The 144,179-nt window shown below is 37.0% G+C and overlaps 1 protein-coding gene across 28 annotated transcripts; it reads right to left on the reverse strand.

The window, feature by feature from the left end:
• Window positions 1–17,657: 17,657 nt before the first annotated feature.
• LOC131573314 (neuronal cell adhesion molecule-like) lies at window positions 17,658–84,874 on the reverse strand. 28 transcript variants are annotated; one of them, XM_058827140.1, is made up of 29 exons: window positions 80,190–80,293; window positions 77,162–77,358; window positions 76,138–76,260; window positions 75,592–75,762; window positions 73,015–73,126; window positions 70,930–71,114; window positions 69,374–69,505; window positions 61,467–61,610; window positions 60,359–60,470; window positions 59,870–60,036; window positions 59,639–59,786; window positions 58,958–59,082; window positions 57,721–57,750; window positions 56,237–56,338; window positions 53,194–53,391; window positions 53,011–53,081; window positions 51,971–52,196; window positions 51,575–51,690; window positions 47,829–48,033; window positions 47,547–47,669; window positions 46,359–46,535; window positions 45,236–45,271; window positions 37,858–37,914; window positions 37,225–37,338; window positions 36,228–36,236; window positions 35,996–36,148; window positions 32,566–32,697; window positions 29,394–29,472; window positions 17,658–19,964 (listed from the first exon to the last, which is right to left on the reverse strand). In XM_058827140.1, exons 2-29 carry the CDS (start codon window positions 77,298–77,300, stop codon window positions 19,727–19,729), a joined length of 3,624 nt encoding a protein of 1,207 aa, XP_058683123.1. In that variant the 5' UTR covers window positions 77,301–77,358; window positions 80,190–80,293; the 3' UTR covers window positions 17,658–19,726. The 28 variants fall into 28 exon arrangements, with proteins under 28 accessions (XP_058683123.1, XP_058683121.1, XP_058683120.1 ...); XM_058827138.1 differs by lacking the exons at window positions 36,228–36,236; window positions 37,858–37,914 and adding an exon at window positions 75,096–75,152 and having other exon boundaries at window positions 37,213–37,338; XM_058827137.1 differs by lacking the exons at window positions 36,228–36,236; window positions 37,858–37,914 and adding an exon at window positions 75,096–75,152 and having other exon boundaries at window positions 37,213–37,338; window positions 46,350–46,535.
• Window positions 84,875–144,179: the final 59,305 nt, after the last annotated feature.

A 144,179-nucleotide genomic window follows, 5' to 3' on the forward strand; every position in this document is an offset into this window, starting at 1 on the left:
AAGGGAACAATTTTAGGCTCTACTTTTCATTGTTTCTACACAAACAGACACAAAGCACTCTCTGGAAATGCAGTGGTTCTAAATATTATCCTTGGTTGCTTCTGAGGTTGTTCAGGAAGTTAATAGCTTCCAAGTATTCATGAACAACTCTGCAGATCAGTAAAGGGAATACAAAACTGGTTAGAAATGGTGTCTCTACATAGAGCTGAATCCCATGTAATTTGGGAACTGATGAGTGTTTCTTCATTTGTAATTATGAGGGATGCCTTCTGTTAGAATAATATTTTGTCCAGCATTACACATTCCCTTTATCTAGGGAGCTGGCAGGGAGAGAGGACAGAAGCCCTTCCGGCAATAGAAGTTGAATTTAATGGGATTCACAGAAGAGATTTAAGGAGCTAATCATCCTTATAGCTGCTCAAGTTCAATTTTTATCCCTCAAAGCTACTAATTTTTTAAGCATGTATTTTTGGCAGTGCTTTGCAGCAAATATCTCCCCTTGGGGCACATTGAAATGTGCAGGCTGTATTACATAAATGAGCTTCTCTGCCATCTCAGTAACCCATAAATGACAGTGACACATAAAACTAGGTATTCCCTCATCTCAGCAGACTGACCTAGTCCTAGCATTACACTTAATAAAGTCAGAGTAGGACACAGTGACAAGCAGAGCTACAGTCCTTAGATGGCAGGATCCAGAGTCAGAAATGGATCAGTATTGGATGCCCACAAAGTACACCTTCCAAAAAAGAGGAAGGCTCTACACCAGGCACTTTCACCCTCTGTCAGCCAAAGTAAATGCCATAGATGGCTGTATGTTGGATATTTCAAACTTATATCAATATACATATGTATTCCATTTAGAAGAAAGGGGGTTAGAAAGTGCAAACCAAGGAAATTATTTCTTTGCATACATTTATCCCTCCCTCGGTTATCTCTGCTATGAGTTCAGTGTTATTTAATTTAATGAAGTAATAGGAATATTGTCCACAATTTGGGAGTAGATATTTTGGAATTATTTCAGCACCCCTTATGCCTCTGACACCTTGTTCTCATTAACACAGTGCTTGTCAAGGAGCTGCAAAGTGCTTTTAACAGGGAGTAAATAGGTAGAAAAGTGAAATAATTATGAGTTTTGGGGGTTTTATCAACTCACTTTAGATGGGAGAGATACACTGCCCTGCTTCCCTTGAGTTCCCAAAATTTCTGGCGTCTTTGAACCTATCTTGAACAAGTCTACTATCTCCATAACACATCCTCCTTAAAACACAAGGGCATTATTTTAGCATACTAAATGCAAGGACAGCTGAACAACTCACCTCACAGCAGTTTCCTTCAAAAGGAATGCGTGTCCTGTCTCTATATGGCAGAAGAGGGTCATTCATTGGTGTCTGGGCTCACAGCCCTGCACTGGGAGACAGCCAAGATTTCTCTGAGGCTGGCGGCCTTGCTGCCAGGGGAGGGAGGCTCTGGAGAGTTTCTCATCATCTGATAATTACTGCAGCATACTGAAAGAAAAGTAGGGCTGAAATTGGCCAGATCTGGAAGGGTTGGGATACCACCACTGTTTTCAGCAAATCTTACAAAACTAAAGGCAGCCCACCTGCAGATGTCAGTCTCCATTGGCTCTGTCTCTCCAGGAGTCCCAGAGGCAGAACTCCCAAAAACTCCTGAGCAAAGGAGGGAACACACTCTGGAAACACACAAGAGAAAAGTCCTTCTGCTGACCTCAAGTTCCGTTTTAGACAGCTACATAAAAAAAAAAATAAAAATAACATGGGTTTGACTGCTTCGGTTTTCAGAATTAGCACACAACCTATGCAATGATCCTCCCAAGAGGCGTCACATTCCTCAAACCCTCCTATGAGTCCTTACAGTTTTTCAGCTATGGAGTTCTAGGCAACACTGTCAAACATTTTCTGTATTTGTTTGGATAGAAGCAGTTTGAATCTTGTAGGTTAAGTACTGGGGCAAGGCTGTGAAGGTTAGTAATGACTGTGAAGATACAGTGAAAAGCACTTGGAAGGTATTGGGAGGTTATACAAAATTTTTAGTGATTGTGGAAAGGCAAATAATAAAAAGACATCTTGAATAAATAAAGTAAATGAAGATGAGGAGCCAAGGCTATGGGGTCTTCCACCTGATTGGTATCTTGCATGTAGCAACTGTGGACATGTTGAGTAAGGCAGAAAGAGCCATAAATCTCACCAGATGAATAAAGATGGGGAGTTAAATGCCAGAGAGAATTCCTGGATATTTTCAATGTTTTTTAAATGTGTTTATCATGTAGCCACAACACTTCATTTATTATATCTTTTCTACCTAGATAGAAGGGCCACTCCTTAACCTCAAGAGAGGCAGGTCAATGTCAGTGTATATTGCTCATGCTACCTGAAAATAAAATATATCCTGTTTCAGGAGCATCCCTCTTTCTGAAATCCTTATCCTTACACTTGAAGAAAAAGAGATTGCCAAGATTGTCTGTGGATTCGGATGGTAAATTTGTATTTATCCCTGTAGAATTTAGGAAATGGGATGTTTCATAGCAGTTTTGAATTATATTATTTTAAAAGTTTTCAATTTATTTTCTTTGTGCTGCCATGTTGATAACCTGGAAGAGATGCAATATCACATAAAATAACAACAGAAACAACTATTACACTGGTGGCCTACTAAAGGCTTATTTTATCCCATTTTTATAACATTAAAATGCTCATTAGAATACATGATCATGTATATCAGATGAATGCCAAAACCCAGTAATCACACAGTCACTAGGAGCTGGTCCTGCAATCCCACAATAGCTGCACTCATTTACTTCCAAACATGTGGCTATGAGCCAGTGTACATGGGCAGCCTAAAATTATTAAACAAGGAGCTGCTTCTTCAGTTGTGAGAATCTAGCTGGCTGTAGACCTTAGGTAACTTCTGGTGCCACTAAATCAAAAGCCTGACACAATTCCTGATTCTGTGTGGGAACTTGCTTAGACTTTCTTCTTCTCACTTAACCAGAGTAGAGCTTGCAAACCTGCACAATTTCTGTGATATTTGTAAACTGCTGATAATACAGAACTATACTCATCAAACATTGTTTTTCATTCTGGTGAGAAAAATAATTAGCATAAGCATATGTCTTTAATTACAGTAAAAAGCTTTGCTTTTCATGGTGATAAAACTTATTTTTAATTGGATTTACAAACTGAATTAATTTTATATAATTGCCTTGGATTCTGTAGTTCAGCTGTTAAAAATCATTATCCCAGCTGGCCCCTAGCAGTCTTTCCCCATGTCTGACCAACCAGTCTTGAATACAGACACGTGTGAAGTGCTGCCTCGTGCTCCAGGGGCTGATGGAAATGCAGGAAGCTATCAATAGCCAGTTCAGGCTAATGAAAGCACGTCTCTGCAGGGCCTGAGCAAGCTGATGATCGGTTGTTAATTATATGGGGCAAGTTCAATGGCATTTCCCTGCAAAAGGTTATGTCTGCTTGACCATGATATCCACTCAGTTTATACACCCATTTAATTACATTACCATTTTCATACTGGCAAAATGAACAAACTCCTATTAAGTGAATAATTCAGAAATAAATGGGGTTTATGAAATCTTATCACATAAACTCATAAATAATTATCACTGTGTGTGTATGCAATGGAAATATGAATGTCTACTTACTGTTTTGGTATCTAATGTCTCCAAAAGAGAGTTCTCAGCCTGTTCCATGTAGCTCCCCTTTCCATCCTCACCTCTGCATTTCTGCCAAGCACGCTGTCTGTGACTGCCCCTGAAAGCTCCTCTGCCCACATTTTTCCTTGCTTGTGAAACTTCTCTGCACAGACATTTTTCATTATTTATGGTAGAAGAAATACTGTGTCATGCAACTCAGTTTCTCTTTGCTTTCAACACATCAACCATTATATATTTACTTGGTAGCTCATCCTATGTGAGTTTTTATGCCTCTCTCTGTTCAGACTTGGGTCTCATCTTGTCTCTCCTTTGTCTGAATCAGAGTAACAACTCCAGACAGTAGCTGCACTTCTCTGACTCCCTCATATTTTTTTCTCTCTCCAAATATTAGTAGTTCTGTCAAATCTCTGTCCATCTCTTTGTCTCTTGGAAAAGGAAAGTTGTCTTTGTTATAGTAGAAATAAAGTCCTTTGAGGCCCATGCATTTTCTGCATTTGGTAATGTACAGCTCATGAAATTGGGAAGGGACTATTTTGGACCAGTGAGAGCGTCTAAGGGCTCCTTTGACACTGCAGAGTCCAGATTTGTCTAGTTTCCAATGCAGAGAAAGAGTGCCAGTCATGGAGTAGAAGCTATCTACTCTGGTATGTTCACTTAAGGTAGAGCCACAGGAAGTGTCTTTGCCCCTGAGACATGGTCTGAACGCAGCCAGCCCATAAACAAATGCTAAATGTTTCAGCTGCAGGTCTGTCTTCCCAGAAATCATTTTATATGTAGCTATGAAAACATTCCAGTTAAGCAGTCAGATGTGTTATCATAGCACCAAGCTCTGACCCCTGGGGTTACATAGGATCTGCTGAGAACAGGGGTCTCAATAATGTTTTTTTTCCTACTCTTTACAGACCTTTATACAGCTTCCAAATCTGAATCACAGTAGCTGTATTCAGTGCCTGAAAAAACAGTTTCTATTCATTATCATCTCTCCAGTACTCCTCAGGCTGCCAAATTGCCACCAGTGCTTTTACTCTTCGTTTGTATGTATCTTCCTGTCCCACTGGCTCAGCTTCTTCTTGTGTCCTGTGTTCTTTTAGAAATGATAATTAAAAAAGATACCATGCATTTGTTTGAAATAATACCTTTTCTCAATGGCACATCCAGCTGCTAGGGTAGGGTATTGACCTGCACATTTCCTACAGCCATTCATCGCAGTACACGACTATGAAATCACACCACTGATGGCTATGAACCCACCATGGCAGAGGGCTGTGGGACCTCACCTCTTTGCCATGCCAATTCAAAACAGAACTGGGCTCCAAGGGCACAAAAGAGTCAGGGTTTGGAGGTTTTCTTTCTACAGCTGTGTGGGCAAAACTAGAAATTTCATGAAGTATTATTTTTTGTCCATCTTTGGATTTTGCATGGTATCTAGACATTCACACTTGATAACTAAAATGCTGGGTGATGGATTGTTGCCATCAATAAAATCTTGAAAATTTTTGTATGATACCCATGTGTGGTTGTAGCCATTTTATGTTCTTGGGCACAATGTCAGACTGTTTTTCAGGTACATATCATGATTTATGCCCTTTCTCTTAGAGTGAAACTTATTTCACGAGAGTAATCACAGTTTCCAGTCTACCTTTTATCAATGACATCAACTCATTCACCAGCCTAATGCTGCATTATCCAGGAAAATCACATTGTTGTGGTATTACCTTTCCCCAGAGGAGGCTGAATTGCTTTTATTACTTCCTGCTTGAACAACTGCTAATCTCATTTCTGGAGTTCTTCCAGCAGAAGGAGTATACTTCTGACACGATGGATTCAAATCACCCTTGCCAGGATTTAACAGACTGAAATATCTTTCTTCAAGGGCAGAGATTTGATTTTCTACAGAATCTGTGATTTAAGGACAAGTGTGTTTTTTGTGAAGTCCCCTTTTATCCTTCTGTTTTAATGAACTTGCCCATATTTTGAGTTTTCTGATTCCAAACTGATAATTAATTGCACCTACAACCAAACTCTATAAAGATTTACAACCTGTAAGTTTCATGATTTCTGTCCCTATTCAAAATGTAAACTACCCAGAATTTGTTGTTCCTGCTTTCCTGCATTAATTTTCCAGACTGTAACATTTTAGTTTGCTAACCTGAACTGCTAAATCATCTGTTTATTTTTAAGTCTAATATTCAGATTCCCGAACTTTATTGATGTACAAAGAAGGTCTAGGGCCAAGAGTTTATGAGCAATCACAGGATAAATCCGTATCGTACCCAGCCTTCGCCAAGATAATACTGTGGCTGTACCCTCAAAATACACTGAAGGGACACTCCCATTTCTAAGATAAAAAATTAAATTCCCCTGAGATTAGGCAGTAAAACTGCAGCAATGAACTTGTATTCAAAAAGCTTTCAGCTTTCACATTGAATACAATGCGTACAACAGGGCTCTTCTGGGCCTGGGGGAAGAAAAGAAATCTGAGGATGGTGGCAGAAGAAAGCAGGAGCCTTTCCCTTGACCACTAAAAACTCCTCCCCACCCCCATCGTTCCCCTTCTCCACCAGCCCTCACACAGTTCTTGCAGTGACAATTACATTGTATGCCAGCTTGCTCAGGGATCTCTAAACAATATTACTGAATACATTTGCGTACTTTAACTGCTGCTTTTAGCTGGAGGTGAGTATATTTTTTATAAGAATCTGTCCCTTAAGTAACACCCTTTCAGTTCTTGGGGAAGAAAAAAATTAAGCTGGTTCCTTCTGCTATGAGGGACTGATCCAAACAAACATCTAGAGAAGTAACTGGATAGTGGAAAGACCCATGGGTCCTGCTGTGTCTCTATTTCCTCTCCCAGTCCATAATGTGCATTTTTACTCTTAACAGAAGGATTTAAGACATGGGCCTGAGACTTACAGTCTCAGTTAAAGGCTGCTCTTTAAGAGAATTTGTAAAATAGGGGAATATCTTATCAGTGTGTCTTGTGAGAGGATAAAGATGAATTTAAAGTCAAAAGCTAAGTTGTTTTTTAAAGCAACTTAAATTGGATACAATGGGCCCAATCACATTTTTAGTATCACTTAGTCACTTAAAAGATTGGGATCTCTAAAAGCCTCACTGTGATTTTGTACCACAAATAATAACAACCAAAACAGATTCCTTCTGTTGATGGATCTGATCTCATGGAGGAAAATCAGACATAAGACAAGTAAAGAAAGACTTATTTAATTATGTTAAGATCTCTTTTCCAAGTTGCCTGAATTCTGACAGTCCCGGTTTCTCATTTTCATAAGGGGATTGGACCTTGGTCCAGCCTGTTCAGTCCTACTCAATGGGAGCAGTTTGACATGGACTGAGGAGCATCTCTGCTCTCTTTCAGTACCAGAAGGGCACATGGTGGTCAGGGCAACACAACAGCAAGCTGAACTCACTGGAAAAGTATATGGTATGAACAGTGAAAATCTGATCTTCTTTCCAGTAACTTCACTGCCATATAAATTTCAATTTACCCTCCCTTAAGGTTATTACCCACAGGAAGTTACTAATTTTGAATAGCAATAGCATACATGCCTGTAGTCTACCACTTGTGGTTTGACTATCCAAAACATAAAGCGGAGTTTTCTCAGTTCAGAGGTTTTAGTGCTGTGTGAGCTTCCAAAGGGGGCTGGATTCTGAGAAAAAACTGGGCACCCAGATATTAGGTCAATTAACAGTGAGTTGCATTTCTAAACGGAGAGTGTGACATATTTGATTATCCATTTAGTGAGAACATGATTGCTGAATACCCTTTAGAATAAAATATTTAAATCAACTCAATTCTCCATGAATGTCTTATTAACTACTGTTTCGTGGAATGGCTATTACTTGGGTCTAAAATTGTTCTTTTCCCTCTAACAAAAACCCATGTTACAGCATCACACAAGTGTACATGCAGCAATGGGTAGGCAGTTTCCTTTTAGGCTTGGACAGTCAGCCATTCATCTCTTGCTTTTTGCTTCAAGGTTAATGCTTCCTTTATGTCTTAGTGGCAATAAAGTCTTTCTAGGTGGATTTATTCTTGTCTATTCATAGAAAATCAATGTGAAGATCCTATAGATTCATTTCTTTCAAAGCTGCAGAAGTTAATACATCTGTGGCAGAAAAGTCTTGTTTTGGTCTTTTACAGTTTTCTAATCTCTGCCTTTTTTCATTGTTCACTCATCATTCACTGTTGCTTACCTATTTCCTTACCATCCTCACCCCTCCTGTGCTCTCTTCTTTGGCTCTTACCCCTGAATTCTGTTGGGGTGTTAATGCTTGAATCAGTGTGTACGTGAAATGTACCTTAAATTGAGTACACGTACATCATTTATACTGGCCACCCTATGTATACAATACATATATATACATATACATATATGCTCTGATCTGTGCACTTTGTCCTGTTCATTTTTGCTGTTAGTTCATGTCCTTAAAAACTAAAATATTTTGAAAAATAAACTTTAAATAGACGTCTTTAATAGTGATGATTTCTTGTGTCTCATGCAAACAATGGAATTTAATTATTGTTGAAGGATCCCTTCTCTCTGTCCCCCTATCTCCCTTTCCAGGGTAGCACATTTGTCACAGTACCAAAGAAGTGCAGCTCTGTGTATGTCCTCAAACTAAAGAAGGTGTAGGATGAGGTGGTAGCCACAAGACCAAGGAGCACAGACCTGGTCTTGACAACTCTGAGTAGACCCCACTTTGCAGGGGATGAACTGGCCCCCACTGAGGCTCAGCCTGACCCTCCTTCCGTCTCCCCAAGTCTAAAGCTGTGGTAGTGGTACAGAATCGACAGGATTCTTTCTGTACTGCATGACTGTAGTACATCCTATTTGGCATGTGGAATGTGTGGAGACAGCACTGAAGGGAGCCACAACTCACACTTTACCCAGCTTGGGAGCTGTACCCATTGCCAGCTGGGAGCAGGCACTTCTGAGACACTACAGAGCACTTGCAGAACCCTTCAAGACAGCTTGGTAATGAGCTGACAGCAGTTCTGTGGGGCTCTTTGGGGCCCCATAATTGAGCCTGGACCGGGGATGCTTCTAATTAACATTAGAGACAAATCCACTGAGGCTAGTGCAGAGTCAACAACACTCCAAATGCGTGTCTGCATTAGGGCTTAGCTTTAGTTTGCTCTAGTGCAGAATGATGCAAACTAACATATTCCAAAGCTACACTGAACCTTAGGAACAAGGGGAAGCTTCAGCACTTGTATGAATGTTCTAAGAAATTATGTCTGAAAATACCTGGGTATATGTATATTTCAGTGGAAGTAGGTACACATGCTGAATGTGGTTTGAGGATAGCTGTTGAAAAATTAGGGGTGCAATTGTTAGTTAACATATTACTAACACTTGGCCACATGCAGTTCAGCTATGTGCTATTTTAATCAGTATATATTTCAATTTTATCTAAGCTCAAATATCATTTAGCCTATCACTTCAAGGTGAGCCATGTTTTCAGCTTATTAGTATCTTAGAAGGTGAAAAAAAAAAAAAGTAGTGGATAGATTAATGAAGTTGACAACCTTTCTTGCAAGGGTGATGCATGGACCCATGCCAAAATGGAAGCAGAATGCCTGGGGCTATTCAATCTGGACAGTAACCTTCCAACGAACATATTTATCCAGGCAAACCATTTGGAGCGAGCAGCTGTGTGGTACTTAGTTGCCAGCTGAGGTTAAACCCAAAGACATTCAGTTTTAGAAGAGTTGCATTGATGCATTTTTAGTTTGTTACCTGTTGCTGTTAGGAGCAATGAAACACGGAGAGACTTACAGATCTCCTGAGCAGCACTGTGATTCACAGCCACCAACCTGCAGCATCTCAGGAATATACTCATTTTGCATGACACAAGCTCTCTCAGGATTTAACTCTCTGAGTGTTTTATGCAGTGAGAACAAATGCTTTTTTGCTTCATACAACAAAATTGCATGTGTGTATGTGTGTGGGTGGGTAGGTGTATATTCATTTCTCATTTTTTGGAGGTGAAGATCTACTGTAAAGTTAATGTGCTTAGGAAACCCATGCTGAAGTCTAAATTCTGGCTCCTTTACATGGGTCTCAAGTGTCCCTATCAGAACTAAAAAGCCAAAAGTTAACAGAATAATTCCAAGTGTTCTGTTGACCAGCATGCAAGGTAAGAGCACAGCAGTGCAATAAAAATATCCTGTTTATTACAAGGTCAGTAAGGAGCATAATGGGTGGTCTATTAACAGTATATTCAGGGGTTCATTTTCAGTATTCAGTTTGGCTGTCCTATCCACAGCTACTGCATCAACACTTATTACCCATAACAATGTGAATTAACAGAAAATCACACTATCTAGTCACTTGATTTTATGTAAGTCACAGCTTATCTTGGGAGTCAACCACAAGATATGTGGCAAGACAAAAGAGAACCCAAGAATGACACATGGCTCTCCACACCAAAGCATGCCCTTCCTCAGCAACCACAATACCCTGTTTTGGCATAAGCATTGTTCACTTGTGATCAGTAATTCCAGGCAGAATAATTCAGGAGGGGTTCATGCACATAGCTCCAAGTCCTGCTCTGTCTCCGTTTTTGCCCTGCAGCAGGGTTAGTGGATGCTTGTTGTGGTGGCAGCTTGACTGCTAGCACCAACATCACACTGGCTCAGAAAGATCTGGACACTGGGTCATGCTGGTTTCCCCTTTTTCTCTGACCAAGCAGGCTCTTCACATTCTGGCAAAGGAAAACACATTAACTTATTCTTTGGAAATAATGCTTTTTGCACGCTTTCTTTGAGTGTGCAAAAGTGGCTTGGGGCCATTCCCATGATGAGGAGCCTCATGACATTGAGTAGGCTGGTCTCTACTAACCTTGGTAAATGTTCATCTCTGTGCCAGTGCAAGTCTCTTTTTTCTGTGTAAGGAAAAGGGGTGATCTTGCCAAGTGAGGTGGGCATCTTCACGTGTCTTTGATTTTCTACGTTGTAACACACTGGTTTATTTGTATTTGCTGGGCTGAATTAAAGGCGCACAAAGCCTTGTTTTACTCTCTATTCCTTTCTTTTTTTGTATGAATAACTCCAGATATGTCAGATCTTTAAAAAGTTGAATTCAAAATACATAACAAAATATTTGTTCAAACAAAGTTAAACCGAGTGGCTACAGCCACCCTTTTTGCAGGAACAGTTTCCAGTGTGTGCCTGGTTACTGTGTGAGACGTTAATTTAGCGTTTTGAAGGAGTGGAAAATCAAATGTGCTTCTAGAATTAGCCTTCCTTTAGTGACCTTTCTCCCCCATAACTCTTCCTCTCTGGGATGGTGGTAGGATTTGGCCCTGGTGAGAGCCCTGCCTCAGAACAAAGCTGGCTCCTTAAGACTGTGTGTGGGGTGCAGGAATTGTAGCTTTTGATGTGAGACCAGGACATAAACCAATGACAAGACTTTTAGCAAGGCTATAATTTCTGCTCCTATATGCTTCACTTTAGGTTATCTTCAATAGAAATCAACCCACTAACCCTCTCATAATTTAGTGGTTTTTCATTTGTCTTGAACTAGAGCAATCCACGTGTTTCATTCATTAGCTTTTATCTTGCCATTGAAGTAGCTGAACATTGCAAATTCAGTGTCTTGTGTATTTTTATACCAATTCAAATCTGAAATGGAAAGCTTCTTTGGCATTAAAATCCGAGTTACAGGGAAAAACTTGCTAAATGCAGGACTAAATGTTGTGCTGATTGTCACATCAGATTTTCGACAGACAAAGTCTTATGGTATACAGTAACCTTTCTCTGAACATCTTACTGAAAACCTCATCATCCAGCAATGAATAGATGTAAATCATTCTTGAAACCTATCCTACTACATGTATTAAAAAAACAGAAAAACCTGACACAACCAAAACCAGAACTAAACCTGCAGAAAAGCTTATGTGTGATACTGAAATTTATCCTGTTTCTTCTCTTATTTTTTACATGGAACATCAAATTCCAGCCATTAAAATAGAAACTTTTATCCACAAGCAAAAAAGATATTGCAGTGATTCTCTCCAAGCTTTTATGTGTAGAATTAAAATGTATACCCTGAGGGCAGGTCTCATAAAAACATGGGCTATGATTCTGCAATTGGCCTGTTACATTATTTTTATTATTACAAGTTGTTTGTGAACAAGTGATGAGCAATAATCTCACCAAAATTAGGTACATAATCGAAGTGTTTTGTTTTTATAAAATTTTTAGTGGAATGTTTTTCAGTTGCAGGATGAAAAAAGTGATTTAGAAAGGAAAGATCATAATTGTGACAGATAACTGTCTCCAACACGTAAACTGGCTGTGGCTGTGATGTGCCCGCTGGAGGCTGAGGCTGCTGTCTTTAGTGGAGAGACCTTGACACTTTATTAGACAGTTACTCACTAAAAAATATTCATTATATTCAAAGCTCTGCCTGAAGACTGCTTAAAATGTCACAAGCACTAGTCTCAACTGGTGTAAATGAAAGCAGCTTCAGTGGCTTTGTCAGGGTGGAGACGCCTGCTCCATCTGAAACAGCTGTCCTGGGTTGTAGTTTACAGCATCTCTGCTCTCACCACCAGCAAAAAGAAAAAACTTGCTAGATTGTCTTCACTGTTAATGATTAACTTATGGCTGCATTCCCATCTCTAAAGCAGCATGCACCTATTTGTTTGGTATGATGCTGATACACAATGATTTTTCTATGGTAGTGTTTGAAAGCTTCTGTTATTTTCTTAACACCTTGGGCTTTCTTGTTTTATTCTACTGCCTCGATCCCTGCAACTAGTCTCCAGCTACAAAGCTGAGCACACCCTGCAGATGCTTCCCCCTTCCACCCCTCACTGCCACCACCAGGACGATGTGATGCCAATCCCAAAGGGCAGAGCTTCTGTCCTCCTCACATGAATGGGCCTTGACGTGCTGAGCTGGTTCCCGCAGGCAGAGTCCTTCTGAAGATGATGCTGTCTGACAACGTGAATCAATTCAGCATTTCTTTATCTCATTTCAGAGCAGCAGGACTCCCGGGGCTGCGACACTGAAAACGTGCCGTGTGTTACCCATCCTGATCAAAACACTTAATGGTGGTCACAGTCCTGGACACGCTCTAACAGGAGCGGCCTAAAGACTGTCAGAGCCGGGGGCGCGGAGCAGGCGCCGCGCTGAGCCCTGCTCCCGCCAGGGAGCAATCTGCTGCCTGACGAGATGTTCCCATCTTCGTGCGTCAAGACCTTAAGCTCCTCTTCTTTGACACACAGATTAAGGGCAATCCCAACAAATTCAAAAACAGATCAAGTATGGTACTTCAGTAAGATGAACTGCTGCCCTACAAATTGCCCAGCCAGGCGGCACTCATTGACTTCTTATAGGAACCTGTCCCCTCCAGTTGCACAGGTTCAGCAGCACCAGGCAGCACCTTCTCCAAACCCATTTGGGGCAGTGTAAGCTTCTTATGAATTGCAAAAGCTGAGCTAGTTGGCTACACACCAACCAGGTCAACATCATTTTTAAAATCTTTCTTATTTTACAGCTGCCAGGCACACATACCAACAGACACATCTGGGAACTGACAGCCTAGCAAGACATTCATCTGGCTTCTATTCTGCCTTGAAAAAGCCTTTGGGACGGGGCTACCTGCTAATTTCAAACTAAGCATACCTGTCCCATAGTTCTTGCCAGTTTACTTTTCAAACAGCAATTCTGCTCCAAATGTCCCTGCAATTTACAATCCTGATAACAAATGGTTGAATTAGAATAAGGTCATCATTGCATAGACAAACAGAATTAATGTGTTACACAAACAAAAGAATTATCAACCTGTTTCCTATTCTTTTTAACCACTATTTTATGGTGCCTTTATATATATAGATAGACACATGCATTTACACGTACACACACACACACACACCACACACTCTCTATATCCATTACCATGGGATGTGAACTTCAGATGCTTTGGGGTTCTGCTAACCAACAATTGTAACTTCCCTCTAGTGGCCAATTGTAAATGCTAGTGATTGAAGACTTGTCTGCCTCTCATTACAAAAAAGATAAATCAACTTGTTTTAGAAAAATATATATGAGTTTTGCTTTTAATAAATTTTATGGTCATTGCCTAATTGTAGTAGAAAAGCACAGACTGTTTCCTTCTTAAAGCAAAACTTTGGAATCAAGTACCTGTAGTGAAAAGGGCAGGAAGGAAAAACAATCTTAGCTAAACAGAAGTTCTTGCTGGCTAATTATTCAAGTTATATAAATATACCAAAAAATTATGGTTGTGTACTGCTAGAAAATTAAAGCTGTAGTATTCACTTATAGGCAGGATAGCCAGTTTTCTTGTGCTTCTTCATGTGGTATTTGTACCTACATGTCATCAGATAGCCTAGCAAAGGCCTTTTTCCCCTCTCCTTACTGGAAATCAAACTATTCCTGCCCATGTCAGTGTTCTTTTACATTCATCTGTACTCTGACTTGTCCAGAAACTATTGCAATTAGTTGTCCTTTTATTTTTATCTCTCTTCAGTTTTATTCTTGAAGAATCTCTTCAAAAACATTAATTCTGGTTTTCCGTGTTTGGAGTCCTCATTGTGTATGTTCTTCATCTACCAAACCGTTTGTATGGCTCCCTTGTATCTTCCTTATCTCAACAGCTCAGAAAATGCCCACTTTCCTCATATTACTAGAACAGCACTAGTCAAATTCCTAGGAAAAGGGAAAATGATCTTTTCAGATTGCCTTGTCCCATACCTGCAGAAAGCAGGTGCTTTCCAGGAGATAGTTTTAGCTTACTTCAAAAAGTAAGGAAATTAAAGCAACTGCTTTGTGAGTTTGATTGTCCAGCTGGTCAGTATTTCCCCTATGCCAAATCTACAAACTCCCTAGCAATTTTCAGTTGTTTGACAGACATTTTTAAGATTGGTAAGTCTTTCTAAGTCTCTTGGAACAATAACTAAATAAATAATAATTTAAAAAAAAACATCTGGAAGGAGAATGGTGTCATATTTTATGCTGTTTGTCACCAACAGATAGTGTGGTCTGCACCTAGCAGGCTGTGCTGCTCCACACTAGCAAGGTCTCCTGCTGCCTCTGCCATTTTCTCTTTTTGCCCTTCAGGCCAGCTACCCTACTGGCTGCTTCTCAAATCTTTCCAAGAAACCTCAGATATTATACTTTTGTACTTGCATTTTCTCTGTCTCAATAGTTTCATTTTCACTACCCCTTCTTGCCACACCAGACAGGCAAACTTTTCATGCCAGCATGACCATAACTCTTTCACTACAGTTCATACATTGCAGAACATCTGCCTGAACTATATACTGAACACTGCCATTTAGAAAACTTAATTTGTTCCCTTAGCCCTGTGAAGTCTTGAAGCCCTTTAGATCTTTGCAAACACAGGGCAGAGGAGTGGGCTGCTATCCTCTCTCAGGTAAGATGTTGGGTTTCAAAGCCAAAGCATCCCTCTTCCAAAGTCTTTGGACATGGGAAATACAGAAGAACCCTCTGGAAGATACGTGTCAGTTTACTGTCAAAAGTAAATGTAGTTCATTCCTCAATGTAGCACAAGACCTGGTAATTTTTAAAAAGTTTGGCATCACTTTCCCTGCTTGAAAGCTCAGGTCTGAAAACCATATTTGTACAGCATGGACCAGGTATGTTTCCTCCTCATCACTCATATCCAAAATGTGATAGAAAGCCATGCAGAATTAAATCTAAGCACTGGCTTAGATTTCTGACATGATGCCATGGGGTTTTTTTCAGCTGGCAGGGAAACCATACTACCTTCTAAACTTCTTTATTTTAGTTGAGTACTTTAGGGCAAGATGAAACAGGTCAAAGGCTGGCTGGGTCCAGGTGACAAGAGCTGTCTCCTGCCCTGCCACTCTTCAATTTAAACATGTGCAAACCTATTACTTGCCAGCTGGCTTCAAATTTATCCTGTGCAGCTTTCCTGGAGGGACAAAGCCAGTGCTGCCAAATTCACAACAGGGCAAACTTCTCCAACCCCAAATGAAGAATCCATTCTTCAGGTATTGAACATGATCACAATTTTTTTACCAGCTCATTTACATGTGAGCACAGTAAGGAACCTGGTGTATATTTTTGCTGCCAAAATTTATGAGAACACTGGGATGACCATTTTTCTCCTTACTTACCGTCACAACGGATCACATCTACTGTCTGTCATAGTCCTGCTGACATGTATTTATCTTGACAGTTTGGTCTAAAGTTTCCACTTCTCATGTACAAAGAGCAACCAGAGATCCCTTCATTCATATGAAATCCAGAGATTAAAATATGATTGCCAGTTGTATTTATTTTCACTCTAGGGGCATCATTTAGGGGTAGATTCCTACAAGTAGCACATTCAGTTATTTCCATCTTCCCATAAAACCAGTTGCTATTTTTGCCAACTCTTTGAAATGTTCTTTTCAAAGGTAGATGAAGGGAGAAAACAGAGACAGTGTGACAGAAATACAGGAAAGGATAATTGCTTTTCAGAAATTATTGGAATCTCATTCTCTTTCTGAATTTCTCCACAGATCTTTTCTTTAGAAAAGAAGACACTTCCATATGGTAGATAATACTTCTTCATATATAATTCCTAGGGTTTCTGTTTTAAAATAGACCAGACATCCTGAAAAGAGAATTTCCACTCTGCTTCTGCTACTTTTTTCTTTTTTTGCCACTTTGCTTCTGCTACATGGAACCATGAGAAAATTGTATTTTCCTAGGAACAATGTGAGAATAGATTACAAGAAAAATTACCATTGGGGTAGCCTCTTTAATTCCCTCAGGATTTATACAGTCACTTCAGTGAGAATAAAATCAAAAGCAAAGGTATATCAGTAAAATGAAAATGTAGCAACTATATGTATTAGTACACTTTGGGGAACATGCACAAATAACGTATGCATCTCCAAAAATTGTTACCGTATGAAATCCCTCTTCCCAACTAAGCCTAGGGAACTCAGACCTCTCTTTTCAGGAAATATTCTTTAATTGAAACAGAAACAGCTTATTTCGTATCTCCCAGACAATTTACATTGCTGCAAAAAAATCAACAGATACCTGTACAAAAACCAAGACAGACAGTATCTGAAGATAATGTGAAGATATTTGAAGATACAAGTGCCAGAGCTGAGTCTCTGCAGATAACAGCAGCTGAAATAGTCAAGAATTTCCAATTACATATGGAAAGGCTGACAGAATGGCTTCTGATTCAGTGATAAGATCCCTCTTTCAAGCATCATGCCCACACATCAACTTTTGGATACATCTCCTGAAGCACCTGCATCTCTTGGAATCCATGGCTCTCCTGCAGTCTTCTATGCAGAACAGCTGCCCTCCTGCCCAGTCTGTTTCCATTCATATATAGAATAGACAAGATATGAAAAGAGCATTGCAATGGATTTTGTGTACTGTAAAAGATAATATCTAAAAATTCCTCACTTTATATACTATTTAAAAACAGATAGCCATAAATTTATATGTTGGACAATTCCTTTAGGACACAAAATCCTTATTTGGATCCTATATGAGGGCTCTTAATTTCAAATCAACATACTTACGTTCTCCTATTCACTCTTACACGTATGGAACATGACTATTTCAATTCTTTTCTTTGCAGTAATATGACTAAATAAATAATAAAAACATCCATGGAAGCAAAATGCAAATAGTAGATTTCAATGGGAAATGGTCAAATTTACCATTTTTTTCAAATGGTAGCATGTAAAGGTATGCAACTTTCTGCAAATAAGTTGATGGCAGTAATGGAAGTTCTATAACATCATGGGAACAACTGTCAGAGTTCTTTCATGCTTTTTTTCTACTTTGAATTCTTAATTGCAGGATGAATCCAACGTGATTTTTACTGCTAGTGTAAACAGAACAAACAGTGAAATTTTAAAACCACATTTATTTTTAATACAAAATCTGTTGCACTATTACAGAAGTGAGCCTGTATGTTTACCCCCACATGCACAGATAATTCAGCATCTACAATTAAATAAGAGTAAAATGATATTTAATTTTTACTAAAACCATTGGCAAATCCTGTTAAGAAATGTTCTCTTTGTGCTTTGTAATCAATGTTCGTATAATTCATTTCGTATTTCGGTTCCCATTAAAAAAACTGACCAATGGAAAGCTCAAAGGTGCGAAAGAAGCTTATTACAGCTGGGTTACATTTGGAATTACTTCAGTTGTGCTTTACCTACAATATATACATGAAAGCTGCAAGGTGTCCTGTGGGCTAATGTAGTGCACTGGCAAAAGCTCTGAATGGTTTAGTTGGAAACTGTAATAAATGAGCAGATCACTATTTTGTTCTCACAGCAAAAACAAACAAAAAGAATGAAGTAGATGCTTTAAAATACCATGCACACCATTGGCTATAGTACTTCTTACACAGTACAACATAAGCTTTCTTGGTTTATTTGTCTGTAACACCTAGAAGCATATAGCATCTACGCTTTAAGTGTATTTACAAATTCAACAAAATATCTACATATAAAAAGCTTACTTAAAATTAAACTTGATGCAAGTTATGAAAAACCAATTTATTGGCAAATGAAACTGAGCATTCCTTCAACCATAGGTTGTTATAAAAATTTATATTTGGAGGTCAACATTTGATTGATATAGTATGCGAGAAAATAATTTTTTAACCGATAAGGGTAATCCTTTACCAATAAACCCTATTAGCACTTGTCAGATGGAATGCTGTGGTTCTGAGCAGTAACCCCCACACTGCTTCAGGCTGGAGATAATTACAAAGCTGCCACACTGATCAGACTGGGACACAGAGAGAAATGTGCTCTCACCAATGGAGTCAGCTGGTTTGGGTTTTTAATGATTTATTTTACAAGAGCTTGTACCTTGCTGTGTTAGTAAATAATTTAATTCTGGTTGTGGTTTGGGATTTTTGTTTGTTTGTTTTCATTTTTGTTTTAAGTATTCTAAGGCCATGAAAACATGTTGTGCTGTAACTTTGTAGAAAGCTTTTTGTAAAGGGAAAAAAATCATACTCCTCTTTATGTAGTTTAAAATATTTTAAACTTTCCATTTTTAGCACAACAGTTTCATAACACTTCTTTTTCTTCACATTTTTCCTTTATTTGGCAATGACAGTAGTCTGCTAATCACAGTTTACTGCACCAACTGCTTTAGTAGTACAGCGCATTATGGAATGCATATTGTATAAAGGCACTGAATGTACTTTGCCCTGTGTTTTCCAGAATATTTTCCCTCATTTTTAAAGTTTTTCTTTCAGTGACTGTACAAATTCCAAAATGCATTGCAATGCATATTTTTATGCCCTAAAATCAATTCAATGTGTTTTGATGTAAAAATAGAATACTGTACTGCTGCAATACTTGGTAGCTTAAAAAGGTTATAAAGTAATAGGAGCAGAGAGCAGATAATAGGGTCTCATTAAGCTTCAGCAAATGCAAGTGTCATACTTAAATCATTTAGCAATTATATACTGTACATACTGTTCCTAACTGTCTTACAAAAAGACATATGATAGCTAGACATTAAGTCACCAATTTCACAACAATGTCCACAAAGACATTGAAGTTCTATATAATACTACTATAACACTCTGACAATGAGAACGGAATTCATATCCAGGGATTCAGCTGAGGACTGCATAACAAATTGTCAAACCATGTTTTTATAGTGTACACAAGATTTCCTGTGAGTTGTGTAGGGGTTTTTTTTCCATGCATTATATTGTATTTTCAACAGGAAACAAAATTACAAGTTGCTGTTACTGTTTGTGTCAGTTCCTTTAAAAAAAAAAAGTCAAAATAGCCAAGTTTTGAACAAAATTTGAATTTTCTATTTTGATTCATAGTAACATACCACTTACTGTGTCATTATGCTGTATACTGATATTAACCTGCATATTCTCATAGCATTAACTTCTGGTGGTGAGGAGCTCCATTACCTGTGTGTTCATAGTATGAGAAGGAGGATGCACAAGTGCTTTAAGCAAACTGAAGATACAAGGGGATCGAGTTCTGTGGTTACACAAATGAATTCATGGCATTTACAGGAGAAGGAGCCTCAGAGCTTTCATTTCCTTCTGCAGGTTCTTTCTCTTTTTTACCACTATATTGTCCAATAAAGGAGCCATCCTCATTGAACTGACCATTTACACCTTCTCCATAGTCAACTAAACTATCATCACTGTCTTCTTTTTTCACAGTTCTGTCTGAAGGTGTCCGGCTTCCTTTTTTTAGAGGTTTATGGTCCTCTGCATCGCTGGAGACACAAACAAACAAACATGGGATTAACTGATGTACTATTTACTAAGACAAAATCAGCCGTGCATGCAGAGTTTATGAAAAGCATGTGTGCAGCCCTATAATCCTTTAGTAAACCCACATCACATTGTAGAGACAAATCAATATGATGCAGTTCACATGAAAACATGGTGTAAGAATGGTTTAAATAGAGAATGTCTTCAGTGGAGGGAGGGGGAGTTGTGTTTTTGGTTTGTTTTTTTCCCATCGTGCATGAATTTTCAGTGGTAAGACCTGTGACCTTTGCTTGGAGGCCATGTAGATGCAACTGCAAGCATTAAGAAGTGGGTTGTAAAGTTATAAAAAAATAATTTGTTTGTTCTCCAAAGTAACAAGCTTATGATGTGCCGTGAAGTTAGTCTGTTAAACTTCTTAATTTTTTTGACTCCTTGAAAATGAATGAAGAATGAATTTGGTTAAATGAAATATACTGATTTTCTTTACTAGTATAAAGAAAATAAAAGTGCTGCATTTCAAATAATTTGTTACATAATGCAGTCCAGACTTGCAATTTTCAGCCTTACCTTTCAAGAGACCTACATATTCCATTAAAAGGGTGCAGAAGAAACAAATGAAAATAGCCTAAGAAGAAAAGCAAAGTCCATATCCTGATAGTGATCAGTATTTTATCAATAATAAGTTGCTCTTAAAATTTCTACAATATTTACTGTATTACAGGAAAAGCAACAATTCAGCTTACAGCAGTTAGAATTGAGGAGTTGAGAGCATGCTTATTCTTTTTCATTTCTTATCAGATCCATCTCCCTACCCTACTCCCTGACTGATAATGTTCTGACAATGATGATGGTGATTTGGAGGACAACAGAAAAATGAAATGAAAGAAAGGCCAGTAGAAGAGATCTCTAGCAAAGTACTGTGGTCTTTCCTTTGTCAGTGGAAAAGCTGCAGCACCATCAGCATCCTCAAATAAATTTGCAGCTGTGGTAGGCTTGTATTTCATGAAATAGATATAGTTGGGCTCTTTTCAGAATCCTTTACACTGCACTTCAGTTTCAAGATGAAGATTTCAGCAGCAGCTCCAAAGCATCTTGATTTGAAACCCACTATTGCCAGCTGCACTTTTGGGTGCAATTATTTACCTTGTCTTAAACAGAACATGTGACTTGATTTGCATATAGGGTACAAAAAGAGGAAGTAGTTTGGGGTTTTTATTAAGATTCACAGGTACTTTTTATATTATTATGGGAAATATAAAGAAAAACATATAAAATATTAAAGAAACAAAATTACATTTTACAATTTCTAGAATGCTAGGCTGAATATATACTCAGCAAATTATTTTAACTCTCTAATTCCTAAAACCTAATGTCTTAGATCTTCAAATATTGCATTTTTTCCTAATTAATACCTTTGAACACCCAGAGAAACCATTTATATATATATATATATATATATTACATAGGATGTACAAGGCCACACAGATCATACAGTTAGCAACAAAGGATCAACAAAAGCCCTGTTGAGAAACTATTGCTAGAAAACCATTACAACCCATTTTCTATCACAGTTTCTCCTCATTTCATCACCTTTTTTTTGTTTTGTTTTCCAAAACACTAAGTTATTAAATTCTAAAAGAAGGCCACCTCTAATATGCATATACTTACAGAAAGAGCATACCAGAGATTTTATCATTCTGCATATACACCAGAATAAAAGGTGTTAGGTGTTATTTACATGTAAGAAAATCTTCAGGCTCAAAGCACACAAAAACAAAACCTCAGAATGTGACTGTGTCAGGCTTGATGTTTTATTTATTGCTGTGTACAAGGCACTAGGATAAATGTTTGTCATTGATCTGTGCTCACCGGTGCTGCAAACAAACAGGCCAATAACCTTTAAAAGACTACTCCAAAATTTCAAGAATCCATCAGCAAAGTGAAAGTGTCTATACCACTGTGAACACAAGCAGATTACAGAGGCATTACTGAAGAAGGTTCATTTTGGAACGGCCATGTATTTAAAAGGTTGAAGATGGAATCAAGTATTTAATACTCATACACAATGTACTTTCTCCTGTGCCCCCATCAGAAGGTATTAATAGTCATTAAAACAGGTGATATGAGTCAAATGAAGGCCAGGGCCTCCCTTTGCAATTGTAACCAGTCCTACTCCAGGGAAGATCTGCTTTCTGGGTAGGACTGTTAAGGAAAGAACACTGGCATATGGTTTGTTGTTTAATTTCAGGTGAATAATTTCATAATCCCTTACACCATAATACACAGGAATGAAAATAAATTAAAATCACAATCATTTCATATTCCAATTGGTCATGAATCTCTGTACAAATATTCTAAAATATGACTGTAACCAGTGTAATTCACCAGGTTGGAATATACATAAATAAATATTACACTAGTACTGTATTAAAGATATCAACATTTTTTGTGTTTAATCCAATGAAAAGCTTGATTTGCCTTTACAATTTAGAAAAATCTGAGTATGAGACCTGTTGCTCTTATGGTTTTCTTATTTATATTTTTGCAAAGTTTATGTTTAAGACAATGAAGAAATACTTACACAGTTACATTGTGTATAAGATTTTTCTATATTTTAGTCGGGATGTGAATTCTACTATCTCTACAATTAAAACCAAATAAAACTGCAGATTTACCCAGGAGTGTATCTGCACAGAGGTAGGCACTGGTGTGAGAGCACAGTCACAGCAAATACAAAAATCAAATCAAATCAAAGGAACCTGGGGATTCCTTTAATTCTTGCTCTATATAAGTCTAGAGAGAGGTTCTGCCAGGACTCTGGCAGTGGAAAAACAAGTGGGATTGTCCAAGATGCTTTATGTTCCTGGTTCAGAAAAGAAAACATATGCCATGGTACTGTTTTTTCTGTATCAAACTGGATTATGATTCTTAGATGAACACAGGTTTTTGAGTGGAAGAGAAAGAAATTGAGGAAGAAAGACAAAACCACCAAACAAATAGGAAAAGGAGAAAAAGTGAACACGTCAATGATTTGGACAACACTTTTGCTACTCTAGGGATTCAAAACAGGAGGGGCTCTGTGCTCTGGTGATGAATGTATTATCTGTTTGTTGCCAAGAAGCAAATTGCAAAACCTTCTGAATTACATTAGGAAGAGCTATACAACACTTTAGGCTGTAGAATATATAATATTATATTGCCAAAAACATGATAAAGCCATAAATTTTGATACTGTACCCCCAAGGTTTGCCAGCCTTGCTTACAATTGTTCATAAAACTATTCCAAAATGCAATCAGGATAAATCATAGTTTCTTTCAGTTTCTGTTTGTGATTTTGTTTGCTGACCTTTATTTTGTACCTAGTGTAATACTGTGATATTAAAAAATAAAGTGCAAATTGGGTTGACTAAAATTACAGTGGGAAACTGAAGAAGTTTTTGAAAGCATAGTTTATGTAGTGCATATAATTATATAATTGTCAGAAAACAATACTGGAAGGGAACCAAACATGCGGTGAGAATGGGTACAAATTCTTCATTTAGTGCTATGGAAGTTAAGTGTAGTAATACTTTTATTATTTTTTGCTGTATAAATAAATTCCATACTAGTACCTTTTTAAGGATGAAAATTTCTCAAACACTCATATGTACCAATCATTTTGGTAAGCACTTTTACGTACCACATACACTTCAGTAAGAAAAGTGATTAATATTAAAGCATACTCTGAAAGCATGATTTAAATCTTAATCATTATTGATTGCTATTGTATGAATATGTTTCTTTTTCTTCTTAGTTTAATGAAACACATATCAAACTTGAAGCTAAATATTAAGAGTTATAAGAACTATGAAGGTAAAAATAACATAAGTGCAAAGTACAAATTTACTTGTTTAAAAAAAGTAATTCCATTTCACAAGCTTATCAGTTATTGAAAGAAATATGTACCTTGAAATCTCCTTTCTTCTTTCAACTTTTCAATTTTTCTTCCTTAGATATGGGTACATGCAGCAACCAGTCAGAATGGGGAAGACACTTTTATGATGCCTCTGCAGTCCAGCAGGCAATTAGTTCCCAACTAAACTTTGCCACATTCATAGACATGCAAAAAGACTCAATATATGGTTAGCAATATTACTTATTTTCCTTACAGCACAACTGTCAGGTGGAAGGCAACATGAAATAGAGTGGGTAAAGCATTTTGGGCTATGAGACACAGAAAGTGGATGCAGAAGATTAAAATTGTTTGCAGTAAATTCCTGTTTCTGTGACCTCAGGTTAATAGCCCAGAAATGTTTAAGTAAAAAGCAATCAGGTAAAGCCACAGAAGTACCTTCCATACCTTATGGCTTGCCTGCATCCTCCAGGACAATCTGTCTCTAAGCCTAACAGGCTTCTGCTAACACTCCTAAGGAGGACTGTGAGTCCCAATATTATTAGAGTCAATCCATACTTCAAACCATTTTACTATTTCTTATTTAGCTAAGACTTAAGCACACCTATATTACTCCTCTGAGTAGTTTTTCATTAACATCTCTGTATTACTCGATCTTCAATCCTGGCAGAAGCTGGAAAAACTGGGTGATGAAGCTCTGGCTTTAAAAAGCAATGTATTGAAAATATTGTTAATCACATAACTATTCAAGAATGAAAACAAGAACTGTCAAAGTCCACGTACGTAAATTAGAATACAGTACGACCATTGCCAAATCCAATTGGACTATTCAGTTCTTCAGGTAGTTCATTGAGATAATCCCTTGTTCTGGATGGGACCAAACTTAGAATCACAGTCCTGAGGCACAAATCATACCTATGTCCCTGTGGAAACACACCTAAGTTGCAAGTTAAGTAACTACATGAGAAAAAATCCCACAGTTGTAGTTACAAACTTTATTTTCATTGTTAATCAACTCAGAACAAGAAGGAAGAGTAATATATTTTCTAGCAATCCCAGAACTCTCTGCCACAGCATCTCACAGCGTATCCTAGAATTTCTAGGAAAATTACTGTTTGTCAAAATATTGAAGAGGCAAAACAATTCACCAAAATGTGCAAATATCCTGTGTTACCACACTAGCAATCCTTCTACTGTCATTGCCTAGTCCTGTTTTATCTCCCTGAACATTCTGCAGACCACTGGACTTTCATCCTTCCCTTCTAGTTGCTTGCTTCCAGTCTTCCTACCCATGAATCCACAGGTCTGTAGCTGTCAAAACTTCTTAATTTCCCGCAACTTATGGACCAGGAGGAAAATTTAGGCTGATTTATACACCTACACTGACCTCAACACAGATCTGTGGTACTTATTCTGTTTCTTGAAGGTTCTTGGTGTAGACAATGACTGCCCACAAGTTACTGTCTCAGTCTTCTACAACTCAGAAAAATTCTGAGAATGCAGTGCAGATTGTGATTGTGAGTGTGATTGTTACTGTTTTCCCCTATTAAGTAAAAATTAAGGAATCCATCCAGTCACAGGAATATAGCATCCACAATCATTCCATAGTTCCTGAAACACCTGAATTTCCTAAAGTATTATTTCCTTCACTAGATCAATATGGCAGAAAAATCTGATGTTGTCCTGCAGACCAGCCAACTCACACAGAAAGTATTCTCTTGAGGTTGAGGAGTGCAAAACTTCAAACAAATCCAAACCATCCCAAGACCACTAGGAAACCTAGAGTGAAAAAACCCTCCCCTAAAACTGAGAGCTATGATTTCTCTAGAATATCTTAATTAGTCATTAAGATTTAAGTAACTTCATAATTTAAATCTTACTTTGAAACAACTAATTTTCTAAGGGCCAGGTTTATTTATCCAGAAATATTGAAACATTTCCTTGTCTTTCACTCTTCTCAGTTCCTGAGAAACTAGGAAGCAAGTCTGTGTTCTTAGAAAGTTCCTCTCGATGGTCTAGTATCTCTCTGAAAGTGAGATGTCTTTTCATACTTGGCATGAAGTGATTGTGAGACCTTATACTTTCCCTTCCCTCCTTTGAACTTTGGTGGAGAACGCAAGGAGCTCAGACACTTGTGAGTAGAACAGGAAGAACTTCCAACAGAGCTCTTTTTTTTCATCTGACGTAAGGAGTGTTTGTGTTCTGAGAAATCCTTCATGATCTGGACTAAGGATTCACCGAACAGCTTGCCCCCTGTGTATGGTAAAGACAGCAGTTTACATTTCAGATCTAGCAATGAGCTCCAAGGACGCAGCCATAGAGCTCTCCAGGCTACAGTGAGGCATGCCACATTTTTAACAGTGAGTCTAAGAGAATCCTCAGCTGCATCATGGATAAAATTAGCTGCAATTTTACACAGCCTGCGTTTCCTCTGCATTGCACCAGATGGGACCCATTTCTTTTTGAATCTGGCTCTTTCTTCCTCTAACCATATTAGTAAAGCTTTAGAAGCGTAAGTGCAGTAGATAGATACTCCAAGCTGGGCTGCAACTAGCTTAAAAGATCTTTTAATTGCTTCCTCAATCTTTCTGTCAGTAGGATCTTTAGGGAGAGCATGTGTACTATCAGGTACTGACAGTACAGAATCACCAGTAACCAATGATCTGTCTACCTCAGGCAAGGTCCCCCACAAAGCAGCTTTATCCACTGGAAGAGGATAGAGCTTACGCAGGACTGGTGGGGCTTCATGCTTGGCTTCAGGATTTCCCCAAATCCTGCAGACAAGATCTTCCACAGCAGGATGGATGGGAAGTGCATTATCTACCTTGCCTTCTTCAGAGGGGATAAGCAGCTCTTCTGAAGCACATTCAGATTTGGAAGATTTTAGCATTAGCACCCTCTTTATGTGTTCAAACAGGTAATTCTGATTCTTCATGTCAAATTTACGCAGAGGATCTGGTCCTTCTAGATCTTCTGTAGGGGATTCAGAGGCCACCTTCCCATCTTCAGAGGCTGATTCAACCTCCAAGGCCTTATTAGCCTCAGGTTTCTCCTTCCCAGAAGCTGTTTCATTTTTTAAGCAGTCCATATGATCAGACTCAGAAATCTGGGAACTGCTCCCAGATGCTTCTAAAGGAACCAGTGGAACTTCTGCAATTGGTACCCTGGGATGCTTTACTGAATGGGACCTAGCCTGTGCCACAGATGTTATGCTTTGTCTGGCTGCTGTCAAAGCATCCTTTAAGACAGTGGCCAGCTCAGGCAAAATTACAGATTTCATTAGTGAATTCTTCTCAGATTCGGAGAAGTGAGTAGAAGGTCTTGCCTTTGTGTGGCAGGAGCTCTGAGTGTCTTCTGAATCTGAGCTGCAGTCTGGGGTCTGGCTGCACCAGTGCTGGAGAGAAGAATGTTGCCTTGCCAGTAAGCCACCAATTGAGTTGCAGCCGAGGGGTTGCTGGAAAGGGGATGGCTGTCCTGCCTGAGAATCTGAGCCCTCCTCCAACCCCATTATCTGTTGCTCAGAAGCATGATGTCTAGAGCCATGCCTGTACTTCCATTCGTCTGGCCTCTTTTCCTCTTGGCAGAGGGAAGCAGAGACAGAACTAACCCTTGTAAGCTCTGAAGACTGCCTAGCCCTCCTCCTGGTGTAGGAGGTCTCTGATCTGGTGCTGGAGTATTGATCCCCTGACCTTCTGAAGAAGTTGGATCTGTCAGATCTCACAGACTTTGCTTTGGTAAAGACAGGGTCTGCTTCAGGAGAATTGGCACAGCTACCTTTTCTTTTCTTTTCCTTGTCCAGTTTCTTTCCTGTCCAAGCAGACATGGACCTGAAGTGATGAAAAAAGTTCAAAATACTCGAATTCCTAGATCTTTCAAAAATTACATTTTTTTCCAAGGGAAACCCTAATACCCTTTTTCCTCAAAGAAGCACCGCATCATGTGACGCAGACAAACTGGGAACTGAGTGACTGCAGTGATGCTGGGCTGCAGAGAGGATGACATGATATCTTCTGTAATCTGACTGGTTGCTGCTCCTGCCCTGTCTCTAAGGAAAAAAGAGGAAAGCCCAATATATACTAATTGCACAGAAATACATTTTAAAAAGGAGTTTTCGCAGGATACATAGAATGAACTCTTTCATGTGAACAAGCGTGAAAGCTTGGCGCTCATCTGGCCATATTCACTGGACATGAGTGAATAAATGCATTATAAAATAATTTAATAAAGCACTAGATCACGCTTTAGATTAACTCAAGCCACCTAAACATGGAGATATAAATTCAAATCTTGCTACAGGTCACACATGAAAGCAGGCTTGAATACTTATTTCAGGCCTAAGAAAACATGTATTGACGTCATATCATTTGTACAATTCTGTACAAAGGTCAGTTTCTGCTGCTAAAAGTTCCAAGTATCAACAACCAGTGGAGCAATACAGGAGTATTCAAACTAGACTTCCAGGGAAAGCTTATACAGTACTTTTTAAACTCTACTTCCAAAGATTGCTTCACACTTCCCTTTTTATCAGTTGAATTTAGATAATTCATATGCACTTAAAGCTGTAATAAAATACTATTCTGAACTCCTTAACCTGAGAATGGAATATATTGTTTTTAATCAAAGAAGAATAAACAGAAACTGCTCCTTAGCATTCAGAACTGTACATCTAGTCCTGTCAGATCAAGATGTACCTCTTTCTTCTATGAAGAAGCTATGGCAACAAAGTAGATAATTCTTGAAAAAAACCCTGCTTTTCCACAGGAATGTACTATCTGTTATAACACCCATGTAAAATATAATCATATTGGCCTTTTTAGAAAATAATATTATTTTTTGTACTAATCAAAAAACAAATACACTGCTTACTTAATAAGCTATATTTATAACTGTTGTATGAATAATCTTGCCAAGCCATGCTTTTGGTAATGTGAGATTTGACTAGACTGCATTGACTATAAAGGCAGCCAGCAATAAGAGCTGTGTTGCATGCTTTGAAGCTGCTTGCTATGTATCTTGTACTGAAATACATGAAAGGGAGATTTCTTGTGGGACACTCCTTCACCTCAGTGTATAACTTCACTTTGTTACTGGATTAGATGTTAGTACTGGCAGCTACTTTAAACACATTTGTTTTCCAGTCAGAGTAACACCAGATTGTCTTTATTAGGCTTTAGTTGGAAATTTATTTTCAAAAACTCTAATGCTCAACATAGTACCCTAACTGAAAAGTCACTGTATTTGGCATTTGAACTATCTGAAAGATGGCTTTGGAAATAAAGATTCCACACTATGACTGTCAAACATATACAATTGTGTTTGAATCTGGGTTTCACCTTGCATTACCAAATGGCTTATACTAAGCTTACATATTTTTTTTTTCTAATGGTGTGATTGAAATGCTATTTTTGTTCTAAATAACACTGGCTACAGAATCTTTGACATGGAAAAAAAAAGTTAGTCTTAAATTAATAGGTGTGATACATATACAGTACATGTATGACATGAACAGTGAACATGACAAACCACATCAGCTGCTCACCTGTATTCACCAAACGTTCCATCATCTTCCTTCATAGGTTGTATTTCTGGATCAGCATGTGCATCCTCTTTTTCCTTCACTAAAATATTTGAAATAGTAATTTTTGTCATGAAATTGCGAGATGAGAAAGTCTAAGACCTTAATTTCTCAAACTGATCATATTTGGCAGGAATGTGGTTTGAAAAAAAACTTTTTTTTTTAAATGGGGCCTTAGGCTATTACTTTTTTTTTTTGAAGAAAAAGATCAGTTAATTAGTTATAGAATTTTATTTTTGTTCAACCATGACTGTATGTCGTTTCGTATTAGAACTTTTTCTTTCTTTTATTTCTAGTGCTAAAGAGAGAAGACTGTTAAAAATCATACTAAAATAACATATTTATTTAGATTATTAAAAGAGTTATTGTTTAATCAAATTTGAATTATTTAGTTCTACTTAACAATGTTCTCTATTTCCTCTTTATATTCTTCTTGGTCTGAATCAGATTCACTTTTGTTCATTGTCGGTTTCTGCTTTAATTTCATGTGGTAAGCCTCCAGAGAACTTTAGATATTTTTTTCCATTATTAATAATTCTCAAAATACTAGGCATGGTTTGTTAACTTCTTCTTTTCTACAACACAATCAAACCCAACATAAAGTCACATACACTGGAACCTAAATTTTACACAAATTTATTTCTTGCACATTCTGGTTTTAGGTTTAATCCTTGTTCACTGGTGGGAATAAATCCAGGCATATAATTTGTCCCTATAAAACAATAAATGTAGCACATTGACACAGAAACCCACTAGCACCTGAGGAGTCAGATATTTACAGATTACATATATTCCTATAAATTAAGGTTGTTGACAGGATTAAATAATATACTGACTTTAAGAATTATATTATGGTTCTTCCCTTTGCCTTTTCATTTCTGTTTTTCTGGCATCTATTCAAATCTTTTCCTTGTCTAGCAGATACAGTTATATAATCCAATACACAATCTCTTGTCTTTTACTCTGGCAATTTCCACACTTAATTTCTACATCATTAATTTATATGCTGTTATTTAAGAGGATAGGAATAATTCCAGACAGTATTCACTAAGTCTATGATTACAATAATGCATAAACACCTTGAGATATATCAGGCTGCTAGAATTTTATATTGAAGTAATTGATTACTTTATACAAACCACAAGCAATCTCAAGATGACATGCAAAAACTGTGAGGAAAAAGAGTTCATAACTTAAATTTTCATAATTTCGTAATTTAGTGCTCTCCATTTGTCACTACCTGTGGAACAGTACATTTGCAATGACCCAAGTAATACAAAATCACTTCTATAAACACCAGTATATACTGAATCTGGAAATTTTATAAACAGTCCAGGTCCACCATTATATATGTGTTTGTATATGCATACGTATCTGTGCATGAAAATCATATACCTTGCAACTGTTTGCTTCAGAAGCAGCAAACAGGACAGAATATCAAGGATCCACAAACTAATAACAACCTCAGCATCCAACTGCCCTCTACACTTTCACTCCAAACCTCTGCTTTACCCTCCCCTAGATGGTAGTTCACTCCATGTCCTCCCTACTCTTTTCAGCTTCATCACTTCACTTGTTTCAGTCACCTGAATCACTTTTTCTATATCCTCTGTTATGTCATTTTCTCTTTAAAAAAATCCAAATATTTGGAAAATAACCCTAAGATGGTGTCTTCACCCTGTCATATAACTCTGTAACACTGTGTTCCTTAATCATCTGTTTTCTTCATAGGCATAGGCAGCTGGAACAGAAACTTCTCTTACCTAATTTTTGCTGTCACTACAAATCTTAGCTCTCTCTGTAAAACAATCTAACAGTTAGATTGGGCAAAGTAGGATTCTTGTACTCAATAGATTTTCTCAGAAAAATACTCTGCTATTCTATTCCAGCAGATTTCCCTATGAAGAGCTAAAGTTCTTTATTTTCTTCTAAATTTTAAGAAGTGCACTGGTCAAAACAAACAGGAGAAAATAAAACAAAGTGTGTATTTTTCTTTTGTACTTCTCTATTTGCATACATCTTTTTCATGCTCAAATTAACAGTATGAACTCCAAGAAGTTTGAGTTGACTTTAAGTAAGCATTTTAGATTCTGGATATTTATTTCCAAACCTTAGGAGAAAATAATTTTTTTCATGAAATCAAGATTTTACATTAAACTTAGCAAGTGTACTTTCTATTGTAGCTAGAACAGGAGAATGAAAAATCAGATTATCCTTTGATGCTCACTTGAAGTTCAATCATAGCCACTCATACCTCAACAGCTGCTCTGAAATCCTATCTGGCAAACTAGTTCTCGCTATCCTTTTCAAGAGAGCTTTGGTCTATGGAGCTACACCACAGAAAGAAATGTAAGACCAGGGCAATATATATATGATACCTATATGTCCACATACATACATACATACACACACACATGGCTTTTGTAACATGTACACCAGGAGGGATACATGATTTGATAAAAGATATACATTGTTTTTCCAACTTTTAATTAAAAATTATAAAACATACTTGGCCATTCCTAGACCTACTATAAAAAATGCTTATTCTACACCTCAGACATAGGAAAAAAAACCCAGCCTAACTGAAGGATGGTAGCTTTAAATTTAGCTGCAAAACTGCAAAGGCTGAAGATGACACAGATTCTGGGAAAAAACTCAAGGTATTGGAAACAATGTAATATATGAAGACATTTATCCTATGACATGCATTCCCCATACTTTAAAGTAACCAGTGGCTATGATTAGGATTTTCTGAACAAATAAATTCTAACTCAACTCATGTTGGTGGATTAAATCCATCTGCACTGGACTTCAGAAAGCGGAATGTGCACCAGTGGTGATGTTCCAAACAAAGCTCAAACCTCTCTGGAGAGGTCACACACTGACATGACCCTCCGGGAATGAAGAGGGTCCTTCACTTATGCTGAAATAGATGCAGGTTTTCTATCAATAGATAGAAATAGATAGCTCCTGTCAAGCCCACCAAATGGTAAAACTGATTTGCCATATATACAGTGCATATGTAAATGTATGTGTAAATGTAAACCAGCAGCAAATGTAATTTTCTGGTAAGCCTGAGATCTGTCTTTATGGGTTACCAAGAGATGAATTTCACTATCCTGGTTAAATAGCATACCTGGATACTTGCCACCCTTATTCCTCCTTATGAAGCAAACAATCAGTAAAATCAAGATCAGAAGAGCAACAGCACACATAAGACCAATGAACCATCCTTGAGTAGCGATGTCTACTTGCCGACTTGCCATTGCTAGAGATAAAAGAAGAAAAATTATGTTTCTCTGTATTTAAATGTTATTTCAGATAAATAATAGCCAATATAATATTCATTAAAGAATAACATTCACTGTGAAAAATAGATAGCATTAAGAAAAACAGTGATTCTGTATTTTGTGAGTATTTTCATTATTCAGAATATTTCCAAGTACCTATGCATAGAAGTTACTTTTCAGTATATAAGAAGTGTGCTAACATTTAAGCTTAGCAACTACTCTGCAAAATCTATGCACATACTACATTGCCTTCCACAGACCTCAAAACCATTCTCAACCATTTTGAATTAATTAAACTACTGAAATGACATTGCAAATTATATATAATTCACACAAACATGTCAATTGCATTCTCAAAATGAATAAAAAGCCAGTGCTGATTAGCTAATGCATTCCCATCATTCTGAAATGGGGAAACAGATGGGTCATTCAAGGGCCTTAACATTCCATTTCAACTAAAAATCAACAATGAAGCATCCTTTAAAACCTTATTAAGCATCATGTTTTCTTTCTTCCCTCAAACCCATACCTCATCCTACAATTAATTTATCATGATTGCCATGATTTAGCATTAGTGAGGGCTTAACACGATGCAACTGGGAAGCCTTCCCTTGGCACTATTTCTCTCCAAATGCTGACCCTAGCTGGAAGATAACATAAATAATAAGCAAGCTACTAAGAAAATACTACAGGCAGCAATAAGGACAGGAACTATGTGGTCTAGGATCTGGATCTACTGGTCTCCAACACAGTAGGAGGATTATTCTGGTGAAGCTTATTTTCTACTCCACTGGTGGAAACACACTACAGGCAGCTTGACTTAGGATTTGCTGCTGGGAGAAAGTGGGAAGAGTGAGCAGAGTTAGGGATATATGCTCCAAACAGAAGAAAATATGAAGTAGAGGAAGATGAACATCCATCCAAATCTATCTTATTCATTCTTCAGCTTCTTCTCCAGACCCAAAACCCAAGAGTAAGAAAGTCTATGAAGAGCTGCTCAACAGACAGAATTCAAGCCGATGTCTCAATGTCATTTTCTAGTTAAGGAGTGTGAGACAGGTAACTTGGAAAAGCAGCTGCCAATGGCCCCACATTCCTGAGGGATTCTATGAACACACTAAGTACTTTTGATGTCTACATAGAGTATCTCTAGTCCTTTCCATACAGAAGAACAGGGTGTATTCCACTTTAGAAGTACTATGCTAAAATTAACTCTTTCTTTAAATGCTTATTTTTGGTCTTACTGTGCAAAGCTATGACTTGATTTTCATTTAAATAGTTCAATGAGTTAATGTGCCTAGTTATTGTGGAGATACAATCAGGAGATTTCTCAGCCTTGTTTATGTTTTCTGATATTTTAGAAACTGACTCTTATATGCAAATAATTTAAACTATTTTTGCATAAAAGTCTCTACATCTCATATAAATATATAGTTTATATACCTTAATGTTTATACTCTTTAGCCATATATAAATATACATAAATATATATATATAAGTATTAAAAAGTGGCAATTAAAAAAATCACAAAGGAAATCTTCCTCTGAACTACAAATGTAAATAAAACTTTGTTTTCATATTAAGGTAAAAATTATTTTGAGTTTTGTGCATCTGCATTCATAATAAGGCATTAATGTTGTATAGTACATACTGTAACAAAATGCAAAAGCACAATTCACATTCAAATGTAGTAAGAAAGAGCATCAATCCAAACAACTCATGCATAAAAATATGCAAGATAGATGGGAAGGTAAAAACTCACTTATGCAGTTTCCTGTATTAACTTACTGCATTTCCAGTAAGAAAGGATTTCTAGATCTCTGTGCATCTTTTAAAATGGCACACTTCCTGTCTATGCTAAGCAAATTATTTGCTTCAGGCAGAAAAACCTTGCATCTTGGTGAACCACTAATGCTGGAGTCAATGCAGAATCCTGTACTGGTAATGCCCAAGAAAATAAACCCACACACTTTGAAGATGCTCTATAGGAATGCTTGTCAAAGAAAAAAAAAATATGTGGGAAAAGTCTATATATGAAGTATCAAAGTTTCATTCTTAATTAAGGGCATAGTCCAGTGTTTGCCACTCCATCTTTTTGCAGTGTTTAAAAGCTTTGACCTAGGCTGAAGACAGTGTGACACAAAATTTTTATGCAGAAAGATGCTTTTGGGAAGGTTTCCATGCAGCTTGTTTTGAATAACATTACAGCCCTGATCCTTGTTTACTGCTCCTTCAGGCTTCAGATGTGTATTTGCACAACATTTCACAGGGAGGCTTTTCTACCACTAGCTGTTTCTGGTTCTGTGTTCAGCCCATATATATTTGCCTGGCACTGTTATTGAGCACCATGCTTTCAAACCTTCCTGCAACATCATAAACTGTGAACAGAAATGGAACAAAAGAAAGCAAAAAAAATGATGATTTTAGAAGGTGCTCACTTTCAAACTGGCATACCCATTACCTATGTTGTTGCCTGATAATTATAATATAATGTTCAAGTGTATTTTCATATTTAAATTACTTTCTTACAACATGACATTCTGGAGTTGATGGGGCTACTGCTGTATAAAATACTTGGAATGAGCAGAAGTGGCTAGCAAAGACAAAAATAACAACAGCTGACCAAGAATATGATGATGGCATGGCATGCGATGGCGACATATTCAACATAACATCAAAAAACCTTCCAGTAGAACCTTTTCCCTGAGTGGAATGGGCAGGCATTGCTGATTTGCTTATGAAGAAATAGGACTGCAGTCTGAACTTAAACAGCCTTACTGATTCCCAAGACATATGCGTGACATCAAAATCCTTATAAAACAAGTATATGGGAGGAAAAGAGAGATTTACAAGTAGGAATGTCTTAACACTGGTATAAATAGATTACATGAGGCATCAAATTGAATCTGCACTTTCTGATTATGCAAATATTTTAGCTCTATAAGTAGAGATGTTATTTAAATACAGCCATCTAATTGGAAATATAAGAAATAGGTCATCTTCAGTACACAGCACACAGATGGAGCGTGAGCAGGGCATATCTTGCCCCTAGTACAAACATCAGTCAAGTAGCGTGAATCGAAAGGATGGAAGCATTCATAATCTACATATAAATGTACTGGCATAAATTAGGAGTTTATAAGATAACATTGCTCTATAAAAGAAACATGCAAAGATTCTAGCTGCAACATCTCTTGGCTAGAAGCAGTTCAGCATTTCAGCAGTTGGTCTACCACGATTCTGACTATGATACAGAATTGGTACAGTGTGCCTCACCTGGACCTGTCTCAAACACATCCTCTGAACTCCTAAAACCAGACAGGCCCTCAGCACCAACCCGGACTTTATATGCTGTTCCTGGTGTTAAACCCTTTAAGACAAAGAAGCTTCGAGAACCATTTACAATTTCTTTTTTCCAATCTTCTTTGCCTATAAAAATTTTAGGAAAACAACATATTGGAGTTTTAATTTTCTCTGTATTACTGAAAATTTCTAGACAAAATACTACTGACAGTTACTTGACTAAACTATGGATCATCTGAGAAAAATAGCTGTTCTCTCAAAAATATTAAAATTATATAAAATTATGAGTAATAAATTGCATGCAACATATTGAAGAATACGCTGTACAGTAATTATGAAACTATTTTAAACATTTGTTCCATTGTACTAAAGAAATACAAATTTAATTTATTTCAAAAATGCTTATTGAACTTGTAATTATGAGATACATTAAAATTGATTATAGTCATTTAATTAAATGACACTTTTGCAATTTCAGTCAATATTTATTTTGGTCAAGAAGTTCCACTTCAAAATCTTCAAAATCTGAGTCTCTCTTGTATCCTTTTTCTTGAACAGTCTCAGCTACATCTTTGGTCAATATCCAGAAAAAGGCATTTCTATTCCAATTTTCAGATTAGTCACCTTTAGTCGTAACTTTAGAAGGATGGGGTATTTGAAAAGAAGTATTTTGCTTTTATTAGCTAACTTTGTTTTGATTATTACCAGTATTATCAAAGTTCTAAACCTGGTTTTAGACAATAAGAGTACATAAATTGATTTATAACTTATTTTAACGTTTAATTTAATAAAGGATATCTTATTTAATATTTTTTCTTTTCTGAATTTGGCATAATTTAGGAAAATCCTTATATTCTATCTTAATGCAAGTAATCATATTTTTACACATATAATCACTTCATGATAAACAACTTCATGCAAACTACATTTTTATTAGCCCACATTCAAAAGAATTTATAAAATAATACAAAGGAACAAAGGTTCATATTCTATCTATTCATCAAAAACCTGTTAAACATTGGTGTGTATTAAAATGAAAATTATTTAATCTTCCTGATCAAATTAAAAAATAATTTAAGACATTTAAGAGCTATCATTAACACTGGGTCAATTAAAGGCCCCATTTACTATCAAAATTTTCAAAAACACATCTCAAAACTTTAGCAGAATTTAATGAAATGACTTCTTACTGCCTGCTACACCATATTCAACATAAAAGTTCGCATGATCTGGTCCCTCATACTCCCAACTTATATTGGCATAGGTCTCAGCAGCAGCTGTTGTAACATTTCTGATCCTTGGATAAAGTGGTTGAACTAAATACACAATAGAAAAACAAAGCAGAATATGCAGTTGTGACTTCACACATTTAAAAAAAAAATTATTAAAAGAAGTTACTATGTTAACTTAGAACATATAGAGGGAAAGTATAGCACATTTTTCATTGGTTCCACTACTGGAAATTGGTGACTGAAGTATTGTATTTTGAAATTTAATCCTAGGCAGTTACTACACTAAGAAATTATAAAGTAAAATCTATGTACTTTACTAAGCATGCTCTGTACCACAAAAACTGCTAAATACTTAAAAAGTACCTAACTGCCAAAATTCTGAAAAACATTATTTCTATTCATCTGGAAGTAAAATGAAGACATCTGAAAAGTGAGATCATTGTCAGAGTAATGGGAAACGGTAGGACAGAAGGGAGCTACGAAGGTGGTACGCTTCTCCCTTTATGGCATGTGGAACTGAATGGACTGCAAATGCCCCAAGTGCAAGCCCTTATAGGATTTTGGCTCTATTGCATTGATAGTGATAAAAAAGGAAGACAATACCCTTATAGAATGTTGGACGGACAGTGTGCATGACTGGGGAAGTTGCAAAAAGGATTTCTGAATATCCTTCACCATCAGAGATAGTAGGAAAGAAAAAATAAAGAGTAAAACCACTTTGCATCAAAAAGTAGCAATTAACTAATACAGTAAAATCTTACCTGTTAAATAAGTAACACATGCACATTCTAAGATCATGCAGGTTTCAATTAATTTTACTTGTTAAAATATGAAACAGCTAAGTGATACACATATATTTGAAAACAAACTGAACTATGTATGTACCGGCAGCTTTACTTTCACAGGACATTCCCAAGATCAGCTTTTGTTAATATTACACATTCAGGGCCCTTTTAGACAGTGGAAAACTAGACATCAGATATTAAAATATCAAATCAATATCAAAATATCAAAATCAAAATCTGGTGTGAAGGACACGAAGCACCGGAATGCAAGGAGCTGCCCATTGTAAGGTACAGTGTCTTACTGATGCCATTCCAGTCAGACAACAGTACTTTTCACAGATATGCAAAATGCCCACATCTGTGAAAAGAAGAGCTTCTCTCTCCAGCATTCTGAAATTCTCCACTTCTGTGCTCATACCTCAGTTCTTTGCTCATGCCTTATCTCCAGTAAAGCTTGTTACAAATGGACATATAACTCAATGTCTCTGCTTGCCTAAGACTAATGAAAAATTAGATTTTAATAGTTCTAATGCCATAACAGGGCAGATACAAAAAGGATGCTCCTCAAATGTATGAAATAGTTTTAACTGAAAATGCCTCACTTTGCCACTGACTTTTCTATCCTGCTAAAAATATTTTTTCTATTAAGAACATTAAAAGTGCTTCCCAAAGGACCATGAAACATCAGAGGTAAAAATCTAGTCTCAGTAAAGACAAATGTCAGAATTCTAATGGCTTTATCTACAGAAGAAAATAAAATGAGCAAAAGTGTGTTATCAAGGCAAGAGGGGCTGCACAGAATTAATCTATCCACTTAAATTATTTTCTTCTTCTAACAGGCCAGCTTTGTCCATATGGCCAGCTGGAAAAAGTTCAGAGTTATATGCACAGAGGAAATGGCTTATTTGGGCCCCTAGAACAGATGAAATAATAAGAGTACCATGTCTAGAAAACTGTAGTTTCTGAGTATTTTTAAAAATACCTAAATTAGGCAAATTCCATCAGTTCTTCTGATAATGTATTCTGATTATTACAATGTTTTACAAAATATTTTTTATACCCACATTTGCATCAAATATTTCTTCTTAATGCTGTTCCAGTAGTACTCAATTCAATCTGTACTGTTCCCCCATCTGATGTTTTTGTAGCTACATTGTGCTTATATATGATTTCTTTCACCAAGCAAAATAATAAGTAACATATTATTTAAGTAATAAAGAATAGTTATATTTCTTGCTAAAGCCACCTAAACAAAATAACTGAGAAAGCACTAGGGGAAAAAAAAAAGCCATCTAGATCTCTAAGTCACAGCAACCACACTAAGAAATACCAAAGCCAGAGCTGTCCATAGGAAATCTAACATGTAACCATATACATTATGGTAATGCAAGGGGATTAGATTTTGTTTCTCTGTGCCACTTGGAAGTAGCAAGAGGAAAGAAAAGGAGTCTCTAAATTTAGGATGGTGCAGAGTCTGAGATTGCAGACAGGATGTATAAACTTCCTTCCTAATTTACACATAGGAACAGGTGTTTGTTTCAATAACCAACCATTTTTGCTGTGCCAAGAAAACAAGTGGCTTGTATTTGAAATATGACTTTGTTTTGTTTCATTAAATTGTATTTTCTCAAAGCCATATTGTCCTGGATTTTGGTCTTACACGGAAGATGTCTAATTAGCAGCCCAACCAACCATACAACTGATATTTGTCACAATATTAAAGACAGAAAAAACTGTTAGCAATAATCAGCTTTGTACTCCTGCAAACAGATGCCACAGCATTACCCCTAACTTCTCCCTTCTCAGGCCTGAGCACTTGGGGATGAAGGAAATTGTCTCATCTTCTTTGAAAGACTCCAGATGATGGAAAGCTTCTGAATTACTAAGCAAATTCAATAATAGCTCAATCTTATCTTGTAGAGCATTTTTTCCATCCCAGATTTCCAGTTCCTGCTCTCATTAAAGAGTTGCCTGCTAGATTAAAGCATCTGGTAAAAGTCTTCCTGTTCACATGATTGCATATAACAATCAAGTTTGCTCTGGAAGTTTCCCCTAATTTCCTTGGTATCCTAATTTCTAAATCCTTTCAAGTGACTGATTAATGCTTATATTTATCAGATGTACCTGTTTCTTACTAACAGCAGTTTGTACAGATATACCCACATGTAGTATTTGGTCAGATTCAAATTCTGTGTTTTCTAACCATTGAACACAGTGCACCAGGAAATATGTTCAGTAGCATATTTCTTTACAAAATTATTACTTTTGCAATTCTCCTCTTTTTGCACTGTTGCTTGATCTCATTTGCCATCAGGCTTGCCAATTTTTACTTAATTCTTTTAAATGTGCCACGTTTGCAACATGACTACTACATACAGAAGAACATAAAAGATGGCTGATGGATCCTGAGGTGATGGAAGCCTGGAGGTGAATTGGTTATGACACTTAAAGCTTGTAGTCAATCCACCCAGGCTCTTTGTCTTCTCAATCACCACACCTCTAATTATAATTAACCTCTCAGTTCTTCAATATGTTTCCCAGCACTGCTCACAAATGGTAAATGTGTAATTGTCAGCTGGCAGCAGCTCCCATCGTGTGCAAGTGCCAGCTGGGAAAAAGGAAGGAAGAGGGGCAGGCAGAAAACTTTGTCCTGGAGAGCAGAGCACTGTGCTCTCTCATCTGTAACCATGCCCCACACTGTGCAGCAGTGCTGGCAAAAGCATCACTCTAAAAACCATGGGAATGGGCTGTTAGTAAGCTACAGATTTTATACAGACCCACTCTCATTCGTCTACCTCTGGCAAATTAAGCTTTTTCATTCCTGCCTTGATACAATGTAAAATTCAGCTGGCACATTCCAGTAGTATCATATAAAAGCATTTGCCAATTGCTGAGAAAGAGGCCTAGGCTCAAAGAAAAATTTTCCTTTCTTTTCAAATTAATTCCAGTGCTTTTTTTACTGGGTTTTTTTGGTAGAGTTTTACTTAATTTTTCAGCCTTTCAGAAGCACCGTTCCTACAAAGAACAGTTATGGCCAGGCTGTAGAATCTATATAATTTAGTATAAGACAGGACATGAGATTGGAAGGTATTTTAACAATTAAATAGGTACTCTTTCTCAAGATTTAGTCCAGAAGAACAATAAATAAAATAATCCCCAAAGTGACTAAACTTCAGGAATTTTCATGGAATTCACATGATATTCAGGAAAAAATGTTGGGTGAGTGCCAAGCACAAATTTGAAGACTAGCCAAATGGGAAAAAAAACCCCACAAAACAATATATCATAGACAATTAAGTTAAAATGCATATGCAAAGAGAACAGTTAATTTAAAGGAAAAAAACACACCCACAAAAGAAAAAATGAAGGACAAAGGTAATATATTCTGCCAGAGCCTGTCTGATACAGAAAAGGGTTTTATTTTCCTTTGCCTTGTTAACATTCAGAGTATGAAATTCAAGCTTTAGTATAATAGTAGGAGTGAATTCCATTTCTGGCAGTGAGAAATGAGCATTAGTCACTTCTGGGATTATTTAGGCCAATTGCAAGAGCATTTCTGTAGTGTAAGAAATACAAAAGACAAAGAAGAAATGCAAAAAATTATGTCACTGATGAGCATATGGCATGATATCTACAAAGCAAAAGGTATTTGCTGGAATTATTGCACAATGATAATAATAATTTTCTCTAGTCTAGAATACAGAGCATCAGCATTGTTCCCAATGAATTTAAAAGGGGACAAAACAGTGGTTCTGTTCAGCAGGCTGTACTGAAAGAATCACACCAATACATAATGAAGTCCACAGGGGGAATGTGGCTGAAGGAGCAATACAAAAATACTACACTTAACTTGACTGTAAAAGCAGCTTGAAATTGTTAGCAAAAGACATGGAGACATTATGTGCAGTGATTCAAGAGGGAGGGAAAACAGATGGTGGGCAGAGAAAATGATTTAAAGAACTGCATTTTGTACAGAACAAAGAAAACAGAGATGATCTTCTACAAAGAGATCAGAGATATAAACTCACTTGAGACTGATTTCTAGCCTACAGTGAGGAGTTACATACAGGTGATCCAGCCAAAAAGCCCAAAATAATAGTTTCAAACCCAGAGGACAGACTACTTGTTTTTCTCCCTTGTAACAAAAAGTACTGTTTGTCACTCGAGATGTGAAGCTCACATGAAGAAGACTGGCCAGATTGAGTTCCAGTGACAGGAGGCACTAGCTACAATTAAAGGTTACTGTGATCTCACAAACTTACTTTAACTGCATTTCAGGACTACCAGTTACCAGTCTCTGCATGCATGCAGATTACAAGACCTTGCTTTCAAATAAAAAGGTTGACTAAATAAAAAATAAACTAAAAAGTGAAATGAGAAGGCTTGTGAAATGAGGCTGACATGCCATGCCACGACTCTCTACACTTCAGCTTACAACAAACATGTGTTCCTATGACTCTATTTTAACCACCAACTTTCATTTCTACCACTGATCAAATTGGAATCTCTTCCTTCCTCTATAGGGCAGTTATTTAAAACTTGGAAAAGGACAAAAAAGACTTGACTCCTGTGATCACCTGAGTCATTTTCCAGTTGCTGCTATAATTATTTTATATAGAATTGGGTTATTCCCCCATGTTTCTCACACTTCTGTTACCTCATGCCTATGGTTAGATGCCAATATATAAATGGCAACACCAGAGCATACTTAATATCTACCATTAGGTATAATAAATTCTGGTTTACATATGATGTTTTCAGACACGTTTAGAATGTAGGTTGCTAAGAAAAACAATTTCTTTTTTCTTTGTAGTACCATTAATTTGATCAATTTTAAGTAATTCATAAAATCAGTATTAGAAAGAAAAAATGACAGTGCAAGTGAAATAGGAGTATCAACTATACTATAACAGCTTTTTCATCTAGTAAATAACATCTCATGATTTACTTATGTAGGCTTGTGAAAGTAAAAATATTGAATCTATTTAGATCCTTAGATTTACCACAGCAATATGTCCCTCTGCACTTTAATTTATAGTTTTACTCAGAGAAGTGAAATATGTCCCAGGTGGCACAGCTCACCAAGGTTTAAAGTAATTTAATTCCTCCAGGACCATGAATCTAATGTACATGACTGGCCAAGCTGCAGGTCTTCACAGGCAGCTATCCAGTAGGAAACACCAAATGCAGAAATTTCAGTTCAGCAGTTTAGGCTGGCTGAATCTGGGACCTACTGTCTGCTTAAATTCCAGTATCCGTGTGTTCAAATTGAAAGAAAAAAGGATAATTACATTTTCCTGGTAAGTTCTGCCCTTCAAAATTAAAAATCTAATATGTTTTTGATAGACCACAAAGAGGCTTGGAATATCTCAATTTGTTCTGGCTTCGGGTCCAAATTAATAAGAACTTGTAGACATCCTGCACTCAATAGACAAAGGAAAGTTCACTGCTGGTTACAGCTTCTTTTTGAGTGCACTGAACACTTATCTTCCAAATCCACCCCCTCATGAGACCAACTAATTTGGTGCTTGATCTTGATAATATGATCCTCCTTTTCCTTACTTGTGGTCCTGGATCAGTAGCAAAGCAGCTAACATGGTAATGTAGTAAGCGCTGAGAACATTCATCTCACACCTGCAGCAACTCAGATGTCCTGACAGATGTCATGGCTTTAGTTCTGTGTGTTTGCAGGTCCAAAGTCCTCTTTGCAACTGCAAGAACTATATATGCTACAGGAATATGTGAAAACTTTGAAACCATAAACAACATAGAACCAAAGAAAGACATCTGCTTAGTTTTCAGAGAATCTGAGATCACAGCTCTGAAATGTGAGCTGCTCCAGCTGATCTTACAAATAAGATGCTTTCTGATAGCCATATACAGCTATAATTAGAACTCAGTTTCACACAGAGAATCCATTTTTCCTTGCATGAGTTTTTAGAGTGTGCTATAATGAGAATCTAATTTACATTTCTGCTGTGCATGTCCAGGACTAAAGCCAGTTTGATTGTTCCAATCTGTGCTGACTTCTCAGCTACAACTAGACTAAAATAGTAAAAAAGACTTTTCATCAAAATAATTCCACAACTCACACAGTTACCAGAAACACATCTGATATCAGAATACACTTATATATACATATAAAAATATATACTATATATGCCTAAATGCAGGCATACATATATTTATATATTGTCTGATTTACACCAGACTGAGTGAATGAATTTCTTTCTTATGGCTGCTATCATTCACAACACTTGATAATCAAGTGAAAAGAAATTATGTGTTAAACAATTTATGTTGTCTCTTCCAAGTTTATAAAAAATGTTGGGTACTTCATTTACAGATTTTGACTTGTGATGTTTATGGTCTAAGAATCTGAAGCACAGGTGTTCATTAGTGTTAATGACACCTGTCATTCAAAGACATCTCTGTATAGAGAGACATTCCTGAGTCTGAGCTACCTCAGGACAACCTTTGCTTCTGACAACAAAGGTATCAAAATTCATTAAAACTGTGTGCAAAACTGCATCATGAAGAACTAAATAGTGCCAAATTCACAAATAAGGATGATACTAGGTTCTACACTCTGAAATATCCTCAAGTACTCACTCACAAGATCTGTGAACCTGAAACAGTGGGAAGACATTTGCCGGTATATTCAATCTGATACTCAAACTGAGAAGTAGACAGAGGGTATTGTCAGTCATCTGTCTCCTATGCACAGTTGGCTTGCAAATGAAGTAAATGTGTTCAAGTGGGTAGCAGTAATCCACAGTGAGAACAAGACTGCAGATAGTTTTTTAAAACAAAAAATGCACATGGCACAAGCAGTAAATGAATGCCCTTTGCAAAAGTGCTGTTTTTTCTACTCCAGCTAATCAGTGCTAGTGCACCTGGATCCTGAATATTTATGACAGAAATAATTAGATTTTGCTGAAGCAAAGTTAACGAATTCCCCTGGAACTCTGTGGCAAAATAAACAGATGAAAGGTATTAATAAGCATTCTGGATTCCTTAAAAAAAAAACCCCAACAAACCCAAACAAAAAACTCCAAAAACTCTTTTCTTCCAGCATTGATTAAACTTTGTACAAAAATGTGTAGTCCAAGATTTTCTGTCCTTACCACTGCAATTTCCCCATTTGCAACACTGCAAAAATCCACACATTAATAAATCATGCAGTTTCATTTTACCTTTGCCTGCACCTACAGCAGGACGGAGAATACCAGCTTTAATGGAGGAAAACAAGAATAGGAACACTATATAATTAGATACAACACCAAAGGAAACATACATATACAGTCTTACTATAAAAAGCATGCAGACTAGATAAAAAAGTATTAATTCAAATAAATTAGAAACAATCCACTTATGCTGAACACTGAATGACTACTACAAGACAAAATTAATGCACATGCATTTACAAAATTTTATTGTTCATGCTTGTTAGGGTGCAAGATTTAAAATAAATGCAGTTCATATGCAAACTTAATACCCTGACAGAGAAATTGCACTGCATACGAACTCATCTATGATAATTCAAAAAAACCCCATCATTTTACTGAGCATAAAATTATGTGAAAACATGGTACCAAAATGGACTTATTAAGATGATCAAAATGATAAAAAAAGTTCCAAATTTCCTGTTGACTTTAAATTATTCTTATTTTGTAAAGCATCCATATTTAAAGAAAGAATTTTAACAATGCTCTAGAATGGCTACAGATATAAAAATCAATGGTGACAGGATTTAACAATATACTTGGTGGTTTTTAAATACTATACAGTTACTTGGGGCCATAGATGACAAATTTATTTCAACAGTTTTACCATTTTTTGCCAGTTCTGTGAAAGCAATTTTGATTTCACAGAAGCTGTTGAATACTGCAGAAAAGAAATAACTTCCTCTAATCACAACCCTGCATCATTGCAGTATTCTTCTCTGTGACCGAAGCTGGTCAATGATGCAGAATAGGTGAACAGAAAAAGACCACTAAAAACGTCAAATTACATGCAACTCAAAGCCCAGAAAGGCCAATGTCTGTCTTAGAGTTTGTGAGTTGATATTAATAGAAGAGTCTTTATACCTCTTTTGGGGTTCCCACTACAGCAGAAAACCTTTACATGTATTTTCTTTAAAAGTATTTAAAATACTTTATTAGTGTATAACACAGTTAAGAAAGCTCTAGGAAAAAAATTGCTTGGCCCTATCTCCTTAGTGGAAGGAAGCAATAGAAATATTTAGATACAGATATTTAATATAATCTGTAGTGGTTTTTCAACTCAATGGACTTTCCTTATACATACCCATCTTACCTTCATCCATAATTGTAACTGCTTCCTCAGTTATCTGACTTCCTGATCCAACTGAAGTTTGTGCATTGAAGTAAAACTTGTACCGGGTGCTGTAATTTAAATTTTTTAATATCAAGCTGCTCTCATTGGCAGGAATTCTTATCTCTACCAAGGGACCCAATTCATGTGTGTTGTTGACTGTTGTTACAAAAAACAGAAAAACAAAAACATTAGGAAATTTACATTCACTGTCATTGTGTTTAAAAAGGCTTTTCTTGGTTTGTATGTATTTTTTTTGCCTGTCTGCTGCATCTACACTTTCAAAAGAAAGTTACCTTTGTGTAAAAGTGCCAAATGGAAGATAGGAAACACCAGCAAGTTTTTCAAGATCAAGTTTCACTCTCACAAATCTCTGAATCCAAGGCAAATGAATTCAATTCAAATAATCAGAATTTACGTAGAATTGAAGCCCTGATGATTGAAAAATTCTGAAACTCTAAATTCAGTATGCTTAGGAAAACATTGAAACTACTTGTGTCTAATGCCAAAGAACAGCAGAATTCAGTAAGTGGAAGAAAGTAAACTTCCTTTTTCTCTTCCATTAATATGAAACTCATTCCTTTCCAGTGTCACTGCTGAGAAATTTCTGGGCTAAGCAAATAACTGGGATCCAAAAGAAGTGATTTAATAGCTCTGAGGTGAGTAAATGGCACATTTATAAATTTTTCTTTTTAAGATTATACCATTACAATTGGAAAAGCATACAACAATATAACTGGACATACTTTGATTTACTTCTAATGACATTTTCTTTGCAGTTAGAATATAGAATTTGTAAGCAGTAGTATCTTGCATCTAATTGGATGCCACTTATATGAAGAACCTCACCTCCATTTTTCTGTGAATTATAGTTTGAAGTCATGAAAGTATTAAAATGTTAACCTTGTACTACAGCAAGGAAAGTTTTCCTAGTAGAGTCATCTATATTATCAAAAAATATTTGTCTTTTTCAAACCTGACATTTACAAGGCAATCATATCTTTTGTACGTTTTAAATTTAACATATTTTTTTCTTCATAAATGGTTTATTATTTGGTAGATACATTGCCTAAATTAGAGTTGTATCAGAGAATCAAAGAATGGTTTGGGTTGGAAAGGACTTGAAAGATCAGAAGTCCAACCCCTAAAATATATTCACATGTAACTTACTTGGTTGAAACTTCAGTGTATAGGATGTCAAAACACCATTTGGATGGGTGGGTGAACCCCACTCCAGAGTCAGTGAGTCCAGTGTTGGGTTAGTAATCTTCAGAAATGAAGGTGAGCTAGGAACTTTTAAAAAGAACACAGAGTAAATACAAAATAGATCAACTTAAAACAGGTCATAAATTATTAATTCTTAAGAATATTACTGTGTTGGGTCCGATTATTATTTTATGAAGTCCAGGTAGACCCCATTTAAGTTTAATATCTAGTTTTTTAATTTCATACCTCCTTCAGGGGTCTTAAATACTTTGTCTGGGCTTGCTGGTCCTTCTCCTTTACCGTTAACAACTCTAACGTTCAGCTTGTAAGAACTATAGGGCTCTAGCCCTGGTAACATTCCAAAAGTCTTGTTTCCCCTGAAAGTCAAGATCTTTTTTTCTACGTGTCGTCTACTCCTTCTGGATAGACTCTGCACTTTCCAGTAGTAAACCTAAAGACAAAAAAAAAAACAAACTACAGTGAGTGCTTAGCTGTTCTGATTTTCTAAACTCTGAGCTCTTCCATGAATGTCCATGAATTATAGGTACAAATAACTGCAATTTTAATAACCTCATATAAGACACAGCATAGAGCTTTCCTGCTCTAGAAACAGACCTTGTCCAGAAACAGTCTACACAACTGGGTGCAGACTACCACCTGCCAGCTCTGTTAATGCTCAAAACCAGTTTGTTACAAGTTCTGCCTGGGAACTGCATTGGTCTGTGATCATTCTCCTGTTATCCAGTCTATCTGAATGACAGTAGTTATCCATTCTTTCAGTAAGATGTCTACAGGCATTCCAAAGAAGATTTGGACTTTGCCTCCTTGTTAGATCATGTCCCTGGCCATGCTATTCCTTGTCAGATTACCTTTAAATGGGGAAGAAATCAAAAGATTTGACAGGGCTGGAAAAACACACAACTTCTGAAATGGCTCTAAGGTTACAGTATTGGAATGATCTCCACCAATGGATGGGAAGACTGCTCCTCCAATTATGTGACAATTTGATCAGATGAGAAAGCTGATTCTGATGTCCTGATGATCATGATGCTCTGATGAGCTAAGTTTCTAAGAAACTATATATGAGCCTCAGAGGTACTTTCCCTGCACTCGCTTTACTACACAGTCTCCCTACCATGATAACCTGAAAGATATTAATAGTTGCCTCTCCAAAAGACTTGTGTTACTCCTAAGATTGTCACCTTCAAATACATAATTGTTTATTTTTCACAGCATCTTTTTCATGCATATATGATCACAAGCTGAAGATGATTAAGAAATCTAAATGAATAAAAAATCTGTTGCTATTCAGGCCAACTGCAAAACACCTCTTTAATTAAGGAACCTGGGATTTTACATAGGAATTGAAAAAAAGGGGCTGTTAAGACTTGCAAAGCCCAGCTACATAGCTATAAAGCAATGCTACACTTAGACCAGCTTTCAACATACCATTTCACTCCAATCACTTTTAAATGCCAATGTGTTTTACATGGTTTGAGTTAATGCTTTTCAGTGTCATCAGCTGTCATCCTATAGCTCTCATCCTATCAACTACTGTAGAAATTAATTTACAAGCTAACAAAACTTGAAGTGTTGGTACTACTGGTGCTGAAACTCATCAGCTATAATAAATGAGACGGCATCACATTTTTCATAATTTCTTCCTAACTTTGAAAAGCTTTATAGTACCACAGTATATTACTATATATATATATACTGTAATACTTAGATTAATACAAGTGTAAAATATGAATTATGTGCTGTAGACTGCTGCTTAGTTATGTCTTCCTGCTTTTTTCAGACATTTGCCTTCAAAACATGACTCTTTAGACTCCCTCTTAGTTCTCTCTTTATAAAGAAATCTGTCCCCAGCACAACACTGCATATTGGGCTATTAACAGAAATAATTTTATTAACTAGGAAAACCTGAGTGTGCTAGTAGGATTTTGCTTCTGTGTTTACAAAGAGCTCGTCATGTGCTTTGTAAGCTGCGTCAATGATGAAGATATTTCATCCTTGAAAAGTTTTCAGTTTGTATTGAGAGAAAGCTTTATAATAAAAGCTATTATTCACCAGGTCTTAGGATTTCTCATGCCTTGTCTAGTTTTTAACCTATTTTAGCTTGATTTAGCTGTATTTGCAAAAATTATTTAAGATATCCTTGCTGCATCTGCAACTTATTCAAGGATATATCACTGTCACATTTGTCCTAGCCAGAACAGCAAAACTGCTCAGTGGTCAGGTCTGTTGTCAATCCTGTGGTTGTGAGATTGTTTAATTTATCATTATCAAGTAACTTATTTGAGCTTCAGTTTTGCTTTGCTTTGTATAATTGTGTGGCTCTCCTGCCCACAGAAAAAAAAAAATTTACCATGCGTAGAGAAAGCATAACAAATTAAATAGAAGTAATCATGACATGATTGACCCCCTAGATCATGTAGAAAGGAAAGTGATACCATTAGTGATTACAGGACAGGAGATAACCCTCAGACACTGAAAGTCAGAAGGAAAAAGAAATCTCCATCTAAACTTTGGGTAATGACAATTCACTGTAACCATGCTGTTGAACTTAACACCTGATGTATAGTCAGAAATGTGTCTATGGATTTTGGTTTTGGTACTGTTATAGATCTTTAAGGTAAATTTGGTGATTTGGATTATGAGCTTTAGTGCTGCTGTAACTTGATTAATAGTCACCACTATTTTCACTAGAGTATAACTCTTTAATTGTCTCATAATAGACATTTTCTTTTGATTGCCCATTTGTGCGTGAAATACCAGGTTGATGTAAAGCTGTCATCTAATAGATAAACATTTAAGAGAGTACTGAAGTCCTGTTTCTCAGCTGAATTTATTGAGTTAGTGTGGCAAAGCACCACACAATCTATGAACATGCTCTGTCATACAGAACTAGTTTAAGTCTCTCTGGATGGTGGCATTTTCTGCCAGGAAAGAGATATCCACACACCAGGAACTCACATTCATGTGGTAACCAGCTATGGAGCACTGAAGTTCAGTTTCAATGTTTTTGACTGCTTCATTTTATAAGTATAGTGTATATTTATTCTCCTCTAAACACTGTTTTAATTTTTCAAATATTTTTTCTACCTCCTTTCACTTAAGGAGAAGTAGTTCAAACCAGTCTGTCTTACAAAGTGATCTAGTTTGGAATAAGTAACCTGTTTTGTTAGAACATATAAGATAACATAACATATATGTTTCTTGCAGAGAAACAAAGAAGGAATTACTTTGGTTTTCTTCTATTATTAAATAGGATGTCAGTATATCCTCACTGAAGCAACTTTTCCCTATCCCTCAGGGACACCGGTTCCAAATATTTAAGTCCTTCTGTCTCCCCTCCTCTATTAATTGCAGTCTTTTTTTTGTTCAGCACAGCCTTTTCAGTTATGGCCAAAGGCAACCCACTACCTTACAATAAGTTTCTTTGAATCACATGGGCACTGAATTTTCTGCCATTCTGCTGTCCTTAAGCTGAGCTTTTACACTGAGCTTTTTCCAAAAAGACCTCCAAAAAGACATAGAACCCAGCTTATGCTAGCAAATGTCCAGTTACTCTGAATTAAAGATGTGATTAATCACATTGAAGCAGAACATGAGCAACCCTAGTATTAGACCTAGAAGAGACTCGTACAAAAACTATTTCTTCACATCCTCTAAATTACTTCGGAAAAAGATCATTAAAACTGTTACAATTTTTTTTAATCTGTTTAACATGTGCGAGTTTGATTGCCAACACATGCCATTTTTCTTCAAGGACAATGTCACAGGAAGCTAGTGCAACAAGGCTGGAACATTGCAGAACTCTGTATGAATTCCATCAAAGCTGTTGCTCTTGTCAGCAGAACTTGGGAGCTCACTGAAAAGCACAAGTCCTCTTACATGTCAGTTACTTCTATCTGGATCCAATCTCATATAGGAAGATTGATCTATTTTAATAAACAAGGAAGAGAATGCTTTTTGACCGTACTTACTTTATACCCTTGAAGGTGTCCTCGGACAGTTTTCAGTGGAACTGGGTCCCAGTGCACCTTTGCTAGTGTGCTGTTAATAACATGAACCTGCACATTGCCTGGAGCAACCATTGGCACTGTGTGGAAAAGATACAACAAGCACCTAGTTAGAATTAGAAACCACACAAACACAGTTTTTTAGAATGAGTCTGAATTGTACCCATGGAATAGTTAAAATGTGTTTTCAGGATTGATACTGCAGAGTATTATGAAGCCTTACTTTCTCCAAATTTCTTCCTTTTATTAAAAAAATAACTACTATTCCCCTTATCAGTATCTCAGTATTTTAAATACCCACTTAGGTTACACATTTAGTTCCTCTTAATTAGGATAACTGAGTTAAACTACAAAACTTACAGTCTTCCCCTGAATGTCCAATCACCTCTGATGGCTCTGGTGCATACCCCAAGTCATTTAAAGCTTGCACTTTTATTTCATATGGAACAAAAGTTGGTGTACCAGACACAATATATTTAGATACATTTGCAACTATAACAGATGTCCATTCATCATCAACATCTTTCTGGCGCCAGCTGACTTTGTACTGAAGCCCTGGTCCGTTAGACTGAAAACCTTTTAAAGGCTGAAATGAAAAGAAATAATTTTTAAATATTCTGAAGTATCTGAAAAATCTTAACTTAGAATGAAATACATTGACTCTTTTATAGAATGTCACTGAAAATTTAGCACTGTACTCTGCAGAGAAGCACTGCTGAAAGTTGTGCAATTTAGCTTTTACAGGAACACACTGAATGATGTCAGTGCCTAATCCTTACACAAACAACACATTGTGATTTCTGTATACATATTTTGTTTTCAAATATTTTTTAAGAAGTGAAAGAGAGAAAAACAGACTTGCACCAACTCCCTGTAAGGAATGTATTTCTTGCCTGGGAGGGCAAATTGGTTATACATTGGTTATACATGGCTCTCCTTGAGCTCTTGTCATGATGGTAAGAGCATGATGGAGAAAACTTCAACAGAAGTTTTCTAGTGGGAAAGTGCACAATGATTAGTTTATCACAAAAGATGAAAGTGGAAGTAGCATTCACATTAGAATTCACTCTAAAATTAAGACTCTACTTGAAATTAACCTCCATTTATATTTTGAAGTTTTCCAAAACTGGCAGCAAAATACCATGTATTACTTAACTATTGGCTTATCTTGAAAAATCACTCAAGGAAATATGCCCCTCTCTTAACTTATTTTCATATTTAAAAAAATAAATAAATATATCTTTTCATGAAAATAAAGATGGGGAAGGGTCTGAATTTAGTTATATTTCAAGAGTATTTTAAGCAAGCAATTGGGTACTCTCATCATTGGTTCTCAAAAAAAACCAAAACTACTCACAAATGTGAAAACAAATGAAATCTTGAAAAAAGACCCATCTTACCTCCCATGTTATTACCAAATTATCAGGTTCTGAGCCTATCCCCTGTACATTTGCAGGATTTTCATCAGGGCCTAAAAATAAAATATTTACACGTGAGCAAGAATGGCTGCTGTGTGATTCCAAGCAAATTCAAGGCTATTCATAGAGGGAACCAATCACTGGTAAGTGGGAATAATTATTTACTTGCAGATTTTGTCAGGTACTGCTCAGATGGCTCACTGGGCTGACTCCTGCCAATCTTATTGACGGCTATCACACGGAATGAGTAGTTGACATACGGAGACAACTTCAACTGCACCGTTGTCTGAGTGCCAGGGACTTCCGTCTGGTAATGCCATACTCCCGGTTCATGCAGCGCATCTTCATATTCAATTACAAAGTCTGCAAGTAGGAATTGAATCCAACTTTATGTCAAAACTTGTAACAGCCTCCCAGACGGGTATAGGCTTTTCTGAATGAGCTAGTCAGAAGGGATTGCTCCAACCAATGCTTTCAAAAATCACAGAACTTGACATGTAAATACATAAATCATAACAGAAATCTATAATGTGGGTGGATATCAAAAGTAGAAATTTAGGTGAATTATAATAAATAAACCCTTACTTTTATCCTTTACAACTTTCACTAATGCAGCCATCTCTCAGGTAATACGAGAGCTCCCTCTCAGGTACTGGATTTTAATTTAATGGGAACCCTTGAACTATCACAGCAAGGAAGTGGAATTTGACTGCCAAATACATTATTCTTAGTTGTATCAAGCAGACAGCATGCAATACCTGTATAAATTTAAAACGCCCTGAATATTCCATTTTCCCCAATGAAACTGGCATAATGAAAATCTATTTAAAGTCAAGAACCTATACTCAAGGAAGATTTTTGAGAGCACTTTTCATTATCTTCAAATTAAATCAGGGAATGTATGCTCAGAAACTAAATTTCTTAAGAGTTCTCTGTGTGAATATTATGTCGACTACTGTTAATACCCTACAAAGTATATAACCTCAGGGATAAATAGGTTTGTAGAATTCCAAAAAGAAAATCATATTCATTATGAAAGACAAAAGGTCATCTTTTTACAGATATGAAACAGCCAAAAAACCTTGCTGTAAGATATGAGATATGAATTCTGAAAGACTCAGGAGGAAATTTTAGAACACAATAAATGAATGGGAGAATAATGTACAGTCTGAGTACATGCCACAGAACCTAGAGCATCAAATGTTTGTGTGCTGTGTAACAATAATTTTTCTCTATCTCATGTATAGTTGGAGACAGAATATGACTCAAGATTCAACCTGTTTGCACTACTAAAAAAATTCTGAGTCGCTTCTAGAAAGTTCTTTTAGAATACTTACAGCACCACATAGAAAAATGCATAACAATTTGGGGAGCAAGATGTAAAACAAGTAAGTTGTATTAATCATAGCCTTCTGGATTTAAGGCTGGCAGATTTCATTCTGACCTAAGTAGTCAAAAAAAGAGGGAGAATGGACCCCAAATTACTTTCTGAATTACTGCTGCAATTGTGTGCCCAGTGATACAGGTCTTGGGATGGGATGTCTTCTGGATAAAAGCTTTGCTGAAAAGGTCAGAATATTATATGCCAAAAAGGTTTTCACTACTGCTTTTTACTTCCCTGGTCACTAGCCTCCTGTCTGCAACTCTAGTAGAATAATTTATAGGCAACTTCAAGGAAAAAAAAAAAATCTAAACTTTCAGAGAGATTTTAGCATGTCAGTCATATTGTGCAAGCAGATCACTCCTAATGAAACGTGATCCTTGACTCTTCATCTGCACTTTGAAGTGATAGCAGCAGCAAAACAAACAGGCTTACTTAGGAAGCAAATGCCTTATTTTACAGCCTCTAAGAAGACCATGCAGCAATATGAATGGTATTATAATTAAACCCAGCATTATATAGTTAGAAGAGTTCAGCTTCTAATATGAGAGTGCATGCAGTATCTCATTCTAGAAAAAAACCTATAGGAGACAACACTGCCTAGTTAGTATTAACTGTTTTGGAACAGTGTGATCTCATTCCTACAGAAAGACAACACTTGTGTCTTCTGGCGTGGAAAAAATGAGAATACTAATAAAAGGATATGAACAAACCACTATTCAACTATTTACACTGAACTTCTATATATTATATTTTTAAGGTATATTACTAGATATATGTCAGAGATGCCTGAGACGGTAAAATTTCAGAAAAAATCACTTTGTGTTTCATTAAAATGCAGTCAAAATCTTTCCTGTGTTCAGAAACTTGTGAAAGTCTGTTTTTCATAAATCATCCTTTTGAGACACCTCATGTTTTTGGTTTGTTATCAGTGTAGATACCAACACTGCATCGAACCCTGGAGAGCAACACCCAGTAAGTCAGTCTAACAAATTAATTCCAAACATAACATGTACACTGGTGGTGTCAACTTGTGGCAGTTATTATCTAAAAACACATTGCATAAATAATGAAATAATTGAATTAAGTTGCTCATAGGGAAAAAGTAATGCCAGAAAGTTTTTCTGATCCTATGGTTTTTTGGAAAACAAACATTTTTGTTCCTTGCTCCTAAAGTCCCCCTCTATCGTCTCTGCTGAATATAAGCAAGAGTCTTTCATTATATTTTACTGGGAAGAATAACAGCACTTAAGATCAATTTACTGTTTCAAAAATTTATAGATATTTAATTGTTTAGTTTTATGGTTATGGTTTATTCTTTTAACTGTCTGGACTAGAAAAAAAAACAGAAAAACTATCTACCTTATATTTTCATGAAGAATAAACTTCTGCATCTGTAGTGATGGATAATCACTGATGATGCTGGTACTGATGCTATTTCAAATTCATAGAATTACAAAAGAGTTAATGAAAGATGTTAGTAGCTCCCTCCTGCAGAAGCATACAAGCAATGAACAAGTCTGCTCTCTACATAAACATAAAATTAGACCTGGTCAGACAGACCTCACATCAGTGTATATATAACTTCTATAATATCTAGCACAAGTTTTTGAATAAAAAGCCCAGGTCTTCTGGGTAGTAAATAGGTCTTCCTGCTTGGCTGTACAGTAGTTATTAAGGGTATGTTATGTTAATAAATGGGAACTGTAGAGAATTAATTTACCATTTTCCCATGCTGTACACAAAATTTATTCCAGAAATATTTGGAATTTGAGAACAGTTAGAACAATACTTTCAATGTAGTGTAGCAAATGCAAACAAACATACTTGTAATGGGACTGTTGTTTTCATCTCCTGGTATCCATGAGAGATCAATGCTTCTTTCTAGCTGACCTGTCAATTCCAAGTCAAAGGGTGGATTTGGCCGAGCTGTAAATCAAGTGAACACAAAGTAAGTAACCACACCAGAATATGCAGTTTTATATTTGAAAAAAATCCTTACATTCCAATCAAAGAATTCCACAAAATACAGCAGGGCAGATCTACTCACTTACGTAAACATGACTTAAAGACCAATAGCATGCAATTGTTAAAAAACAGACAAAAATGGAGAACTGATGTAATCTGGAAACTTCTATACATTAACAAGAATAGGTATTTTTTATCTATGTCTGAGTGCACTGTGATATAAAAATGTGATGAGATGCAAGGAATTATGAAATGCACATTTAGTTTGTCTTTGAATGTTTTTGGGTGGTTATCTATTGTAACAGACATACCTCACACAACATGGAAAATAAAGAAGAATTTACATCAAAGAAGCTTTTCTAGAACCATTACAAATATTTTTATGTGAATTCAAAACAAGGATACTTCAAATAGAAACTAACTTCAAGTTACTAAATTATTTATTTTTGCTGTTCTTTTAAAAAGGCTCACAAATACCATGCAAGCTGTTATTATACATCCTTACAATGCATAAAGATGTAATTGTCCATTCCAAATTCACAAAGGTAATTTATTGTATGATTTGTTACACAAAAATCACGACTAATAAGTAGGTTCAAGGAAGAATACATAAGCATTTTCACTGAATCTTTTTCACTGACAGGATTTACATAAAAGTGCTTAAAACTTTTATACCTAAAAGTGTTTTAGCTTATTAATTGCACTTGAACCCCCAAATTCAGAAAACATGCAACCAAATTAAAGGCTCTATACCATCAAATTTAAGACTATGCCTGACTAACAGATGTATTTATATTTTTTTTTAACTTTAATTTTAAAATCTTGACAATTTCATCAAACTGACAATTTTAAGTCAAACTGGTTAATATGGTCATATTCATCTTATGAGTGGAGTAAAATGAAGATAAACTATAAAATAGAGCTGGCCTACAAAGCTGCAAAACCAACATTGACATACAACATAATTTGCTTGGTGCAACATCTTTTACAGTGTTTATATAACCTTTCACCAAAGAGTTGGACTTACATTTTAAATATTTATTATATAACTATTTTGTATTACAGTGTGCTCTATGAGAAAAATATTGCCATACTATACCCAATCTTAATTAAAAATTATTTATCTCCAAAAATCATTCATTCCCTAAATATAAAGCAGTCTGCACTGTAACATTTCAAAGTCCAGTACTCCAGTAATGAAACAGTTTGTAGAATGGGATGAAACCACACAGACACAGACACACAGAGGAAAAGGGGAAAAAAATAGGCAAAAAAAATTGCAACAGGCAAATGAGCAATATATCTGCCTGATGATATAGAAAGAGAACTTTGATTTAGTTTACCGTAAATGATAGCTGGTGTTGGGGGAGCAGCTGAAAAGAACATTAATATAAAGGATTTAATCAGTTAGTAGCCAAAGAAACAGAATACTGTAGGTAGTTAAAGATTATAGTTATTAGAGACAAAGAAAAGATAACTTATATAGATTAAATGGTTAATTAAAAAAAAATACATGATAATTTTTCACTGAAGAGCTAAAAAAGTATTCTTGAGTATTTCATTCATTTTTTAAAATAAGGATAGATCAAGAAAATAAATAAAGCAAGCAATCTTATAAAAACACCTATTTTTTTTTGGCTTAGATCATTCCTGGATAGACATAAGATCACAGCAGAATTTTAAAACACAAACATACTTGACTTTGAGTCTCACACTGAACTCACACAAAAATCATTCAGGACATCTACTTAAAACTTTCTTACAAATTGGAGAAGAGACAAAGTTATATATTTGGCAAGAATCTACAATCATAAAAACGTAACAGAACTAAACTAAAATACAATCCATAAGAAATCACACAACCAAGTATGCTCAGTCTTTCTGAAGCACAATTTAGTTGTCAAAGAGACTCCTGAGATACCATTCTCCCAACACAACAAAAACATGGAATGAGTCCAGAGGAGGGTCACTAAGGTGACCACAGAGCTGGAGTGCCTCTCCTATGAAGACAGGCTGAGAGAGTTGGGGCTGCTAGCCCAAAGAAGAGAAGGCTCTAGGAACACCTTAGAGCAGCCTCCCAGCACCTAAACAAGCTACAAGAGAGCTGGAGAGAGACTTTTGACAAGGGCATCCAGTGATAAGACAAGGAGGAATGGCTTCAGCTGAAGCAGAGTGGGTTTACGTTACATACTAAGAAGACATTGTTTATGGTGAGGCACTGGAACAGGCTGCCCAGAGAGGTTGTTTGGAAGGTACCCCCGCCCAAGGCAGGGCACCTAGCCATTCTGCCATGTTTATGTTCAAATACCCTGCAAAATTTGATTTCCTGTGGTAGCTCAGGTGAGGTCAAAGTAAAATGCTATACAGCACAAATCTGTCCTGGTGCTACTCTGTCGTTTGGTAAGTAGCTGATTCAAATGCAAACTAAGGTGAAACTGCATTTTTTAAAACTGAAACACATTGACACATAGGTGGCAATTCCTTTATCCTGTCCTAAAAACGAAAACTATTTTTGTGCTTTTCACTTTAAATCTAATGCTGTTTTCATACTTAACAGTAGAAGTTTGAGAGTATTCTTACCAACAACAGTGAGCACAGCACTTGCTGAAACACTGTCCAGAGTAGTATTAACTATGCAAGTGTATGTTCCATCATCTTTATCAGTTACATTCATAATGGTCAAGTTGTCTTTACCAACTAGAAACCTGTAAATACAATAGATTCAGCCACTGATTTTTCAATAACTGGCAGTGTTACAAGAAACTTGCATAAAACATTATTAAATCCCATATACTTGCACATACCTGAACAGATATGTTTACCCAAGTTAAGCTATGGAACAACGTCAGCTATTTTTTTTTCTTCATTGCTGTCGACCATCTTCCCACATAACTGCTTATTCTAATGTGTTTTTCTTTCCAAATATATTCAAACAAATTTTAAATTTATGTGATCTAGAGTAAAATAGTTTTCTATGATCTGTTTGTCTTCTTATGTCAATTATGTTTACCTTACACTTAACCTGTAAGGTCAATGTGCATAGTTTGTACAAATGTTTACATCTCATTTTATTTTTAATTCTATCTTAATATTTTCATCACACTAGGTAAGTCCTTTAGTCATTAAATATTGGAGAGCCATGATGTTTATCAGTCTTTGGAAAATGTCAATAGGTCAATACGTTCCTTTTAAAGATCAGGAAAAGGAGCAGACAAAAGGACCTAGAAAATTAAAAATAAAGGAAAACTATGTGGTCCTTACCTATCATCATCTGGCAGTTCATCATTGTCCTTCAACCACGTAACTGTTGGTAGCAAGGTAGAATCATGTTTTATTATACACTCAAAAGAAACCTGGCCATATCTCTGAATCACTTTGTACTCTGGCTGTTTAATGATCATTGTTGGATCTGAAATTTAAAAACAAAATTAGGTATTCAGAAATTCCGAAATCCTATACTAATCACTGATGAAAGAATGACTATTTTCTCACCTTTAATTTCCAACTGCACCTCATTTTGTATCTTTCCTAATTCATTCCTTGCTACACATGTGTATGTACCAGCACTATTCTTCTGAGCCACTGGAATTTCCAAGGTTCCATTATCATGGAAAACGTACTCATTTCCACGCAAGATGCTACCCTTCACTCCCTTAAACCTTTATATAAGAAGTAATATCATTAGCCAGCATCACAGTCAAATTCGCTATGGTTTTATTATCAATAAAATACAAATCTAGGACTGCCAAATTAGAAAATAGAGACAGCAGCACTCAAATTTAAATTTGACTCTGTAGGTGTAACTTTACTGCTGGTTTATTAAGTATATGCAATATTGTAATAGCAAATTGTAAACAGTATATATTTTACAATATACTATTTTAAAATTGTAAATAGCATTAAGAGTTTTAAGGCTTCAAGTGCTTGTTTCCATAGGTATAACTGGCTCAGCTTCTGTAACTAAGCACAGCTAGAGCTTACCATTCAATTTCAGGCTTAGGTGACCCAAAATAAGCACAGTCTAGCAATGCAGGACTGTCTGCAATGACTTGATACAGTTTATTAGCAGGAGTTAGAATTCTTGGTGGCTCAGCTGAAAAGACAAATATATTTGCATATAGTTACAAATTTACAAATAGTAAATACATGGTACAAAGTATAGTTACAAATACAAAATACAAAGACATCAAGAATGGCCTAAAGAATTACATATAAACATTTTTCTCTGAGATTATTTTGGGTCTCAGTCTGGGTTCAAATACATTCTACTTGTATGAGCCTGAGGAAAAAATGCAGGGAAATTATCTTGTGAAAAACAACTGTTTCTTGCCTATTTATAAGTAATAGTGATGGGCACCAAAGGCAATGATTTCAATTGGAAAATTTAAATCAGTATATACTTCAAGAAGATAATCTCCTGGGTAGACCGAGCTATCTAATTCCAAACAAACCTGCAGGCAGAAAGAAGCTAGGATGTATTTTTGGTCTAACACCTACATTTTCTTTTAAATGACAGTGTCAATCAACACATCTGCCAGTTCCTGCAGGAGAGTCACTGGAGACCATTCTGCCTAGGATTTTGCTACTAGCTTTGTGAAATTCAATGAGAAGAATCAGAGGGGCCACAACATTTTGTAATCAGAAACACATGCCAGGGAAGCCTTAGAGACAAACGCATAATCATGTCCCCTTGCAATAGCAACTTGGAGATCATCTATTCCACTAAACCAAAACATCTAGACTCAATGAAACTGACTTGAAATGTACTGGCTTAAGTGATACTAATTCCTGCCTTCTTTGTTTGGCTTCTGTTTGACTGACTTACATAAACAAATAAAGGAGATAAAATTTCTTTCAAGTTTTCCCAGCTTTTACTTCTCTATCCTTCTCACTTTGGAACAGTGAAAGTGAAATTCAGGAACAGCCTAGAAAACACACTGTATGTATATACCCTTGCTCTCTACAGGGGCCAGGAAACAGATCAACTCCCAGTGAAGACCTCAAACAAGACTTGAGCTGAGAATCTGTGTGTTAGCAGTAGACAACTGAATACCCAAGAAAACAGAAAAATATAAATTCTGTTTCTTACCCAGAACATTCACAAATGCATTTGATAGCAAGTATCCGTATTCATTAGAAGCATTGCACTGATAGACGGCACTTGACCTTTCTTGCACGTGTGAGAAAATAATGGTGTCACCATCCACCTTTCTGCTAGGATCTTCTGGGGCAACTGGTGGTGAAAAGAAAAAGAGTTATTGCTTTTCTTAAACTGCTATTGGATTGCAAATTTCATACTTCTGAAAAGAAGGAAAAATCAAAAGACGAATATACCCTTTACGTATTTTTTCCCTGTTTTCAAAAAGTGAATTTTAATATAGCTTAAAAGGTTCTTCTGATTCTACAGGTATTAACCCAGGATGGTAGAGTTCCCTTTTTTGAAGATGTTTTTATGTTTGTTTTCCAAGGAAGTGAAGCTGAGATTGTATTTTGCACGCAATACAGAGAAAAATGCCAATATGATAAGATTCAGGCAAATACAGTCAGTATTTAGAAAAATACAGAAATATTTCTGAATGTCAAAAGATAATCCTGATACAGTGACACACTCCTCTGTGACTTTCAAATTTCAAATCAATTGTTATACCATAAATAATTTTCTAAATATAAAAATAGCCATATTCAGTTGAAAATTATCTCAGATTAAAGAATAAGTGTTCCTTCACACATAATCATGAAACAAGCTTCACAAGAGCAGAGTTAGTAATTCAGTAGGTGGCACTCTTTCCCTTATATAAGAATTATACAATGCCATTTCCTTAACTGTTATGGAGTGGCCTGAGCTGTCAAACAGCTTCTGCATCACAGAAGTACCCAGGACATAACTGAAAATAAAATTCTAGGAAAATACTGAAGAAGACAAATAGATGTCAGTTCTAATACAACTGGATGGCATTAGAGAAGCATAATGAAGAAAAAACTTAGCTTGTAACACCACACTGCATAAAAATGTGAAGTCTACAGTTTAATATTTTATGATCGTATTAAGTAAGACCATATATATTATTATTGTTTTAAAAAGCACACGTATTATTGATAATGAAAATTAATGGTAAAATTACTGATCCAATACAAAAAATAGATGTATTTATATGTAAATAAATGCATCCTAGTTTGGCTGCATCATCAAAACTGACACCCTTATTGAAGCCTGAAAAAGTATATTTGTGGAACACATTTTTGTAAAAGAAAATTCTTATTTTAACTCATAAAAAAGATCAATCAACTAAATTAACATAAATTTTCTGTGACAGGAACCTTTTGATTCAGACAATACCTTAATTCTCATTTGTAAAGAAAATGGAGACATTTCTCCTGCATTTTCTTGAAGTATCTGTTACTGAATTCTCCACAAAAGAAACCAGATGAAGGGGACCACAGTTCTGAGCTTCTGCTTAAGGGTATTTCCAGCTTGGATGAAATCTAAGGCCATATTTCATGTAAATACCTCAATTTCCAAACAGCTGCCTCAAGAACAGATTTCAATTTCTGTTTTTTCTGGTCTTCCATCACTCTGAGTTCAAATCAATGTCACAAATTCAAAAATTTCGGGAAGGAAGAAAAAGGTACTACCGTGAGTTTAAATGCTTATTCTCTAGACTTCTGGATTGTTGGCACATATTTTTCTCTCTTTTGCTTTACTTCCTATTGTGTTCCATGTTTCACATTGCTTCCTTTTCTATGTAAATGCCATTTTCATTAAAAGATTCATGGGCTGAAAATAGCCGGAGCAGGTGAGTAGCCCAGCAGGCAGGCCAGTCAGCTGCGGGAAGCGGTCTGTTTCTGCATACAAATCACAGTTAAACAGAAGACAGGCACAACTGCTCTCCCACGAGGAAGGAGAACTGCCCACAGCCATTCCAAGCATGGCTGCTTCCAGCCCTGGGCTCTGGGCTTCCCTCCACTCATGCCCTCTGAATCCTGCAGCACTGTGTGCATCCAGACAGGTCTTTAATGGCTGCACAGACTGCCCCTCTCTCATACACTCTAACACATAATTCCTTTAAGGACAATGGTAGGGCCCCCTCCTAAGAGATGGGAGCCATTAGTTTAATCCTCTATAACTGAAGGAACGGCACTGTAAAAGAATGATCTAACCATTAAATTACTATATAAAAAGAGGGGCAGCATCTTCCCTTCTCACTGCTGGACTCAAAGGAAAAAGGAGATAACCCCTTTCAGCTATCTGAAGAAAAGGAGGTAGGTGCCTGTTCTCTGAAAAGGGCGTCAAGCTGGGGTCCCAAGAGAAAAGAAGACAGAAGTGTTAGGTTAGCTGGTGCTTTCTGTTAACTGGTCTAGCCACGTGGATGCTGAAGGGCACTGATTCAAAAGCTCCCTGTTAAGACTGGCATCTATTCAACTGCCTGTTGAATACAGTTTCTTTAATGGTCTGAAGCACCCACTGATATGCACTCATAGACACAGAAACATTGACCTTGGAAGGGACTTTTGGAGGTCCAACCCCCTACTCAAGCAGGGCCACTTGGATCCTGTTATCCAGAACTGTGTCCAGATGGGGGAAAGATCACCTTCCTCTACCTGCTGGCTGTACTTTTGTCTCATCTAGCCCAGGATATCATTAACCTCTTTGCCACAAGGGCACACTGCTGGCTCATGGTCAACTTGGCATCCACCAGGATGCCCAAGCCCTGTTCTGCCAAGCCACTATCCATCTGGATGGCGCCCAGCACTAAGGCTGTTCCTCCTCAGGTGCAGGACTTTGTTCCACTGATCACCCTCTCTCAGTTTGGCCTTTCAGCCATTTGTCTATCCACCTCCTTGTCTGCTTATCCAGCCCCTACATCAACTGCTTGTCCATGAGGATCTAATGGGAAACAGTGTTGAAGGCCTCACTGCAGTCCAGGCAGACATTATCCACTACTCTTGCCCTCATCTATCTGGCCAGTCATTTCATCATAAAAATGTATCAAGTTGGTCACTCCTTGGTGAATCCATGAAAACTACTCCTGAAAGTTTTCTTGTCCTTAACATGCCTTGATATGGTTTCCAGAATGAGCTGCTCCATCACCTTCACAGGAATAAAGATGAGAGTGACCAGCTTGAAGTTCCCTGGTTTCTCCTTCTTGCTCTTGTTGAACACAGGAGTAGCATTTGCTTTCTCTCCATCTTTAGGCACTTCTCCCAGCTACCCTGATCACGCAAAGATTATTGAGGCTCTTCTTGCAATGACATATGCCAGCTCAGTCAGCACTTGTGGCTGCATCCCATTAGGGCCCACAAATTTACGTATGTTCAGTTTGCCTCTGACCTAATCCTTTCCCACCAAGAATACATATCGTTCTAATCTTTTCCCCTGGTCTTTGGGACCTGAGATTCCTGAAGGTCAGTCTTGCTGTAAAAGCTGATGAAAAACAGCATGCAGTACTTCAGCCCTTTCCACATACCAGTCTGTCTTTTTCAAAATCTTTTTCTGGGGCAAGGGAGTGATTGCAGGGCCACTCAAACACTGCTTGCTTGTATTTATGAATATTCTGGTCACATTACACAACAGCTGCATGAAAAGGAGAAAATGCTTTTGACACATTAGACAAATCTGAATTTGGCACTAATAGGCAAAATACCAAAAAACCTAAGTAATATTTAAAATGGGCTTGTCCAAACAGGATAATGAATTATGAGGATTTGCTATAGGAATTCTGCTGCTGTAACAAGACAGACAAACATGTGCCATCTTACAGCGAACATTTGCTCCCAATAACATGGAATCTCAGCTTATGAATGCATTTCAGTCCTTTCTGAACAAAGACCTGGTTTCACCTAACTTTTTCATCACATTGTACAATGATACAGTTTCTTGATTCTAGCCATGTTCAGCATATTACTACACAGGGAAGGCAGGGCCCTCATCGGATACTTTTGTCATAGCTAGAGATCCGCACCCTGAGTAAGTTGTGTTCATCTGAATGCATACTTCCATCTGTTTCATAAACTACTGACAGCCTAAGCAATTACTTTTGCTAATATGTTTAAATAAAACCACAATGGCACCATTATTACTCTTTTTCTTAAAAAAAAAAAAAAAGACAGAATGACATGTGCTGTCTGAACAGAAGCAGTTAAAACACACTGTTAAGCTTAAAACTGGAAGGGAAAAAATCTGGATTTAAAAAAATGGATAATTGAAATGGTTAATAATGTCCTTTTCCTTTATTTACCAATCTCGCTTGCTCCTCAGAATATTATTTGCCTGTGAACACTGAAATCCCTTTTTTCCTGAGTTTCTGTTTCTGACAGTTCTATTGTCTCCAAAGGCACAGCATTACCTGCACTAACTATAACCATCCTTTGACTATTTTGTGCAGAATTGGAAAAAAACTGATTATCAAAGGTTTTTTCATCTGCTGAAGTTAGGTCAGATGCAAAGTTCCAACACAATGACAGCAGCAGTGGATAAAGATCTTCCCAAGCAGTCTTCTCTCCAAGACTGAAATACTGGGGGCATTAGGGTCCAGCAAATTTCTCCCTCCCATGGCTGAAGTGAACAGCTTGTGATGTGTACTCTCAGAGAAAATGATGGATGATGAATCTCTCAGCCAGGGATTAGCAAGGCCTTTCATGAAAGAAATCTTAGGGCTAATGTTTCTCACTTAAATTCAGTGTGAGTACTAATGGAGACTAACTCAAACCTAGCAATTCAAAGCAAAATGTGATATAACGAGAAGAATGTGTTGAAAGAAGATAAATAGTGCCTTTGCACTACTTTGTATAAATCTAAGTGTCTGTATGTAATATTTAACAGCTCATCATGAACTGTAAACCACTGGACCAAAAAATCAGTCTTTTGTACAGTATTTGCAATGCCTTTCTGAAGTCCAATTATGAAAGCGTTTCCCCTTCCTAATTAATCTGGGTTGTTACTTTCTTAAAAGTTGAGATACTTCATGCATGGCTTCCCTTTTGTAAAACCATGCTGAATATCTAAGCAGAAAGACACAATGGATTATGCAGTGATATAAATAATGCAGATCTTGAGTGTTAATTGAAGCACAAGGCAACACAGAGTCATGGCCTGAACTTTCAATTGCTACTTGCCAAAGTAGTTCTAATTGACCTTAATGGGACTGGACATGCGAGTTCAGCATACTTCTCCTGTGAGTAAACATTAGGAGGTTAGGTTAGGTCCTTATCATTCCAACATGTCTAAAGCAGCTTTTTCTTTAGAAATGCTGGTGTTTTCAGCATGACTGTTGAAGAAAACAAATTAAAATATTTCAGGGAAACCTAAAATCTTGCTTAATTTTTTTTTTTTAATTCAAATTATTGCAATATTGAACAAAATTCACACCATTGCATTTTATTTGATAGTTGCTAACACACATTACATTTTTCTCTACTTTTTTTTTTTTTCTCCTTTTCCCTATAGATGTTTAAACCTCAGCCTTTGACTGAGATATGGACGAATGGTTCTTTCTTTCAATTCCCCCTTCCTTGTCTGACTCTATTATGGAAAAACAAAAACGGAAGAATTAAGTATCTCCCAGTTGTGCTTTCCAACAGAAAATTAAAGTATTGCAAACAGATTACTAGGCCACAAGAGGCACATTGTGGGATATATGATGACAGCAGGGCTTTGAAATTCAAATGTAGCTCTTTTTCTTTGAAATCCTGCCATGGGTGTAGCTCTCTCAGCACTGCCCTGAAGCTGAAACAGCTGCTTTAGTTTCCTTTTACAGTGATTTCCTAATCATTCAGTTGGAAGATGAGTGGCTCAATTCTATAATTTAGTAACAAGTGAACAAAAAGACACACTGTACTTGGTAATTTCCAGAACAGCTTTTGATAACTCCGAATAATAAAAAATCACAAGAATCTTAAGAACTGCATTTTCTGTGATCATGATGCTTCTTATAGATGCTCTGACAGATGCAGTGTACTGGAGCATCCAATCAACTTGCACTTAAATATTTAATGTGGATAAGACTTCAGCTTTTCTCAGCTGAAAGTGAAAGTGACCTTTAATATAAGGCTGAGCTACCTACTTACTTCATGTGTTCTTTTCTTCTTTTTTTTTCCCTCTACTGAGTTTGAGTGGGTAATTTAATTATTTTAATTTTTACCGAATTCCTGTCAACAAGACTTTGTGTACTAATTCTTCAAGGCCAGTCCAATATATGCTGTGCTTATATTCCCAAATATAATTAGTTTCCCAATATTTGGTGGCATCCTGCAGCTGCTCCTGAAAACTCTGTTTCTTAATCTTTTACTGTACCATGAAAGAATGCAGAACACATCACTGCTTTTTTGGAAAATGTACTTGTTGGTCATTTGAACAGCTCGTCCTACAGCTTTGATAAGTAAGACCAGCAAGGCAAAGCTGACTTTCATAGCCAGGTGAAAAAGATTTTTTCAAGTTAGGAGGCTTGAAATAATAGTTATACTACTAGAACTACAGGATAAAAATCCCCTCCAAACAAATAAACAAAAAGTGAATGATGAGTATACAGAAAACAGCAAAGATGAGACCACCAAAAACCCAGAACAGAAAGTGAAGGACAGGTACTGAACTTTGATAATAACAAATTCATTATGATATATTTCTTTGTAAATATATACTATACAAAATTACATTGATATTTTCCTGTTTTCCTCTCTTACCATTGTTTGATGAGGTGATTAATGTCAGTTTACATAACTTATTTACCAATGGAAACTTCTCATTTTGAATCTCAGGCTGTAGAGCTCACCTTCTATTTAATTAGAATTCCTGAAACAGGTTATTTGCTAAATAATTCTATTAGTTTCAATATATAGCCTTATTTTTCCCCCAAAAGTTGCATTTCTCCCCTACAAATAAGTTTAATCTCTTTTGTATAGTGAATACCTCAAATATATCTAATGAGGGTTCGTGTTTACCTCTTGCTATTACCTAGATTCTGACCATGGACAATCCTTCTCCATGTTCCAAACTGGGTGAATTATATTTTGTCAAGAGACTTAAACAACTCCTAAATTTCTGAAAGTGACAGAAGGGACACTGTCATACTTTAATCAGACCAGTATTCTAGAATACATTATCTCTCATGAGCCAACAGGTGAGACTGTCTGGTTTTTTATTATTGTTTTGAGAAAGAGGAAGGATAAAGGTAGAAGAACCAAGTGTGACTTCACAGGATATGATCTGTGTAAACCCAGCTGCCAACACACTGCAGTGTCCTCCAGCAAGTTCCTTCCAAGGCAAGTTGTACTATATATAGCAGCTACCTTGTGTCTGTCTTACAGTACTGCCAGTCATAACACTGCAGCAATTAAGTAGCTCAATCACCAGTTCAGAGCTGCTTTTCTTACTGGTGCACAGAGAAACAGCTGTTCCACTGCCTTAGGGGTTCCTTTTCCTTGACACCTACTTGGCACAAACTGCCAGGTAGCTGCTGACACATTCAGACAATTTTGCTGCTGCAGCTTCTTAGAGCTGAAGCCTGGTAGGCTCAAACATACACTAAGCTGCAAATCCTGCAGTGTACTGCAAATCCTACAAGTGCTCTGTACATCCACACATCTGAGGACTTCATTTTTTATGTCGTGTTTAGGATTCCTAGGCAAGATTAGAGTTGTAGTGGGGCAGCAAAGGAGAGATCTAGCAGACACGACTGCCACAGAAACACAGTGGTAACGATGACATCCCAGCAATGGCCCTGTGAGAGAGACCATCTCCACAAAGATGCTACCAGCAGAATGCCAGACAGAAAAACCAGGAGCATGGCTACACATTTTAGTTTTCTCAAACATGTTAGAGGCACATTTTGTTGTTCAGCGTTTATGAACCACAGTATTTTTACCACATCTTTTATGATTTAATATAACCGGTCAGGCAAAAACTACAAAAATACAGGCTCTTCACATTTATTTGACAAAAAACACCCTGAGACTCCTCATATTTTCTTACTCATGCTCCTTTACAGTAATTAAGAATCTTACTTGCTATGGGAACACCATTTGCTAACCAGCTTATACTAGGCTTTGGGTTGCCATTAGCTCTGCAGATCAATGTTCCATCTTCTCCAGGAGACAAGACCAAGTTTCTGGGTGCTGTTATCCAGTATGGAGCAGCTTTAAGAAAACAAAGACAGCAATTATTTTCTAAAATTATGTACAGAAAATCATAAGACACAGGCATGGTAATCAGAAGATAATTCAAACAAGGTATGTGTAGATATAGCCTTACAGCTATACTGTTACTTTATATGTATATATATATATATATATAAGTAATAAGTAATACTTAATTAAGTAATACTCAATTAACTGGCTGAACTGACCCTCTGGTCACCTACTGCATTAAAATTCTGAGATAAACAACAAGAGGATCTTTGTTTCATTTAGGGTTGCCTGCTTTGAATCTAATTTGCCTTCCTAAAGCAAACAAAATTTATCTGAGTACGGCATTTGCAGATACTACTGTGGTCTTTTGATTAATTTCAGAAATATCCATGCTCTTAGTAGTTAGGCTGTTAGGAAGAAATTTAGGTTTGATTACACATAAAGCTTTCATGTCAAGGGTGAAATTTTTAAATGGCAAAATCCTTTGTCTCACTCAATTCAATGGATGATTGTAGTGGGGCCAGATGTTTACCTGAGACAGATGAAAACACAGAGATCAAAATGGGTGAAACACTGTCTTTACTAGAAGATATTCACCTATTTCTCCATCCCTTTTTTGCAAAAAATAACCACAAACAGCATATATTATCACATCTTGCAATTAATTTTCAGATTTTGGATTGATGGACAGATGCAAACAAAATTAAACTTCTGTTCTTAGAAAGGAGGTTAAATGTGATCATAAAAAGATGCTGATCTACAACAAAATAAATTACTATTTAGCATGCAAAGCAAGCAATACAGCTGATTATTTCAATGACTAATTAACTGTCATTACAGTTTTTTGTTTCATGGTATTCACAGCATACTTACAATTCCTATTTAGACAAACATGTTGTAAATGTTTTTAGAACTATAAGACATCATCTTGAATAAAAAACATGAAGAAGATAGGAACCCAGAAGTATCAGTAAAAGAGAAAAAGGAAGAAAAACATAAGACTGCAAGACAACAGTAAAATAGAGGGAAGAAATAATCTGGACTATATGAATGGAGAGAAGAAAAATAGAGAAAATGAGGATGAGATGATGAAAAGAGATAAGGAGGAAGACAGAGAACAAGAGAAAGAAGCAGTCTAATGACAGATAATCAAAGGATCTAAAATAAATGTAGTACTTGTGCAAACTAAGGCATTATCTTACTACTGTTACAGTTTAGCCTCCTGCTTTACAAAGTAACATTAAAAGATGAAAAAGATTTTATAGCTAGTAAAGCCCTTCCAGCGTTAGAACTCAGACAGTTGAATGTTTCCACAGAGTGATTTTTAACTATTATCATTCATCCTTTTAGCTATACTTCATCCTAGAACACCTGCTTCGATCCTTGATTCTGGACCCTTTACAACATTACATTAAGGATAATTTTAGTATTACCTTTCACAGTTACTGAAATGACATGATGAGCTGAACCTAATGTATTTCTTGCTATACATTTGTAGTTCCCAGAGTCAGCTTCTGAAACATCTATAATCTTGAGAGTTTTCTTAAAGTTTTCAAAAAATGTTCTGTTAGCTGGCAGTTCCCCGCCCTCTTTGATCCAGCGGATTACCGGTGTGGGCCTGAAGAAGTAAAAGCACAGATCAAATTTGGGGACTGAAGAAAAGGAATATAAGAGTTCAGTACATTAATATTTTTAATATATGTATTCTATAAATAATTATTTTAAGAGCCTCTACCCAGATTCTGGGCCACATCCAACAAATACGAAAAAATATGCCAGCATTTGTTTCTAGGAAATGACAGGTCTCACTAACATTGTCAATGGCCATCTGTTCATAGGATTAATAATTACACAATACATTTGTCTGCTGATTAATCTAAAAAACCTGATGGTTAATAAATGAAGACATGCTTCTACTATTAAATTGATGCTCATGGTGCTTTTAAGGGTAGCTTCTATAAAATGACAAGTTTATAGTTGTCCTTTGTGTGAGCAATATCCTAATGCTGCATGAACATTATAAACTTTACAAAAGAGCAGTAAGGAGATAGAAACATTTCTTTTGAGAAATCAAGAAAAAAATTTCAGTGCTGAGTCAAGTACAGCTACTTGTCATTGCAGGAAGTCTAAATCTTGGCTATGCCCTATGTTGTCCACTGAAGTTGAAAGTTGTTCAAACACATGGAGATATACGTTGAAAATTACAAGAAATCACAATTTGCTGCTTCCTGAATAGAATGTCCTCTTTCAAATAGTAATGGCTCTAGGCAACTGTTCCCTTAGCAGTCTAATATCACATATTTTATAACACAGATACCTAAAAATGCTGACTTTTAATTATGGTGTCAGTGATCTTCAAACAAAATTTGTATCTGGCCCTTTGTGGATCAGTATTCCCTATTTTTTTTATTTTTTTTTAATTATGTGACAGCTAAAGACACAAAGCCATGTAATATATTACACTCTATTTTTTTTCACAGGTTTTATCCATCCATTTCACTAGAGTTTGGAGCACCGAATACTTTTGTTGCAGGGTTGTCAAAAGGCATATAACTATATTGCAGATGAAGATCACCTGGGCTTATGCTACTCCCACTCACAGGGGTGGTTTTGCTAGTGCTGCTGGTGCAGACACCTGAGCAGGTCACAGGTGAGACAGAAACACTGCACTGATGCTCAGATCAGCTGTGCCTGAGCGTGCTGTGGAGCTCATGCAAGTGATGTGCACATGTGCACAGTGCTGTGGTGCATGATTTGTGATTACTGGCCTTCCTCATGGCTACCTGAGAGCACTCTGCATTGTATATGCCTTTGTGTGCTGTAAACATGTTTACAGTTCTGGAAATAGATACTGAAGATTTTCCATTTCTATTCTATAACCAATCTATTCTCAGATTTCTTCCGAGAATGAAATTGATTTAAAAATCAACCTAATTCACGAAGTTAAATTGCTCTCAGTAATCAGCAGAAGCAAACATGCATTGCATTGAAGAAACAAGTACCAATTAAGCTCAATTACAATGAGAAATTATATGTAAGGACCTGAAGATTTGTTCCAACAATACCCACCTAGTGGATCAACTAGGCAATTACTAACGCATATAAGCAGTTTTCTTGGATTAGAACAGCAAATTCGTAACTATTTTTATATAATTTGAGAACCTAATGACTGTAAATTTAGGAAAACAACAGAGGCTTTATTCCTGACTGCAAATCTGTGGATATATACCTGAGTTTAGTCTATAGCATTTCTTGCCTGTGTCCTTTAAAAACAATGGTACAACCCATATTCTGTTCACAGGGTTTGGGGACATGAGAAGGCAGAGGCCATATGTTTTCATGTTCCAAAGTCTGCTGATGCCCAAGTAAAGGGTGGTACTCCTAAAAAGTTCATTCTACACTTCTGCTTCTTTGAAACACATAACTTATACAGTGGTCACATTTTAAGCATCCCTCAAATGTTTCCCTGTTTCTGTATTTCAATTTAGGAAAAAAAAAGAGTCTCAAAAGTAACTCACAATCCTGCTGCGATGCACTCCAACAAAAGCACATTTCCTCTGAGTTCCACTTTGGTACTTGTGCTACCTGTTGGTGTTAGAAGGACTGGCTGCCTCTCTGTAACTGGCTTTGCTGGAACAAGAAGAAGTAAAACAATTAATTTCTAAAGTTTATCCTAATACCAATCAAGTGCATACACCCATTCTCACGTTTTGAACAGAGATTTTACTCCACATTGGCCATTTGATAAAAGTCATTTTGTAGCACAACTACAAAGCTGAACACATTAGTTTTTTGACAGACATAACATATCTGTTAAATGCCACAATTTTGAACACATAGAAGAGAAATGTTATTATTAAAAGACAGGAACAATTGATACAAAGCTTTTACATAGGCAACTATGCAATCTTAATCCTAAGTAGCTGCTGTTTCAGTCAACAGAACTATAATGGGAAGAGGCCACTGGTGTGAGGCACAGCGCAAGACTGAGAGTTACTGAAAATTCCTGGGCTTCCATCAAAATAAAAATTAAGAAAAGTTATTTTTAATCGGAAATATAAACCAAGGGAGTGAAAAGTGCAGTCTGCTTTAGAATATGTTTTAATATTTTCTAGACAATGTGAGGAATTGTTTCAGAAAGTAATCCTTGTATTTTCCTCTTACTATATATTTAATTCAAGCTGTTCCCCAGTCTTCCAATACAGAACCTTGATTAACCTGTAAGCAATAATCACAGTAAACAGGCAACTATAAATATAAGACTCATTTCTGACATTAAACTCTGTTGGCTTTTGAAGTATATGGTATTTTCTATGCCTTCATGGAATTCAGAATAAGTTACTTATAATTATAGTGTTTTCTGTGAATACTCTAAGGTTGTGTTGTAGCAATTTTAATATATAGAATTAAATTGCTCTGAAGTGATGTAAGAGTCTGAAACATTACAATAAATATTTTTTTAAAAATGGGATTAGAAACATAATAAAGTTTGTTAGGGTACAGGGCTTACTGATACATTAGCATAAATACAACACTTTGTTTTAATCCAGTATGTGCTGTGAATTCCTTAATAACCAGTACACAAACAACTTAAAGTTGTGGGAGAACAGAGCAGTCTAGAGGCAAGAACACAGCTGACAGTCATGGCAACAACTCATCTACCCAGTGCTGGCACTGCCAAGGGCTGCTGGCTCAATTGGCCAGACTGTGAGTGTTCAGAAGAATTACCCATGGTGGTTCTGAGTTGGGAGCCAACCCAGAGTGTTTTAATCACTAATTGTAGTTAATATATTGTTTTGTGTTCAGGTACTTATTTCTTGTTTGTCCCTCCTGAATAACATGTAATTTTTATGTGGAGAAGTAAAATATTCTGTGCCCATGTTTTATTCTAGATTCACAGAAGTTATGGTTTAATATGCGCAAAGCCCCATTTCACAAGGAAAAAGACAAAAAAAATTGAATAACTATCAAGTATTTTCTATGTCACCCAATATCAAGTGGAGAGTCTAGAATAAGTGGTGCTCCAAAGTCAGCCTTGCTAAACACACATACATCTGTTCAGGATTTAATTCAGAACATACAAAAGACCATTCAACACAGATTAATGGAAAGACCAGCTTAAACACCAAACAAACAAAACTTATCCTACCTCTATGAATTTATTGGTACATTCAGTAAGTTATTACATGTGAAGTGGATATGTTAGGTGCTTAATTGTTGTTATTTAGTATGCAGCACATGACATTAAATAGTCCTAGTGATAATGAACATAATTAAACTACCAGGTAAATTGGAGGAAGAATGTAAAAAATTAACACAGTATAGAAGTAGTTTTTAAAATCTGCACCAGTGTGAAAGCATTCTTTTATTGTAAGTGTTTATATTTGCTATGAGCCATACAAGAGCATTGAAACATTAAATATTTGAAAGGATCACACTGTGCAGTCCCTTTGTAAAGTATGTATTATCACCAGCACTAATTGATACCTTTATTAGAAACTGAAAAAGGAGCAAAAGATTAAGTAGCCATGAAGGTGAAGTTAGTTAACTAAATGCTACTGTGAAACAAAGAGTATCAGTGGGGACCAGTGTAACTCACCACCATAAATATCAGTGTCACTCAAATTAGCAGCTATAGTGTCATTCAATGAATCCACTGAAATAAACAGAATATCATGAAGAAAGCATACAAGAGGGATAAATAAAAAGTTCTGGGAATCAAAAGGTGATGACATGGCCACGGTGAGTTAATCAAGTGATTGATTAATTTGTTTCAATAGTTACAATAATCGAATAACTTAATATTCTTGCATTGGAAAAACATCTAAAAACTTTATTTTTGTATTTTTTCTATGTATCAGATTTTAAAAAACATGTTTTCAAAACACAAAGCCTCATAAAGGGAGAAATGATAGCTTTTTAAATCAATTATATATCAAGAAAACTGGAGATTATGTTTCAATTTTATACAGTACTATAATTTCTTATTCAAAATTAAAATGACAAAATTCCCTAGCATAACACAACTTCAGCATGTAACTTGAGAACTCTGGATAAATACTGCGTAGTATGTAATCTGGTGAGGAAATACCTACTTGAAAAGACTTTTACAGATATGGGTTGTTTCTGCTGTATAGTTTGCGTATGATTAAATCTTGCGTAGCAGATATAGTCCTCCCGGCTGTCTTCTGGTTGTACATTAGAAAAATAAAGATCTCCATTTAGACCTTGGGAAACTCTTTCGCTTTGAGGCAGCCTTTGGAAAGCTAAGGGAAAACAAGAACACATTTATGTCAAATATAATTGACACACTCTGTTATTATGATCTGCAGATTCCACATTCATTCAATTGCACTTGTTTGTGGCTTGGTACATACACAGACATTTCTAAGCTTCCTGATGAAGTCCCTTGTCTACCCATTCTTCCCCAGTGGGTTAATCTACAACCTACATTAAGATCTCCAGCTGCTTTTGGCTTCATGCTTTTGGGCTCTATGTCTGCTTGTTTCCTCTGTTCTACAGGAATGGAAACTCACTGAATTTTGACTTAGAGGGAAACCTCACCATCTGTGGTTTTGGTAAGCAATGATCTACTATATAGAAAAACTGAAAAAAGTCAACTGCATAAAAAACAAACTCACCATTATCCATCCAAAATATGATAGGTGGTGGTAAGCCAACAGGAGGTCTGCAGTGCAGTACTAGTGAATCACCTTCGCGAACATGATTTGGTTCTAGTTTCTCTTTTGTCCACAAAGGCGATCCTATAGGAAGTAATTTTGACAGACACACACAAACTATGGTTTGGCAAGAACACAGAAATTTAAAGGGAAAATGCACAAAGTATTTTGGAAGAACTACATCCATCAGAATGTTAAGTCCTTTCACGTTTGCTGATTTTTATTTTTGCTCTTTTTTATGTTTTTTTGATGAAAAGTACATCAATGATTAATTGAAAGTATAATCAACTGATTCAAATTATTTTGTCTACTCACTAAAGGTTTTTTAACAATGTCTTGCAAATTTTTAACCATATTGAAAAAAAAAATGCTAAAATAGAAAATGGGGTAGACATTCCTAAAGCAGTATTATAAACACACTCTTTAATTAAGATGTGAGAACAGCACATTTTAAGCTGAGCAGCTTGAAAACTAAGCTGAGATAAAGCTCCTAAAGAGCTGTAGAAACAATCTACCATTAATCAAAAATTCTTAGCTTCTTTTTAGTTTCAATCTGTTATGTTTTAAAGCTGTTACAAAAACTATGGAATACTTCATAAACAGAAATGTTATTCATAAATGTTTGTTCATAAACAGAATAAAAATTGTTGTTACCAATTATGCAATTAATGTCAACAAATTATCCTTAAAGCCTTAAAGATTTATATATTTTATTCTAGCAGTAGTGTCATACATACAAGTCAGTTTAAAACATTATAAGGTTATCCAGATATATCAAGAAAAAAACTCAGCTATTAAATTTTTGTAAAAAAAGTATTTGAGAAAATATGTAATACAGTATTATACCTGAGTATTAGAAAATAGGCAATAACTTCTAACATGGTCATTTGGATGACTGAATTTTTAAGACAGGAAAACAAAAAGGCAAAAATTTCATAAGCAAGTAAGAAAACCAAAGTGTTTCTCGCTTAAGAGCTTTACTTACTAGAAGGCCTTATAACGATATTGTTGGAAATGGCTGCTCCTCGTTCATTCCTCGCTGTACACTGGTAAACTCCTTCATATGCTTCTGCCTTCCCACCATTCATAATATTTATGACAAGAGTCCCTGAATTTGGTTTCATTGTTACCTGTGCATCTTTATCTATATCAAAATGAGTTCCATTGCGCGTCCAGGAGAAGCTAAAACAATAAAAACAAAATGAAAATAAAAGTTTATTCTGAGCTGCTTTTGTAGATTGTATGAAGAAAAAGAAGAAAAAAACTGATTAACAGAAATACATGTTGGTTTTTTTTCATTAGCAAATAAGAAAGACTCATTCCCAAACTAAATTAACTAATAAAGCAATATAGAACTTTTATTATAAGAAATCTGGTAATATTTTAAGATAAAAGGTTTGGCTGAACTTGCTTAAAGGAGCTATTTCAAAGCCAATTATTTTTTTTTAAAAATGCATTAAAAATTTCTGAGGTTAATTATACATGGAAAAGAACTGATTTCCTTTCTACTAAAAATGATGCAGTAATATCTACATGAACTGATATTGCTAAAGCTGCATTAACATTCCATTATAAAACCTATTGCTGAAAGAGTTTATAAACCTTTCTTTAAAAACTTGCTCAGGGCTGAAATGTGTCATCTCAGGCCCCAGCAGGAGATAATTTCTTTTAATTGGTTCGTTGATTTTGAAGTTATACAAGTGAATTAAAGTCTGTGGTGAGTTTGATTTCTTTTCACTATTCCAATGTAAACGTAATTCTCTAATTGAAATTATAGAGTCTGATAGCCTTTATTTAACCTAGTAAATTTACACTGACACTACTCAAAACAAGAAATGTTTTGAAAAGTAGTCATTAAAAATGAAGACCAATAGAACTCAAAAAATTGTAAAGAAGATTCACAGTTTACAACTTAGACTACTGTAAACACCACTTTCTTACTTACACTTCTGTCAAAAGTATAGTCACAGAGAGCCTGACCAACACCATGAAGTGCTGAGCACTCACAGCTTCAAATGCTGTGAACAGCAGGTTTTGTACTTGCTACATTTCACCTTCAGAATCTTAAGCACAAACACTCTTTTTGCTGTTTAGAATGCTTCCTACAGTATAAATGCAAATGGTACTGGAAAAGCTCAAATTCTAACTGACTCAAACTGTGTATTGACATTCTGCAGCAGCTGGGCAGGACTGGACATGATATTTGCACCTTGTGTTGGGGGAAAGAACTGGACCTGCAGCAGTGCTGCACCACACTGCAGTGTTTTTGGGAGGACTACCATGCATAGTCAACTAACAGTGAACCTCTTACTTACAACTTTGCAAGCGAAGCTTTAGGATGTGGGGTTTCTGTTACCAATAATATTAAAGATGCAAGAAAGTGTAATGTAGATTCAAATGAGAGTTGGAAAATGTGGTACAAGCCCCTGAATTTAAGATACATGACAGTCAGAGTCTTTGCTGTTCTAGCTATAGGCAGCAGCATATCCACAAACCTTTATGCCAGGTGATCTTACCAATAACAAGTTATCATACTGATATTACACAATTCACGCTGAGAAAGTCCACCTTTGACTTCAGAGCTCTGGAGCAGCTTAAGTTCCAATATGCATTTGCATTTTATCAAGAGTGATGGACCAACCAGACTGACTACTGATACAAATTAAATCAATATCACGTCTTAAAAAATAAGCAAGACTAAGCACAAGCTTTTAAAACTCATTAGAAAATTCTTTACTTAAATCCTGTCACTTCCTCTGTAGCACAAGAATAAAACAAGATCCATGTTTGATGGGGAAGATGAGGATGTACAGCAGAGAGCCCTGGCATATGGCTCAGGTATGTCAGTCTCACAGACAGCACTCTTTTTCTCTCTGGTAATTCCAACCATAAGTGTTCAATAGAAACATCTGCAGAAGCAATACAGTTGTCTCAAATTGAACAATAATCATCTGATCACCGAGGTCAAGACCCAGACTCTTAAAAGTGCCATTGGGCCAGCCAAATTAAAATGCTGGTAAACCAATCAGCTCTGTGGCACTCCTGTCTTTATGGAACACTAGAAAGGGTAATCTCCATCTTTTCCAGATAATCTCCATCTTCTCCGTTCTGCTGCCCAGTCACGATAATGACCATGATGCCACGGCAATCAGCAAGAATAATGCAAAAAAAACCCTTGTTATTCAGAAGAAATACATCTAGCAAGCTCTGTCTGTGTCTGAATGAGCAGTTTTAGACGGACCTTGCTAGTAAGGTGTAGTGTAACACTGCTGGAGCACAGATACACATTTCCATGTTCATAGTATCTGCAATCACAAGCAGTTACTAACAATGCCAGAATGTATCATGGCTACTGATGCTTCCAGTGCAGGTATTCAATATCTTGAAATGAGTAGTTTTCAAATATTTCAAGATGCTGAAAGAGGATCTTAAAATGGACAATGATCAGGAGTCTGATCCATTTCTGCCAAAACCAAAAATCAAGGATATTAAAATACACAAGACTGCTGATCAATAAAACTGATACGGACTACATAACTTCTGACAACTGTATTTCAAGATCATCCTTATAAAATGGAATTATTTAGAAAACATGACATTTGAATGTATTAGCATTAGTCTGACTTTATTCCAAGTGCATTCTTAAACACTATGCCTAAATCTGGCACGTCATCCAGTAGTGCCTCCTAGTGTGTTCCATGGACATTTACCTATCTGCTCATGTAATGATCAAGCATTATTTTATTGTTAGAGTTTTGAGAAGAAAAAAATGCTGCAATTTCTTAATGACTCTAGAAACACTTAAATGTCATGTGTGATAAGAGTCAGAATTGTGCCACTATCTGGTAGCTGTGTAATTTACAGAGGTACGGATGTGTTTGTGTTTCTGCATGTCCAAGCACATTCATACACAAAATCTTGATCTTCTCAGTTTACAAAAATTACAGTATGTTCTCCTGGTTCTTCCATGCTCTTAGGCCAACAAATGCAAAACAAAAAAATTAGCTACTAACCTAGGAGGTGGCTTTCCTTTGGCTTCACACTGTATTACAATATTCTCTCGAGGGTCAACAATGTAATCTTTTGGAGATTGCTGAGTTATCGTAGGAGGTTGTGACACTTCATTATGAAATACAACAAAGAGAGATGATTTCAACAATATTTTCAAACTATCACAAGACACTTTTGTAAGCAGAGAAAGAACAATTGCAGTTAGCATCCAAATCATTGACCAAAGAGTGGGATTAAAAAGTATCCTTTGTATCAGGAGGCTGAAGTTCTCTACCCTTGTAAATCAGTGTAGCTATACTAACTTCCAGCTGAGCTATCCTGATTTACAGTGGATGAAGATCTTGTCCAAAAACTTTAATGAAAATATTTCTATACCTCAGATTTCAACAGATTTTCACAAAACCAAATGACACTCAAAATTTAAGTCCAACAAATCTGAAATGAAGAGCTGCAAGACACAAACCTCAACAAAATGGCTTTTTACAACACAGAAGGAAAAAATATACATTGCTTTGTGCTTCTAAACATTGTATGTATTTTCAAATTCTCTGCAGATGAAACCTTTCCACGCATTTATTATGCTTAACATATTGCATTAATCTACAAAGCATGCATTTAAGAACTTTTTAAGAACTACTTTTCAGGAGTAAAAAATGTATCATAAACAAAAGACTCTTAAAAATGACAAAAATAGTATCTAGTTTCCAAACAAAGTAAACATGTAGGAAAAATAAAGCAGTGATTCCCCTTAAGAAACCCATTAAAAATACACTCAGTCTTGTGAACTATCCCAGAAGAAGCAATTTGACATTTGTGATTTGTCAAGTACTATAAAACAAGTAGCTCAGAACAAAACTGATTAGTCTGACAAAGTAGTTGGTGTCTACCTAAGTAATTTATAAACTTTTGCCATTATCTATGTCCATTTTTGCATTAAAAAATACTGTTTGTGATATTTAGATAGTGAGAAAGGTATCTTCCTCAACATTATTCATGTTTATAGTTTAGTGTCATCTAAATAAACCTGTTTAAAAACATGCTCATGAATATCCCTGTCTAAGTGCTGTAAATCATCTGTCCAGCCATACCCTTTGCTAGTGCTTTGGGGTAATTTCTAGCCACTGGAACAAAATATTTCAATCATCAGAGTTAACTGTGTTTTTGTGCCTCACTCTAGACAGTTAAAATTGTACAACTGGGATTTTTATTTAAGTCTTCCTTAAATATACCATTATACATTAAGTACACCTTTGTACAGACAGAGGCTGTCTGTAAAACCCTACCTGCAAGAAACAGTGATGAAAAGAAATCAGATCATAAAATCATAAAAAGAACCACAGCAACTAAGCAGAACAGGCCACAGAGAACTGGGTTCTGCTCCTCGCTGCACAGGGGAGAATCCTTGAATGAGGAAGGCACCACACAGGCATGATGCCTTTGTGTGTGTTTCTTTAAAAGTGAAGGCAGCCCTTTTCCCTCTCAGGGTCAGTACACATCAGATGCTTACATGGGAAAAGCAAATACACTCTGAAAAAAAGATATGAAACAAAAACTGCACAACTTACAGGATATTCCATCTGATGCACATCAAAGACCTGAAATCTCCACTCCTGTCTTATGGATTGCACTTAAAACTGACCTAATTAACCATAAAACTAAAACTAAGTTAGAAACTGTAAAATATGTCTAATTAAACAGTGATATCCACTGTGGATATAAAAATATGTACACATATGCAAAATAGCACAAAAGTACATATATTCCAATAAATTTATTTTTTAGCAAATATATTTACTCCTGAAAGTAGTAATAAAACACTGCACATGCTCATATTGAGTGAAGATTTTAATGTTCAAATAGCACACCATCAAAAAATCACACAATTAATTTATTCAGAATATCAGAAAGTTGTTTTATGTACAGTAGTATTTTCTGAACACTGCATGCACAAAACATCTAGATACAGCAAACAAAATTATCAACAAAACGTCAGAATCACACATTTTTGGACAGCAAATTCAATTTGCAACACAATCTGTATTAATTTTCAGCAGCACACTGCCTATTTTTAGTGAAGAGTAACTTACATTCTTCTAGAAGTTTTGCTTTTATTCCCACATCAGAATCAGCAGTTGAATGGACAAATAGAGATTAAAGAGAAACATTTGTTAGCGAAGAGAAAATTAGCAATTTTGATTGGGAAGATAAGTATCTCTGACAAGTACATTGGTCACCATTAAAAATAAAACATTTAAAACATTCAGCACTGCAACCCATGCAGCGATGCCTGAAATTCCAGGCACAATTTCCATTGTGTTAGCTATTATTACATTTATCTTAAAGCCCTTGGTATGAAAAACTTTCCTGAACTGTTGACATTTAACAGCATGCTATGCAATTTTATAGCACACATGCTATGTGATTTTGGCCTTGCAAGGATATAAAACACTAATACTGAGAAGACAGCAGCAAATCAGAATTAATGGAGTGCACTACCCTAATGCTGCAGTCAAAATCAATCCACTCTTATGATCCCATGGAAGAACAAAGAGAATGCTGCTGGCTAAAATTACTCTTGTAAAGACAAAAGAACCTAATTCTACTCAACAGACTTGCAACCCTTTTTGGTTTGAAAAATAACTAAACAAAAAAAAATCAGTTTAACTTAAATTCATCTTTATTGCTTACTTCCAATGTTTTGCATAAACATGTCTCTTTATCAACAGGACAAATGTCCTTGAGTCCCCTCCATTTTCAGACATTCCTTGCCAGCTTTGAGGAGACACTGACTAGGAACTAATGAACTTGCTATGAACAGGAATTTCTAACCTGGATGAAACCTAAATATTCAACTGATCAAGTATGTTCTCACCACTAGGTCTCTATGGTGGATATTCAGGAAAGACCTACAGAAAATCCAAGTCCTTCCCTTGTGGTGCTCTCCCAAAGCCCATTCTCATCATTATTTATGAAAGCAATACCACCATTCTAGCTGTAATTTCTGACTAAAAATTTGAGTATGTGACTTCATCAGACCTCACAGTTATTAAGCATGAAGTAGAAGGGGATTAAATTCTCAGTACAGAATTAAAATGGTACATGCAAGAGGGCTATTCATTTTTGCATCTATTGATGCATTTCTGGTAAATTTAACCAAAAATCTTGCTCTTAAGATAACAATATCAGAGAGTTGATATCTTATATCAACTAATATAAGAATTTATATTAGTTTCTAAACTACAAGATAGGTTTAAAACACTATTTATAGCCTGCAGAGATGTTTAAAGAGAAAAAGTGAGTTTTGAAAGTAACACATTTATTTATCCATCGAAGTTCCAAATCCTTCTTTAACCTAAAACTTATTGCTCTAAAGGCATTTACAACACAACAAGTTGGATGTGATTCAGATATATTGATTTTGTTACAGAAATACAGGTCATTGGTTTGATAGGCTTGTTAAATGCATGGGGAAGAAAAAACAAACACCAAAGCACTTGCAAGGCATGTCAATGATTATTAAAGAAAAACATGCATTTCTGTAAGGCAGGAAGGTATCAAAACCACAGGGATAAAGAAAACCATGCAGATTAGAATCACAGGCAAATTTACTGATGTATTAATCCATCAATTAAACACTAGCCCTAACGTTCTCTTCTCTGGTAATTAGTTTAACAAATGAATAGTCACTGAGAGGTGCAACATGGTTCACTGAATTCTGAAAATGTGATCATGTTTATCTTAAAAAGAAAACAGCAACCTGTAACATGAGTAATTTAATAAAATTAGCTACTGAGAATATAAAACGCAGAAGCTACCACTGCTGCCTTTTCAGCATGGAGTGCTACCTTCAAGGTTCCCCACTAACAGCATTTTATATTAGACAAAAACTTCAGATCTTGGGATTTCCCCTTCTCCAGACATTTCCTCATGTGTTAATGCTGCAGTTACCTGGTCAGCACATTTTTAACATGTTTTTAAGTAGAAGTTCGTAACTGTTTTTAGGCACTACTTAAGAAATCTAAGAGTCTTACTTACCCTTTTGCTTCAAAAAAATAAGATGCTTTGAGTGTCTGAATTTTAGGTATTTGAATTTTGTACTGGCTCTCATATCAGCTCTTGGGAACCTCTTCTCTGAAGGTAAGGGTGATTGTTTAGCAACTAGGAATTGTCCTGGGATTTTTAGAAAATTAACAATATGATCTTAATTTCACAAATAATTAGGACTTAGCAGGGCTTTTCTGCCCTTCCTCATTTTGATCAAACAAAGGCAAACTGAAGTGTAAGTAGGATTATGTGAGAATCCTGTGTTAAACCTCTTCAAGTGAACAATGTAACTCATTTTATACACACAGGTTTTGAAAATCTTCAGTAAGTGCAAATATTCATAATTATAATGTGCTGATTGAAGTGACCAAATACACTGCATTTGTAGCTCCATGCTGAAGTTATCTTCAGCTTCCTACAGAAATTATTTAACTAATCTTCCGCTATTCTGCACTTATTTGTCAGGTTAATACTTACAGTCAAGAGGTACATCCAGTGCAGAAATAATTTGGCACAGAAAGAGGACCAAGGAAGTTTTGCTTGTAGGTATGCTCATCTTTTTCATCATGATTTTAGGCTGTACTGAGTAAATCACACTTGGAGTTCAACTTCATAAGACTAGATAGCTTGCAGTAGTTATGTAAGTATAGACAAGAAACCTGGTAAATAAAAAGCAAAAGAATGATTTTCAGAGTTAAATGATTACATGCATCTTAATAATATTATGAAATACCAGCGGTCTAAATGCTACATCTAAGAATAAGAGTTACACTATGTGTTCTACTGAAATCCAAGAAATTCACAAGTTCTTAGGTCACCCAGATCATAACGCTTTCCTAAAGAAGCTAGTGAAGAACTCTTATAACCTTATTAAATAGAAATACAAATGCCTCTCCTAAAGAATAAAGCATGTCAGTCCATCTAGTTTAAGAGGAATATATACTAAAAATAATAGTCTGCTGAAGTAGATTTAGTGGATTAAAGCTCTGAATGCCCACCTAGTCTCTCCTTCAAGCATCCTGTACCATTCTTGGAAAGAGGCATTTTAGGCATCTACTCCAATGAAAATATGTCAAGCCATGAATTTGCTAAGTAAACTGTGGAAAGTTTCTGCAGCTTTGAGTTACATATTCCAGCTTCTCCCCAGTTTGGAACTGTTTCTAATAAGACAGCTGTAGACTGAATTACACAAGACTTCATGAAAGTGTTGAGGTGCTACCATGTGTCACATACCTAGACTCCTATTTTTGGGTAACTGATTCCTCTCAAAATAGGTAGCATCAAACTACTTTGTCATTTCTAGCCTGAAACCAAAATCTAATTAACTGTCAGCATATCCTCAACACTCTCCTCCCCCTTTCATATGTGACGAACTGTCAGAAATTAAATTTAAGGGAAATCTGTTCTTTGAAAAGTGCTAGATTTCCCCCTTCAGCCAAGCATGAGAGATCACATTAGCCATGCAGAATGATTCTGGCTCTCTCCCTGTTTTCTGCATTCAGGACCAAGCTCTAGCTGAGAAGAATGTTGGAGGAGTGAAAACTCACTGTCTGCAAGCCCCATCAGCGTCACCAGTGACCTACAAAGAGTTATGCAGCCCTAGAAATCCAAAAAGTGCCTACACAATGCATTCTCCGTAAATGGATATCCACTGAGAAAGTACTTCCCAGATGCCAGATGGATCAGAAAGTTCACAGGGATCAGTATGAATTCACCTTGAAGAAAGCACTTTCTCAGCTCTGGCTACAGATACGAAACACAATGCTATCCAGCCCACAAGGAGTTAATGTTGCAAAGAAGCAGCCACTTTACCAATGTTAAATTAAAAGTTGTTTGTGCTTCCTGAAGTTACTTAAACCAGTCTGTGGTAAGAATTTCCCTCAATTTTCACATTACAGAAGAAATTATGCCTCTTAATTGCTACTGTAAATTATCCTTCTCTTTGTACAGTCCTCTGAGAAGAGACTGGAATTAGAAACTAGAACTGAGGCGTGGAGCTCTATTTCTCATCCTAACCTAAGACATCAAACTCCCTGATTCTTACTGTCACTACCTGTAAAACACAGTTTTCTTTCAAAATAAGAATATTTCAGTAGGTTAAAGTTCTAGATATGTACTACTTGGAGTTGTTGGGAACTGCTGATTGAGGCATCACGGGAGAGGGCAAATTGTGTTTTGACATTACAAATCATCTCTAGGACTGCATACAGTAATGTAATGACAAATTATTTATCATGGCAGATTAGAAAAATTATAAAACACATCAGAAGAGAGGACACCATAGTTCTGGCCTTTGTATCATTATTTATACACACTGGAACTGCACAAGAGTCAAGGTGGCATGCCTACCTACAAAATACTAGGAAAGGGGTTCAGACATATAACAGTAATGCATGAAAAATATTCACACATTCCTAGAAAAATTAACTGAATTTTCCTACATTTTAAATGAGCACCCTAAATTGCTGGGGGTTGAGCTGGGAAAGGTGAGAAGTGTTTTCTCCATCCCATTTTGGCAGATACAGTTTACTACGCTCCTGCTGCAGTGAGCAAGGGGAAGGAGTAGAGCATCTGTCAAGAGCGCCTGAGAACACTCCAGCACCTTTCCTGCAATGAAGTGCTCTCCAGAAAAGCTGATTTTATTCCATCTACTACAGCTGTCTGCTCTTCTCCAGTTACACTAGGTTCTCGCACACTGTTCTGCTTATCTTTATGTCATCTCCCCGTTACAGTATCATTGCAATTATCAAGGTGCCCTCTCTGTGCAATGACCTGGGATTTACAGGATACTTTTTGAAGTATTGCACAAGTGAACCTTGACTTCTATTGTTTTTTTGTCCATGCAACGCTTCAGTTCTCCTTGCGAAACCCCGAAAACCTGATTATCCACTTTATTGTCTTGTTCTTTCGACATGTAAAATGAGTACTGCAGTGATTTGAGAGTATTGTAAAATTAAATTGCATTTGCTTTGAACAAGTACAAATGAATACACAAGCACTGGTGAATCAGGCAGGGGCAATTAAAATGATTGGGAAAGTAATACTCTTGAGAAATTGTCTCATATTGTCTACCTCTGCTACTGCAAAGTTCCAGTAGGGTACCTATTGGATCTGCTCCTGGGATGTTTGGATATTATATGGGAATTCAGCCTCAGAGAGCCAATGTGCCCAAAGGGTCTGCAATAGAATATTACTGAAAGTGATTTTAGGTTTGTCAGCACAACTGGGTGCTCTTGCTGAATATATTGAAGATTAAATCTGGCAGAATTTAGTATGAATACAACAGCTGCTATGTAGAACTAAACATTGCTCTGACATAACATTATCTGCTACAAAATAAGGACAGGCCTCTAAGCGCAGATCATTGTAAAGGCTTCAACTGCAAAACTTGAAATATTTATACAGCAGATGGCCTTTTCCTCCAGATAATTTATTTATGATCTCTTGTAACTCAGATATTTTTTCCTTTTTCATAGGAAAACACATATATTGTGATAGTTCAGGAGTTTACTCACCAATTTGTACAAAATAATAAGATTTTCTATACCTCCATACCTCCTATGTACCTAACAAAATGTCATTTGTTATGTCTTCTGTACTTATTGATGAGATGCTGATTGTGACTAACAACATGGACTAAAGGTTTAATCTATGGGGTAGCAACCAGGAGTCGAGGTAAATAGAAATGTATAAACAAAGTGCAATAGTATTTCATCAGAAAGTATAATTTCCAAAGACAAGGGTTTTATGTATGTATTACAAAAAGAAACCAGGATCAAGTGAGAAGACATTGACCTTTTTTTCACTTAGAAAAAAACCCAAACAATTACTTTTTAAAAATTATCCACAGAAAGCCACAATTAGAATAATGAAATCACATGAGGTGAGCCTGAGGTAGATGATATGGCAGAAGACCAAAACAGTTTGTACCCAGTGGTCTCTTCACTGGGACTATTTGGCTATAAACAGCAAAACCAGATACCTCACAAACACTGAAGGAGATAGGAAAAACAGCATGTATATGGAAGGGATAATTTGGAAGGCAAAATTCAAGATTCCTTTTGTAAATCAAAAGGGACAAGGATCTCCTCAATTTTAAGAGCTCAAGAGTAAGTGAATCACAGAATTGTTAAGGCTGGAAACCTTAACAATGATGACCTTTAAGATCATCAAGCCTAACCATGAGCCCAGCACTGCCAAGTCCTTAACTATGTTTCTAAGTGCCACAGTCACACGTGTTTAAATACTTCCAGGGATGAGAACTCAACCACTTCCCTGTTCCAGTGCTTGATAATTGCTTCAGTAAAGAAATTTTTCCTAATATTTAATCTAAACCTTCCCTGGAGCAATTTGAGACTGTTTCCTTTTGTCCTTTTGCTTGCTACTTGGGAGAGGACACTGGTACACCATGGGTTACATCCTTCCACTCTGAAGAAGTATCCATCCCACTTACTCCCTCTGATACACCCTGAATCATGTCCTGGCACCGTAGAATTACTATTGGATCAGGTCAGTATCTGCCAAAGAGAGTGTTAACAACTGAACAGTATCCACTGTAGAGCAAACACCCACACACCCATGCATGCACACACGGAGGATATTGCACTATACTATAGTGGTACTGAAAAATACTGATTTCTGATTGAAATATTAGTACAGACAGCATTTGAAACCCCAAAGCTGAGTCAATTGAGGCTCCAAATGATGGAGAGGACACATTTCCTCTAGCTATCTTCAACAGAAGCATACAGCATCTTTAATTTCCTTGTAAGTGCTGCTGCAATATTTCTTTTTTAGGATGTAAGAGTGTCAGGAATTGTGTTCACTGAAATTAAACCTAGTGCCAAGTTAGACAGCATTTTCTAAATGCAATATCGTTTCACAGAGATTTGAGACATCACTGATTATTCATTTCTACTCAATTACATTATTTTAAGACAAAAAGGTTTTTAGAAATGTGAATGGAATAGTCAGTAAGACCATTGGTCAGTAAGAAAAGAGAAAGGGTTGTTAAACTGCAAGACAGAACAACTGGAATATTTCATACACGTTAAGAAAAAAAAAGGATCCTTTCCCATATAGACATGGCTGAATTAATGCCAATTAATTCAACAAGTTAAACAACTCGAGATTAGAGAAAAATTACTACTTAGCAAAAAATTTCCTCTACTTCATTTGTCTCAATGCCTGTATTTTTTCTAACAGTGAAAGACAGATATAATTAGAATATAGGAAAAATAAACAGTTTTCAAGAAAATCTGTTTCACAGCAGTCTCATATCCACAGAAACATGAAAAGCAATTTCAAATGGTATAAATGTGTTTAATGATTTGTATTTAAAAAAAGGTGTTGAAGGTTATAATCAAAAAGCACATGCTTGCTTTTGAAGACAACTGCAATACCCTTATCACTTAATGGAAGGTCCTTACAGGACTTGTGTAGTTTTACAGAACTACGCTAACTATGCAAGTATTAAGATAATTTAAAACAGTTTTGAACAAATGCTTTTAAATTTCACACTTCTTTTTTAGGATATTTAGTATTTGCAATAACAGGTCACATAAAAAACGCTAATTGGAAACAATCATTTAATTCAAATATTTCAAATAGAAACAGATAGCAATGCACTTAGCATTACACTACCTAAGCAGCAGACACAGCGCTACTAGTAACAATAATGCTATATAACAAGAATAATCCCAACTGTTTTTATGGAGGTAGCATAACATAGACTAAACACCCATGTATGTGTTGACAGACCCAGGTAGTATACAAAATTCTGCTCTTGAATAATCTTGTAGACAATTCAGTCCCCACTGGTTTGCTTTCCCCATCCATCTCTTACCTGTTAGATATAAATTATCCAAGTTATGGTCTATTTCCAGGTAGCTGATCTTAATCCACTTACCACAGGACACATAGCTTAAGAGTGTCTGAACAGAGGTGTCACTAAAAAGAAATTATTTTTAAAACTTTCTAAAAGCACACCAAATTAGAACTATTTCTCATCCTCTAGAACCCTGGAATAACACCACACTGCTTTCCTCCGAGTTTTTAATTTGTCACAATCTACTGTAAATCTATCCTTTAAAGTCATCAGGGAATACTAAATCATCTTCTGTGATCTCCTGTTTATGAAGCTTAAGCCCATTGCTTTGGATTTGGCTACACTATACATGTCATGAGGACATCCATTTAAAGTGTACTGGATGAAAAATAAACTAGGCAGACAGAATCTTGACTTCACCAAGATCTCCTCAGGACTAATTCAGATGCATCAGGTGCTTATTAGGTTTGATGTTTATATGCACTTGGCCATTTTCCAGCTATTTTGACAAAGGCAGATGGCCTTGTGTGCCACGCTCTAAATGTTCTCAGCAGTTCTATATGGAGCAAAAAATCATCAGCCTGAACTGCCACTACACTCAGCATTACTGTTTTGGCTCTGAGAATGTACTTAAGCATTCATAGTGGTCTCCTTCCTTTCCACAGTCCAGACACAATTTACAGTCTCTCTACTCTCACTCTCTCTTTTCCACTGTGGAAGAGCCACTTAGTCCTTGAAACATCTTTATGAACTATCCTATATTAAGACCTGCCAACTGGTTTGCTATTCATCAAAGTCTGGTCTGTTTTGTTACATAGTTCAATTCATATTTTTTTATTAATTGGTTTCACATGGCAGTAAGTCAAATTCTTTTCAAAGTCTTTTACATTGACACCAAATCTTACATCATCTTACCAAACTTGTAATTTTACGTGATATTAAAATATTAAAATCAAGCTTTTGTCAATCATTTGTTTTACAAGCCCTACTTTCCATAAAACTCTGAGCAGAATCAATTTTACTCAAGGCTTTTAATTCCCTATCAGCTGAGTCCCCAATCAGCTTTTTCCATATGTTCACTGTGATTTATATCAGGCTATATTTACCCTGCTCAATCTGCTTGTCTATTCTGAATCTGGGCAGAACACCAGCTTTCTTCCAGTCTTAAGGAACATATTAAAAATGAAAACCTGTGAACCCAGATATCTTCCCCACTGTCTCCTCTGGAGCTCACAGGTAGGCCCATCACACCTAGACTTGCTGAATGACATAAAATTATATATTTTCAACACGGATTATTCAATATCTACTAATGGTTACTATGACTAAAGAAGCTTTCCATCCTAATATGATGCATCATAATTTTCTGTCCAATTCATTGTGTTACTTGAAAAAATATAACAACATCAGAAAACAGTGCTGGCCCTGAAACTGTTTCTAAGACTTGGTCCTATAAAAAAAACCCAAATATTTGCCTGCTTATCTCCACCATGGCAATGAGCAACACATCTGCCATGAGAACAGAAGCTCTTTCAACACAAGTACCAGTGTGACTGTACATCTGCACAGCCCCAGCACTATGAGATCCAACTGCTTTCAGAATAACTTCAGCTGCTGAACCAGCAACAGAGAACTGCTTCCATTATGCCCTCCTTTTCCACTGCCACTGAACTGCACTTGTACCAGGTCATTGGGCACCCACACAGCTGATGCACCCTTGCACAAGGCTGACTCCTCTGGCCCTGCCAGGACTGAGCAGGGTTTGAGCTGCTCCTCCCTGAACTCTAAAATTTCATAGCTGCTACCTGGATAAATCACTATGAACTGGGATCCAGCTTAAAAAGCAGACAGGGGTCCTTAAAAATTCCACTCTTATTTCAAGTGTCTGCTCAAGAAATACAATCTATGAGGAGCAAAAAATATAGGAAAAACCCCTAAACAACTAAGCACAGAGGTCAAATGTCTACTTAAGGGCTACAGGTAAGCCTGTAAGCTCAGTCATATGTCACAGACTTGAATCCTTAAAGCAGCCACTTAGAGCTGATTTTTAAAACACTGGAGCAAGGCTAATCTGTCCTTTTACAGTTGTCTTATATATTCCCTGAAGGCCTGTATTGGATTTGGCCCTTTTGAGGATTTAAACAGAGCAGCACTTACATTTTAGATCCTGCTCAGATTAAATTATAAACTGCTTTGGCTGGGATGACTATAGACGTGGCCAAGTGTAGATAGCCCTCAAATAGGCAGGTAAGCCTAGTAAGCCTGGCAATAGATACCTAGAGAGTCAAATCAGCACCTGAACAGCACTTCTGTACTGAAAATTTAAACAGATGTCTCAGTCTTGCTTGGGTCCTTTCTGGTGTCCTAAATTTTTGACTGGATTCAGATTATTTTACTTTTTTAATCCACTCACAAAAAAATAATGGAACAGAGCACAAAACTAATGGTTTGGTGATATCTGCTTCAGTAGTCTTTAGAGTCATGACAGTCTGGACAAATACACTTAATCTCTTATGAATGTATATATACTTTACTGTCTTTCAAAGACTTGGTTGAGATGTTTGAATTGAGTGTAACTTTGCAAACCTGCTGAAGACCATGAGTTTACAAAGGACGAAGTGAAAACAACTTGCATCGATTTAGGGAGAGCTAGTTTGGCTTGAAACAAACCACTAAATACGGGGATCAAGGAGAGGAAAGAATTCTGCTTGATCATTAAAATCCTAAGTTAGAAAGAATTCAGAGTAAGTGAGAGAAAATAAACTAAGAAAACACATTTTTACAGCTTGTGAATGATAGATATCTAGATGATGGTATCATTAGGCTAGTTCTTCACGCTTTGACACTTTTAGAACATGCAAATGATCTCATAATTCATTAAGTACAAATAATTCAGCACAAACTTCAACAAGACAAACATTTTCAAGTAGCCCACCTCTTTCCCTCTGAACATTTTTGCAATAGAACAATACAGTGCTTATGAGAAAAAATATCAATGTATCCTCAGCCTGCTTTGACAGCCATACCATAGTGTGCAAGACAGAACCAGAAGGAAAACTGCAAAGTGGGCAGAAGGAAAACGCACCTATACCCTGAGTGAAGACTCCCAGTTCAGTTCCTTGTACGTCTGCAAAGAGGATGCTCAGCTGAAATACTCCCTGAAATATTAATTTCTTTACCTGGGAGATGTGATGAAACTGATTTTTTTTCCTATTTTCCAAATTTTTTTCCACCCATCAGAATGCAGAGCAGGGGTTTCAGAGAGCTACCTAAGGAGAAGGTAATACACTCTGTATTATGCTGCTTAATTATCTTTGCATCCCTACAGCTAACCCCAAAAGCACTGACTGTCCAGAAGTATTCCTGCAGTCCTGGAGATACTCTTAAGAAAACCATACTGTGCAAAATAGTACAATCAGATTTACAGACAGGGCAACTCCTCCCTTGGGGAAGTAGAGAAGAAACCACTAATATTAGCACGAAATAGTGGAATAATTATGCTAAAGAGGAGGTCACTCAGAATAGGGACATTGCCAGAAGCTGAGGACTAAGGCATTCTGTCAGATATAAAACCCTAACAAGTACAGGAACAAAGGAGGGTAAACAGTGCAGAGGGAACAAACTGTACCAATTCCAGCTAGTTGCCTGGGCTACATTTTTTGGTAATGGGGGTTGGGGACTAGCCACCTATGTGCAACACCTATTTAACAGGTAAAAGTTAGCCTGTTTTCTCATTTAACTTTAAATAATTCTGTAAAAGTAGTTATAATTACATCTGTTACCTGCCCACCCTTAAAAACTGAAATGAACAGAGGACTCTGATACAAACACTTCAATACTGTAGAAATATTCTTGCCTTTCTCTCTAAAAATGAGAGTTGATAATCTTCACAATGATTACAGCTGTGCAAATCAAGTCTGTTCCTGCTTTATACAGCACTAGTTCATGCTGCCACTGCTCCTAACAGAATTATGTGAGACTTAAGTAAATGAACCAACTTAGTGGATGATGGAAAGGTTGTGAATGTTGTCTGCTAGACTTTAGTAAAGCCTTTGATAGTGTTTCCCACAGCATTATCCTGAAGAAACTGGCTTCCCACAACTTGGATGGGCATACTCTTTGCTGAGTAAAAGCCTGGCTGGATGGTTGGGCTCAGAGATTGCTGGTGAATGGCAGTGATTTGGCAGCCAGTCACCAGTGGTGCTCCTGAGGGCTCAGTACTGGGGCTCATCCTGTTCAGAACCTTTATCGATGATCTGGACAAAGGGATCAAGTGCACCCTCAGTGAGTTTGCAGACAACACCAAGCTGGGTGGGAGTGTTGATCTGCTGGAAGGAAGGAAGGAAGGCCCTGCAGAGGGATCTGGACAGGCTGGATCGATGGGCCGAGTCCAACTGCATGAGATTCAACAAGGCCAAGTGCCAGGTCCCACCCTTGGGTCACAACAACCCCAGGCAGTGCTACAGGCTGGCAGAATACTGGCTGGAAAGTGGCCCAGTGAAAAAGGATCTGGGAGCTTTGGCCAGCGGCCATCTGAACATGAGCCAGTGTGAGCCCAGGTGGCCAAGATGGACAATGACATCCTGGCCTGAATCTGAAATAGTGTGGCCAGCAGGACCAGGGCAGTGATCGTCCCTCTGTACACAGCACCGGTGAAGCCGCACCTTGAATCCTGTGTTCAGTTTTGGGCCCCTTTCTACAGCAAGACATTGAGGTGCTAGAGTATATCCAGAGAAGGGCAATGAGGCTGGTGAAGGGCCTGGAGCACAGATCTGATTAGGAGCAGCTGAGAGAGCTGGGACTGTTTAGCCTGGAGAAAAGCAGGCTGAAGTGGGACCTTATGAAAGGAGGTTGCAACAAGGTGGAGGTTGGCCTTTTCTCCCAAGTAACATGAGATAGGACAAGAGGAAATTGCCTCAAGTTGTGCCAGGGGAGGTTTAGATTGAATATTAGAAAAAGTTTCTTCACTGAAAGGACAGTCAAGCACTGGAACAAATTGCCCAGAGAAATGGCTTAGTCACCATGCCTGGAGGCACACATGGCACTTTGGGACATAGTTTAGTGGCAGACTTGACAGTGCTGTGTTAATGGCTGGGTGTGATGATCTTAGAAGTCTTTTCCAACCTAACCCATTCTGTCATACTATTATTCTGTAAAAATGAATATTTTCAGTTCAGAGCAGGGTAAGTACCTTAGATCAAAAGTTTGGAAGCATAGATGACATTTTGGACGAATCAGCACTGCACCTGTTATTCCTTCCACCCGGAGTCTACTGTTATCCAGAATTCTTTCCATTTATTACTATATTTTTCTTCTTGTTTAAAAGAAACTATGTGATTTTAGCCAGTTTTACTGACACTATTAAATGTTCAAATTGAAAGACCCATGTTGTTATGTTCTTTTAGTGAGAAGACTTCAAGTAACAGATATAATTTACTAAAATTCATATTTTTAGCATTTATCCTTCATTTTGCCAGTGTTATTCAATCAAATCTGTGACTGGCTTCATCTGGCTTAATTACATCTTGGTTTGATTAAGATGTGTTCTATCTTTACTGAAGCTCATTCTGTTAACTTTCTGTTCTCCAGCCATTTTCTTGTATCCTCATTATCAAAGGCCAAGAAAAGAAAATTTATTCAAAAATATAAATTAAAGTCTATTTTTTTGCATTTCACATTTATGTAAATGTGAAAAATTTCTCTGCTATTATGATGTTAATGGATTAGTATGGCTTTTAAATTAATGTATTTTTTGGTTTAATGTATCAAAATAAAACCCAGAGGCATAATTCTCACAATAAATCTAACACTTCTAATAGAGTTTTAAAACATCATTAAAAAACTGAAACCTAAATGGGATGTGCTAGCCTACATTTCCATGCTGTTGCTCTTTCATTTGAAATATATTTTATATGTTAAGAATATTTTCAATTCCCCATTTAAAAGAATCAGAAAGGCATTTAACACCAATGAAATAACATAATTTCAGGTGCAATTTAAGCAAGTAGAATAGAACAAAGCAACTAGAGCCTGAATATGCCCTTTTATAAAATCATTAATTTAAACCTTAAGGGCAAAAAAAAAGCTCATTTATTCATCAAGAAGTTAATCCAGTTTGTTCCCCAACTAGGAACATTTTTTTGCATTTTTTTGTATGTCTACACTATTAATTAATGAAACAAAAAAAAAAATTACCCAAGACTTCAGATCTATTATGTAAGAAAATATTACACTTGATGTAAAAGTTTACATTGTTCACAGAATCATTTGAATTTCACATTCATATCACCACTGAGGCGGTAAAAGAAATTTCTTTCATAGTGTTCACTACTATTTTCTCTGCCTTTTAAAACTAATTTATCCTTTACCTCAAAATCTCAAATGCAATCAGCACACACCGAAAAAATAGTATTCTTTTTCTGTGTAAATTAAGCTCATCACAGCTCTGCACAGTGACACCAATGGATGACAAAAAGCTTTTTTCCATTAGAAGTACTCTCTCATTATATGAGTACTATTCTAAGTATATGTGATATCCTCCCACAAAATAATACTAAATATTGAATTAAAGGAAGATTCTACAAGGTGAAGGAGGAAGAACACTGCAAGAGGCAAACACAATATAAAATCCCAAAATAACAACAACAACAAAATAAATTCCATAAATTCTGTCGTTAGTACTGCAAAAGCACATCACTACACAACATGTAAACCAGACTGTAAATTAGTACTAGCAGACTGATAAGCATATTATTTTATCCACACTAGAGAATGACTACATTTAATGATTCAAAAATAAAAAGAGCTTATTTACATATATACATTTATAATATTTGTATTACACAATGAGGCTTCCCAAGTAATATCTGCTTGTTATGACAATGTGTCTAGGCAGAGAAACAAGGTAGTACTAAAATGACTTGAATTCCTATTTCATGAAAAGGCACTGGTTTAAAACATATCCATCTTCTTTCCTAACTACATTTTCTTCTAAGCCAGGTTATTTGCTATATTTCAAGACATACATAAAAAATGAAAACCAAATTTCCCTCCAATTACATGTGCACTAAGAGCAATTTCTCACAGCACAACTATTAAAAATTATTTAATTCAATTTTGCCAGCTCTAATTTTTTTTTTGCAGTTGTAACATCTAATGCACCTTTTTCATGCAAATTCAGTATCAAATATGAACATTTCAGAAAGAAAAAAATTAAGAAACTATAACAGTGAAGACAAGACCTTTAAAAAGAGAAAATAAATCATTCCTCGTTAGCTTTACTTCAAACACTTGGCTACGCTTTACAGATTTTATAAATTACCTTACTCTTTGAGGCAATTTTCAGTCAATCCAGTCATAGTTAGAATAAGAGTGTATCAAGGCAGCTTGTCAGTTAGACCCTTCTCCTTCACACATCTTGAAATATTGATCCTTCAAAGAAAATACAAAGGACTGTTCACTCAACTCTCAAGCAACACCTGCAGGTGAAACAGACTTATTAGCATAACACTGTTTGGGATTTCAGCACATAAAGACTGAAAAATTGCTATAAATCAACATTAAAGGCCAAAATTATTTTCTCAAGCATGCTAATTTGAAATAAGAGAGATGGTGCTGTCCCAGGATTTTTAATTTTACATTAAATTGACTTACTGCTTATACACCAGAGAAACTGTAATATAACTAAAACCAGAAAGAACTCTTTAATCTTTAATATATAATTAAATTTTGGTGGTTTTTCAATTTATCCAGAGATAGAGTACCACTTAAAACTGTGCTTTGTTGTATTCATTTTAATCAAATGTTATTTTAATTGGGTCTGTAAGGACATGTAGAAACTACTGCACCATAGGGAAGAAAGTAATTTTTGATCTTCTGTTCTTACATCTCTGAAACCAGCCTGGTTGGCAGTCTCACCTTTAACTTCCCTTCAGGCACTATTCCCTATGGCTCCCAATTCAGATTTGCTCAAATGAATAACGTATCTCAAAGCAGTACTTCTGGAAAGCAAGACATGGAAATGGGGATCTCTTGCCAAATTTTCCATATGGTCTATGGGAAGAACTTGAAACCTAAGGTAGGGCTCCTGGGAAATGCTTCACAGACCACATGGACATCACATGAATGAAAAAGCAACTCTACCCACCAGGTAGGTTCCTGATGTTTATGAAGGTGCCACTGTGTGAGCACACTACAGATCTGGAGGGCCTCCTTCCAAAAAGGAGCAAGATATCAAGACCTTCCTTAGACAAGCATTTGTGAATGTACTGAATCCTTCCCTCCCTCACGCTGATTTCTCCTAAGCACCATTCCTTCTAGGAGACTGAAAGGGGCTGCCTTTTGTTCCTTCCTTCACAAAACCTGTAAGCTCCACCAGACTGATAGAAAAGCTCCATACTGCTGAGTGCAGCCATCTATGAAAGAAAGGGTGATGGGAAATAAAGCCCATCATGGGAGAACACCTTAATCAGACCTTGAGTAAGAACAGTCTACCTCATATTGAAGAAGGTTTGAGACGTGGCTTTTCTTACTGTCAGAACAATAAAATACTAAATCAATAATACCCTTGCACAGAAGTCAGTTACAATAGCTAAAACTGGCTGGCAAATCCAGGCTGCAAAATTAGGACAGCCTCTCTCCTAGTCCTCCTTCTCTCTTTCTTACAGGAACTTGACTCAAGCTGTTTCACTGCAATGATTTGTTAAGTAGCTCACCAGTTTCTAGCCTAAACAACAAGATAAATTCATAACTATGTTCTACAGTTAGGTTCAAATGTTCCAGACAACATTTAACTTGAAATTAAAAGCTTCACTTCCTGTCAGAGTCAAAGTTAAGCTAGTAAATCAACTTTCATCTCTAAATGCATGAAAACAATGTTTCTCATTCAAGACATATAAAAAGTTCTAAGGATGGGGTGTGGGGAATGTGTTGGGGTTTTCCCTGTTTTGTTAGGGTTTTGCTCTGAATTTTATAAACAATTGATCACATTTATGAAAGGGGTTATATCACATTGGTTGCCTGTGCAGCAGTCACTAGACAGTGATGAGCATTGCAAGATTCCTCTTCTCAGAGGGAAAAACAGAAAAAAGGCATCAACATATTTAGGGGTTTTCAGCAGGACACATGAATACTTTTCCTATAAACCTGAATAGCATAAAAAGGAAAAAATCTGTGTCTCCTTTAAGATTCATATCTTAAAGTGCTTTGGTTTTCTCACATTTGAAATGCAAGTGGAACACAAAACCCAGGCTTTTTGTACCCCTTATCATTGTTTAAAAATGTGCACACTTTTTCACAGTGCATCACAGGGATCTCTGCATTCATACTTGTCTCATTTTTAACTTCATAACTCATTCTGTAACAGGAGCTGGTATCTTTAAAAAGGAGTTGCCTAGAAGCATCATCCATGAAATCATAGAGAAGGTAAAGATGAAATAAGATCTTTTCTCACTCTTCTTTAGTCTTGACAGTGAGTTCCCAGCATAAGGCTGGGTCCAACAGATTAAGTGGATTTTCACATATAATGCTTGCTGCTGGGTAGTTTCCAGGTAAGATAATAAATTTCTGCTTAATTAAACCACATTCCTTTTTTTCCACAACAGCTGATAATCTTGGCTATTCTCAATGCTGCAAGATGGATTCACATTAGTATGTGCTGAGAAAAGTATGATATACCTTTTGTTTAATGTCAAAAACCAGTATTTCCAGACATAAAATCAAGATTGGCGTGACCAAGACTCTGAACTTCACACATAAACTTTCTCACATATTTAATCAGAGAAAGTTTACCTAAGTCATTACTCTGGTTTGGCAGAGATATTGAATGTCATGGGGAAAACAGAAAGAGGAAGGAAAGAATAAAATATTTAAAATGGACAGAAGTGTAGTTAAACTATTGTTTTAACAAAATTAACCACTTCAATGTACTTGAGTCAAGACACCTGCACCAAAAAAAGCCCCCAGTAAATTCTGAGTTCAGAAAGCAAATACAATTAAACCTGAATGAACTTGACTGATGGGTCGATAAATGAATTTATATATACAACTGGTTTTGCTACTATAAAAGCATTAAGGGCCAGGTTAGAAAAGTAGTTTCCCCTTTATTTGCCAGCAATCACTGTAATCTCTTGATCATTGAAGTACTTTATTAGAAGGTACTTTTCAGTACTTAAATCTTCCATATACCGTAAACAACTGCAGGAATGAAAAAAGGGAGGTTCACAGAGACTAGAACAACGACATTTCTTCTTTGGGTTGCTGGGTGGAGTCACAGAATTATGTAGGGAAATGATTTCCACAAATTAAAATAGAACCTTTGTGTACATACGTGTGAAGGGGTGGAATCAGGGCCATCCATTCACTGGCTATACTCGCTTCTTTTTGCAAGAAGAGACCTTAGCATTCTCTCCAGCATTCACTTTTACTTAAATGAAAAAATTGGTACTTTATTTAAGGGTGGATTTTCCCACTAGACTTGCTCTGATCTAAAGAGAAGTAGCTGTCAAGAAGATATGGAGAGGTCCTGAGCTCTTCTGCTCCTCACTGCAAGCTCCTGCCCTCTCCCCTCACATTTAAGAATTGTAGCATCCCCAGTGCACTACATCAGTTCACTGATCCAAGAGAAAACAACCCTCTGCAAAAAAAGATTAGGTTCTGACATGACAGAGATTTCCTCAAAGGAGCTACCTCTTTTGGATGACAGCCTGAAATTAAACTAGATAAAGCAGCATGTGAAACTGTATTCCCAGCCAAAGTCTTCATGGATCAGAGTGAGGTGAATGTAATACCAAAGTATTCCCATCACTCTATGCTGACTCTGTTCCTCCCTACTTAAGCATTGGCAAGGAATACTCTGCAAAGCCAAGGATTATTCCTTCTCAAGTAGAGTCAAATATCTGAAAACAGATATATAATATTAATAAAAAAATCAAATAAAGATCCTAGTATCTCGGACTTAATCCATTTGACTCAGTGAACAGTGAGTCAGCAATATCCACTGATTTTTCAAACCACTACCAAGTACATAAAAGCTAAAATATGTTCCTCAAAGACAGCCTCCCAAATAGGCTTTCTTTTCACCTACTTTGCCATGGCAAGGGCTTCTCAGAATTGCAGACTTACTACTTTTCCCAAGGAATTTTGTCACAGTCTTCAAATTTTGTTTATGCTTGGCTTTTTCATTCAGGCTAATCAGCCATCCAGTATTTTGAACAGCTGATTATTCTGAATGACTTTCATTCAGACATTCTTGTCCATGACCTTCAGCAAGGACACAGTTTCTCCACGTGTCTATGACCCACAGCCATCCTTTCTTTTTAAACTACTTTTCACTATAGCATCCCATTTCCTTCCAGACTGTAAAACTTTCAGGTTTAAATACATTCAACTGCAGGATGCTATAAACAATCCTACAGTACTCCTAACATTAAAAATCCTGTGCTAAAATTTCTACCTCAGAGAAAATTGATTTCAGATGTAATAATCTGACGAAAAAGAACACTAACTTGGACTGAGCTTTACTTTGTGTTGCTTCACACGCACAGAATTGTACCATCCTCAGCAGAATTTCTTCTAACACACAGGGGAGAAAAGAACAGAACTGGATCTCCTGCCTTCACATACTTCCTGTGACATGTCTGTATCACAAGAGCAGAGCAGCCTGTAAAGTCCATACTGATTTTTTATCTCACCGTGTCTCAGACATGTTTCATAAGATGACAGATGCATTCATAAATTTCACTGTACATTTTTATTTTAAAAAATTGACATTTTCTTTTCCCCATCTTTATGGTTCAAAGCATGTCCTTGTACTTCTTTCTAATGAGTTTCAGCATTGCTTCTAGTGTAGGCTGTTAGATATGTGAACTTTTGCTTCTGAAGAGAGGCAATCAATTCTGCAAACTCCATTAAGTCATGTAAAAAGGAATGTCAAACCTTTATTGGATTTTCCTGAGTTTTATATCCACCAGTCTTTTTAATCATACTTGAATAAATTCATGTATTTGGTTTATTTGGAATAAAATAATTCAAAAAAGTGTAGGCAACTACCATACACCAATATATGCATTTTCCTGCAAAATGATCCTAACATAGTGTCATTCTTCACGTATATTTAACAGAATGTATTTTTTAAACAGCATAAATTTGGTATCTGAAGGCTTTTATTTCTAAAGATAGGAAAATTATGACTAAGTCACTATCAATCATATCTGAGAAGCTGTGGCATTCCAGTCAAGTTCCCACTGACTGGAAAGGAGGAAATACAACACTCATTTTTAGAAAAGAAAACGAAGGAAAACCCAGGGAACCACAGGCTGGTCAGTCTCATCCCAGTGAGATCATGGAGAGCAGAATGTCCAGGAAATAATACTAAGATACATGGATGGTAAGGAGGTTTTGATTGATGACAGTCAACATGGTTTCACTAAGAGCAAACTGTGCCTGACAAACAAGAGGATGACAGCATCAATGGATAAGGGAAGAGCAACTGACATCATCTCCCTGGATTAGTGTGAAGCGTTTGACACTGTTCTGCATCCTAAACTGGAGATAAATGGATCTGAATTTGAAAGATGGACCACTCAGTGGATAAGGAATTGGCTGGATAGTCAGATTCAGAGAGTTGTGGTCAATGACTCAATATCCAAGTGGAGACCAGTGACAAGTGGTGTTCCTCAGAGGTCAGCACTGGGACCAGTGCTGTGCCACACCTCTGTCAGTGACACGGACACTGCCATGGAGCGCACCTCAGCAGGTCTGCTGATGACACCAAGCTGTGTGGTGTGGTCACCATGCTGGAGGGAAGGGATGACACCCACAGGGACCCTCAGCCTTGAAGGGTCAGTCTGTGCAAACCTCGTGAAGTTCAACAAGGCCAAGTGCAAGGTCCTGGGCCAGGGCAATCCCAAGCACAATACAGGCTGGGCAGAGAATGGACTGAGAGCAGGCCTGAAGAGAAGGTCTTGGGCGTGTTGAGAAGCTCAGAGTGACCTGGCAATGGGCACCTGCAGCCCAGAAAGGCAAAAGTGTCCTGGGCTGCATGAAAGCAGCGTGGGCAGCGGGGCAAGGGAAATGATTCCCCCCCATTACTCTGCCCTCATGAGACCCCACCTGGAGTGCTGCATCCAGCTCTGGGGTCCTCAACACAAGAAAGATGTGTACCTGTTCTAATAAGTTCAGAGGAGAGTCACAAAGATGATCAGAGAGCTGGAGCACCTCTCCTATGAAGACAAGCGGAGAGAACTGGGGTTGTTCCATCTGAAGAAGAGGAGATTCCAGGGAGTGCTCCTAAAGGGGCCTAAAAGAAAGCTGGAGAGGGACTGTACAAGGCCAAGTATTGACAGAACATGGGGGAGTGACTTTAAACTGAAAGAGGGTAGATTTATATTGGATATTAGAAAGCTGTTCTTTACTGTGAAGATGGTGAAGCACTGGTACAGGTTGCCCACATAAAGTGTAGATGTCCTATCCCTCAAGTGTTCAGGGAGAGGCTGGATGGGGCTTTGAGCAACCTGGTATAAAGTGTCCCTGCCCATGGTCCTTTCCAACACAAACCTTTCAAACACAAATTCTGTTTTTTATAAAAATTATGGTGTACATAAATGATAAAGTTACTAACATTATACACTTACATAATTAATAATACGTGTGTGTGTATATACATATACATACATACATATATGAAAATAGTATTTAGTTCATCTTGTAACAAACTAGAGCTATATTTCTCAACATAATAATTTGTTGCTCTGATGAGTACAGTTCTTTAAAAAACCACCCTGATTGCAATTCCTGTGCTCACTGAATCTTAAATACTTCTGTCACAACAGAGCTTTTCCATTTGCACACCAGTTTGCAAATTGTATCAGTTACCCAATAGTTAAATCTGCTATTAAAAAGGAATATGAAAAATTATATTTGAGGTATTTATGGAAAAGGTGTGCAAACAAAGACAGATCATTGGCAGAAAGTTTGTTAGGTTAATATAATATGCTGGAATGTGACAAAGAGGAGAATTAGAATTCATTGAGCTAATATCAGAATTTTCAACCTATTTTTGCCAAATAATCAGCTAAACTGGGTGCCATGTTAAAGAAAAGCTCATAGGAGAATAAAGATTTGCAAAAGGTTCTGGCTACTAATTTCATTTCAACTGTTGGTATCCTTTTAGGCAGAAAAAGATAAAAAAGGAAACTTTTAAAACACTGTCAATACAGTAAAAGAAGAGAAACACTGCTTTTGACATGAATGCAGGCCAAGAGGCATCCCACTGTGTAGGTTATTCCAAAAAGGAGATTTTAAAAACACATTTCATTCATCTAAGAGAGTCCAATGTGACATTCTTTCAAAAATTAATCCAGTGCTATTTTTGTGCTCAAAGTTTCATGGTCTTTTCAGGCAGCACCCTGGTGGAGCAGCTCACTGCCTCCACTTTGCCCAGGCTACTGACACTTTTCAGGGTCTGTTTAAGCTTCTCTCTTTCCTTCAGCATTGTCAGTGAGAGCACACATGCCAGCTGACATCTTTTCAAATCTGTAGGAATCCTTTATTTGTTTGGAGGTTTCTCTGTGGAGAAATGTTTCTGAGTGGGAAAGAATTTAGCTCAGTTTAGCTCTGTCAAGATAAACTGCAGTGGCTAAGTCAGTCTATCAGCATCAGGAAGCTTTATCTCATAACAATAAATAACCATTTATTTTCTCCTCTAAAGGTAGACAGGTATTTTAACATGAAAGAAGTACCACCTGTGTTACTAACAATAACAGAAGGATGTCAGTAGGCACAAGAACTTTAGCAGGAAGTTTTCTGCTAAGCTAGTTGTAGGTTTAAAGGTGCTGTACTCAAATTCAAAATTAATTTACACAGGATCTTACTGACTACAGAATGCAATGAAAAGCCCCTTAACCTTTCTTTATGCAAGAAAGCACATTTTTTGTACAGAGGTACTGGCAGTGACAGTAGGTAGAGCCTTTCCTTTTGCCATTTGACAGAGTGCACTGCAGTAGTTAGACACAAAAGATACTTTCTACTGTTCTCAGAGAGTCTGCCCATCCTTTTTTTTTTTACACTATCATGATTTCCATTAAAGGAATTACAAAACAAAAACATTTTGTGAGTAATTCATGGAATCTTTTTTTTTTTTTTTTTTGTATTTTGCCAGGCAGAATATTCAATTTCTTCTGTCATCTTGCCACTAGATTAGGTCAGTAACTTCCTTACACAACTGTAGTATAAATTTTAACATGAGAAGGATATATCATCTTTCAAAACAATTTTTTCCTTTTTTATTCGTGCCTGCTTTGGTGGCATTTCAAAAATTAATGAATATACAGACATCTTTGAAATCATAACAGATTTCAAAGAACTGTTTTTGCTTTCTGTGGCTAAACATTTGACAGTTTTCTTGCAGAAATGTGTTTCCTGAATAACACTTCATAGAAATTCAACAAAAAGAAAAAGAATTTATACTCAAAAGCAGTAAAAGCCATACCCACATGAACTGTAATTATTTTAGAAACTAAGTGGCCATCAACTTTTGTATATCCCAGTCTTTATCATTTTGTTCTAGTACTGTACGCTGTCATTATCTATTCTTTCAGCAGTATTAACAGGCTTTACAAACTGCTGATAGTCATTTACTCCCTGGTGAAGCCAGAGAGATTTACAGCATTATCGGACCACACCACATATCAAAAAACACTTAGCTTCTGCAAAAGAGGGCTCCTGATGCTAGACAGATTACATTATTGAGCTGTTACAGTACTCAGATCTGCTAATTTTTAGAAGGCCCACGAGAGTTCATGAATCCCAAAACAAAACCAAAAGCCTCTGTGGAATAAACATGAGATTATGTTTTCCTCAGCATGCATTATTTAACAGTGTTTCTCCTTTGGATTCCACAAATCCCGTATAGATTAACCATTTAATAAAAGTCTGAAAATGTAGATGCTCCACAGATGCTTTTGCAGTGTAATAGTTTTCCTATTTCACAGAAGACTTACAAAGGTTGCAGAAAAAGGCATAACTGGAGAACTTTGATATCACAAATATTCACCTTTTGCAACAGAGGGAATGCAATCCCTGGTGTTTAATTAGAAGTCTGAAATCACCTACTACTGTGTACTATGCTAATACTGATCCCAAGTGAATGTGAAGTGATATTTGAGGTACTTTTCCCCTCTGATGACGGTGCCCACACAGCTACATTATAGGGTCAGTGAGATTTTACCTCAGTTCTGTTGAAAGCTGAGGTCCTTCTTCCTGCCTCTACCTAACAAGTTTAGGGCCAGAACTTTTAGTTTTCTATCCTCAGATGTACGCATGATAAGACAGTTTAAATAAGAAAAGCAAAAGCCGTGCAAAGCACAAAAAGGAATTAATTCACTGCTCTGTAATGTTCAACCATCCCTAGGAGGGCAGAGCCCCATCATGTATAATGGTTACTGGGAAAAAAAACCATCATAGTTCCAAATATCCCCCTTCCTCCTTCTTCCCTCGGTATATATGCATATACCAAGCATGATGCCATATGTAATCTCCCTTTGGTCACTTGGGGTCACCTGTCCTGGCTGTGTCTCCCCCAGCCTCCCAATGCAGTTCCAACTTCCTGGCAGTGCAAGCAAAAAAGGCCTTGGGTCTGTGTAAGCCCTGCTCAACAGTAACAAAAATATCTCTATATTATCATCACTGCATTCAGCACAAATCCAAAAGACAGCCACATACAGTCTCTGTGAAGAAAATGAACTCTATCCAAGCCAAAATCGAAACACAATGTGTCACAGAAAGCTTTCCGTATCCTGTCATGGCCACTCTCCTTTCAAATCGATTACGCTGAAAAAAGCACAGTCATCTTTGTATGGGTCTTCTGACTTGTGTAGACTAGTACAGATGAAAAGAGCTTCACAAATCAACTAGAGAAGTAAATTGAATATTCTAATATATTTATTCTGTATTCTAATTGATGAACCTAATTCCATCAATTTTCATATACCGCTAGGAATGCAACCTCATCATAGACACCCAAAGGTAATGTATTATATCTTAACTTGGTAATGTCAATAGGAATTCTGCTGCTAAATTCAATTAGACATTAATGCATCCAAAACAAATAAGATTATCACCTGGATGAGTACAAGTAACAGAGGAGCTACATAACCTGCCACAAAATGGGTTCCTCCGGGAGACAAAACGGAAGGTGTGCTGAACCAATGTGATTTAAATTCAGGGGGGAGTACAGCTGAAGTAAGCAGGTTTCCTGAGGTCTGCGAGAAGAAAAGCAGGGTGCAAGAGAGTGCCTGAGAACAGAAGTGATGTGCCAACCATATCTCAGAGGCTTCACAGAGAAGCCACTGTCAGACACAACATGGGTCATTGTACCAAACAGACAGGGATGGTAACTGTACACATGACAGAGATAAGTGCTGACACCTGCCAAGGTACAGTGTACACACAACATATTGCCCTACAGTCTGTTTGGGTCCTAAGCCTGTGCTCTTTGTAACCTTTCTCTCATAGGTTCATTTCTTGTACAATACTTCTTAAAGCTCTCCTGAAGGCAAGACTACAGCTGAGCCCTCCACTGAACAACGGGTGTAAGAGAACAGCTGTACATTTACAAGAGAAGATGTGCTACTGCAGCTGCAAGAACAATCATGGGTGCAGGCACATTTGCTGCTAAAATCGGCAACTCAGTGCTCATATATTTGTTTATTTGTACTTTTCCAGGAAAGAAAACCTTGTTCTTGACTGGTTAGGTCATTTAATGCTGGACCCTATGGAATTCAGGAATATGTAATAACGATTAACAAGTTGAGAAGATGAAATACTGTGTACATGAGACACAAGACCCTACTTGAACACCTTGGACCAAACCCAGAAACAACGGACACAGGTTTTCAAACACTGAACACCATAAGAGTAATTCACATTGTTAGTTTGGACATCTATGTCCCCTATTATATTGAACACAAAAGACACATTTTTGCATAGTATTCAAACAGCTAGTTATCTCAGCGAGGAAATACCTACCTAGACAGAAACTGATGGAAGATTTTTAATTATTTGTCCTGATTTTAAAGTACTATTATATCAGCATAGAACCAGAAAAGAGAGCTACAAATCTTTTGTGCAGTGATGAGAACATTCAGTGACTTTGAATACGGAAAAAGGATGCAGAAACACTTTGCACATTAATGTGGTAGAATCATAGAATATGCTGATTTGGAAAGGACCCATTAGGATCATCACGTCCAACTTGTGCAGCCTTGCACAGGACAGTCCCAAGGCCCACAGTGTGCCAGGAAGTGTTGTATAAATGCTTCTTGAACTCTGACAGGCTGATGCTGTGACCACCTCCCTAGGGAGCCTGTTCCAGTGCTCATATAGCTACAGAGTAGGAGGAAACCTGTATAGTAGGCATTTAGCATTTCATGTTTAAGCTAGCAAAAGACCTTAATCATGAGGCTCTCAGGAGTTTCTATTACCCCAAAAGCTGGGACTCTCTGCACTCAAGAAAGCCTAACTGCTGGTATGAAGTACAAAGATGGATTAGTAGTAAGGGGTGCACTGTGTATCAAATTCCAGGTGTCGTCTTGTGTAGGGCTGCCTTCTAATAGGAACCTCTGATGGGACAGTTTCTGTTTTGTGGAAGCTGCTCCTTGTCCTTATGAATGTTCTGTCCCACTTGTTGAAGAGCAGACCGTGTTACAAGGTACTTGTGAAAAGAATAAAACTAAGAATTCTTCTTGGATCTTTAAGTGAAACAGTCGCCTCAATGAAAATTACCTGGCATCAATGACAAATCCTCCTGCAACTTCATACAAGTTATCTGAACGATTTTTAGAACAGCACTATGAAGAATTAACTCTCAAAATCCTCTTCCTAACTTCCTTCCTCGATACAAGAAAATAAGCATCAAACATGTTGGAAGGATTTTGTTTTGTTACTTTGGTTTTAAAAAGAACAGGCGTGGATCCAGTTTCCTTATAGTTTATGCATAAACTATTCATCACTCTTCTGCATCAATTCCAAAAATGAGCCAAAAAAATGCTCCATCAGCTTTTCTTGACTTGTGTTAATTTTCAGCTCCCTAAAGAAAGGATATTTCTGTAGAGAGAAAATTTGTTTTACAAACCTTGAGATTTAAAGCTTACTTATAAACCAAGTTAAAAGGTGATAGCAGCATTCATGTGAAAATGCTGAGAATCCGATTCATATTTTACACCACGTAGTGTTTTGTGGGAACTGTGTAAGGAAAGAAACAAGATTCAAACGTTAATGTAGAACAATAACTCTTTTATAGTTCCCATTAAATCCCACAACCACTTTAATACCTGCAGGCTGCATGAATATTTTGTCTCTTTCCAACATTTATATCAACTAATATAATTTATGAATATATCACTTTTCCACATTCCTGAACCACCTGATTGTTCTGGAAATGATCCCAAAGGCTCAAAACTCACAAACTAATGTCTGCTCTTTCAACAACAAACACTCTACTAGCTGTCAATGAGACATGGAGAAGTATCATGAAAAAAATGCATGGTAAGAAATTTAATCCATTTAATTTGCATGAACTGAAGTTGTCAAATTCTTCAGGGCTCTGCAAGCAGTCCAAGGCAACTAATACTGTTTGGATGAATGGTTGCTTTATGCTATTCCATACCATCATGCAGTATATGACTCTACTTCATAATCTTTGCAACTACTTGGGTGGAAGCATATCATCCTTCTGCAGTCTGCTGCTCTAGATGCGAAGGGTTCAATACCTTCCAAACCTGTCTGGCATGAGAGCTGCCATTTCACATGCTGGACTGGAGAAATCTGTCTGAATGCACTTGGGCTAGCAGAAAGACCTGACAGTTAGTGGTAGGTTATTTAATATATACCTACATGGTTTAAATCTTCTTGCAACATTTTTCTCTTTTCTTTGGCTAGAAAACATCCACTCCTGCCAGCCAAAGATCCATTTTCCTTTTAAGTACTTCCTGGGAATTTAATTGCCCAGTAAATTGCCAACAAAACTTCCAAGACGTAGATCAGCCCTGAGAGACTCCAGGGGAAAACAGCCTGTAATTCATCTTTCCAGTCAATGAGGAGGGCAGAGTTTCCCTTCAGCCATAAAAATCAATATTTGACTGGATGAAATTTACTGAGGTGCATACAGCCATATACAGAAAGTAGAAGCTCTCACCATTCTTGGTGGAATCTGACACTCCACTGGAACAATACTTTAGAGAACTGGGATATTCAGATAATTAGTGTCTAACTACATTGGCAATACAACTAGAATGTCTCCTGTTTGAAAATGTGTCTTCTTAGAAATTTAAACCTCTACAGTTCTTCCATTCTTGTCAGGTCCTCCAAATTGATTATGTTCCACACATTTCACGTCAGCAAGGTTCTGATTGGAAGGTAACTGATTATACAACATAAGAAATACAGTGGAGAGAAACATGAAGTTAGTAAAATATTTTTTTAGTAGCTGAAACAATTTTAGAATCTCACAGTCAACCCTCTTCAAAAATAATTGTCAATAATGAAACAAAAATACTCAAAATTCTCAAAAGACAGAAAATATGGAGATTAAACCAGAATCATTTATTTTTAAAGAAAATAACTTCAGCAAAAATTGTAAAAGTGCTGACTTCATTTCACAATACTGTAAACTATATAACTCATGCAATTCTGGAAACTGTCATCTGTCAGGAAAATGTAAACTGACGTAACACTGAGATGCAATAATGACTAGCATAGAATGAATAATCCACTTGGGGTTTGTTGTTTGGAAACAAGTCCTCTACAAAAAAAAAAAAAAAGGTTTATGCTAGGCTGTTAATCACACATGACATTTTATTATTATTTTAGTGTATATTCTTTAAATTTTCAATTCAGAAAAATCAAGACTTGTACACTCTAGATACTCAGATCTGCTAATGGTGTTGGAATGCATTATGACGAAGGGTTAACTTTAATGGCATTATTTCACTTTTAATTAAAAATAAGCTGTAAGAGTTGAAGTGAAGCTTGGTCTGACCTGCTTGCAGGAGCACATGTGATGCATATTTGGAATGCACCAACAGTGCTCCCTCCCTCTGCTCACAAAAACAAGCCAGAGATACTAGAGGTGCTTCTCCTCTGTCCCTGCAAATAGGCCAAATTCCCCTACTGAAGAAGCAAAGAGCCTCTTGGAAAACTGTCCTGAGGTCAGGCACCAGCCTCATCCTCCTCTGAAGACACTAGGGGTCACTGAGGAATTAAATCTGGGTGATGCACATACTGTCATGTTGGGAGCACTGTGGAGCATAAAGACTAAATTCAGCTTCTACTCTGTAATTCTGTAAGATTCAGAAGATTCAGTTTCCTCAGAAGAAACTGAGGCTCTGAAATCATAAGCAATTCCGATTCCAGTGAAAGGACTGGTATTTTTTTCCTAGAGATAGATCAACAAAACATAGTTCAGAATTTGAAGACTGAAGCAAAATCTTGATTAAACTCCATTCAGTGGAGCAATTACTATTATTTTCAGCAGTAAATTACTTTCTATGCATTCTGTGCCCTCCCCTGTTGCTACTATATGGTTCTGATATGGGAGAACTAAGTGACATAGATATTTATTGGGAAATTAAGAGAAGGGAGAAGTTAGTTACAACACACTACTTGCCTTTATTCATTCTATCTAAAGCACAGATCTAGATTTGCTGGCATATTACATTTTTAGAAATAAATCCATACATTCCAGATACCTCTCCATGTACTACCAATCTGTAACACTGATAACACAAACACCTTGTTGCAGAGATGAACGTGCAGCTAAATCAATAACAAACAAATGACTCTGCTGTCTTACTGCTTTTAAAATATGATTTCCTTGACAGAAATAGTAAAAATTTAAAATGAAGAGCTACATTGTGTCAGTCACTTAAATATTCACATACATTTAGACATAACAGAGACGTGCTGCAAAACACTAGAAAAATATTCAGGTAATTAAAGGGTCATTTAGACACCTCTGCAAAACAACATCAGCCTTCAGCAAAGGCTGAAGCCCTCCATATATTAAAATGCACATTTACTGCCTTTGTTACATCCATTACATTTTTCTGATGCATAAATCTATCCAGATTATCCCATAATATTGTGTATGCTGATTATATTTACTAACTCTTCTATAAATTTACAATAAAAACAAGAAACGGCATCTCTTTTCCTTTATTATAGACAGTAATAAAAAATAGTGATTTAAAACCCAATAGTGATTTAAAAAACAATTTATCCCTCTCCATGTTGAACTGTTACCCTTTGTACTTTACATAATCCCTTCCAGTGGTCTTTTCCTAAATGATTCTGTAAGCTCATCTTTTGTATCATACAGTATCACAAGATTTTCTGAAAATTCAATTATGTCCTTTGTTTCAGCTTCTTTGTTTACTGCACACTTCTGAAATTGTGAACACGAACTTACATGTTGGCAAAGAATTCTATAAAAAATTCAGCATTTCCAAGCCTTCCATGATGAATGCAGTAAAAACTATGCGTTCTGGGATTTCAACACAGAAAGGCTTGGCACCATGCTGCAGTCTTTTTCAGGACTATGTTTTATTGCCCATTTCTCATGTTAACATGCTCCAAAAACTTAGATGTAAGGGAAAATGTAAAATGCTTCCCAAAAGTATCTAAGAATTTTGAAAAGTATTGAGTCAAGTATTGGTGGTAAAGTTTTTGTATATCCCTAATACCAATCCCTAAAGACACAGAAGAAGGGGGATGTCAGAAAATATACAGCTGGACTTCAAGGTGAACCACAAAAAGCCAAGATGAAGTAGTCACAAACTACATCAAAGAAAAGTTCAATCAGACTTAAATAAGACATTTCCCAAGTAGAGCTGTTAAAGACATACTATGCTGCCCAAGGAGACTGTAGAACCTCCACCCTTGGCGACTTTTGAATGGGGCAAAACCCTGAATAATCTGCTCTGACTCTACAGTTTCCCTTGCTTTGAACGGGAGGCTGTACTGGGCTACTTCCAGTTCTGCCAGAAGACCTCAAAAAACTAATTTACTGTATTTTTCTACTAATTATATAGCTTGAAGAGTCTTTAAAGATGAGATTATATATTTGCCTTACAGACTAGCTGCAATAAGTAAATGCAAGTGTTTAAGTTGCACCTAAGCTTTACCTGAAGCATTATTATTTTATGGGGGGAAAGGCTATTGACAAAACTATATAAACCTCATTGTCTTCCAAACTTCAGAAGGACTTAAGTCACAAGTTAAATTTATATGTACTCACAGAAAAAGAAATTCTCCAACTGAAGTTTAAAAATTGTGTCAGATTTAGAAACTTTACTGTTTCAATACCTCTCCTCTATTTTCCCTCCATGCTTCTTTATAAAACAAAGATATGCCCAAACTATTGAAGTATTAACTAAGAATGAACTAGATGTAATCTAGTAGTTGTCCTGTAGTTAAAGTAGAATCAGCTACAGGGAGTACTGTCGACTTGGGAAACTTGCAACTTGCCTTTGGTTCTCTTTCTAACTAGTGACGCACTCAGAAAATGTTTGATTGCACATTGTACATTGGAGTCTGTTAGACGCATCTAACAGACTCCATAACATTTAAAATGCTTTCAATTGGTGCTGTTAGTGATCCAGAAAGTTTCAAACTCATAAAATTTGGTTTAATGTTTCTTTTCTTTTCCATCCCTCCCCTTTTAACATTATGTTTAAAAAGAAAAAAAAGTTATAAAATGTTTATTTATGGCATGGGTGGTTGCATGCACAGTTACCACAGGAACAGACTCAAATTTGCAATGACGTAGGAGTATTGCTTTTATCCTAAGTCATCACCCAAAGTTCTTATAAACTGAGCATGCATCAGTAGCTGAGAAACTCAGGATTATGTATTTTCCTTACATGCTGTCCTTTTTTAACATATGGGAAAAACACATAGCAAGACATCTAAAAAAGGAAAATGTGATTAAAGAGGTCCATTTAATTTAATCTACATATGAAGAAATCAGAGATTATGAAGTAAGAAAAAAAGCTGGGCAAAACCTAATGTTTTATATGACAATTATCAATATATCAATATATATACAATTATCCTAGACACTATACACTTACTACATTTGGGCAGACTTCAGTAGAACTAGAGTGACTGTGATCCCTAAATGAGCTACAGCTACTTCTGTTTAAACTCTTTTTAGCTGTAAACACATTTATGAAACATATCAGCTTATTATCAATAAATGAAAGCTTTGTGAGGTATTTTTTTAACATAAATAAATTCATGTGTTTCCACAAATGAAAACACAAGAGTTCTCTTTCTAGAGCCTTCCATTATCCAATCTGTTAAAAATGTCTCTGATTTCTAGAGATAATTTCTGTCATGTAAAATGCTTACATTTTGGTTCTTGAATGAGAAACTGTCTTCATCCTTTTTTTGCTGATGTTAGGAAACTACAGATTATTAAAATATGCTTCTCATTTACAGACAATGTCTCCTATCAAGTTTCTTAAATTTGACTAGATGAATAGCCTTGTTAGAGTGAGGGCATTTTTCACAATAAATTTTACGAGGAATAATGTAAACTTGAAAAATTGTACCGCTGTTATTATAAACAATTCCTATAACTCCTACCAAATAAAAGTACCCTCTTTTCAATCTATTTATCTTAAACAGGTGTGAGACACTGTGTCAAGCCTTTCTTCTCTTTATTTTCCACTTCCATCAGCAGGTTTTTTTATTAGTAAGGACAGTGAGGAACATAAACAGTTTCTGTATAAACAGTGTTGACAGTGGCTACCTAGCTGACTTCGCACCACTTACAATATTTTCAAAACTTGACTACGTATAAATAACTCTCTTTACTCTTTGAAATATACACATAATGAAAAAAGTGTATTTTAGAAATACACGTTCAAGTCAGCCAAAGCAAAAGTGAGAATATTGTTTCAAACAAACCTTGGACTTGGGAGACACTGATTTCCTGGAGCCACCCTGCCAGCAGCACCTGCTGGGACTGAGACACTCTGCGCAGAACAGACCAGCTAATGGCAGGCTCAGTGAGTGACAGGAGAGCAGCAGATGTTGTTTATATTGACTTTTGCAAGGCTTTTGACAATGTCTCCCATAAATTCCCCACAGACAAACTGATAAAGTACAGACTACAGAAATGGACAGCGAGATAGACTGAAATCTGGCTGAACTGCTGGGCTCAAAGGGCTGTGATCAGCATGAAGCCTAGCTAAAGAGGAGTCTGCTGGTGTGCTCCAGGCATCAGTAGTAGGGCCAGTTCCATTTAACTAGTTCATTAATGACCTGGGTGATGGGATACAGGGCGCTCTCAGCAAGTCTCCTGATGACACCGACTGGGAAGAGCAGCTCATAGATCAGCTGGTTGCACTGGCACTCAGGGGGACCTTGAAGAGCTCAGTAATAAACCAACAGGAATTTTAATAAGATCAACAAAGGGAAATAACGAAGTCCTGCACCTAGGGAGGAATAACTCCAAGCACCAGAACAGGATGAGGGATGATCAGCTGGAAAGAGGCTTAGCAGAAAAGCACCTGGAGAGCCTCATGGGCTCCAAAGCAAGACCATAAGCCAGCAGTGTACCCTTGTAGCAGGGAAGGCCAAAAACACCTTGTGCTGCATTAGGAAAATACGTCAGCAGGTCAAGATCAACATCATTCTGCTCCACTCAGCTGAGACATGCCAGAAGGGTTGTGTCCACTCATGGGCTGCCCAGTACAAGCAAACATAAGCATCCCAGAATGCAGTCCAGTGCAGGACTGCCAAGATGATTAAGGGATTGGAGCATCTGACATGGTGAGCCTGAAAGCACTGAGACTCCAGCCTGGAGAAGGCTCCAAGAGATCTTATCTATGTGCATAAATACCTGAGAGGGACAGGGTTAAACAACGCTTCTCAGTGGTGCCCAGCAACAGTGTAAAAGGCAATGGGCACAAACTAAAACATATGAAATTCCACCTAAACAAAAGAAAGCTTTTCTACTCTATGGTTGTTCAACAGCTGTCCAAGCAGCAAGCTGCTTTACGTGATCAGGACAGGTGTTGGACTAGACAATCACCAGACACCCTTTCTAACCAGGTATGGTTCTTTGTGGAAGAGACAAAAGGAAATTCATCTGAGTAATATAGATTCTGGGCTTACTGTCAGTTGTTTTCTATGCACACATCAAGCCTTCAATAAGACAAAACAGTTGGCTGTGTCTGACTTCATTACATGAAGGCAAGTTGTTTATTTGACTTAGGGAAAAGTCTCATTGTGCAGATACAACAAAATAAGTTCTTTTTCTCTCCCATGTTTTTTCTGATGCCCAAGCCTGTAGGTCTAAACAGTATGAGAACCACTTAACATAGAGATTAAGGCAATGTATTTGCTTTCACCAGTCAAATAATTCACTTTATTTTCTACTGAAATGTCCATTTGTATCAGCAAACTTCCATCACTTTAACACATTTCTGTGTGTCTCCTCCAGCCAGTACTCAAGCGTTAAAGCTAGTTTAACCAAAGCAGGGCAATGGGAAATCATCCTTCTCCTTTGATAAAGCCTCTTCTCTCACATCAAAGTATTGACAGTTTTGTTTCACAACTGTAGGAAAAATGAGAGCAACCAAGAGAACGTCACAGAGAAAAGCTAGAACATCTCATTCATGAAGAGCAGGCACCTGTGCACTGACCCAATTAGGCATTCAAACACTTGTCACTTTGGAGCTGGCTGGTTGTCACTCATCCAATTAGCCCCAGGGGATGTATTGTATGGTGGCATTCCCTGACAGGAGAACTGGAGCAATGGAGGCAATGTAGGCACAGTGATAGGGTGCCAGGATCCTGGTGAGTGAAGCAGCCAGTAGCAAAGCCAAAGAACTTCAGAGCTTCCTTAACTTGTTTACCATCCAAAAAGCCTTTCAGAGTCTTCAATGGTCTTTTTTTTTTTTTTTTTCAGAGCAGTCTAGTTAAAAAACCTTACAGTAACAGTTCTCTTTATCCAATGATGCATTTAACTCCTGAGTGACTAACACAAGAACCATTTCAGAAGAGGTAAAAAACAAACAAGCAAACAAAATATCTTCATTGCAGGGAGAGATGCACTAAATGTTACTTTCAGTAACACTGCCAGGAAGTAATTCAGAAGTCAAAATGCTTCAGTGACCATCTCCTCCCTTCTCTGTTTTAAACATATGATTGATGCTTACAGATGCTCTGTTTGCTTGACCACATAAATGAGGGATAAAACACTTTACAACCATCCACGCCTACGTACTGTAAAAGACAGAAAATCTCTGTTCTACTAAACTACATACAATACCACATTCAAGATCCCCAAATCAGATTTTTCATTTAAGAAAAATCAGACACTAAACCACAGATGATTGCTCAGCAGCAACTACTCACTTCAAGTAAAGTGATCTCTCAACTTATGCTGAGAGAGTTATGCAATGCAAACACTAGAGCAGGGAGGAGTTCAAGGGGGATTGGTAAAAAGGTATTAGGACCTAAATCATTTGAGCAAAGATTACAGAATGTTTCCATCACTATATCTGTGGTCTATGCTAGAAGAAAAAACTTCCAATTTGCTGGTACAATATTTCATTTTCCTTCTTAGTCCATTTTTCCAGAGTCAGTGTTTCACTAGCTGACTTGCCCCGATACCTGTTCTCTCCAGTAAAGAATATCAGAAATTATTAAAGCTACCTGCAATTATGTGAAACTATGAAATATTTTTAGCTGCTTTTCTAGTTAACATATTTTGATATGCCCTTCAGTTAAAATCTGAGATAAAATAAAAAAATAAAATTAAAGATCACCCACAAAAATCACAGACTGTTCAACAAACATGAAAATGCAGGTAAATGCATAACATGTTATATGACTATCCTGGGCATTACTTAATAGAAAATTAAATAATACTAAATTAAAAGACAGAAACTGAAGAGATAGAAAATCAATGCCTGTAGGTCGGGGGTTTTTTCCCCACTTAGCATGGGAAAATAAAACTTGGAGGGAAAAATTATCTTACCTTTGTACAAATACCTTCTGAGAAAGTTGGTCTCTCTCTTTACTTTTCCTCCTGTTCTTATCTCCTGTATGACAGGTCTTTATGTTACCACCTTGTCTGTAAAAACAACATACAACCTCAAATAATTATAGAGCCGAATAATTACAGACTCTTAAATTACAACAAATACTTCATATATTTCTTGATAAAGCTGCAATACTAAATTCAGTTAAGTCAAACGAAATGGTATTTTAATAGTAACTAATTAATATATGTTGGGCCAAAGAAAAAACAAGAAGCATTAGAGAGAAAAGCAGCTCCCTAGGTTTCAAAGTTGTGTTTTGCATTTAGCTCTCCAAAACGGCCACTTACATCAGGTCAAACCATAGCAACCATAGTTTACCCAGGTTCACTGCACTATTAGTGATAAGCAGTCAGTGCTTCAGAAAACTTAAGCAAAACAATCAGGAAGCCTTACCACTTCTTCCCAGTGTTAAGTAACCCAACTTAAGGTACACTGGGTCCCTCAGGACTAAAAAACTAAGATGCTCTTTGTGCTACAGGTGCCAAAATTCTAAAGACATACACTGGAAGAGGTAGTAACAGGTGACAGTAGACCTCTGTTGCAGGAAAATGGTTGGTCACAGACAGCACTTGCCCAGAAAGAGAGGCTGTAACTTAAAGGAAATTTGTAACTTAACTCCTGCTTTCTAGGAGAATATCATAAATTCCAGTGGAAGGATGGGACTCACATCTCCCACTCCCCTACTCCCCCAGTTGAAAAGAACAAAACAAAGAAAAAGAAGACAGCAGAAAAGGTTTGTTTTTGATTCAGCTGCTACTTTCTTCATTTATTGACAAGAATTCTGCAGACAGTTCCTCTAATTTCTTACTTATTACTTTAACCTATTTTAAACACATTTAATGTTTTGTTGAGAACAAGTTGCCTATCTTTCCATGGTAGTGCACATGAGGAGTTAAACTTTCAAGTGAGCAAGGTTCAAGAAGGACCAGGAATTTTGAAAGCGAGTTTCAAAAACTTTCTGAGGACTCCCCTTCTAGTCTTTTAGCTGTAACATCTTGCTTATCTGAAAACACAGTTATTCTTGCCACAGTATGAGGTCCTCGTTTCAGTGAACTGGTGATGAAGTGCAGTGAACAGCAACAAATTAGCATCACTGCAGCACCTGTCCCACACATAAAAGTATACATATTTTGTGTCCCATACATAACAGTATACACATTTTACTTGTAGGAAAGTAATTAAAGTTTAGTCTTAACTGCAGACTGGTGCCTTTTTGTAAAGTCAACCAGGAGAGACTGCAAGATCTCAGCTTACAATGGTTATACAGGAAGATCAGTTTAATTTCTCATCAAATTGATAATTCAATCATACATTTTCTTTCCATATATTTTTAAAAGCCTTTCTATTGTTAGATTGGCCTGCCAATGACTAGAACTCTCTTGTAGGTATTTCTTTCAATAACAAGCAACACTTCTCATAAATTGCTTTTTACCATGCTCTTCCAAAACAACTTCTTGCCCCTACATCCTAAAACATTGGAAAAAATATATTATCTTTGTAAAATCAGGAGTTTTGGCACATATATATATATATGTGTAATTTATTTCAGCGGGGTGAAATTCTCTTAGGAGATTCACTTCATTGCCTTAATCTTTATTCAGGCACTCAAATCACTTCCAACCCCCTGCCTCTATGTTCAGCTGGAAAAGCTGCCTGCAAACCAGCAGGACCTGGATGTGCCAAAGTCAACACAGAACTTGCATTCTGCAGTGCTACATGTGTGGAGCTCCTAATTGACCACAGCACAGCCTGACAGCAATCACAAAGATCCAATTACACCAAGGTACCAGCTACATCCACCCTGCCATTCTCACTGCTTCCTGGCTGGTTCAGTTCCCCAACAAACTGTCTACAAGACAAAACCTGAGTGTGTTTTAGGGAATGCTCCAGCCTGCAGAACCCTTCCAAACAACAGCATGGGTAAGACTGCCTTAAGTTTTGATTCCCCACTCCTGACAGCCCTGCAATTCTCATGTTCCAGGCACTGCATCCTCATTTGCAGCCTCCGCCTGCCTCCATGGGACACACTGGAGCAGACCCCAGGATTTACAGCATTAGCTGTAACATCATGCCTTTGATGGGCTGCAACACAGCTCCCACTATCCCAGGTACTCTGAACTAAAAGACATCAGCTACTTATCAGGGCTGCAGGACCACCACAGCACCCAGACCACACTCACATTACAGCCAGTTCTTTTTTAAGAGACTCATTTTCTAAAGCACTGAAGTGTAGCCCAGCCCCTTGCCAAGCAGCCTACCCTGAAGACAGGTATTTGTCCTTGTCTTCTTGTTTTTGCCATTTAGGAATATCTGTAGCCTCAAGGGCATTGTTTAAAAGTTAGGCATGCTCTGAAACTCAGAGATAACTTGTATAATACCTCATATACATCAGAAAACCACAGCTCTATTGGCACCATGGATAATCTTTTCAGGAATTTTAAGATTCACTAAAAGAAGGGGAAAAACCAAGTAGGAAATAAAAATCAAGGAGGAGGGTAAAAATGATGGCTCTAAAACAATAGATTAGATGAAATATGTTTTAAAATTTCTGAGATATATTTGGGGTCATATAATTTCCTTGGTCACTAGCATATTGTGGAAATGCAAAGCACACTTTTTAATCTTCTGCACCTGACATTATGATTACTGCATACTTACTTGTTCAGATATTCATTAAATAACTACAATTTACATAGTGTTGTTGCTTTTCTTGTAAAAGTGTTGATAGACTTTACGGAAGCTAAATTTAGAAAAATAAATACATAGATTCCAATAGGTAACTATACAAAAAGTTCAAATGTGAAAAATCCAATACAAAAAATCCATTTTTTATTTCACAGTCTGATTGGCTAAATGGTTTTATATAAAATGTATTAAAAAATATTCTTCAAAATGTCAAGACACTTTAATATTTTTAATGCAACCTTAAAAAGCAATAGTGAGACAATATGCAGCTTTCTCATAAAATTAATAATGTATCTATATACATATATATAATTCAGTTTCTGTTTACTTTACAAAAAGTAAACTGTGCAAAGTTCTTTAATATAAAATATTTGCTTTGTGATATTGAATGTATTTAAGCACAGTTTTATGCAATCCAGTACTGCAGAGCTCCATTGTTCAGCCTTGTGTAATTTCTCCTTTCAGAGCTAAGGATTAATGAGGAGCTCTCAGAAAAGGAGAAACCACCCTGGTTGGTTGATAAGGGCAATGATCCATCTTGCTGTCATGTCTGTCTTATTTCTGGGTGTGCCCAAGCCCAGATGATTGTGCAAGAGTAATAATGGGAAAAAAATATACTGGAAATACAACCAAAGTAGCTTTCAATTTTTTTCATTTCTGATATATACATCCTCATGAAGACACTTTCTAGAGTGGGTAGTCCAGCCTAGATTATATTATATTAACATCCGTAAGAACAATGCTCAAATTTTATGTATGCTATACTAATCAAAACAGAATACAGATTCCACCTGATCTTTAATATGTTGCAAAGTCATGCCCTTCCTTCATGGATACAAGACATGGAAACTCATTCTTTCAATTCCTACACTATTAATCAAAGTTAAATGTTTCAGTAAGTTAAATAGCATAGGCTTATTCCCCTGTTCAAAGTTATAACCTGACTTTTTTCATGATACTTCATTCCAATAAATCAAGCCAACTAATACTAAGGTACATAATTCTCAACTATTTGAGTGACTGGGAAGTACAAGGGTAGAAAAGGGAACTCAGACATTACCTTGTGCATGCAGCTATACGGCTGTCTTGGTCCTCTTCCTTTTTTGGTGGGTTACTTTTTCCTTTCTTCCTGTTAGCAAGTGGTAAGAATTTTTACCATGCACCCCTTCATGTTGCAAACTTGACAAAACTCTGGTGCTAAGCCCTGCTGTTGCTGGCCTCTGTGCAGGGGCACGTACAAGAGGGGCCGTTTCCAGCCACCCGTCGCTTTGTCCTCGGCCCTCCCAAGCTTCTGTGTGATCAGCACAGGCTTTGTGCCCATACAATAGGGGTTAAACATTTCCCTGTATTTATAGGAAAGCAGAGCTAAATCTGCTTAGCTGCATGAACCTTTTAATAAAATTACGCTCACGCTATTTGGGCATTTTTCCATTTGTTCGGTTATTTTATGAGTAATTAAAAATTAAAAAGACTAGATATTTATATTTTTTTATATATATATATATATATATGGTTTTTCATTATATGCTGTGCATAAAAAAGGCAATAAGCTTTAAGATTTTTATCCAGATCTTATATTATCCACAATTTCCTTCCAAGATGCTACCTGTGACTTGTGTATTTACTTAGAGATATATATAGTTTCATTTTTCCTTTACAGTTACTCTATTTGATGACTTGTCAGTGGGATAATCCCCTATCTCCAACAGTGTGCTTAAGAGACAGATCACTGCAAAAACTACAATCTGTACTCAGTGGTGAAATTCCACTGTAAGGAAGAAAATTAAAATGTACTGAGAAATAAAAGAAAACATTTTAAAGAATCAAATATGCTTGCCAACAGTCCCAATGATACTGATTTTATACACCACATGAGCCTCTGGACCACCCTTCCTTTCCAAGGAACTACATTAAAGCAACACTGGTACAGAAAACTAACATTTTTTTTCAACTCCTAAAGAAAAAAAAACTATTTTAAAACTTTCTGGTTTGTTCTGTTACAAATTCAGATTTTTCTCTTTGGGTTTTGCTTTTTTTGGGGGGTTGGTTGTTTGGCTGGTTTGGGGTTTTTTTGGTTGTTTGATTGATTTTTTTTTTGTTTGGTTTGTTTTTGTTTGGTTTTTTATTTTTTGTTTGTTTGAGGGGTTTGTTTGTTTGTATTTTTTAAGTTCAGTTAAAACATTTCTAACTTTAAGGGGTTTGCATCTTTTTATAAGTAGTAGGATGAATTCTGTCAGCCTCTATTAGCACCAAAACCAGTTCAGAACAATAACTTCATCAAATCCTTTTGAAACCTGTTCCATTTTCAAGGCTTCTTAGAACAATGTTTTTCCTTACAAAAGCACAAGTTAGATTTAAGAATTTACTTCAAAGCAGATTGCCAGTGAGGTTCAGTAATGACTGAATCCACCTGACCTCTTAACTTGCCAAAACAGAACCAGAGTATCCTAACTTGAGCTCTCACTTCACATATGTGTCATGATTCTAGAGCTGCAAACACTTAGCTGAGGAGGACAAAAAACCAGAGCTTAATTACCATTATAGGTCATTAATTTTTTTGTGTGGAAAATTATCATCAAATAATACTGTGTTGATTAGGCAAAACGTCTGCCATTCAGTTACTAATCTTTAACTGCACATTTACAGCTGTACATTCAAATAACAACAGCAGACATGAAACTGTAAACAAGAAGCTACTTATCATGCCACAAATGTGGCATAGCATTAATCTGTAATTTTTACTTAGTAACATTAAATTCTTGGAAAAGCTCGATTCTCAAAATAGCTATTTTCATGGTTTAAATCCCAGAAGAATATGATTTGGGTAATGCAGTAGCTTAACTATTTGCTCCCCTCTGCCTTCGACAGTGTATTATATCAAGAACTCAGCTCATATATAACTGATTGAGCACAGTTTTTGTGTTTAACTGGGTTTAAGCAGAAATTGTTCTCTGAATTTTAGAGCTGAATGATGGAGGGGCAGGACTCATTTTGTCATCTGATTGACCAAGCCTAATCAGAATTATTTCTGCACACTGCTTCACTACAGCTGTAGATCCATTAAACACTAAATGCTCCAGAGGCCTTTCCCCTTCAGCTTCCCACTGTGACTCCCACTTTCCAGACAGTAGCTCCTCACTGGGCTACTCAAAACATTCAAAAAATGGAGGTGTTATATGTAATGGACAGCTCAAAACCCATAGCAAAATCTGACACTTGAATGTTAGGACAGCAGCTATCATAATAAAACAGGCTCTTTGTGGAGGAGACTTAAAAAGAAGCCTTTGAAATGGCTCCCAATACATTTTTAATAGGAGAAGGTTTTCAGTCACAGTAGCTGTTTTTTCTTCAACAGAAATAATCATGTCTGCCTCTGGAAATGTTCACTGAGATATGCACTTTTTTTTTTTTTTTTGTAATCATAACATTACCCCTGGCATGTTTTTTTTAAAAAATCTTAGTACCATTTTAGCCTCAGGAAGCTTTAAACTAATATAACCATTAGGAATGACTTAGTGCACAATTTACATATTAACAAAACTATTTTTTGACCTATTGAACTGTTTAATCAGAAAAAAGCTGTGATGTGCACATACAGAACACAATTCCTTACTTTGAGATCTGCTTGTTAGAAAAGATAAAAAACAGATTCTGAGAAATAACTAGGAACTGTCAGATTACACTAATTATTCATCCATTGTTTTTTCATGGATTTTTGGCTTTCCTTTCCAAATGTCCACAACTCTTTCCAGGCATATGATAATACTCAGGAAAAGTAACAAATCATTTATGCTTTCTGAGGTCAAAATAATATTCCCATCAAAAGTCAGTGAGTGAAATACTCATCTGAGACCTTCAATCAGCTGAAACGCTAATCTCATGGTGGAGTTTAACCCCAGACACAGGCTTTGGACCCTGGCACGTTGGACTGGGCAACCACATACAGGATTTGTAACTCTAGAAATGCAGAATGGGTCACAATTTCCCAGAAATGGAGCAAAGGAAGACCCCCCTCAAAAAAAGCTGCTTGTGCAGTTAGGTTAGGGCAATGAAGAAGATCGAAGGCTCACAATCACAGTACGATAATAAAATGGACTGCTTCTTTTACCTGCTACTTTGCACGCTGAAGGTTTCAAAAGCTGTATGTAACAATTACAACTGAAATCATGTCAATATTATAATTTTTAGAGTACAGAAAGTACACCATTAAGTCTTCTGACATGTCCACACGACCAGGATGATATTTCAATTTGATGATCACAACAGGAACCGAGATTAGGCATGCTGGATCATATTACTACTACTACTAGTGTTTGCTTGAAAAGAGGCAAAATGTTTCCTTTTCCTACGTAAAACTTAAAGAAATGCATAGCCTTGCTTTAGCTTTGTTCCCTGTACGTTTTGATAGATTCATCTTCTCTTTGCCATGTTTTTGCGTAACAAAATTGATTTTTTTCTATTTTTCATTTTCCAGCTTCAATTTCCTTTACACTACCAGTGAAGCTTTCAAGAATCATAATTTTGTGTGCAAAAATTTTGAGTTTCTCTGTGAAAAATGCCTTTATGATTATGAAGCCTAAAAATACTTTAACGTGAAGATGACATTTAAAAAGACAGTTTCGTAGTGATAATAAGATATGCAGGATGATTATTCACTGTCACCTACGTATCTTTATCCCAAAAACTTAACCCAAGTACTTCAGTTGGGAGGTGAATTTTAAAGAGTATCTAGTAAGTCAAGTGATACTACAAAGCAAATATTGTGAAGAGCAGAATCCTCTAAGGATTATAGAATTTATTTATTTATTTTGAAACTTCATCATAACCACTTCTACTGGTTTTAAGCTGTTACCACTGAAATTTCATGGACATACTTTAATTAAACCCACTGTTATTGCTCTCTCAGTAATCATTTATTCCTTTTAGGATTTTTTTCCTGTAAACAGGATGGTCTATACAAGAACACAGCCAGTTACTTCTTACCAGTGACCATCACATTATGGTAGGGAAATCAGGTTAAGTAATTTTTAGCTAGGCCTGAATAACTATCCTTTGTTCCAAAATAATTGTAGCATGTATGTCCTGATCACAATTCTTAGACTTTTGTCTCCTTTCTACATTTTCCTTAAGTTCATTGTACCAGCCAAAGCAGACTATCTGCCAGCTAGAGAAAATCTCTTCTCACATGCACTGGGGATGCCGACTCACACAGGTTCATTTTCTCTTAATCCTTCACAGGGAGAGCCTTTGTTCACGTAAGGCGCATAAGCTGTTTATCACACAGAGAAGTTGCCAAGGAGTGTGAGATTTCCCCAAAGTGATTCCAGCACAGCTGACTGAGAAAAGTCCTCTTCAAATAACTCAAGGTTCATTCACTTTATTATTTTACCAGCACATCCAGTCAGGTATTGTACATGGGCCTTCTTTAAGTTTTCATGTTACTTTTGAATGAGGATGATCCATAATAAGATTCACAGCATTAACTTTATACTAAGCTTTTCTCTAGTACCGTTCTCCATCCCTTTTCATAGTGGAACAAATGCTTTGCCCTTCCTCTTTGTGCACAATGAGTGTCCTTGACTACTGGATGCCTAAAGCCATTTAAATATACAGAAACACAGCGTAAGTGTAGACAAATGTGCACTTCCCAACCTCAGGATGAGGAGATTTATCAGCAGCTAGAAAACCAATTGCAGCTTCAGGAACAAAACAGATCTGATGGTGCTGCAGTGCTTATAGTTAGCTAGAAGTTTGTGAAACTAAAGAGGTCAAGTGCATAGCCAAAATAAATTTACATCAACTACACATTAAAAAAAAATAAAATAAAAATTAAGATTCAAGCCTGGGCAAGAAAGGGAAAAGGATAAAAGAAGATGACAGATACAAAGTGAAGTTACAATCTCAATCCTGTAAAAATATCCAAACCAACCAAACAGGAACACAGAACAAAAAGCACCATTCAAAAAGCACAAGTCAAAAGATCATTCAAACAGGCAAGCAAAAAAATCCAACAAGACAGAATCAAGATTCTGTCCATTCCCTTTCCAAGGGAAGGAAAAAAAATGAAACTGAGTCTTCTTTGGATGTAGAAATCTTTTTGGGATGATTCAGCTGTCCAAGAGTTTTCTTTTTCTTGGTAAGGCACATGTTGTTGGAACTTCTGCATGTGATACACGTGCTGTATCTGAGCCTGCACTACCCAAAGAGAACCTTGCTGGAACAGAGGCCACATTCAGCTGCTGATGTTCCTCTGCCCGTGCTCATCTACCATCACACATGGAAACATCCTAATTATCAGTGCCTTAAACTTTACTTGAATGCTTTCTAGCTATCTACTATTCTCTCTCTGTATCATTTTGATAGAATTTAGAAGCTGCCTGCTTGAATTGTGTCAATAATTTGACCAACAACTTGAAACTAAGTTTAGCCACCTGAAACTCCTTAAGGGCTGTTTTCAGTACATACACAAAGAGTGTGCCAAGCATACAAAAGAGCTGGGCTCCCCAAAGCATTGGCACAGACAGCTGTAATTCTCTTTTAAATAACAGCAAGAGGAACGTGGTGTGTGGCAGTGCTTTCTCCTTTACACTGAGCAGCACTGGCTGTGGCTCCCCCAGTCTTCAGCACTTTGCCTCTCAGTGGCACAGCTGGTTTAGAGAGACAGGGACACAATCTCTCCCCCTTGCAGATCCCATCTAAGGAACGTACTCAGGAATTACAGGACATTTTTTTAAAAGGCTCTTTTCTATCTGTTTTTCTTTGCTATCCAAAGATCCTAAAACACAATTAATAGGGATTTTCTTCAGAGACAAACCAAGGAGACTTGCATGTACCTAGCAAAACGTACATTTTATCTCAAGTCTCTCCTCCAGCAAGTATTGCAATCAAGGCAGTTTGTTTGAAAAGGCACAAATCCGTAATAATTCTTCCAGTAATTTTCAAATACAAGATCTTCATTCAAGAAAACCAGCACTGAGCAGTAAAGCAGTCTTAATAAAGAACCAGATGGAGACACCTCCTGACCTCCTGATTCTGTGCCAGTCTTGCTGTGTCCCAGCTCTTCCCAGGGTCCACTGCTGGCCCTGGAGGGGGGCCCTCGAGGCACCACAGGGGGGAAGGGGAAGGGGAAGGGGAAGGGGAAGGGGAAGGGGAAGGGGAAGGGGAAGGGGAAGGGGAAGGGGAAGGGGAAGGGGAAGGGGAAGGGGAAGGGGAAGGGGAAGGGGAAGGGGAAGGGGAAGGGGAAGGGGAAGGGGAATGTTAAAAACTGAGCAGCTACACGTGATACCTGTGTGAACATGCACACCCACACTGGACACAGTTGCTGTAGTGTGGAAGCCCCCGTTTTGATAAATTTGACCATTTTTAAAGGGGAAAAGTTCCACATAAATGCATTTCTGGGCTTCATCTTCCACAAACGTTCACTTTAAACCTGGTTTCTATTTCTGAGATTAAACCATGAACATCTATCCCAAAAACACACACTAAACTGCTTTCAGGTTCAACATCTTAAACATTAAAAATTTTTCACTATGTCAGAGCCATTTGATACTATACAATTAAGACTTCAAGGTCTCAATTTTAAAAATATTTTTTGTCAATCTTCTGATCGGCAAATTAATTTTCATGACTACTGATCTAGAACGAATTTCAACTATTGACCTGGATATAAAAAAAAAAATACTCAAAGGCTTGAAACCATTTGTTGCTGCAGTCCAGTCAGAACTACATTTGATTTTAAATACGTTTGAATAATTTGGCATTACTTATGGAAATAGAACATTTGATATTTTTCTTTATAATTATACTTGTGATTTCAAAGTATTGTCTCTAGATCTGCCATTCACATCTTCACAAAAACTACATGTCATTAATATTCTGTACGTTGTCAAATTCATTAGTGTAGCAGCTAACTGCTGTATTTGGATTGCATGAACAAACATTTCATTTTTACAGTAGCTACTGCAGGAACATTAAGCAGGAGCCACACAAGCATAATAGCCTTTCCACCTCTGCAATGACAAAAGATTGAACTATTTTTATTTCTTTTAAGGACAGTAAAACTATATGGCAACACTGGTGAACTAAGCAATAAAATCACACATTCAGAAGAGTTTCATCAAGAAAATACACTGGGCAAATACTAGCAGTGGAGGGAGAAAGTAGCAGGTTGTTTATGGTATCCAAAAAAGACCAAAAACAAAGGGTAGGATTAATGTAGAAAAAAAGTCCTTATTAAATATTATAATAGTATAATATGGATTTTTTGTTATAATAATTAACATCGTATTTATTACAGCCAAATTACCACACATCCAAACTCACGGCAGGTCCGGGTTTTTATTCGCATGCATTGCATAATTTTGTCTTCTCTGCAGTAAGAGATTAAATATTCACACACATAGAAACTAGCTTTATCATTGCTTAAAAACCCTAAAGAAGTTGCGCCCTTTTTAGTTTTTCCTTACTTCACACATTTGTCAAATGGCTTCCTACAAGATTTAAAAAAAAAAAAAAAAAGCTAGAAATCTCTACAAGAACCTGAACTTTGCAGAAGCCTATTTTGCAGTTATCAAACGACCTGATGAGCAGCAGATGCACCTCTTCTTTATTAGCAGCTTAGATAGCAAAGGTGTTTGGAATCATTTCTGCATATAGGAAGCTTCTGGAGTTGCCAAGCATCCAGTTCAGTTATTTACAGTTATTGCCTTTTGTACAGCAAACCTGGTTTGTAGCAGCCAGAACTTCTGCACAGACAGAACTGGAGCAGCTGGAAAAATAGCACAGCTGTAACTCTAGCAGTTGTGACACCAGCAGGTACAGTTATGTTAGGTTACCTCCTGAGGCCATGGAGTCCCCCTGCAATAACACGGTTTCCTCCTTTCATTAGGAGTGTATGACACAAGTCTAAAGGTATCAAATTATTTTACTTTTCAATTGTAGAAGGAGGAATATAATTTACATATAATTTCTATATTTAAATATAATCCATTTAAAGCACTTTTTTTGCTTACCAAATTGTATGCCATATATAGAATTGCAAAATAGCTACCCATTTTACAAACTCAGTGGAAATCTCCATCCGTAGGACAGGTTTTACTTATACAAGAGCCTGAAGCTCTGTTTTCCAAATTGCTATACCCAGGAAACCCATGCACTTCTAGCAGGTACTTGAGGTAAATCTGCTGTGCTCTCCTCCAAAAGTATAGATAGCATATGCACCAAACAAATGCAGCCTCATGCCTCAAAGAGTGATGCATTTACAATATACATACTAACCAAATGTGAACTCAGGAAGTAAGGGGTTTGTCTTTGAGGGCCTTCTGAGGCCATGACTAAAATTGATGCTGTTTTATTCAGTATACTAACATTAGTCACTATTTTGACACACAAAGAGAAATCATGGTATAGAAAGGATCTGTGAATACCCCATTAAAGCCTGAACATCCACTCATCACATGGTCTCCTAATTTAGTTCTCTCTCAGTATCACCTCTCCAGATTAAGAAAACCCCCAGTTCCAATCACTTACACTTCTTCCCAGCAATCTGAATATTTCTCTAACTTTAATCTTACCTGATTATTTTAGTTATACTATTATGGTTGGTGGATATCAATATATAGATAATAATAAATATTATCTATATATAATAATAATATATTAATATATTAGTCTTTCCTGAAAGCATGATGGTGGAGAGGTTACCTCATTTTCAAACTAGGAATATTTTGGCTCAGGATCTGTGATGGGTGAAATGACAACTTATGATAAACCCAAGTCTTACTGAAATTCTGCAAAATGTATTTGGAAATTACCTCAGCAAACACAGCCTATTAAAAATTATGATTTAGCCTCATAATACTGAAAAGGTTTCTTTTTCATCCTAAGTAAGAGATTATTCAAACAGGCCTCTTGACTTGGTAAAAAAGCTTTTAGTAATTCTTTTCTACAAACACAGAAATAAAAACCTATTTTCACTTTACTAAGATTTGGGGTGGGTTGTTTGAAAATATACTTAAACCTAAAATTAACCAGTTAACATATTAATTATTTTAGCTACTATTTCACTTTCCTTTAAAGAACAGTAAAGTTTATTAGGATGTACATAAAACCAACAAATACCTAAAAGAGGATTATGGAAAAATAAACAACGGAGAATTGAAGACAAATAAACCAGTAAATAAAATAAGAAGAGTACTTTATTCTGCCATTACTGTAGAACTATTTTCCAATTGCAGATCAGAGTATTTTTATTTCCTGCAGTTGCCACAGTGTCATAATCTGTCTAGGATAATCCATCAGAACAATCAGGGGTGGTGTATGTGTACAGTTCTCCCTTATCAGAAAAGGAAAAATACTTGGGCAAGGACCACAAGCAACCAACATCTTTAAAAACACACTTTTACCCTCAAAACACTACAAATAGCAATAGAGTAAGTGTATACTATTGACAAAGCCAAATTCAAGATGGGAACTGGAATTTAAACAGGTTAAAGGAAGAAAAAAACAAGCAAGCAAATAGTATAAGAAAAAATAGGCACTGCAGGTTCTTTAAAAGGATTTACAGGCATATATTGATTGAGGCTAACACTGAGTGCTACCAACTGACTTTGAAGCACTAAGGTAGTTTTAAAACACACAGCAAGTTAAAGCTGTGGCATTATTAACATTTAATGTTGTTTTGACTTTAAAACACTGACAAGATGTCTGTTTTACCAAAATAAAAAATTCATTAAAGAACTCTTTTGAGACAGAGATTCAGGTTTAAAGCATGGAGTGCAAAACTCTCAGCTTCCAGTTCCTGAGGACATTTGAAGAATTGTGTCTTCATGCCAATTAAAACACTACCAACTCAATGATGGTATCTGCATTTAAAAAAAAAAAAAAAAAAGTAAGTCAAAATCAAAACCTATTTTGAAAATAAAAAATCTTGATAAAATAACAATGGTTTTTGATAATTTAAGAATGCCACTCTGGTTTTCTGTTTAAACTGAACAAGAACTAAACACACTCAGCCTCATGCTAAGCGCAATTCTGTTGAATAGTTCACTTTTCTGCCAGCCTTACAAAGGCATGACATCCCCCATGTAATCTGATAAATGATGTTGAATTTGGATTAATTTAGGTGGCAAACAGCAGAGTAACAGGAACTGTCAGTTGAAGAGAAGATATAGTCCCTCATCCCCTCTGCGTTAATACAGAAGCTAATAAAATTCAGATGTCCACAAAAAGAGTACAAGAACCTTCACTTATTTGGAAAATGAAACCTTTAAAAAATCTTTTTAATACAGATTTAAATGTAAGCCTATTCTACAGAGCATTCTACAAGCTGCAAATCACTACTTAATATGGTACAGACAAGTTGGCTGCTCTCTGTTGAGAGCTACAATGACTCAGGGCTCCAGAGCAGATGATATACACCAGTATGACAATCACATTGGTGATTGTCAAAAAAACTTTGGTGATTACAAGACCATAGTACTAGATAATATAACATATATACGGCCCTCCTAGACTTGACCTAGTTCTGCTTTTTATCTTCTTCCTATTTCGCAGCTACCAGGACTCTGGACCCTCTCCAATCCCCAGCCCAATCCTCCTGACCCCAGTTCCCAATCCAATTCAAATTGCAATGTTACAAGTAAGTGTCAGCAGTTATAAGCAGGCCAGAATCTTCACGTACAAATCACACCCCCTTTTGTAGTTTGATTTCAAACACTGTAATGTATTTATGTTAATGGTATGTTTAATTTGCTGCTAAACATATCTGACAGTCTAAATCAGCCTCCCATTCAACTAGGCTCCGCTCTACCTCATTCCTTGAAATACTTTACTTATTCTTTATATCAGAGGCCAGTGAAAAGTGCATCTGTATTTAGGAAGCTAATTCGGGCACCTGGGTATTGTAACACTGGAAACAACTACAGTGACAAATTGGTAACAAGACAGTCTGGAGTAGACAAGTCAGTGTAGAATGAGAGCAAGGTATTTTCATTTTGCATCCAGTACATATATTGATAACACCTGTCAAAACTACTGGGCATCAAATTTATTTTCACCACCCACTGAGAAGGTGAGCAATCCACAGAAACCACCTGACTCCTCTAGTAAGCAGCAAAACTAAGATATGAAGAAAATAAACCCCATATCTCTTTCTTTACAATACATAGGAACTGCTTTAGCCCTAAGAGAAGAGGTTAGGAATGCTGACAAAACTGAACTTCCACTAGAGATGATTTTGATCTTCGCTACAAGGCTGGAAAAGCTACAAGGTTTTGTGAGCTGGCAAATGATTAAAGCCACCAAGTTCTGTGCTCTCCCAAGGGGCAGCGGGAACTGGGGTTTTGTGTGCTGCAAACCCCCACTGCCTGGCAGCAAAAGAGGTGACAGATCACCTGCCAGCACCACAAAGACAGCACTGTCACCAAGGCTGGAAGCTGGGGCTTCAGCCACACTGCAAACACTAACACCAGGAGAAGAAAGTGAGGAAAAGACCCATAAATCTATTAGTAGGTATCTGAAAATAGACAACTCAAGGCATCCATGCTAGAAATAATTGGGAATTCAGTCCTAGAGGACTGGGGAGCTTCTGTGAAGTGTTTCCCCAGAAAATTTTGATATTTAACACTCTGGGAATGCCTGTTGATTCTTTCTATGTGGGCTTCCCCATTATCCAACTTCAGGTACATTTCATAAACAGTACATGGTAGGATGAACTGTTATCTTTACACTGATCTCTATAACCATAACAATAATTAAATCAAATTTTCCAGCAACAATTTTAGCCCTACCCCTTATATAAGCAGATGATTTTTTATATCAATTTCAGCCTGCCTTATCATGTAATGATTATAATGCACAGGTACTATGAGACTAAAGTTCTTACCACATTTGCAAATTTATTCAAATGTTTCTACTGAGTGCTTTATTTTGGATTTTTTTTTAATTTCTCTCAGCAAACCTTTCATAGTAGATCTTCAGAAAAATGTTTGGGAATATAAATTCTATCTATTCCTAATTATAAATAATGACATAGCTTAAAAGAAGAACTGGAACTTCAGATCTGTTCTAACTGAGCTAAACTCTGACCTTAACTCTGCACAAGTGGTCTAAAGAGAAGAAAAACCAAAAAGGAAACTTTTCTTTGCAAAACACCACCAGCAGAAGAGACAACTTAGGCTTTTTCAGTGGAATACACAGCCATTGAAAGATGATCCCAACATTTTGGGATCAACCTTAACCTTTGAACCATGTGCAGTGCAAGCACACTTCAGCCTAGAGGAACCTTTCATACATCTGTATCCCACCTCTTCTTATACTGTTACACCTTGACCTTGTCTCATGCTCTCTGCTATCCAAGCTCCAGTTTTTCCTTCAGGTTTTTCCTGGTATCTCCTCACTTCCCAGCTGTTACTCTTACCTACTTGCACTCATCCTTTCTGTCCTCCAAATGCATGCACATGAACAAGCTTCCAGTCCTTCAGGTCAATCTGTTTCTCCCAGTCCCCCAACTTCAGAGGCCTAATCTCTGCCACATTCATCATGTCAACACATGAGTACAAAAAAGGTCTGTGCAGGAGTTTAAGCACTGATCTGCTTGACCATCCATAATATTTGGTTCCCTCAGCTGGCTTTTTAAATCATCACCTCACTTGGGGGCTGTTGGCAATGGACAGCATCACTTCTATTTCAGCCAACAGTACTCCAAGACCATCCTAGGCAGCTCTTGACTCCTGTATGCTCGTATGTTCCCCGGTTCACACAACATACATAACCAAGGCCCTGCCACAAAAAATAAGGTCCTGCTGAGCTGCAGCAGTCTTGGTATTATACCAGACATTGAACTGAATCTTCCAAAACAATCATTTGGTTAAAGGCACAGAGAAGATTACCATGTAGGACTTGAAGGAGACAGCACACAGTGTGGAAGTGCCCAGGCCATTAGAGGATACCATTTACCAGTGGCAAGACAGACACCTTATCCCAGTTGCTTAACAGTGAAGGATCTGTTTCTTGCCTGGCAAAATTCCCAGTCCCAGCTTCATCAGTTTGACAACTTCTCATAAGAGTCTGGGCCTAACCATTCACGGTCTTGCTGACTCTCCTCATTCTTCCACATTACCAGCTATTACTGGCAAGCAACATTATTAATCAAAGGGAAAACTTCCTTTTCCCCCTAAGCCAGTGGTTTTTCTGCCAAGCCCCAAACTTGGCCAGCTCCAATATAGCTTATTACTATAAATACAAAGCCTTGTCAGACTTTGGTCTGCAGATATGCAAGTATGATCTGGGATGCACTCAGTATAGTTACAGTATTTGTTACAGCTTATGCTTTGCTACTGAAAACAAAACAAACAAGCTGAAATTCATCAAAGGTGCTTTAATTCAGCCAGTAATTAGTCGCAGTAATGACAAAGTACCAATCCTGTACACGAAGGGAAAGTTTTCTAAGTAAAATCTGTGGCTTTTTTATTTTAATAACTTCTAATCTGTCATCATCTTCAGAAGTGACTGAATTACTTTGGCTGAAGGTTTTCTAACAAATCTAGCTTGCAGCAAACACTAGTGTCAGACAGCTTAAAAACCAGATAGCACTAACAATCCTGCCCTTAATGATAAAGGGTGAAACATGATCAACTATTACAAGTCATATTTATTTCATGCAATTTGGTAGCATTGTACCCATATGTGTGAATTAAAATGACTCAAAACAGGAATGAATACATAACAAAAACGAATCTCCAGATTTGAACAGAGCTCTAATTTTAAGTCAGTGTTATGTAACAGTTTTCTCAGGTATAATATCCTTCCAAGTATTTAAATTAGGAAGTTCTTCTCAACCACTTTTAAAAGCAACTGGAGGAAAAGCTGCGTCCAGATCTGGAGCAGCTTAGATGGCTCAGCAATGTCTGCTCTGCTCTGAGCAACACTTAAGTTTTGGCTCTGTGTTCTCATATTCTTAGAAGCCACCTCTGTATTTAGGACTACAGAAGCATTCTCCTAGACACATAGATGCCATCCCCTAAAAGAAGTGGGGAAGCAGCTGAGATCCTTAGAGCCTGAACTTACAGCCAGTAGCCTGCACTGTGAGGCACAGACCCTTGACAGGAGCCCTGCACCAAGGAGCAGCTAAAGGACACCTCTTTTCCTGCCTGAAACATAACAGTGCCAGTAGGAAGAGCTTTTAATTCAAAAGCAGCACACTGCAAGTAAAATTAGCTCAAAGCACTGGATCGTGACTTGGCATCTAATCACTGCACCATCCTACATGATTCACCAAATGAAGAATTCCCAAGTGGCTGACCTTAACAAAAGCAAACCTCCACTATATTCTTACAATATTTTTAAGCATAAGGAATGCTGCAGTATCAGTGTGCACACTGATCAGCACAGCCATACAAGTCAGACAGCTGTGCACATTCTGTGTGAGCTCATTTTACAATAAATGAAACAGTTCAATTATTAGAAACAAAAGTATATGACTGCTTCAATTATGCAATAAGCCTTTAAAACAGGCACTTGAATATTTGATGGTTTAAGCAGGGTGGGTGGAGACTTCTATTTTAAATAAATGTTGCTAATTTCCCTACCACCACCGCTGCCTCGATAGGAAATTTCCAATGTGAGGGGTAACAACGCGATCTAGAAAAGAAGCATTTCAATCTACTTTTCCATTTTAAAATATTAACCCCCTAATAGGAAACATCAAGTGACTAGGCTTCCCAGCTTATCTGCTGACATAAAGATACTTTGAAAATGTTTTATAATTAAAAACTGCAAAGCATTTTTTAATGACACTTAAAAAACACAACTGACAAACAATTCCACAAAAGTTTCATTAAATATCTATTTTCCATAGAATATTCCATAGAATGTTCTGAATTCCACAGAAATGAGGAGAACAGACAGCAGTGGTTTGCTTTCCTTTATGATGTGCACCTTCAGCAGTGTAACTAAATCTTGCATTTAACATGATGCTCATTTGAGCAAAAACTTCTTCATCAAAAATTAGTGGTCTAAGAGGAAGATGGCTTTCAAATTAAAAAAATAAATATTTCCTGGCACATAATTTCTTGCATTTTTCTTTTTTCTGGGTTATCATTTTCTAGTGACGTCTGAATAACACTGGTACTATCCAGTGTAAATTCATCCTATATAAAAGGAGAAAAAGCAAAATATTTTCTCCAGTAAAAATCCTTCAAGTATTTTGTGTAAAAAGGAAACTGGGTATGCTGCTTCTTACACTTTGACTGAATTCTTCTTTTCACTCTGCTCGAAAAATAGTTTATGGGTCCAGTGCTAGAAGGCAACACAGCTTCACAGTTTCTAGAGAGGTCACCTGGGGAAATAGTGCTAAGTTTGTCAAACAACATCTGACAATTGACTAGGTATCACTGTATGCTAGAACATCTAATAAACTAAATTACAATCCTGCTGAAGGCAGAAAGAATATAATTGAGGATACAGACAGCTAATGAGGAAAACAAGGCCTTCCAAAGCAAGACACGCTAAGCAGGGTGTAGAGAGATCAAGTCAAATTTAGCAGCTATTAAGTCAATTGAAAATTATGTCAGGAAAGCATAGAATTCTTAATACAGCACATTCTCACAAATAATGATTAACTAGGAATTATTATCTGAACTGGAGGTTATTGTCATCACTCTCTTTCATACTAAAAAGTGTCAAAATGAGCACTTAGATGCCATGGGGGATTTTCTTTCTTGCCTTGTGAAATGCTGTAATTTTTTTCCCCCCATTGCATCACTTTGAAGAAGAAAAAAAAATAAAATTTACTTAGACTCCAACAGTGATGCAAGTCTACTGAAATCCTGCCAGTTAAAAATACCAACCCTCATGTTCAGGTTTCACTAAGAAAGACACTAAAGATGTTCCCAAGGCTGTATTTATGCCTTGCATCATCTGTCTGGCGATACACAAAAGTCTTTCCAAGGCCTTTATTGTTAGGCCAGGAAGTTAATGAGGCAATACACTTACCATTGGGAGGGAAAGCAGAGACAAACTCCACAACTGTCTTGGGTGGTATAATACTTTAAATGAAATGTAAAATAATAAATATTTCACATATTACCAAACAGTGTTTGTACTTGTAGAAAAAGTTTCTCTGCATTCTGTATTTGAACTTAGAAAAGCCTCACTTGAAATCATCGTGTTTCAGTACTCCGTGAATCACCCCATATGCACCCTTGCTCTTTAGAGCCCACTCCCTGCCATACCACACTGACGTGCCATCCTTAGGATTACAAAGGACGCTCCAACAAAGGGGGATCGCCCACTGTTTTCTATAAATCATCTTGAACCTCATTGATTATTTCAACAAAGGTAGTTCTGATACACAGGCAACTTTGTCTTCTCAGAGAACAGAAAGAATTTAAATGAATGACAACACTGCATCCTAGAACTCAATACAGAACAATGATGACAACTGAAATAGGCCAAAAGAAGTGAAGTCATTTAGCTTTCCCTAACAAACAGCATATGAAATGCAGCAGAGGGAAAAACCCAGAATTTTTTAGACACTCATTATTAATTACTGAAGAAATAAGAATGCCTATCAAGCACACTAATCATGACTGAAAATTATGACATTATGTGAAAGTACAACAAGGTATTTCTCTTGATTTACAAGAGATTAAGCAGGAAGGAAACATGAAAAGAAGTTGTAAGAATTCCTGTTGAGCCTGACACCCAAGCTCCATTTTCCATATCTTTCCATACTTCAATAAACATGAAATGAAAGTTTTACATTTCTGTATGCCAAAAAAGCCCACCCTGAAACACCACACCTTCCTCTCACACCATAAAAAGTATTCCACTGTTCAACCTTCAACTATAAATGCATACTTTAAAGCTTTTAAAAATATTTTAAAATACATATTTTATCACTTTTCTCCATATAAGAACCTTTTCCTTCTTGGAGTTTCTTGTTGCATGAACAATAATGAAACAACAATGACAAAAAAGCCTGAAATAAACAAACAAAAAATTACATTGCAATTTCTCCTCTTAAAGCTAAGTAGAATAGGAAAGTCTAGACTAGAAAGACTAGAAACTTAGCCTTTGATGCAAACTGTAAAAAACAAATGGGATTTTTCCAGTCTCCCCATTTCATTTAGGCAACCAAGTGTTTAAGCAAGGCTTCTACAGGATTGAAATTCAAATTGCAAGAAGTAGACCAGAGAAAAAACCTCTGCCCTAGACTTCTGGTAAATACTTCCTAGGAAGGGAAGGGTCTTCCTACTTCATATGTCCAGTGAAGTAGAACTTCATTATCACTTTATTTGAGTTGGTGCTGGACAATGAGATAGCAGGTAATCATCTGGAACCCACACCTGGTGGAAACCATTATTATTTTATGCATATTAAGACCACGGAACTCCTTGTTCAACACACACTTCGTCCCTGACAGAGCATAACCCATCCTGTTCCTGTTCTCAGGGCACTGATCTCAGCCACATGAAGCCAGTATGAGAGGGGTCTCAACTCTTCTTGCTATAGATGGGTCACTGCATGCTCCAGCACACAGTCACTAGTACAGGAGTCAGACATTCCTCCTGAGGGCACTCAGCAGGTCCAGAAGGTGTCATTTATTGCTGCCTAGGGCATTGGGCTGGGCTAAGATATTTGTCTTGAAGGGCAGACCACACGTTTAACCCCAGAATAATTTCTATCAAACCACTACCAACAGTAAACACAAGAAACAGTCTAGGTTTCAGAACTGGAAAACCTCACTATTCACATCCTCTCCTCCCTCACTAGGGAAACTTCCCTCTCTCATAAGTGGAGATGAACTTTTGACACACTCTTTTTTCTTATCTCTCATTTTTATCTTCCACCCCCACTCATTACAAGCTATCCATACTTACTTTCCTCCTTAACATTAAAACTGAGACAGCCTCAGACTGTCTCAAATTCCTGCTGTATCTCTGCCCGTGTGTCTCCACAGACACCATGGCACAGCACAGCTACGCTGATGCAGCTCAGGTGCTACAAACCTCATCTCCATCCAGGGCACTGGGACCTGGCACTGACTCCCACGTTGATGACAGAGATTAGCTGGCTTCTTCTGAGGTCTGTGCTGCTGGCCACAGTGCCAGAGGCAGTGTGGTACAGGTGGGCTCAGCACCAGCACGGCCATGTAAAGCAGCTCTGTATGAAAATTTGCTTATAACCAGCTTCAGATATCCTGTGAGGAACAGCATGCTCAGGCTCCCCACGCTGGCCTAGTAAATCCTGCCAAGCCTGGGAAGGCTGTGAGCAGTCAGACTAGGTGTCTCAACCTCATGTTGGCATCTCAGGTTGCTTACTGGAGAGTTTGGACACACCCAGCACCCTGGACTCCACAAGAGCTTCTCAGTTTCCCATTTAATGCACAGATGCATAAAGCTGGCTTAGATCTAATACTGAACCTAAGCCAAACTCCTGGCACCTGCTGAGGATGGCAGAGCAAAAACACCCTATCTGGAAATAGCAGGAGACAGCCCAAGTCCAGGTAGCACCAGTGCTGAGCACTGACTGGGAACCTTTTGTGCCTCACTGACAAAGCTTATACAGCCTTCCACTTTGGGTGGGTACTTCAGCCTCCCCGCTGTCCAGACTAACACTTGTCCACTCTAGGAGCAGCTGCTATGATCTTACATACATAAAATGCCAAGGTGTGCAGAATTTTCAGAGTAGTGGCCTTTGGTCATTATGTGAAGTTAAGATATAACCATACAAAAAAAGACATAATTTAGTTTTACACTGTGAATGACAGGTTTTCCGGGTATAATACTAGTAAAATTATTTCCCAGTGATTAGCACTTTCCTAGATAAAAGCCTTCATGTTTTTCCTAAATTAATGATTAATTAAACGAACAGAAAAAAAGCTGAAAAATAACCACTTAGGTTTATTTTGAAACACAGTATTAAATGCCAAATTTCAGTATCACTAAAACGAAACCTTATTTAGTAAGCCACAAATGCATACAGGAGCATGTTCATGGGTCACTGAACTACTTTCTAACTCTGAAATCACCAGCACGGGGGAATAGTAGATTTCTGTATTAAAGGTCAAGGCAGAACAAAATTGGTAAGAGTATACACAGATAAGCAAATGTCAGCAGCAAACAAATAAGTGTTTTGGTGAAGTTAATCATAAGTAAATTCCCACATAGTGTGGATAAAACTATGACCTCTAATACATGCACATCCATAAATCTATGAGCAAGTTTTCCAGAGTTCCAGAATGCAGTGGATCACAGGCAGGTATAGATTGTCAGGTCTCTTGATTCCAGCCAAACTAAACAAGCATTGAGGCAGGTAATGGACTAAGTGTCTTTACATGCAAACACCTAAATATAAACATAAAAATCTTGGAGCTGATAAGTGCATATGGAAAGAGGAACTCACTGAAATAGAAGGGAATTAGTGAGAATTAATAAAATCTGTTTAAAATAAGTATCATCTTCCCCTTCTGTGAACTCCAAGCTTTGCTGAAAACCAATAGTCCACAGAAATCTATGAAAATAGACAAGTGTCTCACCAGGAAAGGAATGGAGCCTCACAGCGCTAACCACTAGATCTGCACAAGAATAGTGTTTAATGTTCACCCACTGGAGTCTGGGTGGTTCTTTGCCCATTTCAGACTCACATGAGCTCTGCTGCCCCTTGCACAGGCCAAGTCTCTGCTCCCAGATGGTGAATTTGGGCTCTGTATGACAAAACTGGTCTTGTCTGACCTAAATTTGTGATGTAACACACGATGTAGATGGGAACCCAGAAAGTGCAGGAAAGAAGTAAAGGGGAAAGGCAGAAGCAAAACAAAGTGCCATTTCCTCTTGCCTGAACTTCTGCATCTCCAGGCAGGACAGACTGAGTTCCGCTCTGTTCACAGATGCTTCCTAGAGTGAGTTTCACACCCCCATCTTATGCATTTATGCTTTTTCAGAAACCAAGGGGTAGAATAATTTAACCCCTTTCAACAAACAATGAGCCCATTTCAGTCAATCAACACAAAAATTTGCAGTTATTGCAAGTGTGTAAGACTGACCTTAGGGATAAACTGAAGATTTAATATTATTTCTAACTGTACCCAAGACATCTCAATGCAGAAGATGAACATTATGCACAGTCTGACTTTAAAAAAAAAAGTAAACTCTGGCTCTAACAGACACAAATCAATTACAAAAATTAAGACTTTTAAGCCTTCTAAAACATAAGCCTTTTAAAACATCCTATTTTTTAGAAATCAAGATTTAGTTAGACCAGATAATTGCTCTCAAATTCAAATAACAATTACAATGATCAAATAACGCCTAGGGGTAATATGAATTTAATAGATCTCCTAATCAAGCTTGTCTTATAAGTTATGTTGTATTTAATTTTACTTGTATTTTAATGAAATTTGCAGAGCAGCCCAGTAAGACTGAAATAGGTTACTGTGCTGAGATGAACTGCCCCAGGGACTCTGGAGAAAAAAGAGCTGGGACAGACTTCTCTTCAGTAGTGCCTTGTGCTGCCTTCATCTGTCAGCTTGATTCTCTACCAGCGTGTCTGTGATCACAGAGATGGTGCTACAACAGCCTTTTATACATTTAGTGAATCCAGCCCAGGAAAAGAACATGGAAGGACTTTCTGTTGTGTTTTAATTGCATATTTCTTTGATAAGAAAGAGACTGAGGGAAAACCTCTTGCACATGAGGTTACTGCCCTAGAGACAATATGGGCTCTTTACGTTCCCTTTCAAAGTATATAAACATGAGCCTGAGAGCAACAGGGAGTGAAAGATGCCACAGGGGCAACACCAGCCACTTCAGATTACCCTGAGTTCAAGATCCTTGGGGCAATGAGGGGTGCACACAGCAAGCTCACTGCCCTGGACTTCATGAGAGCAGATTTTGGCCTCCAGCAACCTGCTTGGTAGAATACCATGGGATAAAGCCCTGGAAGGAAGGGGGCCTAAGAGAGCTGGTTAATATTCAAAGGTCTCATCCAAGCTCAGCAGTAATGTATCCTAACAAAGAGGGTAAAACCACCAGGAAGTCTGCATGGATGAATAAGGAACTCCTGGACACACTCTAGCAGGAAGCCTACAGGTGGTGGAAGCAAGGACAGGTAGCCTGGGAGGAATACAGAGCAACTGTGCAAGCAACCAGGGACCAGGTTAGGAAAGTTAAAGCCCAGATAGAACAAAATCTGTCCAGGGCAATAAAAAGGCTTCTACAGGTTCATCCACAATAAAAGGAAAATTAGGGAAAATGTAGGTCCTCTCCAGAAGGAAACCTGGTTACCTGGGATATGGAGAACTCTGAGGTACTCAGTGACCATTTTCACTGAGTACTGACTGCCTCAGTCTTCACTGGCAGCTGCTCCGAGCACATCACCCACATCGCAGAGGGCAAAGGCAGGGACTGGGAGAGTGAAGAACCACCCACTGTAGATCAGGTTTGAGACCATCTAAGGAATCTGCAGCTGCACAAGGCCATGGGACCTGATGGGATCAATCTACAGGCCCTTAGGGAACCAGCAGATCCACAAGTTGCTAAGCTATCCATCATATTTGAGAAGTCATGGCAGTCTCATGAGGTTGCAACTGACTGGACAAGGGGAAGTATAACCCCCATTTTTAAAAGAGAAAAAAGGAAGACCCACAGAAATACTGGCCAATCTCACCACTGTGCCTGGCAGGATCATGGGGTGAATACTCCTGGAAATTTTGCCTTAGGCACATGGAAGATAAGAGGGTGATTGGTGACAGCCAGCATGGCTTCACTAAGGGCAAATTTTGCCTGAGAAATTTGATGGCCTTCTACAATGTTATAATGTAAAGGTATTTTCTTGTTCTCAATTTGAATTTTGCCATCAAGACACTGCAATCCTCTCCGTGTGGTTTTCCTGCCTTTTTTTCCCAAGTTTTCTAGTCTCCAGTCTGTTTCTTCTCTCAATATAGATGAAAACATTTTTAGTTCTCTGCTTCTTTCACACAGCTGTTTTAAAGAAATTTTTTGCTATCTTGCCACTACCAGTCACTTATCATCCCTTAAGAATTCTGAGGTTTCATTTTCTTTTCGCCTCCAACTGTCTGTCCTTTCTTCCTGTCCTGCCTAATGAAACCCTTACACTGACACTGACTAGTCAAGGGAGGGGAGAAATACAGAACAAAGAAGGTTATTTCCAATTTACTGGAAACTTGAATCATTAGAAAAAAATATGCAAAGAGTATATTATAGCAAGGAATTACTGCCAGTCCAACTCAGCACATAACAACCAACGCTCTGCAAAACCAGAAAAGCCGCTACACATACAACTATTTAAAAAGAAGTCTGAAT

The sequence above is a fragment of the Poecile atricapillus genome, chromosome Z (genome assembly GCF_030490865.1).
Source record: "Poecile atricapillus isolate bPoeAtr1 chromosome Z, bPoeAtr1.hap1, whole genome shotgun sequence".
Classification (NCBI taxonomy): Eukaryota; Metazoa; Chordata; class Aves; order Passeriformes; family Paridae; genus Poecile; species Poecile atricapillus.

Coding starts and splice junctions, on each gene's coding strand:
- LOC131573314 (XM_058827137.1), bottom strand. CDS start 77,300: ATGAAACCAAATTCAGGGACTCTTGTCATAAATATTATGAATGGTGGG. Junction 60,037..60,358: donor CCTAAGCCTGAAATTGAATG/GTAAGCTCTAGC, acceptor TCTTATATAAAG/GTTTAAGGGAGTGAAGGGTA. Junction 19,965..29,393: donor GGAACGTTTGGTGAATACAG/GTGAGCAGCTGA, acceptor TTGTGTCTCCAG/CGATGCAGAGGACCATAAAC.